Source organism: Eleutherodactylus coqui, chromosome 5 (assembly GCF_035609145.1).
Source record: "Eleutherodactylus coqui strain aEleCoq1 chromosome 5, aEleCoq1.hap1, whole genome shotgun sequence".
Taxonomy (NCBI): Eukaryota; Metazoa; Chordata; class Amphibia; order Anura; family Eleutherodactylidae; genus Eleutherodactylus; species Eleutherodactylus coqui.
In genome coordinates this window covers 120,334,629-120,478,807 of record NC_089841.1, presented here as the reverse complement: position 1 = coordinate 120,478,807, position 144,179 = coordinate 120,334,629, and the positions used below count along the sequence as shown (strand labels likewise).

Here is a 144,179-nt window from a genome sequence, read left to right as displayed (position 1 = left end):
GTTTTAGCGATCATCGACACGTCTAAATGTGCGCACATCATGCACTTTTCGGGCACTGCTAGCTGATCGTTAAATTCAGTCCAACCTAAAAATCCTCCTTCAGCCCTATCAGCAGTTCTACACGGGGAGTGCTGATAGCATTGTTTCCTGTGGAGAACAAAGGACCTGAATGCAGATAATAGTCCTTGGGCTATTAACTGCTTTCAGCTAAGGCTTCATTTGCTCACTTAATTGCTCTTAAGTAGCTGAGTAGCTACTTAATAGTTTATGAAAAATGATCGCTAAAAGCTGTCACTCAAACGGTTGATTGAGCGATCATTGGCCCGTGTAAATGGGCCTTAAGGCCTCCTTCACACACTTTTTTGGTGGTGTTTTTTTAACCTCAAAGATGCATGTAAAAAGCCAATGTTTTTTTTAATTGGTACATGCACTTATAGATAGCAGCTTTCAACAAGAGAAGAGATAAGTTGTATCCCAGGTCATCTCTTCTGTTGTTAAAATCTGCTGAAACAGACCGATAGGTCTCTGTCTTTGCAGGTTTCTTCTCCATTTTAGCAGATTTCAACAATAGAAGAGGAAAGTTGTGTCCCACTTCTGTCCAGGGGTTTTGTTTTCAGCCCAACGGAACCCCTGGATGAAGATAAGACCGAGATGTGAACAGTCTCCTACACTGATGATAAAAAGCATTTTTGCTACTGTTTCAAAACCATGGAAATGAAAGAAAGCCAACCACGGATCTATTCATTTCTGCTGAATTTTGAGCCTTTCAGTTATTGTAAGTCTTGACAGTGATGAGTCCTCGCTGAAGCCTCTTATTGTATGAAGGGTAATGCTCTTGGCTCACTTGCTGACAAGTCAGAATTTAATCCTATTACATGAGTTTTAGAGCTCATTCACGATGGTGTCTTTATGACAGTACAAGTGACACTTATTATTTGGTTTGTCCTGTGTATATAAGATCGAGGCTGCTTTGAGGATTACATATTTGGACTGTTTCATGCCCTGTGTGGTCTTGTATTACATCCATCTAATATTAATAAAACATATTGCTTTACGATGTCTCACAGGTTGGGGTCTACATACCTGAGTAATCTTGTACTTGCATCACTTTATTGAATTTGCACCTGTTTTTAATTCTGAGATTTGTTTCTTAGTCTGGTCCACTTGTTTTTATGTTTCCATTGTGGAAGTTTTCTTCTGACAGTGAAAAAAAAAAGAAACAGTTTTCAAAGGCAACTAGCAGAATTTTGAAAGAAGCTGTGTGTAAATTATGTAGCATAAATCAATTTTAAAAAATTAAACAAAGGCTTTAAAAGTATCAATTATAGATTTATATTGTGAAATGTAGTTACATTTAAGTAGAGGTGAGACAAATGTGAGCAGATTTATGTGCCCAGAGGTTGTGTGTCGCTGAACCATCTAGCAAGTTATGAGTCTGAGCAACTGAATGTGCAATGCACACATTGTTTTATATACATAGTATGGCACTCTTTATGCCACTTTTTGTTAGAGTCTGCTTGTCCCGCGCCGAAACGGGGTTTTTTTTTTTTCAATATACCCCCGTTCGGCGCGAGACAAACCCGATGCAGGCATAAAAAAAACAAACGGTCCAGTACTTACCCGAATCCCCGCGCTCCGGCAACTTCTGACTTACCTTGTGAAGATGGCCGCTGGGATCTTCACCCTCGGTGGACCGCAGGTCTTCTGTGCGGTCCATTGCCGATTCCAGCCTCCTGATTGGCTGGAATCGGCACACGTGACGGGGCGGAGCTACGAGGAGCAGCTCTCCAGCACGAGCGGCCCCATTCAGAAGGGAGAAGACCGGACTGCGCAAGCGCGTCTAATCGGGAGATTAGACGCTGAAATTAGACGGCACCATGGAGACGGGGACGCTAGCAACGGAGCAGGTAAGTGAATAACTTCTGTATGGCTCATATTTAATGCACGATGTACATTACAAAGTGCATTAATATGGCCATACAGAAGTGTATACCCCCACTTTGTTTCGCGGGACAACCCCTTTAATGACTTCAATGTACTTGTAGTAGTACATTTTTTTTTTTTAATTCAAATATTTTTTATTGAATTTTCCTCGTCTGCAGACGTTTAAGTAACAATACAAAACACTTAAACATATCCCAAATAGTCTCTCACGCGCCGCGAGGATAAGTCCGCTGTGCTCTTGATCCACTCTTCTTGTTTGTGAGGATTTTCCATGTAGTAGTACATTTTTGATGTTATTGAACACACAGCAGTGCTTACATTGTTCTTTTTAAGGGGCTGTATGGCTTTTTTAAAATAAAAAATATCTCCTTTTTTTAATTGTAAAAACTGAGCAGTCATTTTTTTAACCATATAGTAAAAGATGTGAAAACCAGTTGGAGGACCATGTGGGACCAATTCTGGTGTGAATATACATAACAGCCACGTAGTAGCGCAGAAAAGCGATGAAAAATACATATAAATTTTGTTTTTGTTTCTGAGAAAAGTGCTATACTTGGCTCCGTATGTGTTTTTATATTGCAGTTTTATGTTTATATTGTCATTTTTAAAGGCACTTAAATATTTTAATCACTATGTTCCAGAATTCTGCTGTCCAAAAGTCTAAACTTGGGAGAAAATGATCTTTTGTTCCAACTAAAATGCCCCTTTCTCATGGCTTGGTGTAATCTGTGACGCTTTTTGAAAAGTGTGTGGAGCAAGTGTCAGGGGACGTGTCCATCTCGTGCCTTCATGTTTACTATAATTTACACCAAAGGGAGTTGCAAGTCACCGGACCGCCCTGAAGTAATAGAGGAGCATTCCGAGGCGTCCACTTTAGTAGAGACACCTTGCGGTGCTGCTATAAGGCAGCGCAGAGCAGCTGCAATGCAAAGACCTGGCTTGCGAGTAGACTAGAGTATCCTGACCTATTTGCAAAGCAAGCGAAAGGAGGACTGGCCAGATAAATACTGCAGGAGCATGGCAAACGTTCGCAAATTGCCTGGGCATTTAGTTCCCCAAATTCAGTCCACCATTGTGACTTTGTTTGAAGCCTGTCTACCACCATTCTGAACTGACAAATGCTTTGAGGCCTAAGACAACTGGAGGGTACTGCAAAGATGATGGTACCAGTCCCATGCTGAGTACCTCACCATGCCAACACCACCTCCCCAACCCCACTCATACTGGTACATGCCCTAAGAAACTGGCTATGGGTCTCATCATTCTTCGGACAGAACCCATGGTCAGTTTCATAGACATGAGCCATATTATGCCCCTCATTTGCAGACCCTCTCCCACAGCCTGGGCCAAGCTCTATGGGAAGAGCTCTAATGTCTGAGTTGGTTGACACTCGGTCCACTCTTGTTGTACAAGTACCTGTTTTAAAAAAGTACACTACAATAAACAATAATACTGTGGAATACATTTATAAAATGGAGAAATTTGAAAAGAGTACAGACCATGTACTTACCTCAGGGTGACCAGGAGACTTTCTTCAGGAAATATGCATTGAAGCATGTTGGTCTCGGTGTATGTTAGTCTAGACTGCACCTCCTCCAGAAGCTTATCAAACAGCTGGACCGACAAATGACAGAAGGCAATGAACCTCTCTGGATGGCGCCTCAAGTCAGAGTAAAGCGTATAGAAATGCCCCTTATGCACATGCTGTGAGGGTGAACCCAGAACCTGCTTCTAGGCCCCTTCCCCAGCATCACATGTGATTTTTCAAATTGACAAAACAGCAGACAAGCAAAAAGAACATCATCTTCATCTGAAGACATGTCTCAAAGCCCCATAACTCTCTGAAAAACCCAGAAAGCACATGAAGCACTACAGAATGGCGCCTGGCCACTCATGTGACCTATTTATGGGTGTTTACTTTGGGCAGGAAGCGTTCTGAAATCTTTTGGCTATGCTAGCATTTTTTTTTGAGCGAGCAAACACACAGTGCTTGAACAGGCAAAATAACCCTGAAATATGAAAATATGCGCACACACACGCAATGCCAAGCATGCAAAAATGCTGTGCAAATGTGTTTATGGCGTGTGAACACATCCTAATTCTGTAAAAAAAAAAAAAAAAAACTATGCCAGAATTTATGTTTTTTTTCTCCCTGCCCTACAAAAGAAATCTATGAAAGTTATACAATACATTACATGTACCTGGAAAATAGTACCAATAAAAACTACAGCTCATCGCGCAAAAAACAAGCCGCTATATGGCCTTCTAGAAAAAAGTTATGGTTTTTAAAAAGTGGATCTAAAAAATCCCCCAAAAATCGTCTTGTCCTTGCATCCAAAATAGACCACGTCACTAAGGGATTAAGGAAAAAGTGTTGCACCAACAATTTTTGATCTAAGATTTCAAAAGCGAATTCACTTGATCTGGGATCAAAGGTTGAACCTATATGAAGTGTATCGTTCACGGTGATTGGTGACTGTGGTCAGGTGATCTTCCCAATATTCATAGCAATAGAAAAAACATGGCCGTTACCAGCAGCAAATGTGGGTGTAATTTCACCAGACAGGAAAAACCATTAGGCTATCAGCCTAGTCCAATATCTTGGATTTTGGCTGCTAAACTAAATTCAAATAATTTCATCCTCCAAAATCGGGGGATCAAATTGAACCTAGATTTGAACCAACATCACAGGCTTAACAATGTGAGGGTGCATTCACACGACCGTATATCGGCTGGGTTTTCACGCCCAGCCGATATACGCCCCTCTGCACTATTTGCAATGAGAGGAGGCGGAATGGGGGTGTGGCTAAATTACGGGAATTAGCTCCGCCTCATCCCACCTCTCCTCATTGAAAATAGTGCAAGGGGGTGGAGAGGAGGCAGAGAAGGGGCGGGAGCTCAGAGCACTGCTCCCGGCTCTTCCAGCCTTCTCCCTCTGCAGAGAGAGACGCCGTATATCGGCCGGGCGTTAAAACCCAGCCGATATACGGTCGTGTGAATGCATCCTTAGTGCAACATTTATCTACTTGATCTTAAATCAACTCTAGTTGATATCATATCAAAACTTGCGGAATCTGGCTCTGGCTGCAGCGGCGTCTGTGCGTACCTGTCATTCAACCATCTTTTTTGTACTGTTAATGGACCCAGTAGCTCGCCGTCGTTCATACGCAGTACAGATATTTTTTTTCAAAGCATTTTTTCCCCCCAGCAATGTTCATTGCAGATTGACCGCGGGTCGGACAGCTTTGATTGACTTCAATGGACGCCGTCCGCGCGTAATATGCAAAATAAAGCATGCTACCATTTTTCTTCCATGAGCAGTAATCGCAATTGATTTCCACTTGTGGTCTCTATAGGAAGTAACAGGCGGTATTTGCTGCGGAATCATGGTGCGGTCGCCGACTGCAGATTTTGCAGCAAATATCAGCAGGAGCCCTCATGGCACTGTTAACGCATTAGTAGTTTTCACCCTTTTACATACAGTATATAGAGGACTAAGATAAACTTTGAATGATGGCATGTTATTATTTATAGGCTTCAATCACACTCTTTTAGGGCCCTTTTACATGGTACGATAAATCGTTCAGATTCTCACTGGATCACGGTAATCATTCAGTATAAATGCCAGCAGTGACTGAACAGCGAACGATAAGCATAAATAAAATAAAACGACCACCAGTCTGTGTAAACAGGCAGTCGTTCATTTATGACCACGAATGAAGGTGAATGACTGGAGTGATCTCCAGCCCATTCCACCCTCCGTTCACTGAGCAATCATCGATTTTGTGTGAAAGCAAAGGAGCAATTATGCAACTGGGGTGATTGTTGGTTGCTGAAGTGTAAAAGGGCCTTTAGTCAAGCATAGTCAGTTGAGGCCCTTAGCAAAGCTGTAAATAGATGCTGTCAACGACCCTGTAAACAGCCTCTACTTCCACAACAGCCTCAGCTGACTACAGCGCATTGTCTTTTTGCACAAAGATCCAGGCGCATCCTAATCCTGCTGAAACGCTGATTCTTTATTGTCCAATGTCCTTTCGACTGTATCACCTACCTGACATTATTACAGTAGAGAAACCTCATCTGGGCCTCCTTCATCACAGCATAATGTGAAACTGGATCTCTTTTTGTGAAGAAGTAGGACATGTTAGCAGATCTTCTTTCTGTTTGTTACTAGATACATTGGGGATGTATAACGCGACTGCTTCTTTTGTTACAAATCTATCTCAGCTCATCCTGGATGCTTTCAACCCAGCCTGTTCTATTTCTACTGGAGTAAGGCCAGTATTTATGCTTCATGTTGGAAGCCTTTCGGGATGACATTAACTGATCGATGAGCTGAATTTATGTCAGAGAAGGCGTTTCTATAATGGAAGAAGAACATGAAAAGGAGTGTAACAGTGTAGAAATAAAGCTTGAGTGACCCTCCAGTTCAGAGATAATACATGTTTCACCATAACTTCATGCTACTCTCTCCTTCTATAGGGGGCAGTGGTAACCTGAAATCTCATCCAGAGACTTTGCTGATGCCTAATTAGGGTTGTAATGGTAGAGGGTGCGGAGGTTGTAGGGGCAACCGAGCTGTTGTACATGATGGCCCCTGAGGCCCTCTACCACATAAGAAGACACAGTATTATCAATGGTAGATGGGGGATTCTGTTAGGGGTATTATTGTATATTGATGCCACCAGGAACTCCTGGTGGAGTCAAGAGTGACAGCTGGGTAACGCCCCCTCCACCTGATTGGCTGTAGAGAAGGCTCCCCTGTAGGTCCTGCCAGTCCACTTTCATTCTCATGTTCTGGCTCCCGACCCTGATTCAAGGTCTTCGCTGCTGCCGTCACTCTGCCAGGCTCCCCAGATGTGCATTTCCGGATCCCGGCCCCTCTCCCATGCTCCTTGGGTTCCCTGCTGCTCGTTCTTTCCCCGCCGGCTGTGCCGTCTTAACTCTGCTTCTTAGATGTGCGACGCTGTCAGCGGTGTGGCTCCTCATGCGAGGCACCACTGAGAGCGCTTGGCACATCTCTGCGCTCCTAGCTTCCCTGCAGCTCCAGAAGCACGGTGGGAGAGGGCAGCCAAGAGACCTGGCGGTGCCGACATGTCACCGCTGCTGAGCGCCGCTGGCCTGTGCACCGCTCAGATGGGGGAGGACATGCTAAGCGTCGGTGGGGTGCCTCAAGAAGTGGCGGAGAAGCCACCGGGCAGACCTGGTGGTCCATGTGAGCGCTGCTGACTGGCGCTGGGGAGAGCCGCTGCAGCAGCCGACCGCAGAGTACAGCTGGAGGAGGACAGCATGGAGCACATACAGTGCGGGGGAACAGTCACTCAGTGCCACAGGGAGGCCACAGAGACGCATCCAGCTGCTTCTTCTCCTGAACTGCTATGAAGTGCTTTCAGCAGGCGAGGATTTAAAATTCCTGCCTGCTGAAAGGGCTACCTCTGATTGGCTGAGCACTGTGACTAATCAGAGGCAGCACTCAGCCATTGAATGACAGCTGAGCATTGCCTGTGATTGGTCCCTGCGCTCAGCCAATCAGAGGCAGAACTTAGCCATTCCGGCAGCTGCAGAGAGGTGAGTATATATATTTTTTATTTTTTACACATTCTAGGGATGATTTTCAGAGGAGGGCTTATACTTAAAGCCCTTCCCCGAAAATTATTGCGGGGGCTGCCAGTATCTCACTGCTTTCAATGGAGCCAGCTGTAGCGCCGGCTCCGTTGAATTCAATGGTATAGCATTAGATATGAGCGGGCATACTTGCTAAGGACAATTACTCGATCGAGCATTGTCCTTAGCGAGTACCTCCCCGCTCGGAAGAAAAGGTTCGGCTGCTGGCGCGGGTGACAGGTGAGTTGTGGCCATGAGCAGGGGGAAGTGGGGGGGGGGGGAGAGAGGGAGAGAGAGATCTCCCCTCCGTTCCTCCCTGTTTTCCCCCGCCGCTCCCCGCCCGTCGCCGGCAGCCGAATCTTTGCTCCTGAGCGGGCAGGTACTCGCTAAGGGCAATGCCCGCTCATCTCTAGATAGCATTGTGGTCCTCTGCCACAGCTGTGACAGCTGTGGCATAGGATTTCTTCATCCCCACGGGGGTCCCGTTGTCACTGGACACTGTGACTATGCTGAGGGGATTCCCCGTATAGATGAAGAAATCCTCAGCCACAGCTCTCACAGCTGTGGCAAAGGATCGCAATATTCTCTGTATGTCAATGGGGCCGCCGCTGCTGCCACCGGCCCCATTGACCACAAGGTGAAACCTCCAGATGTCACAGCATCCAGGGGTTTCACATCCAAGGAATCCCCTGCTGTAGCTGTCTCAGCCGCAGCAGGGGATAGTGGGCAGCGCACTTTATGTGCGCATGAATGCAGCCAAGTGTGTTTTTTAAGCGTGACGCCTGCCTCGGTCATGTGAATTTTTATGTATTTGCATTCTGTGCAAAAAAATGCGCAGGAAACAAACGCCTGTCTGATTGAGCTCTGGAGAATTAAATCTGCAGCAAAATCTGCATGCAACATGTGATTTTGCCACAGATTTGTGCCAAAATCCCCAGCAGAAGAAATCCGCTGTATCTGCTACATGTCTTACAAATATTGCATTACGGTGAAAGAGCTTCAAGTAACATCTTTACTCCTAATATCAGGTATCATTTCAATTTTGTCTATAGAGTGAGAGGGCAGGGGCTAGTGATGTCATTCCATCATGTATGATGGAACTCCATTATAGGGAACTGAAGTTTTGTTTTAATACTTTGTAACAAAATTCAGATTTTTTAAAAATAAGTATCCGCTTTAGACATGATTTGGTATGGGATCTCAGTAGAAAGTTCAAATAAGGGTACAGTCCCACAATAAGGGTACGCTGCAGGGCGGCTGGGTTGTGGCAGTGTAGTTGTGTGCAGTTTCGTGCGACTTATTAATGAATTAAGTCTTCACTAGCTGTAAGTTGGTGATAGCCACACAATTTTAGGCAAACCAGTGTGGCTATTAAAAGAGTTATCCCACTTGTAACTGTTTTGTTGCAGGCAGCTCTGTACACTCTGTATTGAAGTAAATGGGACTAAGGGCTTATTGATAGTCACACCCGGCCAATATACAACGTCTCTCTCTGCAGGGGGAGGAGGCTGGAAGAGTCGGGAGCAGTGCACTAAGCTCCCCCCCTCTGCCTCCTCTCCACCCACTCTCCGCCCTTCGGCACTAGTTGCTATGGGAGGGGTGGGGCTAAGTCACAGAATGTAGCTCCACCCCCAATCCCGCCTCCTCTCATTGCAAATAGTGCAGAGGGGTGGAGAGGGGCAGTAATGGGGGTTATTGGCCTTCCTGCAGCAAAGCAGCTAGAAAAAGTGCAACCCCTTTAACAACTTACAGGTAGTGAAGACTTAATTCATTAGTCAGCTGCATGGGCCTGCATTATTGGCGGGGTTGGCGCCGCATTGCTGTGGCAACCAACAACTAAATGGCGATAACTATGTGGGTCCATACCCTAAAAAGATAGCCTACCAATACCAGAGCTGATTAAGTCAACAGAAAGTGAAATCTGAGAAAATATGACTACACGATACAAGACCTCATTCTGTTTGTTTGTTTTTGTAATATGATTGGTATTTGGCCATAGATTGCATTATAAAAATTGTGCTTGAAAATATGACATTTGTTCCATTCTGTGCTCAGCCAAGCTTGGAGTGAGAAAAACCAACTACACCCTCTTTGAATTCTACGGTTTTATGTTATCAGGACATAAAAAGAACACATGGTCCTTAGAAGGTCATAAAGTTAGGTAAATACAACATCAGATGAACACTGCATGACAAATTACACTGTGTCATTATTTATTTAATAAAACTAGGTGAAATGTAGAAATATTGTGTGAAAAATTCAGTACTATGGATCAATATCTTGTAGAAACACCTTTAGTAGCAATAACTCTGTGATTAGTGATTAGTTTCTGTATGACTTTATCAGTCTGTCACATCATTCTGGAGGCATTTTGGCCCCCTCTTCTTTACAAAATTACTTCAGTTCATTGGGGCTTGTGGGCGTTCATTTATGAACAGCTCTCTTAAGGTCCCACCACAGCATTTCAATTGGATAGAGTTCTGGACTTTGATTGGGCCATTACAACATCTTGATTCTTTTCTTTTTCAGCCATTCTATTGTAGATTTGCTGTTGTGTTTGTGATCATCGTCCTGTTCCATGACCCAGTTTTTGTCAAACTTTAGCTTTTGGATGGATAGCCTCACATTTACCTCTAAAACAGGGGAGTTCATGGTAAACTCAATCACTGCAAAGTGTCCAGATCATGTGGCTGCAAAACAAGTTCAAATGATCACCCCTCCAACACCGCGCTTGGGGCAGTTGGTGTGAGGTGTTTGGCCATAATGTCCAACACCACATTTGGTGAAAACCAAACATAGCATATCAGCACAAACATTCCCTCTTTGGTCGCATCTGTCAAAAGAACATTGTTCAAGATATCTTGTGGTTTGTTCAGATGCAACTTTGCAAACTTTAGTCATGCTATCATGTTCTTTTTAGAAAGAAGAGGCTTTCTCCTTGCAGCCCTTCCAAACAAGCCGTACTTGTTCAGTCTTTTTCTAATTGTGCTGTCATGACTTGAACATTTCACATGCTAACTGAGGCCTTTAGAGTCTGAGATGTAGCTCTTTGGTGTTCTACAATTTTTCTGAGCATAGTACGGTCTGACCTTGGGGTGAATATGCTGAGACGTCCACTCCCGGGAAGAATGTCAATTGTCTTGAATGTTTTCCACTTGTGAATAATCTTTCTTACTATATAATAATGGACTCCAAATTGTTTGGCAATGGCCATATCACCCTTCCCAAATTGATGGGCAGCAACAATTCCTTCTTTAAGATCATTGCTGATGTTTTTCCTCCTTGGCTTTGTGTTAACACATGCCTGAATACTCAAGAACAGCAAACTGCCAAAACTTCGGCTTTTACAGAGGTAGTCACAATTGCTGATGATTAATTAACCAAGGACATTTGATTAGCAGAACCTGACTTCTACTTATCTATTTAAAGGGGTTGTCCCGCGAAAGCAAGTGGGGTTAAGCACTTCTGTATGGCCATATAAATGCACTTTGTAATATACATCGTGCATTAAATATTGACCATACAGAAGTTATATACTTACCCCCTCCGGTGTTGGCGTCCCCGTCTCCATGGCGCCGACCGAAGCCTTCTTCTGCCTGGATTAGACGCGCTTGCGCAGTTTGCCCTCTTCTGCTCGCGCCGCAGAGGTCTTCTGCGCATTAATAGGTTGCTGGTCTGCATGGTGAACTACATATATCAGAATGGTCTGGCACCCTGTATCCACTATGTGTGGGAGTGTACGCCAAGCAGCCATCCCCCTCATTATCAAGAGGCAGTGTGAGTGGTTGTCTTATCGGTGTCCTGCACAGGTGTTATTGGCTCCTCCATTTGGTAGTCAGCTACCTGCATGGTGAGAGGAGGATGCATCTATATGCACTCCTCACTCAGTAAGTAACGGCCATTTTTCTGTGATTGTTTTTAATTTTTTATTTCCCCTTCTGTGATGCAAAGTCTGTGTATGGTTTCACTCCGCAATGTGTGATCATGAACTATTCTGCTCCCATTACCAGTAAATTACCAATACTTTCAATATTAAAGTGTGTTTACATTAAACTGTACCTATTATTTAAAATAAACTTTCTAGGTCATAGAGACATGTAAGAAACTTTAACTAGAACAAGCTCAAAGGGGAAGAAGAACTTGGTGGAGCACTATGTCCCTTTGGCTCCAGAACCATGTATGAGCTTTAGAAAGTACGTTAGCTCTATATAGCTAACCCTGAGAGGTGGAAAAGTTCTGACATGTCTTTGTGACATCAGAATTTTTTTTAAATGCTAGACTTTAATCTGAACACCTCTAAATCGAGAGCACAAGAATTAGCGAACAGCTGAAAAGAATCATGTCTGCGTAAGGTTTTTTTAGAACTTAAAGAACGTGCAAATATGTATGATAGAAATATGGAACGGATTTAGAATCTTTAAAAATAAATACACAGCAAAGAGATCTTGAAAACTAGAAGGCTGGCAAGATGTATGAATGCCACTTTATAAATGTTCTGCTTTTTCCAATGACCTAGGAGGAAAATGACCAGCCAGGCTGGAATTATGACAAGCAGCAGCTGGCAAATTTTAGTCTGGCAAAGTTCAGCACTGGCCAATATGTAGCGGCCCACCCTAAGGATGAAAAGACATGAGGTGGCTGGCCACATGCAGACAAACAGAGCCTAATGGTCGCATAAATTATTGACAAAATTGTGCAACAACTGGCTGCAGCATGTAGGCATGGTTTGGCCAGCCACACCATGTGTTTCCACCATTAATCTGTTTAATATGAATACAGCACCAGAACCAATCTCATATCACAAATATAGTACCATAACAGAATTCATAACATAAACAGGTCACAAAATTCAAGCTTGGCACATAAATGCAGCAACAGAATGAAACTCAATACATGAATACAGTACCATAACTGAGTTCATACATAAATACAGAACCAGAAACAAGTGCATAAACATAAAAGCAGCACTAGAACCAAACTCATAACATAAATACAGCACCAGAAGAAAGCTCATAACATAAATATGGCAGCAGAACTAAGCTCAGGAGACAAATATGTAATCACTGGGTGGAACCCCTAAAATGTAACCTTTATTGATTTATTTAATGATTAAAAAGTCTTTTGATGCACCACATACACCATAGATAGCCACTTCAGATAACCTCATCGAAACCTAGATAGCTAGCTCCATTATGTACTTTTGGACATTTCTTCAATACTGGCTTGTAGCCTAAATTTGGGAAGTATATTTGTTTGTGGTATTTTCATGTTGGTCCCAAATATAGGACCTTTTAATCATTAAATAAATCAATAAAGGTTACGTTTTAGGGGTCCCACCCAGTGATTACTTAATTCCCCTACAGGAGACAAATATAGCCCCAGATCTAAGCTTAGTACATAACTACAACACCAGAATCAAGCTCAGAACATAAATACACAGGATAAACAGATATCATCAACAGATGATAAGCAGGGTTCACTGAATGGGATCTCTGCCAATCAGCTGATTCCCGTCACCACTATCAGTATGAACAGTGTGAGAAGTGGATAATGCTGCTCCTATAGCCGCGGTCCGGGTTTGTAGTGCAGGCATAGCTGCTGCTGAAATTAATGGGAGCTGTACTACAGACAGTGCTATCGGCTTCCTGCGCTGTCCATACTGAAAGCAATTGCAGGAATCAGCTCATTGGCAGGGATCCCAGGTGCCAAACTCTTGCCAATCATTTATTAATGACCTATCTTGAAGTGGAATGGAAGCTGATTGGACCGGAGATTGTTCTGGCCCGCCCACCTCCATTAACAGTAAACAGGAAGTTGTTCATAAATGAACGACTGCCAGTTTACAAAGGCAGATGCATCTGCAGACCATTGATGATTATGCGGTCTACATGAAAGATCTGATGAACGATTTATCCGTGATCGCTCTTTCGCTGCATGTGTTTTTTACACTGCACAATTATTGTGCACATTGGCCTTAAGATTCCACTGATGACTCATTATAGTTCGCTTTTCTAGACCAGAGCAGAACCCATCCCAATGCAGGAGGAGGAGAAATGGACGAGGTCAGCGGAAACAGTAAAAAAGCACAAGAGGAACAGAAAATATTGACTATGCCATATTGATAATTGAGCTAAATATTTGAATGTGGCCTCCCTTGTTGCATCCAAAATACCTGGAAAATTGTTTGGCTTCTCTTTTTTTGGATATACTACTTCTGTTCTAAAAGATATGTGGGATTTTGTTGAGAAATGCAATTTTAGTATTATTTGTTGTAGCAGCCAAAACAGCTATGACTTGTCTGGACATGGACTCTGCAACACCATTGAAGGTGTCCTGTGCTAACTGGCACCAAGACAGCAAACTCTTTGAATTCTTTAAGTTGTGAGGTGCAGCCTGTGATTTGACAGCACATCCCACAGATACTCGATTGGATCAAGGGCCTGCTCAAATTAGTGTATTCGGCCTGTGTATTACATGCTTAATATGCAGTACGCAACAAATACACATGCACTGCATCTTGTATATGCCAGACTATGATAATGGTACGTATCACGCACGTGATATGCGTGTGTATAAAACGCAGGTCTGAATGGACCAATGAACTGGGCTTTTAGCACTGCGTATGATGTACGCAAAAAATATGCTCGTAATATGCAGGGTAATATGCTAATGTGAGTGAACCCTAAGCTCTGTGGAATTTGGAGGCCAAGTTATCACCTTGAAGTCTTTGTCATCTCCCTCAAGCCATTCCTGAGCAATTCTTGCAGTGTTAGGGCACATTATCTTGTGAAGGAGGTCACTACCAACAAGGAATACCATTGTCATAAAGCATGTACTTGGTCTACAACAATGTGTAGGTAGGTGGTACGTGTGAAAGTAACATTTACATGAATTTCAAGACTCAAGGTATCCCAGCAAAATAGTGCTTAGAGCATCACAATGGCTCCGCTGGCTTGTCTTCTTCCCATAGCACACCCTGGTGCCAGGTAAGTGAAGCACATACATCCAGTCGTTAATTATGTAAAACATACAAGATTCATCAGATGAGGTCACCTTCTTGCATTGCTCAGTGGTCCAGTTCTGGTGCTTACATGCCCAATGTAGGCTCCTTTGGTGGAGGACAGGAGTCAGCTACAAGAACAGACTGCTCACTTGCTGCCTAATATTCTGTATGTTAGTAATTTATATATGTGAAATCAGGTGACAGAAAAGAGAAAAACTTTTTGTCTTCATATAAAAAAATTGCCATGGAAACAACCAGCATTTTATAAGAATGTGAGCACATAACACAGATATCTTCTGCACCTGTGAACTGGCCCTGTGTGCTCAAAAAATACAATACTATGTGCAGACTCGCACGCAAATCTACCTCATCAAACTTCGTTCACTGTGCAAATACGTTGCACCGAGGCGAGTGTATTTGTGCATATGCTCGTCTAAAGCCGCCCTTATATAAGTGACTAGTATCTATTAGGACATTATAGTCCCAGTGTTTCTGGTGGCACATCACACTTACAGTAGCTTGATTACCACACAAGACAAACACAGCTTGGCTCCTCTCACAGCAGTGACATCACCACAGGTCCTTTAGCCCACTGGATCTCTGTGGTGGTGGTAGGTCAGTGTGTTCTGTCAGGACTGCTGAGTTGTAGGAAAATTATAGTACCGGTGTTTCTGGTGGCGCAATGCACCACACAGCTCTGCTACATGGTACATGCACACACACACAGCTCTGCTACACCCCACACATCACACACAGGTCTGCAACATGGTACATGTGTTATGATCCCCACACATCACACACAGCTCTACTACACCCCACACATCAGACACACAGCTTGGCTCCTCCCACAGCAGTGACATCACCACAGATCCTTTAGCTCACTGGATCGCTGTGGTGGAGGTAGGTCAATGTGTTCTGTCGGGATCGCTGAGTTGTGTCTTCTGAGATAATAACAGCTTAGTTGTATTCTCACTGTATTATTTTTGTCCTCCCCTTGTTGTTCTTCTGTTGGTCAGACTCTGTGTTTTATGTATGTTGTAGGACCTTCTATGGCGTCACCAGGGGGTGGAGCGATGATGTAACAAGGGGCGGAGCAACAGAAGCACTCACACACATACATACAGACAAGTGGTCGTTAGTAGTTTGATCAATTGCCTTAGACTGAAAAATGTACATGTGAAAGTAACATCCACATAAATGGCAGGATTCAAAGTTGCCCAGGAGAATATTGCCCAGAGTATCACACTGCCTCTGCTGGCTTGTCTTCTTCCCATCCATCTTTTCGTCAAGTAAATGATGCTAAGGTCTGTGATTGGCTCCAGAAGTCTCTGACGTTCTCTAAACAGGCTGACTGAAACTTGAAAACAGCACAGACAGGGAGAACAGAGAGATGGCGCTGGACTCTTGGGAACCTGAGACGGCTCTTTTATTATTTTACAAAAGGCCGCTCTGGTGATTTTTATTTTCATTCAGTATGTAGCTGGCCCCCAGTATATGAGTGAGTTAGTGTCACCTTGATTAGTTATTCCTTGCTATCTGAAACTTCTGCCTCTTTTTCTCATGTGGTCATGTGATCTCAATTCATGTCAGAAAAGGTAACAGAACTTCTTTAAAACTACAAATATATTCATGGTCCAATCTACCACATGCAAGTTGTTGAAACGTATTACTTCGGCTGCTGAGCAAGGTGCTACTGCTGCTACACTAGTTAAATATGCAAATAAAATAGAACATACTGTTTTTCAGTTTATAGGATAAATAAAATAGTCTTTTTCTTGCAATACATCTCTCAGCCTGACACTCCAGCTTTCATTGTCAAGCAACAGATTCACTGGACTGAAAAAATTTGGCTGTTACATTCCAAAAAGTTTCCACATAGTCCTAGCCCAATAGCTCTTCTCCGGGCCCCATTGGGGCTTCTTCACACAACCATGCTTGCGTGGGTATTTGTACACGCAAAATCTGTGTGCGCTAAATACAGAGAATAAAATCCATTTATTTCAATGGGCTCCTTCTCATGAGCAGGTTTTGCGCCATGGGAGGTGTGCAAATATGTAAGGGGAAGAGTGAAACACTGCACAAAACGTGGCCCCTTTAAGACAGAACAATTTATCATTCAAACCAGTGAACAATGTCAGTCATTCACATTCACTGTATAGGTGAATGAAAATGACTGAATGATCGGTATTTAAACTGAACAATTAGTGAACGAGATAATGATTTTCATGCCTGCATAAAATGAATGATAAGCGAACAAATTATCGTTCATCGTTGGTTGTGTTTACACTGAAAGACAAAATTCAAACTATCCAGCAATTTTTTGACCGATAATCGTTCCATCTAAATGCACCTTAGGGGTGGCTGTGGACGATTGTATTTGAACACGTGTTTGTGAAACGTGCAGAAAATAGAACCCATTGATTTCAATGGGCTCACTTTTAGTAGCCTTTTTTGCGCTTGCGTTTTATGCACGCAAAAAAACCTACAGCATGCCTTATTTTTTGCTAATTTACACAACAAGGTCGCCATACAAATTTATGGGAAGTGTGCAAATGCACAATCAATACCTGCATTATTGCACAATACATTTCACACTTCCGTGGGAAAAAGGAACTCATTAGGCTAAATAGCCTTTAAAACCACTGCGGGGAGGAGTCCTGCATCGATGTGAACTGGCCCTGCGAGTGCAAAAAAGTACAGTAATGTAAGCAAAAAAGCACACCAAAATGCATCGTTCACAGGGCTAATGTAGTGTACTTAAGCAAGGATTTTTAGATGTGTATAACAGACGGAAGTAGTCCTTTGAAATCAATGGGATTGTGTAAATATGTAGTGAATATGTATGATACATATGTATTCACTGAGTATTTATGCATGAAATCTATGGAGCTGCTTGCATTTTTTGGTGCGAGTAGAAAACGCTGTTAATGCCCAAGCGGGGAAAAAAGAAAAAGAAAACTGCAAGTGCAGTACCCCAGAGGAGTACTCTGGACACCTGTCTTATGTGGGGAGCTGGGAGGGTTAAGTGATGGCTTGTCACGGTGGCACTTACCTGACTCCTTTCCCTGAGGGATGACACGCAGCCAAGGCCAGAGTATACCTGCAGATCACCAAAGACACCCCTAGGATAGGGAATGCCAATAAACAGGAGGATAGGGGTAGAAGTGACGCCACCGTTCCTACACACAGATATTCTACATGGCGGAGAATAATCACAGACACAGATTCTGAGTACCTTGGGTCCCAAGGAATGGTTAGGGCACGGTATAAACTTTACTTCAATCAAACTGTAGACAACAATTTTACAGGACAAATGAGGTACAACCTTCACAGTGCAGGTAACTTAAAAGATCAGAGGTCAGGGAGGAAACACAGGATGAAACCGGTCCTACAGTCCACATTATCTGTCAGGTACTGCTCCTGGATAGGGAGCACTCCGGAGGAGGAAGGGGGTAGAGGTCACTCCACAGACACTCTGGCAGTATTTAATTGACTTTCAGGATTGGCACCCTGCACTGGAGACCCCTGGGTGACACTTAGTAGCGTACTTCTATGCGGGGATCCTAGACTTGGACAGCCGCGTAGAAAACTTGGATACCTAAATTAGTACCTCTGCACTGGGCCTCTCTCACAGAATTACTTACGAGTGCTCTCTCTCTTAGGCTTTTGGACTCACTCCACTCACATCCAGATTTCATCCGCAACGGGAAATCTCTCCTCTTCCTCCATCTTCAGCACAAGGAAGCTGAAGGTGCTTCCATGTGACTCTCTGTTGTAGACCTCAGGTCGCAGACAAGATGAAAGACCCTTTCCCACTCTCTATTACTCCTATATATGCCTTCACATATACCACATGACATGACAGACTGATACATTTACAGGCAGACTATGATTTTATTAAGAGTTAACCTCTCAAGCGCCGCAGCTGTGCAACACACACTCTGAAAATGACAAGACAGGCTTGCACAGTGCATCTACATAGGACAAACATGTATGACATTTATGGAGGGGACCAGGATGATGTCCTGGGCCATTACACAAGCAGAGCCAAACACGCAGGGAATGCAAAGTGTATTGGTCCATGAAAGCAAAGCATATTCATGGACTGAAAACTGCATCTGCCTGTGTGAATGAGCCTCACTAACATTTCTCAGACCTGTATTTTGCTTCGTATTTTATTGTTGAAAATGGATTTGGATCCCGGGAGAAGTTCCCACAGTTAGAGAAGTTTCAGCTGGAAATATAAATATACGGGGTCATATGTGCAATGCGTCATTTCAATGCAATTTTCAGTACTGGAGAAATGGAGCAAGAACAAAATATCTCAACATTGCCACACAAAATATACATTGGGAAAGTACGAAAGCAAAGAGCTGAACTGTCCAAATGATAGTATCGGTACTTGGATCAGGCTAGATATGAGCAAAAGAAAACACAAAAATTATACATTGCTTCTAGGGGAAATATCTGGCTCTTCCCTGTGTGTTAGCCCCTAGGCTGCATTCACACAAGTATAATTGGGCTCTAAGCGGGAGCCATGTATTTATTTCGAATGCAGCCTAATGTGTACATAAGGCGGATCACAGACAATTCTACTCAAATTAACTTTTAGTACTGGGTGAAACATAATCACCTTGCTTCTAATTAGGTACCTGCAAAAATATATGATACAATTTGCAGCCACCATCTTACTTTACCTGTCCATGGCGGACCCTGTGGTCTGGCCTCCAGTCAGCCTCTAAATGCTGCCTGAAGGTCACACACATGGTCACTATCTTAAAGGGTCAGCGCGAATCCTACAAATCTGTCCCCTTCAATCCCTGACCACCTCTGCCAATATCAAGCAGCTTCTACTCCCTAAGCAAAGTGTATAAGCTTTAGGTTTTCTGGATCCAGTTATAGGTGCTAATGGTTTGTTCTGAATCCCTGGTTCTGATTTTGGCTTATCCGGACTACTCTGCATTCTTCACTTCTGACCTCAGTTTGCTTTATCGACCATTCTGGTGCCTGCCCCAACTCCTGGCCTGCAGCTAATATTTTTTTCACCACCACGTCCCTAATCTAACAGGCGGGACAGCTATGAGCAGCGCTAAGGGAGGGACAATTACCTGGCCAGCAGACGATTAAACGCTGCAGACACCTGTGGCGTGCAGTCCTTCTGCTGCTGAGACTGCAGTTGTGACTTGCCACAACTACAGTCTTTCAGTGTACTGCCTTTTGATTGGTCCAGCCAGCGATGTCTGGCAGTGGAGGAGGGAAGGGGACCATACTGGTGTTACCACATTATATGTTCGGTATATAATTATATATGTACAACTAGTATAAATATCTTATTCTCTCTCTCTCTCTTCAAATTCAAGGAAACTCGTTATAACATTGAATTTACATTGTGTCATTTTTATTGAAAATTGGAAAATCAAGTGAATTCAAGAATTCCGTTGGGTAATTGACAACTTCATCTTGATTCATCACAGTATCGATGGACTTATACATTGTCGCTTCACCTGGTATTCCGTTTTGAATGCTGAAATTGATGGCATTGACATCGTTGTTGGTAGCTACTGATATAGCACGTGCGCTGAGCAACTGCTGATTTTTGTAATTCCCGCCTTTGGTTAATGTCATCTTACCAAAGTTTGTTGGCAATGTGATACATTGTATAGATCTGTCGATTGCAATCTTCCCATTCCCAAAATCCAGCAATTGTTGGGCGAAACGTTCGGCGAAATCATCATTTTGTAGTTGAACACGCATATTGGTTTTCAAAGTCAATTTCTTTACATGTCGCCATAGAACTGATGATTTGAGACATGCATTAAGTTTATCAGCGGGTGTTGAACGTGGTATAACTGACAGAGTTTTTTCAACCTCATACTCGTATTCACCCTGCACCAGTGTGGGTGAAGGGGGCCCGGAGGCGGGCAGAACTAGAGGGATAAACCACTTCAAAAGGGATTTATAGAACACCCTATGTACCCTCCAAGAACCTGGTAATTCCAACTCATAGGCAAGAGGATTAATGGCTCGCATTATGGCAAAGGGACCGATAAAAAACGGCGCAAGCTTTACCGAGGGGAGCTTCAATTTTAAATTCTTTGTGGACAGATAGACCTTCTGCCCGACCTCAAATGACTCTGAAACAGTGACCCTTTTACAACTACGTAGTTGCATACGACCACTTGCTTCCTCCAGGTTCTTGTGCACACCATTCCAGACCTCCCGCAACTCACTAGTAACAACATCAACCACGGGACAAACTGTAGGTACTGGAATGGAAGTCAGGAACCGGGGATGCCGACCGAACATACAGAAGAAAGGTGACACCCCCGTCGCCGAACTTATATGATTATTTATGGCAAACTCGGCCAAGTGTAAAAACTCTACCCACCGACTGACCCTCTCACCCACCAAAAAGACGCAAGTATTGTACTAGTTCTTGATTTTTACGTTCCGTTTGCCCATTCATCTGCAGATGAAATGCTGATGAGAAAGACAGAGATGTTCCAAGGTTTTTACAGAAGGCCCTCCAAAATTGGGCCACGAATTGTACCCCCCGATCCGAAACTATATTGACTGGTATTCCGTGCAACCTTATAATCTCTTTAATGAAAATCCTCACTAATTCAGCGGCACACGGTAATTTTTTCAGACCAACAAAATGGGCCATTTTTGAGAACCTGTCAACAACTACTAAAATGGTGGAACAACCTTGTGACAGAGGTAGGTCAGCGACAAAATCCATGGACACAGGCGACCATGGCCTACTAGGTACTGGCAATGGCCTTAACGGTCACTCGAGTCTCTTACGGAGATTCTTGCCATGTGCACAAGCTGAACACCATTTACGAACTCCCGGACCTCCCATGCCATGCCGGGCGAGTAGAATCGGGAACATAGCTCAAGAGTCCCCTGGACCCCTGGATGCCCTGCAAAAGCGGATGAATGAGACTCCTCCAGAACCAACAACCGCAGAGATGGGGGGCGTGGCCTGCGACCAGCAAGGAGAGTCGCAAGTGAGAGGAGCTCCCCAGGGGGGACATCAAAATCCGCTCAAAATCCTGGCCTGACCAGAACCTGAACATCTTAAATAATGCCAATGGGTCCCTAAACCTCTACAGACAAACTAGACCGCAGCTGAGGACGATTGCAGCCCCCTGACTCCCATAATAGAGCCGCGGGTGAGAGACGGCGCCAACGCCCTGCCATTTTCCCGCGCTTTGCGCACAGCCTACCTTGTCACCTCATCCTGCCACCCGGCTGCACCGAGACCCTCGCGGGCCACCTTCTCCTATTTGCTACCCAGTGGGAGACTCCTCTGTCACCCGGAGCTGATTGCACCGCTCCACTCACACCGGAGCCCCTTTGCGCTGTCTCCGGGCCGCGGAGACCTGCACCTGTCGTGAGCCGGATGGGGGCAACCCCCCTACTGAAACTGCCAGCTTCACTCCTGGAGAGAGGAACACTCTGCTTCCCCTGCGTCCGAGCCCGGACCACTGCCGCGAGACCTGAGCGAGAGCCACAAACCATCTGCCGGCTCTGGCCGCCCCGACGCCACCTACTTGTGATCGACCCCGCGAATCGAGGCTCGCCGCCCGCTCCCCATCGGTGAGTGTCTGTCCCTGGCTGGACCCACGGCGGGACTGTGCGCTCCCCCTACCTTGCCTTGGAGCCGCAGCGCTGCCGCCAAACACCTGTCTCCTCTGGAGGGCGACGCAGAACATCTTCGTGCCTGCGCTGCTGCCGCGGGGCCCGTCAGAAGTCGCGCCCCGCTGGACCCACCGCACGGCAGCCCCCTACCGCTACAAAGCTGTGATACCTAGCACCTTACGGCGTACTGGCCGCGAGGCTGCGCGCCGATCCGATCCTGGCCCTGCAGGCCGAAGACCTCTCTTCTTACCTCCGGCGCGGGTTGCAGCTGGCCTGGCCGCCCCCGGCGGCTCATCTCTGGTGGCTCATCTCATCTCCTGACCGCCCCGTTACCACCGGACTACGCCGCTCGGGACTCCACATCTGAAGGGACCCCCCCCCCTCGGGACCGGCCCTGCGGAGCCGGCAACAAACTGTAAGTTACCTACAAGGGGCTGGGGGACAACATTCAAGACTGATTAAATAGACCCCTAACAACCGCAGAGACATCGGTACAAATAACTTCCCTGCCGGAACACCCTCCGGAGCTTCTAGCTGATATAACTGAAGCTGAGTCGGAAGGTTCCGTGTCAGGGCTGCCACCACGACACTGGGAGGGAGGATGCCTTCCGGAGAAGAGTCCCCAACCTTCGGAGTCCCAAAACTGCGGGAGAAGAAAAGTGCCCACTTGGCTTGCCGCGCATTGAGCCGCTTAATATTCTCAAGATACACTAAGTTCTTGTTACGATCGTGTGGGCAACCTAAGCATGGTAGCCCACACGATCGTACCCAAAATGGGCGAGAATGGATGGGATGGATGCACACAGGTAGCACGAGGGTCACATGGGATTCACACAGGTTTCAGGCAACTGACCCTGTGCTACACGGGAGGATGGCATGGCCCTACCTAAGCGGGGAACATTGCCCCAATAAGGGCAGCCCAGCGGTCTTCGGATCTGGGCCCTAGCTGATCCTAGGAACCACGCCACAGAACAGGAGACATACACATGCTACATGACAGAGACAGAACCACAGGATACACAGCATACAGCAGCCACAATGCAACCACTACCGTAGAACAGATGATAAGCTGAATATAAATACCAGGTATTGGTTGACATTTTGTACAAAACATGGAAGCTAGCGGGCCACTTCACGGCTCCTGGTTATACCGCTAGTCCCTACACTAACCAGGAGTCCAGAAGAACTGGACAGAGTTCACACAGAAAGCTGCAACAGGACAAGACACAGATAGCAGGTCATGCAGCAAACTGACACAAAACTGACAGAATTTAAACGTACAAACGGACATGAACGAGCAAGACAGAGATTACTTAGCAAAGCTTGCAACAGGACAGAACAGAGCACTGGACACACAGCCAGCTGCATCAGGAACAGGACAGAGTACAGGGCACACAGCCAGACAGACTCCACTCAGAGATCACATGCACACAGATGAAACTCACAGCAAGTCTATGTGTCCTCATACCAGGGGGAATAGACAGTGAACTACACTACACAGTGAGCAACAAAACAAATTTAAAAAACAAAAAAAATGATATAAATTGTATGATCACAAATGCACGAAGTCTGATCGGTAAAGTGGGCGAGCTTGAAGCAAGAATGACTGATGAAAGTTATGATATAGTCGGAATTACTGAAACATGGCTTGATGATAAGTGCGATTGGGCAGTGAATTTGCAGGGGTACAATCTCTTCAGAAGAGACCGAAGGAACCAGAAAGGGGGAGGGGTATGTCTGTACGTCAAATCGAACTTGAAGCCAAGGCTACGGGAGGATATAGGGGTAGGAGACGAACAGGTGGAATCTCTGTGGGTAGAAATACAGGGAGGAAAAAATAACAAAATCCTGATAGGGGTCTTCTATCGACCACCAAAAGCAACAGAAGAAACTGAAGACTTACTACTAAGGCAGATAGAAGAGGTGTCAAAACGAAACGAAGTAATTATCATGGGGGACTTTAATTACCCAGATATAACATGGGAGAACGAAACCTGCAAATCTCACAGGGGTGATAAGTTCTTGAGAGTAATTAAAGACAAGTACCTGAACCAACTTGTGCAGGAACCAACAAGAGGGAGGGCCATTCTGGACCTAGTACTAACTAACAAACCGGAACATATAAGGGGGGTGCAGGTTGAGGGGCACTTGGGGAACAGCGACCACAATATAATCAACTTCCAGCTGTCAATCAATAGGAAGCCTTATCAGGGAGTGGCAAAGAAACTAAACTTTAGTAAAGCAAAATTTGATGAGCTTAGAACTACTATCGGTAACATTAATTGGGACAACACCCTCAAAAATAACGGTACAGAGGACAAATGGGAAAAGTTTAAAAGGATCCTAATGACCTCATGTGAGCAGTTCATTCCCTTTAAAAATAAAAGAAACTCAGCTAAAAGGAAACCAATGTGGCTCGACAAGACGGTACGAGGGGCAATAAACGAAAAGAAGAAAGCGTTCAAACTACCAAGAAGGCAGCGAAGAAGCGCTAAAATCATACAGGGAAAAAAACAAAATATGCAAAGATACGATCAAAACTGCCAAGGAGGAAGCAGAAAGACGGATCGCAAAAGAGAGCAGAAACAACCCGAAGCTATTTTTCAACTACATAAACAGCAAAAGGATTTGCAGGGAGAGCGCTGGCCCTTTAAAAAACAATGCAGGAGAAATCATTGATGATGACGAAGGGAAAGCAAATCTACTAAACAGCTTCTTCTCAAGTGTGTTCACCAAAGAAAAGGAAATGCCACACGAGATGCAGGGGAATAAAACGAACCCCTCACAAAATATCTCATACCTAACGCAGGAGGAGGTGCGGAAGCGTCTAAAGAAAACTAAAATTGATAAATCACCGGGCCCAGATGGATTACACCCAAGGATACTAAAGGAACTAAGTGACGAGATAGCTAGGCCGCTATACCTAATATTTCTAGACACTATCAAGACCGCAGTAGTACCATTGGACTGGCGCATTGCCAATGTGGTTCCAATTTACAAAAAAGGGAGCAAAAGTGAGCCTGGTAACTACAGGCCAGTAAGTCTCACTTCAGTAACGGGAAAAATTTTCGAGGGGATTCTGAGAGACGCCATCGATGAGTACCTCAAGGAAATTAAGGGAATAACTCCTCACCAGCATGGATTCATGAAGGGTCGCTCATGTCAGACAAATCTGATCAGTTTCTACGATGAAGTAAGCTCTAAGCTGGACCAGGGAGAATCTATTGATCTTGTATATCTGGACTTCTCTAAAGCCTTTGACACCGTGCCACATAATAGGCTAATATACAAAATGAGGCAGCTCGGACTGGGCGAAAACGTGTGTAAGTGGGTAAAAAATTGGCTCAACGATAGAAAGCAGAGGGTGGTAATAAATGGTTCGTACTCTGATTGGACCACAGTCGCTAGCGGGGTGCCACAGGGTTCAGTATTAGGCCCCACTCTGTTCAACATATTTATTAATGACCTGATAGAGGGGCTGCACAGCAAAATATCAATATTTGCAGATGACACAAAATTATACAATATAATTAATGCAACGGAGGACAATGTGCGGCTACAAACGGACCTGGATAAGATGGGGGCTTGGGCAGAAAAATGGCAAATGAAGTTCAATGTTGAAAAATGTAAGACTATGCACATGGGCAGGAGAAACGGATGTCACCAATATTCACTTATTGGGGTACCACTAGGGAAAAGTGATATGGAAAAAGATCTGGGGGTATTAGTGGATAATAGACTAAACTGGAGTAACCAATGCCAGTCAGCTGCTGCAAAGGCAAATAAAGTCTTGGGGTGCATTAAAAGAGGTATAGGGGCGAAGGACGAGAACATTATCCTTCCACTATATAAGGCACTTGTCAGGCCTCACATGGAATACTGCGTACAATTCTGGACACCGGTGCTCAGGAAAGATGTCACAGTGCTTGAAGGGGTTCAAAGAAGGGCAACTAAACTAATACATGGAATGACGGGACTGGAATACCCAGAGAGGCTATCCAAATTGGGACTATTTACTCTAGAAAAAAGAAGGTTAAGAGGCGACCAAATAACCATGTATAAGTACATGAGGGGACAACACATGGATCTCTCCCGTGATCTGTTTACACCCAGGACCACAAAGGTAACAAGAGGACATCCGCTACGATTAGAGGAAAGTAGGTTTCATCACCAACATAGAAAGGGGTTCTTTACTGTAAGAGCAGTTAGACTGTGGAACTCTCTACCGGAGGAAGTGGTGATGGCAAAATCGATAGAGGAGTTTAAAAGGGGACTTGATGTCTTTCTGGAGAAGAAGGATATTACAGGATATAAATATTAGGTTAAGTGTCAATCCTGGTATACAGGCAGGTAGGAACTATTAGGGGTTGATCCAGGGAACAGTCTGATTGCCATTAGGGAGTCGGGAAGGAATTTTTCCCCCAAAAGGGCTAATTGGCTTCTGGCCTTGGGGTTTTTTGCCTTCCTCTGGATCAACACAGTAGGATAGACAGGCTGGACTAGATGGACAATGTCTTCATTCGGCCTTACATACTATGTTACTATGTTACTATGTTACACAAGCTCACATAGGGAACCGTGTCAAGTTACACCAACTGACACACAGAACAGACAGTCAACTACACAAGCTGACATAGGGAACAGTGTCAAGTTACACCAACTGATACACAGAACAGACAGTCAACTACACAAGCTGACATAGGGAACAGTGTCCAGTTACACCAACTGACACCCAGAATAAGACATAAGACCTTTGGAGGCTGCACCTGTAAAGGGGGAAGGAAAAGGGGGCTGCATGTACTGCAGACTAGGACTACAGGTGTCCAAACAATCTTGGGGAAGCAGAGAGACAATAGACCTACTTGCAAACACAGATCAGAGTGGGAACAAGCTGAACATGACTGATAACAAGTTACAGGACACAGAAGTAACATGAGTGCTCACCCTAGGGTCCCGCCAGAGACTGACCAGGAGCTGGGTTTATATGTGAGCACAGATCCAGGAGATTGGCTAGCAGGAAGTACCACACCCAGCCAGCTCAATTAACCCTCAACCACCTGACTGTGCTGCTAGGAGTACATAGTACAACAAATCCCAGCAGCACACGTAACAGTTCTTGTGATCGGTGAAGACTGTCACCTGGTGTCGGGCCCCCTCCAGAAGATGATGCCATTCCTCAAATGCCCATTTTATTGCCAACAATTCCCTGTTCCCAACATCGTAGTCACGCTCTGCGCTACTGAATTTACGGGAAAAGAAGGCACACGGACTATACCCTGAGCAGCCCTCCACTTTCTGGGAGAGGACTGCACCGACTCTAACTTCAGAAGTGTCTACCTCCACGAAAAAGGGCTTCTGATGGTCCGGCTGAGCAAGCACCGGCACAGTGGAAAAAGCCCTCTTAAGTTGCTCAAACGCCTCTGAAACTTCCGGAGACCACCAAAATTTCTGATAAATTTTCTCTGTAAGTTGACAAACCCCAGAAAGCACTGAAGAGCCTTCAAATTATCTGGTTTAAGCCATTGTGTGATTGCAGCAACCTTGTCTGACTCCATACACACGTCAGTTGGAGTGATGATATACCCAAGGAATGACACGCATTTAACTCCAAATGAGCACTTCTCCAATTTAACATACAATTGGTACTCTCGTAGCCGCTCTAACACCAAATGGAGATGTCTGACATGCGTGTCCCAATCCGACGAGTACACCAAAATGTCATCCAAATAGACACCTAGGTAATCGTGGAAGACTGCGTTCATAAACCCCTGCAAAACCGCAGGGGCATTGCATAACCTGAAGGGCATAACCAGACACTCAAAGTACCCCAACGGGGTGTTGAACGCTGTTTTCCACTCGTCACCAGACAATACGTATGAGATTATAAGGTCAAGGTCAAGCTTAGAGAACCAGCGTGCTCCCACCACCTGATTCAACAGATAGGGGATCAGAGGGAGCGAGCACCGATTCTTTATGGTGATCTTGTTTAAAGCCCGATAGTCAACACAAGGCCGCAAAGACCCATCTTTCTTTTCAACCAAAAATAGGCCTGCTCCAGCTGGTGACTTTGATGGTCTGATATGTTCCTTGGCTAAAGCCTCTGAAATTTAGGATTTAAGAGCCTCATGCTCCCGACCCGACAGATTAAATATGGCCCCTTTAGGGATGGGGCTACCCGGGACAAGATGAATCCTACAATCCTATTTGCGGTGTGGGGGCAATACCTCAGAAAGCTTCTTAGAGAACACATCTTGAAAATCCCATAAATAGTGTGGAATACTAATAGTATCGGTGGAGCACAATGTAACAGGCGTTGGATGATCCTGGCAGAACTCTCCCCACCGAACTAGCTCCAGCTAGTTAACGAGGCTGGGCGAGGTAGATTTGCCCATGCATGGACACAGAGTACTGTACTTTTTGCGCGTGCAGGGCCAGGTCACATGCTGGTATAACGTGGCCATCTTTTCTATATAATTATATATGTACAGTTGGTATAAGTTATACATCTCCTGTATATAGTGATATGGACTGTGCTGGTATAACCTGGGTATCTCCTGTTTATATGTACAGTTGGTATAAGTTTTTCATCTTCTGTATATAGTGATATGGACCAAGCTGGTATTACCTGTATATTACCTGTATAAAATTATATATGCACCGCTGGTATAAATTATGCATCTCCCTATATACAGTAATATAGACTATGCTGGTATACCCTGGGTATCTCCTGTATATAATTATATATTTACAGCTGGTATAAGTTATACATCTCCCTACATATAGTCATATAAATCATACTGGTAGAACCTGGACATGAGTGATGTTTGGAAGGCTTGTGCCAAGGGGCTAGATCACGTATGTACAAGCTGAACAAACCTGACTTTTCTGTCCACGAGTTCTTTTTCATAATCTAGTTGCCTGCCTTTGAACCCTCTCCATTGTGAGTCCTGTAGACACAACAGATTAGTCTATTGGTGACTTGAAAACATTATCTAACTGATAGTGTTGTTTTCAAGTCACCAATATTAACTTTAAATCAAACACAGGGTATTAACACAGCAAACAAGATTATCATATTCTATCATTAAATCTTATCATTGATCTAAAGTCTAGTCATAGGCAGTAAAATGGGTTTTCTGGTTTATATTTTAAAACATGTTTATATTTTAAAAAGTCCTAAAACAAACTTATTTAAATTGTTTAAAAAACTCTACTCTTCTGGTTGCTCCTGCAGATGTTAATTCTTTGTTAGTCATAACTTGTGTTTCATTTGCTATAAAATGTTGCCATGTTCTCATCTATGTTGTTTCCATAACCCCTCCCGCCGCTGCTATGGCCAGTGCTCAGACTCACCCTCTTGTATGTGTGCAGTGCTGTGGGTTTTGCAGGAGGAGGAGGACTGCTTGGTGATGGGCGGTGTTATTCTTTGCATGGCTTCAGTATCTCATTAAATTTTCACAACATAAACAGAGCCTATCAGACTTATTGTCCTTATTTTTCCATGAGCCCTTCTCAGTGACAGCCAAGCCTTCATCAGTTCACACAGAGAGCAAGTTTCTTTATTAGGCTCAGTATCTCTTATCGAACTTGGCTGCATCAGTTTCAAGCATTCATGTGCTGAGGACTCCAGGGAATTCTCTTCTGTCTGCGACTTGATGGTTACAATGAATGGGTCGGAGGAAATCCATCAGTTTGGCTTTATAGTGGATACAATCTCCTCAGGCAAGGTAAGAGTTAAGCAACCTTATGATTGTTATTGTATTTGCTTTTTTTATAATCTTTATTATTTGTATAGCACTGACATATTCCACAGCGCTGTACACATCATAGAGACAAGTTTTAGTGCTAACAGTTGTCAGGAAATTGATTGTGACCGCAGAAGATTCAAAATGTCTCAAAGGTCATTAATGTACTATCACAGATTGCAAACAACCACACCCTTGCCACACCCTGGTCAAAAGACAACACTTTGCAATGTCATAAATTTCATTAACAAAACAGTATATGTATTCTCTAGTGCTGTATAGAGAATGCTGTTATTCATTTCAGTCCCTGGGCCAAGAAGTTAATTCCCAACTTCCTTATCTGTCCTACATACCCCGTTACCCTGAAAATAAGACCTACCCCGAAAATAAGCACTAGCATGAATTTTCAGGATTGTTGAGGATGCAGAATGGTTTTTCAGGATTTTTGAGGATGCTTGAAATATAAGCCCTACTCCAAAATTAAGCTCCAGTTACAATTAATAATAATAAAAAAAATCAATGTAAATAGTGTTCAGGCAGCTATACATGTAAAAACGTTAAATATTTTTGAGCAAAAATTAATATAAGACACTGTCTTATTTTCAGAGAAACAGGGGTACATACACACACACACTCGGGCCAATTTCATAGAAAGCCAGGGTGTTGTTGTAATAAGCCTTTTAGTCGTTCACGGCCGTCAGCGACCCTAAAAGCGAGCTCCCTCAATGTTTTTCGGTTTTCCACTGCTTCTTTCAGTTGTTTGACCTCCTTGCCAGTATCAGCGATCGTGTTCTTTGGCGGCCGGGTCTTCTTTTGCCACTGATCTGTCCAAGCATTATAGATTTTTCTAGTGACTCTGCTCACATTACTTGGCCGAAATAAGCCAGGGTAACAAGCCAAGGTAACAGGTGGAAACTCCAACACAGGGTGAACATATAGACCCTTTGCAGATGTTGACCTTGGTCAGACATGAATCCAGTGATATGTTGTATGCCACTTTTGACAGTTTCTAGGAGCCTCTTGGGTTGGCCATACAATGCCTATGATTTTTTGGCCAACAGCTATCTCACACAACACCCCTTATACACATGCTCAGCTTGGCCAAGCGTACATGAGTTTTAAATGCAAAGGTGGAGAAATCTGCTGCTTGTTTCCTCTTATCTCCATAAGAACAAATGGATCTGGCATATGAGATCCAATGTGTATGTGGGCCTCCTGATTCTCCCTTGATGATAGATGTCGTAGGAGAGCCATGAGGCTCCCAAACGCATTATATAATTGGCTGGACCCAGCAAAATTAGCAGGTTTAGCAGACATACATCTAATGTGTATGGCCATCCATGTAATTTTTTTCTCATTCCCAGGTGAACTCACTGTCTAATTTCATCTTGTGTACTCACATATATTCTGGTGTCCATTTCATGGAAAGCTAATCAATTTATAACTGACATCATGACAATAGACAGGATGCAGTACTGATTGATACAAATGTTGTATATTGCATGCATAATCTGAGCTGAACACTGCATGGAGAATGGGGTCTTTGTAAGAATTGTGGGGATCTCTGTGCCAAGTATCACATCATCAAGAGTCAAGAAATCACCGATAACAAGTTGTTTGTTCGCTGTGTTACAATGGTTGGAATATCGGAGCACTTTAGCTACATTAAATATTGGGAATCCTCAGAAATAATATTTGTATGTGATTTCTAAATTGTGCATACTGCTAGAACACTATTTTGCATAGCCAACATGTTTGATTAGTTTCCAACAGCAATACTTGGGATTATTTTCCTACTGGTGTTGCTTCAGATGACAGGACAAATCAAACCTGTTCTCATACATCCTGGATAATCACCTGTCCAGCTTGTCTGACAGCTGGTAACATTCTGCTTTCAGTTCACTCACTGCTATGTAAAGAACAGATGTAAAAGTTTACGCCTTTGAAGGGCCACTCCAGCAAAAAAATATTTTTCCATCCTTGTTGCCGTCACCAGATTGCCCGTCACACTCTGGAGATCTTCTTTGTGTATTGCAGCCACTTCCATGCAGTGCGGCCCCCTGTTCAATGCTTATCAGACATCATCTTGATGGTGAAAGTTTTTACTTTCAGTTTCAAATCAATCACATGATGCATCAGCACAATATTAGCTAGAGGTTCTACTACTGTTAAAAGTCAGTTTAATTATTTGTCACGGCTTCATGGCCGGAACAGGGTCATGGCATAATGGCCATGGCAGCACTATGACACTTTCTTTGATCGGATGTGGCTCAATTTCGGAAAGTGGGGCCGTGCTTGTCAAGGCGATCGCTCTACTTTAGTCAGGGTTTTTTGCCTCTTCTGGCTGTTAGGGCTAGATTTCCCCTTTTTCCCCTTGTTTGTGTTTAGTGGTGGTTTTGGTGTTTTACATGGCACCTACCGATGTTTTTTGTCCTCTGTGAACATTGTCTTGTGTTCATGCAGGGCGTGGTGCATAGATGCTCAGCACAAATGTAACATTATCATTACCTTCTATATTCACCTAAATAATCTAGAGACCATAAGTATAGAATCAGGAGGATGAACGGTAATCTCAATTATAACTGTGTGACTGGAGCTGTGTGATCATTAACAGTAATGGTGACAGGAGGTTTTCTGCCTCCCTCTAGGCAGTTTTTGTGGTAGGTTCCATGTAACAGCATAACACAGACTAAGAAATTGATTAATTTCAGTCAGCATAAACCCAAGTAAATCTGAGTTGGTCAGAACTGAGATCACATGACCATCTGAGGAGAAAGTTATTTCTTTTAGTCTGAAAATCTTGGCTTCGAAGCAAGGTAACACTAGCTGACTTTTATATATACTGTGGGTATAGCTACATCATGAATCCTAAAAAAAAGTTGGATCTTTAAAGGGGTGGTCTCGCGAAACCAAGTGGGGGTATACACTTCCGTATGGCCATATTAATGCACTTTGTAATATACATCGTGCATTAAATATGAGCCATACAGAAGTTATTCCACTTACCTGCTCCGTTGCTAGCGTCCTCGTCTCCATGGTGCCGTCTAAATTCGCCGGCAGCTTGCTTTTTTAGACGCGCTTGCGCAGTCCGGTCTTCTCCATTCAGCACGAGCCGCTTCAGTGTGCTCCCCGCTACAGCTCTTCTGCGCATGCGCAGACGAGCTGTCACTGCTCGGGAGCGCGCTGGAGCGGCCATTCTGTACCTTCCTCTGTTAGAGGAAGGTGCAGAAACTGGAGCTGCCCAGCGGAGAAGCCCAGCCCAGCCCAGCAGCCCCGAGAAGCGTCCCAGGTAAGTGATGGGTCGGGGGGGGGGCTGCCGCTGCGCCGGGGGAACTAGCGGTGCGCCGGGGGGGGCTGCCGCTGCGCCGGGAGAACTAGCGCTGCGCCGGGGGGGGGGCTGCCGATGTGATGGGGGAACTAGCGCTAGGCCGGGGGGGGCCTGTCGCTGCGCCGGGGGGGCTGCCGATGTGATGGGGGAACTAGCGCTAGGCCGGGGGGGGCCTGTCGCTGCGCCGGGGGGGCTGCCGCTGTGATGGGGGGGGCTGTCGCTGCGCCGGGGGGGCTGCCGCTGTGATGGGGGAACTAGCGCTAGGCCGGGGGGGCTGTCGCTGGGGGGGGGGGGGCTGCGCCGGTTACCTTCTGCCTGGCGGTGGGTGACTGGTCGGCGGCTGCGGGGCGTCCGGTCGGCGGCTGCTTGGCGTCCGGTTGCCATGGAGACACAGCTGGCAGCGTCTCGGGAGCGCGCACGTCGGGCTGCAGCGAGTGACGGGGAAAGAGCCGGCGGCCATCTTGGGGAAACTTTTATAAGTTGCTGAAACGCTGGAACGGTAAGTAGAAACCAGCTAGGAAAGTAATTTACAGGGGTAATTAGTAATGTATGTTTAATTAGGGGGACTGGGCAAAAAAAAAAAATCACTGCTTCCTCGAGACATCTCCTTTAACTTCAAAGATTCTTATAAAAGGGACATTCCCCTTTATGGAATTTTTTATCAAACGTGGTGCATAAAAAACAGGGGCAGACTTAGTGTAGCAACATAGCAGCAGTAAAGCAGAAGAAAAACACTACATAACTTACTACATTGATTTATTATAAATTGTAGATACTTGTTATGCTTGTCCTAAAGGGGTTTTCCAGGCAAAAAATATTGATAATCTAGCCTCAGGATAGATCATCAACAGTTGATTGGTTGGGGACCAGCGCTCTGGACTCTGGACAATCAGCTGATCCAGTGCCCACTGTCAGCACCACAACACACAACTGTCAGCACCACAACCACAATCAGTTAGCTCCGACCCCTGTCTTGTAGCCGGCGCTTCTAATTGCAGGTACAGCTTTTATTGCTTGTAGTGAGAGCTACACCTGCAATTACAAGCGCCGGCCACTACACAGAGGTCAGAGATAAGTGCGTCTGCTCCAGTCCCTGTGTTGTGGCCCAATCAGCTGGTCCGCTGTGGTCCAGATCGGTGCTCCCCAACAGATCAACTATTGATGACATATCCTGAGGATAGATATATAGTAGTTGCCTAGAAAACCCCTTGAAGGGGTGACAGCACAAAGTATTGTGAAGTAAGGGGAGCGCCGTAGCTGCTTAAATCCGCTGCGAATAAGCAGCTGATTACTAGTCAAAATCCACATTGGTGGTGCAGATTTTGACGCTCTTTTTGATACTGAAATGCTGCAGATTTTGCCAGGGGATTTTCTGCTAGAGAAATTCTGCAGCATTTACACTGTTTGGACGTTCCCCAAGGCTGGCTCCACACACGGGCGAGAAAATCACGCAATTTTCACCTGCTGAGATAGTCAGTAAAAAGCAGAATATGAAACCAATGATTTACAATGGTTTCATTCCCATCTGCAATGTTTTCACTGATGCGATGTTGAGGGGTTAAAAAATCGTGCATGCTTTATCTATCTGCGATGTGCGTTTTTTTTTCTTATCTCCTATGTATTCCTATGAAGGCTTCTTTATATTGTATCATCATGACGCTATAAACGTTGCAATGCAATGCGATGCTATCTTATCATCACAAAGTCTCATTGACTTTAGGCCTTCAGCCCACCGGCGATATATCGTTGCATTATCTGCAGTGATAATCCGCACGTGGGTAACGCAATAAACGCTTCCCATAGGATAACTATGGAGAGCTCAGCCCGCTGTACATGAGCAGTAAATCGCTGTGATTTTCTGCTCTTGTATAAAAATCGGGGCATGCCGCGATTTGGCTGCAATGAACCTATCATTAATGATAGAAACTTTGCGGAAAATCGCTGTGACTTTAGCTTTTCCTGCGATGGCAATCCCCAGCAGGAAAATGGTACACCCGTGGACAGGCCGCATTAGTGATAAAAAATAATAATAATAAAAAAAAAATTGCACGATTTTCTCGCGGGCAGCAGTGATGCAATGAAAGATTATTCTAAAAAAAAAGCATCACTGACATTCACAAATCACAGTGAATAAAGATGCGATTTTCTCACGACAAAATCGCAATCGCCCATGTTGGCTCAGCCTAAGGGCTTATTCACAGGAGCACATATACACTACCATTTGAGCTTTTTTCCCCTTTCCTCCCCCTCACCAGCCCTCTGCCTCTCTTCTTCCCTCCGGCTGTTTGCAATGGGAGGGGGCAGATGGGGGTGGAGCTAAGCTCAGCTCTGTCCCGCCCCCTTCCATAGCTGGCTGCAGACAAGAGCTTAGCTCCGCCCCTGGCCTGCCCCCTCCCATTGCAAATAGCAGAAGGGGAGGAGGGGGAAGGAAGGGGAAGACAGCTCAGATGGTAGCATCTATCGGCCAGTCGTGAAAACGGCGACTGATATACGCTCCTGTGAATAAGCCCTAAGGCCGCTTTCACTGCTGATTCAAGTCATGTTGTAGATTTTCAACTGTGCAGCATGATCTATCTGTTGTGGAAATTTACACCAGATTTCATTCATAATAAAAAGAGTGAAATCTGACTTAATTCCCACCAAATCTGCAATAAAATTATATGCTAATTTAATTTTGGTTTAGCAACAGGATTCAAAACCTCCTGTGATCGCATCACGGTGTCACATACCGCAGCTTAAAGTGTCAATCACAATGAAATGTGTTACCAGTGTAACCAAACCCATCCCTCAATGCATATTAAAACCTCTGGATGTACTTCCCAGCATCTTATGCAAGCAAATCATAATGTGAATTATTTTCTGTGAGCAGCTGGATTTCCGAGCAGGTCAGAATCCACAGCTACTGAAACAGAAAGTAATATTATCTGATTGATGGTTGCAGGCAGGATGATATCATTTGAGCAGAGGAAGTCATCTGTCAGTGAACGGATGTACTGTAGATCCACTGTGCCACACACTAGATTGGCAATGTGGCAGCTGGTGCTACAGTAGACCAAGGTGCAGTACCTAAGCCTGTGAACAGAACTGTAGTCAGCAGAGTCTGAAATCAAGGCAGGCAGGATATACCTGAACACAAGGGAAAGTCCAGAGGTCAGGGCACACAGAGTAGATTTAGCAAATCTAGGTCAGGAGTGCAAAATGCAGAATAGTCAGGATAAGCCAAAAACAAACACCTGTAACAGGATCCAGGATAAATAAAGCTTAGACACCTTCCTTAAGGGGTAGGTCCTAAATAAAGGCAGAGATAGTCAGGGATTCAAGTGGGCAGATTTGTAGAAGGTGTACTAGCCCTTTAGACAGCGGGCATATGCGAGTGTACCCTTTGGTAGCGTGTTGACTATGGAAGCCAGAGAACGGCGCCAGCCATGGACTGGTAAAAATACAGTGTTCTGAGTATGAACAGTGTACCAGACCACGGAAAACATTGAAGAGGCTGCAAAGCCCAAAAAAGTGCCTTGACATGATCAGCCTAAACGAGCTAAATGGCAGGGGTGCCTAGGGTCAGACCCCCATTGATCAGATTTTCATGGTCTATCCTAAGGGTAGACCAACAATTTTAAAAGCCTAGGTAACCCTTTTATATGGTCATTCATTGAGGATTTCAGACAGCTGTTTTCTGAATGACTGTTCATTCATAGTCGGTCTGTGAAGCTTGTTGTCTTGGATGACAATGTCATATCTTAAAATGACAAATCATTGCTCAAAATTTGTTTTGATCTGTGGCCTATTCTACGCTTTCGTTAAGAGTAGAGATGAGCGAACACCAAAATGTTCGGGTGTTCGTTATTCGAAACGAACTTCCCGCGATGTTCGAGGGTTCGTTTCGAATAACGAACCCCATTGAAGTCAATGGGCGACCAGAACATTTTTGTATTTCGCCGATGCTCGCTAAGGTTTTCATGTGTGAAAATCTGGGCAATTCAAGAAAGTGATGGGAACGACACAGCAACGGATAGGGCAGGCGAGGGGCTACATGTTGGGCTGCATCTCAAGTTCACAGGTCCCACTATTAAGCCACAATACCGGCAAGAGTGGGCCCCCCCCCCCTCCCAACAACTTTTACTTCTGAAAAGCCATCATTAGCATGGCATACCTTTGCTAAGCACCACACTACCTCCAACAAAGCACAATCACCGCCTGCATGACACTCCACTGCCACTTCTACTGGGTTACATGCTGCCCAACCGCCCACCCTCCCCCCCACAGCGCACACCAAAGTGTCCCTGCGCAGCCTTCAGCTGCCCTCATGCCACACCACCCTCATGTCTATTTAGAAGTGCGTCTGCCATGACGAGGGACCGCAGGCACACACTGCACAGGGTTGGCACGGCTAGGCAGCGACCCTCTTTAAAAGGGGTGGGGCGATAGCCCACAATGCTGTACAGAAGCAATGAGAAATAGAATCCTGTGCCACCGCCATCAGGAGCTGCACACGTGGGCATAGCAATGGGGAACCTATGTGCCACACACTATTCATTCTGTCAAGGTGTCTGCATGCCCCAGTCAGACCGGGCTTTTTAATTGATAGACACAGGCAGGTACAACTCCCTATTGTGAAGTCCCTGTCGACCGACAGCATGGGTGGCTCCCTGGAACCCACCGGCGGTACACAAAAATATCCCATTGCATTGCCCAACACAGCTGAGGTAGTAATGTCGTGCGTAATACAGGTGGGCTTCGGCCCACACTGCATGCCCCAGTCAGACTGGGGTTCTTTACAAGTGGACACATGTAGGTTACACTCCGTGTGCACCTACAGCATGGGTGGCTCCCTGGAACCCACCGGCGGTACACAAAAATATCCCATTGCATTGCCCAACACAGCTGAGGTAGTAATGTCGTGCGTAATACAGGTGGGCTTCGGCCCACACTGCATGCCCCAGTCTGACTGGGGTTCTTTACAAGTGGACACATGTAGGTTAAACTCCCTGTGGACCCACTGCCTGGGTGGGTGCCAGGAAGCCACCGGCGGTACATAGAAATATCCCATTGCATTGCCCAACACAGCTGAGGTAGTAATGTCGTGCGTAATACAGGTGGGCTTCGGCCCACACTGCATGCCCCAGTCAGACTGGGGTTCTTTACAAGTGGACACATGTAGGTTACACTCCGTGTGCACCTACAGCATGGGTGGCTCCCTGGAACCCACCGGCGGTACACAAAAATATCCCATTGCATTGCCCAACACAGCTGAGGTAGTAATGTCGTGCGTAATACAGGTGGGCTTCGGCCCACACTGCATGCCCCAGTCTGACTGGGGTTCTTTACAAGTGGACACATGTAGGTTAAACTCCCTGTGGACCCACTGCCTGGGTGGGTGCCAGGAAGCCACCGGCGGTACATAGAAATATCCCATTGCATTGCCCAACACAGCTGAGGTAGTAATGTCGTGCGTAATACAGGTGGGCTTCGGCCCACACTGCATGCCCCAGTCAGACTGGGGTTCTTTACAAGTGGACACATGTAGGTTACACTCCGTGTGCACCTACTGCATGGGTGGCTCCCTGGAACCCACCGGCGGTACACAAAAATATCCCATTGCATTGCCCAACACAGCTGAGGTAGTAATGTCGTGCGTAATACAGGTGGGCTTCGGCCCACACTGCATGCCCCAGTCTGACTGGGGTTCTTTACAAGTGGACACATGTAGGTTAAACTCCCTGTGGACCCACTGCCTGGGTGGGTGCCAGGAAGCCACCGGCGGTAAATAGAAATATCCCATTGCATTGCCCAACACAGCTGAGGTAGTAATGTCGTGCGTAATACAGGTGGGCTTCGGCCCACACTGCATGCCCCAGTCAGACTGGGGTTCTTTACAAGTGGACACATGTAGGTTACACTCCGTGTGCACCTACAGCATGGGTGGCTCCCTGGAACCCACCGGCGGTACATAGAAATATCCCATTGCATTGCCCAACACAGCTGAGGTAACGTCAGCTGGAATGCAGGTGGGCTAAAAATTCATTTGATTACACTGTAGGCGAGGGCCCACAAAAATTGCTGTATCAACAGTACTAATGTACATCCCAAAAATTGGCCATGGCCAGCCAAGAGGGCAGGTGAAACCCATTAATCGCTTTGGTTAATGTGGCTTAAGTGGTAACTAGGCCTGGAGGCAGCCCAGTGTAACGAAAAATTGGTTCAAGTTACAGTTCCAACGCTTTTAAGCGCATTGAAACTTATAAAAATTGTTCAGAAAAATTATTTGAGTGAGCCTTGTGGCCCTAAGAAAAATTGCCCGTTCAGCGTGATTACGTGAGGTTTCAGGAGGAGGAGCAGGAGGAGGAGGAGGAATATTAGACACAGATTGATGAAGAAGAAATGTCCCCGTTTTGGATGGTGAGAGAGAACGTAGCTTCCATCCGCGGGTGCAGCCTACGTATTGCTTACGTATCGCTGCTGTCCGCTGGTGGAGAACAGAAGTCTGGGGAAATCCAGCCTTTGTTCATCTTGATGAGTGTTAGCCTGTCGGCACTGTCGGTTGACAAGCGGCTACGCTTATCTGTGATGATTCCCCCAGCCGCACTAAACACCCTCTCCGACAAGACGCTAGCCGCAGGACAAGCAAGCACCTCCAGGGCATACAGCGCTAGTTCAGGCCACGTGTCCAGCTTCGACACCCAGTAGTTGTAGGGGGCAGAGGTGTCACCGAGGATGGTCGTGCGATCGGCTACGTACTCCCTCACCATCCTTTTACAGTGCTCCCGCCGACTCAGCCTTGACTGGGGAGCGGTGACACAGTCTTGGTGGGGAGCCATAAAGCTGGCCAGGCCCTTAAAGACTGTTGCACTGCCTGGGATGTACATACTGCTCGATCTCCGCACCTCCCCTGCTACCTTGCCCTCGGTACTGCGCCTTCTGCCACTAGCGCTGTCGGCTGGGAATTTTACCATCAGCTTGTCCGCAAGGGTCCTGTGGTATAGCAACACTCTCGAACCCCTTTCCTCTTCGGGAATGAGAGTGGGCAGGTTCTCCTTATAGCGTGGGTCGAGCAGTGTGTACACCCAGTAATCCGTTGTGGCCAGAATGCGTGCAACGCGAGGGTCACAAGAAAGGCATCCTAACATGAAGTCAGCCATGTGTGCCAGGGTACCAGTACGCAACACATGGCTGTCTTCACTAGGAAGATCACTTTCAGGATCCTCCTCCTCCTCCTCCTCCTCAGGCCATACACGCTGAAAGGATGACAGGCAATCAGCCAGTGTACCGTCAGCAGCGGGCCAAGCTGTCTCTTCCCCCTCCTCCTCATCCTCCTCATGCTCCTCCTCCTGTACGCGCTGAGAAATAGACAGGAGGGTGCCCTGACTATCCAGCGGCATACTGTCTTCCCCCGCCCCCGTTTCCGAGCGCAAAGCAGCTGCCTTTATGGTTTGCAGGGAATTTCTCAAGATGCATAGCAGAGGAATGGTGACGCTAATGATTGTAGCATCGCCGCTCACCACCTAGGTAGACTCCTCAAAATTACCAAGGACATGGCAGATGTCTGCCAACCAGGCCCACTCTTCTGAAAGGAATTGAGGAGGCTGACTCTCACTGCGCCGCCCATGTTGGAGTTGGTATTCGACTATAGCTCTACGTTGTTCATAGAGCCTGGCCAACATGTGGAGCGTAGAGTTCCACCGTGTGGGCACGTCGCACAGCAGTCGGTGCACTGGCAGCTTAAAGTGATGTTGCAGGGTGCGCAGGGTGGCAGCGTCCGTGTGGGACTTGCGGAAATGTGCGCAGAGCCGGCGCGCCTTTACGAGCAGGTCTGACAAGCGTGGGTAGCTTTTCAGAAAGCGCTGAACCACCAAATTAAAGACGTGGGCCAGGCATGGCACGTGCGTGAGGCTGCCGAGCTGCAGAGCCGCCACCAGGTTACGGCCGTTGTCACACACGACCATGCCCGGTTGGAGGCTCAGCGGCGCAAGCCAGCGGTCGGTCTGCTCTGTCAGACCCTGCAGCAGTTCGTGGGCCGTGTGCCTCTTATCGCCTAAGCTGAGTAGTTTCAGCACGGCCTGCTGACGCTTGCCCACCGCTGTGCTGCCACACCGCGCGACACCGACTGCTGGCGACATGCTGCTGCTAACACATCTTGATTGCGAGACAGAGGAGGAGGAGGGTGCTTTAGTGGAGGAAGCATACACCTCCGCAGATACCACCACCGAGCTGGGGCCCGCAATTCTGGGGGTGGGTAGGACGTGAGCGGTCCCAGGCTCTGACTCTGTCCCAGCCTCCACTAAATTCACCCAATGTGCCGTCAGGGAGATGTAGTGGCCCTGCCCGCCTGTGCTTGTCCACGTGTCCGTTGTTAAGTGGACCGTGGCAGTAACCGCGTTGGTGAGGGCGCGTACAATGTTGCGGGAGACGTGGTCGTGCAGGGCTGGGACGGCACATCGGGAAAAGTAGTGGCGACTGGGAACTGAGCAGCGCGGGGCCGCCGCCTCCATGATACTTTTGAAGGACTCTGTTTCCACAACCCTATACGGCAGCATCTCAAGGCTGATGAATTTTGCTATGCGGACGGTTAACGTTTGAGCGTGCGGGTGCGTGGCGGCGTACTTGCGCTTGCGCTCCAACAGTTGCGCAAGCGACGGCTGGACGGTGCGCTGAACTACACTGCTGGATGGGGCCGAGGACAGCGGAGATGAGGGTGTGGGTGCAGGCCATGAGGCGGTAGTGCCTGTGTCCTGAGAGGGGGGTTGCATCTTAGTGGCAGGTTGGGGCACAGGGGGAGAGGCAGGGGTGCAAACCGGAGGCGCTGAACGGCCTTCGTCCCACCTTGTGGGGTGCTTGGCCATCATATGTCTGCGCATGGTGGTGGTGGTGAGGCTGTTGGTGTTGGCTCCCCGGCTGAGCTTTGCGCGACAAAGGTTGCACACCACTGTTCGTCGGTCGTCAGGCGTCTCTGTGAAAAACTGCCAGACCTTAGAGCACCTCGGCCTCCGCAGGGTGGCATGGCGCGAGGGGGCGCTTTGGGAAACAGTTGGTGGATTATTCGGTCTGGCCCTGCCTCTACCCCTGGCCACCGCACTGCCTCTTGCAACCTGCCCTGCTGATGCCCTTGACTCCCCCTCTGAAGACCTGTCCTCCTGAGTAAGCGTTGCACACCAGGTGGGGTCAGTCACCTCATCGTCCTGCTGCTCTTCCTCCGAATCCTCTGTGCGCTGCTCCCTGGGACTTACTGCCCTTACTACTACCTCACTGCAAGACAACTGTGTCTGATCGTCATCGTCCTCCTCACCCACAGAAAGTTGTTGAGACAGTTGGCGGAAGTCCCCAGCCTCTTCCCCCGGACCCCGGGAACTTTGCAATGGTTGTGCATCAGTGACGATAAACTCCTCTGGTGGGAGAGGAACCGCTGCTGCCCAATCTAAGCAGGGGCCCGAGAACAGTTCCTGGGAGTGTTCCCGCTCCTGAGCAGGTGTCATTGTAGTGGAGTGAGGAGGCTGGGAGGAAGGAGGAGCAGCAGACAGAGGATTCGGATTTGCAGCAGTGGACGGCGCAGAACTGCGTGTTGACGATAGGTTGCTCGAAGCACTTTCTGCCATCCAGGACAGGACCTGCTCACACTGCTCATTTTCTAATAACCGTCTCCCGCGTGAACCCATTAATTGGGCGATGAATGTGGGGACGCCAGAAACGTGCCTCTCTCCTAATCGCGCAGCAGTCGGCTGCGACACACCTGGATCAGGAGCTCGGCCTGTGCCCACACCCTGACTTGGCCCTCCGCGTCCTCGGCCGCGTCCACGTCCTCTAGGCCTACCCCTACCCCTCAGCATGCTGTATTACCAGTGATTTGATTTCACAGGCAGGAAATAAATTGGCGCAAGACTGCAGCCAAATATAATTTTTTCCGTTTTTTGAAAACGAAAGGCCCCACTGCCTCTAGTGAATGAATAATCTAAGTTTAATAACTGTGCTGTGCTGATTTTTAAACGTTGCACATGCAGCCGACACGTGTCCACCGCCCTTAGGACGGACAGAGGCAGGACAAATACAATTATTTTCAGTTTTTTTCCACCAAAAGGCAGCACTGTGTATATATTCAATGAACATGAGAAGTTTAATAACTGTGCTGTGTCCCTGCTAATGTGGCACAGAACGTGAGGGTAGCAGAGTTATTAACTCTGGCAGAGCAGGTATTTTTTTTCCCAATTAAGGAAAGCAAATGGCGAAGCCAGGAGTAAAACGTAGCTGGGTGCGTCTGATTTTTAAACGTTGCACATGCAGCCGACACGTGTCCACCGCCCTTAGGACGGACAGAGGCAGGACAAATACAATTATTTTCAGTTTTTTTCCACCAAAAGGCAGCACTGCGTATATTCAATGAATAATAACTGTGTTGTGGCCCTGCCTACACAATTCTTTCCCTGCAGTATCAATGGAGGGTGCAATGCTCTGCAGAGGCGATTTTGAGAAGAAAAAAAAAATGCAGCACAGCTAACAGCAGCCAGCACAGTACTGCACACGGTTAAATATGGCCCTAGAAAGGACCGTTGAGGTTCTTGAAGGCTACACTCACTCCTAACACTCTCCCTGCCTATGCAGCACTTCTGTCCCTAATGCCGGGTGCAACGCTCTGCAGAGGCGATTTTGAGAAAAAAAATAATTGCCACTGCTATTCCCATGCTTTATTTTAGCGTAAATATACTAATTAAAAATACTAATTAACTATAAATCTTAAAATCGTTATTTTTTTAGCTTTTTATCCCCAGTAAAACTAAAAAACTGGAAAAAAGACAGTGGAAAAGATATTGTCACAGAAAAAAAAAACGCAGCAAAAATAATTTTGGCAGCTAAAGGAAAAAAATAGGGCAGTAAAACTACCACATGGGTAAAATCCCTAAAAAGTGTCTGGTCCTTAAGGTAGAAATCAGCCTGGTACTTAAGGGTTTGTGTCAAGAAGACAACCCCTGTCTATATGCCGTATTGGGGCATATGGATGTCATGTAGTGAGGTTTCCTGCTCAGGATACCCTTTTATGAGCTGGAAAGCAGAGCTGTTCTAAAAAAACAAATCTTGTTGTAGTGGACTTTGAACGGTCCTTATATTATAAGGTCAGCCATTCACCTGAATGCCTGTCATGTAATACTACATTTCCTGGCATACACTGGCATAAACATAAAAAGTCTCAGTTGTCGGTGGTTGTATTTAAAAAGTCATTAAAGTGGTATGCTGATTACTGACCAGTGAATGGGTGAAAACAGATGGATTTGTGAGGATCCAACTGCTGGGACTCCCATCGATTGCGAGAACAGGGTGGCCTGTTGGCCCCACTTTCCCTCTGACCTGCAGCGCAATCTGACCTGTATTCAAGCAGTTTCCTTGGAGAACAGTCATGCGCATGCGCGCAACCACTACATTCATTTTAATGGGGCTAATGGAAGTAGCCGAGCACTGCACTCAGCTTTTTGTCACAGCCCATTGAAACGAATGGAGCATCCTCTTAACTAGAGATGAGCGAACGTGTTCGTCCGAGCTTGATATTCGTGCGAATATTAGGGTGTTCGGGATGTTCGTTATTCGTAACGAACACCATGCGGTGTTCGTGTTACTTTCACTTCCTTCCCTGAGACGTTAGCGCGCTTTTCTGGCCAATTGAAAGACAGGGAAGGCATTACAACTTCCCCCTGTGTTGTTCCAGCCCTATACCACCCCCCTGCTGTGAGTGGCTGGGGTGATCAGGTGTCCGCCGAATATAAAAGTCGGCCCCTCCCGCGGCTCGCCTCAGATGCCGTGTGAGTTAGATGAGGGACAGTGCTGTTTGTACCGGAGCTGCTGTAGGGAAAGAATTGGTAGTTAGTGTAGGCTTCAAGACCCCCCAAAGGTCCTTATTAGGGCCACTGATAGCTGTGTGTTGGCTGCTGTTAGCAGTGGCAATTATTTTTTTTCTCAAAATCGCCTCTGCAGACCGTTGCACCTGGCATTAGGGACAGAAGTGCTGCATAGGCAGGGAGAGTGTTAGGAGTGAGTGTAGCCTTCAAGAACCTCAACGGTCCTTTCTAGGGCCATATTTATCCGTGTGCAGTACTGTCCAGGCTGCTGTTAGCTGTGCTGCATTTTTTTTGGGCTTCTCAAAATCGCCTCTGCAGAGCATTCCACCCTCCATTGATACTGCAGGGAAAGAATTGTATAGGCAGGGCCACAACACAGTTATTATTCATAGAATATACGCAGTGCTGCCTTTTGGTGGGAAAAAACTGAAAACAAATCTATTTGTCCAGCCTCTGTCCGTCCTTACGGGCGGTGGAGACGTGTGAGCTGCGTGAAGAACAGTGCTAAATCATACGCACCCAGCTACGCTTTACTGCTGGCTTCGCCATTTGCTTTCCTTAATTGGGAAAAAAAATACCTGCTCTGCCAGAGTTATAATAACTCTGCTACCCTCACGTTCTGTGACACATAAGCAGGGACACAGCACAGTTATTAAACTTCTCATGTTCATAGAATATACGCAGTGCTGCCTTTTGGTGGGAAAAAACTGAAAACAAATCTATTTGTCCAGCCTCTGTCCGTCCTTACGGGCGGTGGAGACGTGTGAGCTGCGTGAAGAACAGTGCTAAATCATACGCACCCAGCTACGCTTTACTGCTGGCTTCGCCATTTGCTTTCCTTAATTGGGAAAAAAAATACCTGCTCTGCCAGAGTTATAATAACTCTGCTACCCTCACGTTCTGTGACACATAAGCAGGGACACAGCACAGTTATTAAACTTCTCATGTTCATAGAATATACGCAGTGCTGCCTTTTGGTGGGAAAAAACTGAAAACAAATCTATTTGTCCAGCCTCTGTCCGTCCTTACGGGCGGTGGAGACGTGTGAGCTGCGTGAAGAACAGTGCTAAATCATACGCACCCAGCTACGCTTTACTGCTGGCTTCGCCATTTGCTTTCCCTAATTGGGAAAAAAAATACCTGCTCTGCCAGAGTTATAATAACTCTGCTACCCTCACGTTCTGTGACACATAAGCAGGGACACAGCACAGTTATTAAACTTCTCATGTTCATAGAATATACGCAGTGCTGCCTTTTGGTGGGAAAAAACTGAAAACAAATCTATTTGTCCAGCCTCTGTCCGTCCTTACGGGCGGTGGAGACGTGTGAGCTGCGTGAAGAACAGTGCTAAATCATACGCACCCAGCTACGCTTTACTGCTGGCTTCGCCATTTGCTTTCCTTAATTGGGAAAAAAAATACCTGCTCTGCCAGAGTTATAATAACTCTGCTACCCTCACGTTCTGTGACACATAAGCAGGGACACAGCACAGTTATTAAACTTCTCATGTTCATAGAATATACGCAGTGCTGCCTTTTGGTGGGAAAAAACTGAAAACAAATCTATTTGTCCAGCCTCTGTCCGTCCTTACGGGCGGTGGAGACGTGTGAGCTGCGTGAAGAACAGTGCTAAATCATACGCACCCAGCTACGCTTTACTGCTGGCTTCGCCATTTGCTTTCCTTAATTGGGAAAAAAAATACCTGCTCTGCCAGAGTTATAATAACTCTGCTACCCTCACGTTCTGTGACACATAAGCAGGGACACAGCACAGTTATTAAACTTCTCATGTTCATAGAATATACGCAGTGCTGCCTTTTGGTGGGAAAAAACTGAAAACAAATCTATTTGTCCAGCCTCTGTCCGTCCTTACGGGCGGTGGAGACGTGTGAGCTGCGTGAAGAACAGTGCTAAATCATACGCACCCAGCTACGCTTTACTGCTGGCTTCGCCATTTGCTTTCCTTAATTGGGAAAAAAAATACCTGCTCTGCCAGAGTTATAATAACTCTGCTACCCTCACGTTCTGTGACACATAAGCAGGGACACAGCACAGTTATTAAACTTCTCATGTTCATAGAATATACGCAGTGCTGCCTTTTGGTGGGAAAAAACTGAAAACAAATCTATTTGTCCAGCCTCTGTCCGTCCTTACGGGCGGTGGAGACGTGTGAGCTGCGTGAAGAACAGTGCTAAATCATACGCACCCAGCTACGCTTTACTGCTGGCTTCGCCATTTGCTTTCCTTAATTGGGAAAAAAAATACCTGCTCTGCCAGAGTTATAATAACTCTGCTACCCTCACGTTCTGTGACACATAAGCAGGGACACAGCACAGTTATTAAACTTCTCATGTTCATAGAATATACGCAGTGCTGCCTTTTGGTGGGAAAAAACTGAAAACAAATCTATTTGTCCAGCCTCTGTCCGTCCTTACGGGCTGTGGACACGTGTGAGCTGCGTGAAAAACATTGCTAAATCATACGCACCCAGCTACGCTTTACTGCTGGCTTCGCCATTTGCTTTCCTTAATTGGGAAAAAAAATACCTGCTCTGCCAGAGTTATAATAACTCTGCTACCCTCACGTTCTGTGACACATAAGCAGGGACACAGCACAGTTATTAAACTTAGATAATTCATTCACTAGAGGCAGTGGGGCCTTTCGTTTTCCAAAAAGGGCAAAAATTATATTTGGCCTGCAGTCTTGCGCCAATTTATTTCCTGCCTGTGAAATCAAATCACTGGTAATACAGCATGCTGAGGGGTAGGGGTAGGCCTAGAGGACGTGGACGCGGCCGAGGACGCGGAGGGCCAAGTCAGGGTGTGGGCACAGGCCAAGCTCCTGATCCAGGTGTGTCGCAGCCGACTGCTGCGCGATTAGGAGAGAGGCACGTTTCTGGCGTCCCCACATTCATCGCCCAATTAATGGGTCCACGCGGGAGACGGTTATTAGAAAATGAGCAGTGTGAGCAGGTCCTGTCCTGGATGGCAGAAAGTGCTTCGAGCAACCTATCGTCTACCCGCAGTTCTGCGCCGTCCACTGCTGCCAATCCGAATCCTCTGTCTGCTGCTCCTCCTTCCTCCCAGCCTCCTCACTCCACTACAATAACACCTGCTCAGGAGCGGGAGCACTCCCAGGAACTGTTCTCGGGCCCCTGCTTAGATTGGGCAGCAGCGGTTCCTCTCCCACCAGAGGAGTTTATCGTCACTGATACCCAACCATTCGAAAGTTCCCGGGGTCCGGGGGAAGAGGCTGGGGACTTCCGCCAACTGTCTCAACAACTTTCTGTGGGTGAGGAGGACGATGACGATCAGACACAGTTGTCTTGCAGTGAGGTAGTAGTAAGGGCAGTAAGTCCCAGGGAGCAGCGCACAGAGGATTCGGAGGAAGAGCAGCAGGACGATGAGGTGACTGACCCCACCTGGTGTGCAACGCTTACTCAGGAGGACAGGTCTTCAGAGGGGGAGTCAAGGGCATCAGCAGGGCAGGTTGCAAGAGGCAGTGCAGTGGCCAGGGGTAGAGGCAGGGCCAGACCGAATAATCCACCAAGTGTTTCCCAAAGCGCCCCCTCGCGCCATGCCACCCTGCGGAGGCCGAGGTGCTCTAAGGTCTGGCAGTTTTTCACAGAGACGCCTGACGACCGACGAACAGTGGTGTGCAACCTTTGTCGCGCAAAGCTCAGCCGGGGAGCCAACACCAACAGCCTCACCACCACCACCATGCGCAGACATATGATGGCCAAGCACCCCGCAAGGTGGGACAAAGGCCGTTCACCGCCTCCGGTTTGCACCCCTGCCTCTCCCCCTGTGCCCCAACCTGCCACTGAGACGCAACCCCCCTCTCAGGACACAGGCACTACCGCCTCATGGCCTGCACCCACACCCTCATCTCCGCTGTCCTCGGCCCCATCCAGCAGTGTAGTTCAGCGCACCGTTCAGCCGTCGCTTGCGCAAGTGTTCGAGCGCAAGCGCAAGTACGCCGCCACGCACCCGCACGCTCAAACGTTAACCGTCCGCATCGCAAAATTCATCAGCCTTGAGATGCTGCCGTATAGGGTTGTGGAAACGGAGTCCTTCAAAAGTATCATGGAGGCGGCGGCCCCGCGCTACTCAGTTCCCAGTCGCCACTACTTTTCCCGATGTGCCGTCCCAGCCCTGCACGACCACGTCTCCCGCAACATTGTGCGCGCCCTCACCAACGCGGTTACTGCCACGGTCCACTTAACTACGGACACGTGGACAAGCACAGGCGGGCAGGGCCACTACATCCCCCTGACGGCACATTGGGTGAATTTAGTGGAGGCTGGGACAGAGTCAGAGCCTGGGACCGCTCACGTCCTACCCACCCCCAGAATTGCGGGCCCCAGCTCGGTGCTGGTATCTGCGGAGGTGTATGCTTCCTCCACTAAAGCACCCTCCTCCTCCTCCTCCTCCTCTGTCTCACAATCAAGATGTGTTAGCAGCAGCATGTCGCCAGCAGTCGGTGTCGCGCGGTGTGGCAGCACAGCGGTGGGCAAGCGTCAGCAGGCCGTGCTGAAACTACTCAGCTTAGGCGATAAGAGGCACACGGCCCACGAACTGCTGCAGGGTCTGACACAGCAGACCGACCGCTGGCTTGCGCCGCTGAGCCTCCAACCGGGCATGGTCGTGTGTGACAACGGGGTAACCTGGTGGCGGCTCTGCAGCTTGGCAGCCTCACGCATGTGCCATGCCTGGCCCACGTCTTTAATTTGGTGGTTCAGCGCTTTCTGAAAAGCTACCCACGCTTGTCAGACCTGCTCGTAAAGGCGCGCCGGCTCTGCGCACATTTCCGCAAGTCCCACACGGACGCTGCCACCCTGCGCACCCTGCAACATCACTTTAAGCTGCCAGTGCACCGACTGCTGTGCGACGTGCCCACACGGTGGAACTCTACGCTCCACATGTTGGCCAGGCTCTATGAACAACGTAGAGCTATAGTCGAATACCAACTCCAACATGGGCGGCGCAGTGGGAGTCAGCCTCCTCAATTCCTTTCAGAAGAGTGGGCCTGGTTGGCAGACATCTGCCATGTCCTTGGTAATTTTGAGGAGTCTACCCAGGTGGTGAGCGGCGATGCTACAATCATTAGCGTCACCATTCCTCTGCTATGCATCTTGAGAAATTCCCTGCAAACCATAAAGGCAGCTGCTTTGCGCTCGGAAACGGGGGCGGGGGAAGACAGTATGCCGCTGGATAGTCAGGGCACCCTCCTGTCTATTTCTCAGCGCGTACAGGAGGAGGAGGAGGAGCATGAGGAGGATGAGGAGGAGGGGGAAGAGACAGCTTGGGCCGCTGCTGACGGTACACCGGCTGATTGCCTGTCATCCTTTCAGCGTGTATGGCCTGAGGAGGAGGAGGAGGAGGAGGAGGAGGAGGATCCTGATAGTGATCTTCCTAGTGAAGACAGCCATGTGTTGCGTACAGGTACCCTGGCACACATGGCTGACTTCATGTTAGGATGCCTTTCTCGTGACCCTCGCGTTGCACGCATTCTGGCCACGACGGATTACTGGGTGTACACACTGCTCGATCCACGGTATAAGGAGAACCTGCCCACTCTGATTCCCGAAGAGGAAAGGGGTTCGAGAGTGTTGCTATACCACAGGACCCTTGCGGACAAGCTGATGGTAAAATTCCCAGCCGACAGCGCTAGTGGCAGAAGGCGCAGTTCCGAGGGCCATGTTGCAGGGGATGTGCGTAGATCGAGCAGCATGTACATCCCAGGCAGTGCAACAGTCTTTAAGGGCCTGGCCAGCTTTATGGCTCCCCACCAAGACTGTGTCACCGCTCCCCAGTCACGGCTGAGTCGGCGGGAGCACTGCAAAAGGATGGTGAGGGAGTACGTAGCGGATCGCACGACCATCCTTGGTGACGCCTCTGCCCCCTACAACTACTGGGTGTCGAAGCTGGACACGTGGCCTGAACTAGCCCTGTATGCCCTTGAGGTGCTTGCTTGTCCTGCGGCTAGCGTCTTGTCGGAAAGGGTGTTTAGTGCGGCTGGGGGAATCATCACAGATAAGCGTAGCCGCTTGTCAACCGACAGTGCCGACAGGCTAACACTCATCAAGATGAACAAAGGCTGGATTTCCCCAGACTTCTGTTCTCCACCAGCGGACAGCAGCGATACCTAAGCAATACGTAGGCTGCACCCGCGGATGGAAGCTACGTTCTCTCTCACCATCCAAAACGGGGACATTTCTGCTTCATCAATCTGTGTCTAATATTCCTCCTCCTCCTCCTCCTGCTCCTCCTCCTGAAACCTCACGTAATCACGCTGAACGGGCAATTTTTCTTAGGGCCACAAGGCTCACTCAAATAATTTTTCAGAACAATTTTTATAAGTTTCAATTAGCTTAAAAGCGTTGGAACTTTAACTTGAACCAATTTTTCGTTACACTGGGCTGCCTCCAGGCCTAGTTACCACTTAAGCCACATTAACCAAAGCGATTCACCTGCCATCTTGGTTGGGCATGGCCAATTTTTACTGAGGTACATTAGTACTGTTGGTACACCAATTTTTTGGGGCCCTCACCTACAGTGTAATCATAGTAATTTCTATGTTCTTCGCCTGCACTCATGGTACAGAAAGGTGTGTGGGGTTGGCCTACACTTTAGCTACATAAATGTCACTTGTGCCTTGGCTATACTAAGGCTACTGAAATGGAACTAAGACTGCGCTCCCGCTATACTGCTGCTTCAGAATTGTTACTGGGGCCTGTCTTGAGTGCTACTATTGCTTACATGGAACGAAGACTGCGCTCCCGCTATACTGCTGCTTCAGAATTGTTACTGGGGCCTGTCTTGAGTGCTACTATTGCTTACATGGAACGAAGACTGCGCTCCCGCTATACTGCTGCTTCAGAATTGTTACTGGGGCCTGTCTGGAGTGCTACTATTGCTTACATGGAACGAAGACTGCGCTCCCGCTATACTGCTGCTTCAGAATTGTTACTGGGGCCTGTCTTGAGTGGTACTATTGCTTACATGGAACGAAGACTGCGCTCCCGCTATACTGCTGCTTCAGAATTGTTACTGGGGCCTGTCTTGAGTGCTACTATTGCTTACATGGAACGAAGACTGCGCTCCCGCTATACTGCTGCTTCAGAATTGTTACTGGGGCCTGTCTTGAGTGCTACTATTGCTTACATGGAACGGACACGTGGAGAGGACACGTAGTGCCTCAAAAACATCCCCCTCCTCCTCCAACAGGGAAAACATTGTTGGCAAATGCCTTTGCATTGGTTCGTCTGGTGGCAGTCCAAGAATTTCACCTTTACCGACACTACAAGAGAGCCCCCCCACCATCCCCCCGCCACGGCCCACTTAATCCTGGCCACATTCCGAAAACCAACAAAATACAACCGTGGTACTAGGTCCGCAGTCACCACCACATTACCACCAACGCGGTTACTGTTAAGGTGCATATAACCACGGACACGTGGAGAGGACACGTAGTGCCTCAAAAACATCCCCCTCCTCCTCCAACAGGGAAAACATTGTTGGCAAATGCCTTTGCATTGGTTCGTCTGGTGGCAGTCCAAGAATTTCACCTTTACCGACACTACAAGAGAGCCCCCCCACCATCCCCCCGCCACGGCCCACTTAATCCTGGCCACATTCCGAAAACCAACAAAATACAACCGTGGTACTAGGTCCGCAGTCACCACCACATTACCACCAACGCGGTTACTGTTAAGGTGCATATAACCACGGACACGTGGAGAGGACACGTAGTGCCTCAAAAACATCCCCCTCCTCCTCCAACAGGGAAAACATTGTTGGCAAATGCCTTTGCATTGGTTCGTCTGGTGGCAGTCCAAGAATTTCACCTTTACCGACACTACAAGAGAGCCCCCCCACCATCCCCCCGCCACGGCCCACTTAATCCTGGCCACATTCCGAAAACCAACAAAATACAACCGTGGTACTAGGTCCGCAGTCACCACCACATTACCACCAACGCGGTTACTGTTAAGGTGCATATAACCAGTCTGACTGGGGCATGCAGACACCTTGACAGAATGAATAGTGTATGGCACATAGGTTCCCCATTGCTATGCCCACGTGTGCAGCTCCTGATGGCGGTGGCACAGGATTGTATTTCTCATTGCTTCTGTACAGCATTGTGGGCTATCGCCCCGCCCCTATTAAAGAGGGTCGCTACCTAGCCGTGCCAACCCTGTGCAGTGTGTGCCTGCGGTCCCTCGTCGTGGCAGACGCACTTCTAAATAGACATGAGGGTGGTGTGGCATGAGGGCAGCTGAAGGCTGCGCAGGGACAGTTTGGTGTGCGCTGTGGGGGGGAGGGGGTGCGGTTGGGCAGCATGTAACTCAGGAGAAGTGGCAGTGGAGTGTCATGCAGGCAGTGATTGTGCTTTGTTGGAGGTAGTGTGGTGCTTAGCAAAGGTATGCCATGCTAATGAGCGCTTTTCAGAAGTAAAAGTTGTTGGGAGGGGGGGGGGGCCCACTCTTGCCGCTATTGTGGCTTAATAGTGGGACCTGTGAACTTAGGATGCAGCCCAACATGTAGCCCCTCGCCTGCCCTATCCGTCACTGTGTCATTCCCATCACTTTCCTGAATTGCCCAGATTTTCACACATGAAAACCTTAGCGAGCATCGGCGAAATACAAAAATGTTCTGGTCGCCCATTGACTTCAATGGGGTTCGTTGTTCGAAACGAACCCTCGAGCATCACGGGAAGTTCGTTACGAATAACGAACACCCGAACATTTTGGTGTTCGCTCATCTCTAATTAGCATCCATGGAATTTTTTTTTTTGGACCCCTGAATCCAATCCATTTAGTGAGTTTTACATCATCCATGAGCTATGTTTTACCAGGGCATTTTACTGATTTAGGCTGGGCTCATATGACCCTCCACATGTACAATGTAATTGCGTATGCACTGTGTTTCAAAGACACCCATAGAGAAAAGTAGGGCTTACACATGCAATGCACAATAAAAAAGAACATGCTGCGTTCTTTTTTATGTGTGTAACATACGCAATAGATATACACAAGTGTGAGTGGAACAATGAAAATCAATGTACTTTCATGGATGCCATTTACTGCGTATTATGTGCACATAACACGCAATGTTAATTCGTTTGTGTGAGAGATTTGTCTTATGTACCTTCTGCTCTATTTTTTTACCTCTCTGATCAGATACTTATAAGGCTGATTTTGACAATGTTTCAATATTTTGATCTGTCATGTTCAGTTTTTTGTTCTGCAGTCAACCATAATTTCAAGTTTATGTCACATTGGGCCAAGAAACATGGAGTGCAATTAAATGTTACAAATAGGGTGGGTTTTGTTTTTGGTGCATGTGTGGTTGAAAATGTATTAGTGCAGTCAGACAATGGAATTATGCACCTGATAATTCCTGTTATTGAACCCTGCCTTGTTTGATGCTGTTGCCTGTTTGCTCCATTAATCAGTGGCTACTCTGGGAATGTACCCTGGAATTTGTAGCAGCGAAAACCACATCTCTAAATGAGGGGTTAAAGTGTGAAGACCTGTGTTTCCCGAGATTTCATAAACAGAGTAGCCAGTGCCAAGTCTGGCTGTGGATGCACTGTTGCTGGCAGGCATTTACCCCTGACAGTAATATCACATAATGGCCCCCACAGTACCTGGGATTACATGAAGAAAAAGAAGGATTTGAGTAATGGCCCTTTTGCATGGGACAATTATCGCCCTGTGTAAATGCATGCAGAGACTGAATGAGAGTTGTTCAGTCGTTCAGTTTCTGAATACAGAAAACAGAAGAACGACGAGCCATTCAGTGTAAACAGCAGTCGTTCACTTCTGAACAGATAGTCCGTTAACTGTGAATGGAGGTGGGCAGGGGGAGAGCGTTCCCTGGCCCCGGCTGCCACTATTATGGCAACGCTGCGAGCAATGCCAGCGATACACACTCTCGTGTAACAGCACAGCAGCAAGGGACATCACTGGGATGAACTACCGAGCATCGTTTGCCAAACAGCTCATCCAGTTCAAATGGGCCATAAGCCTGCATCCACAGAAGATCTGTGGCTAATTCTTCAAGACGTTTGAAAAAACGACCTCGCCGAGTTGAATTGTGTGCAAGTGTACATATAAGAATTGATGCTGCTTTGAAGGCAAAGAGTGGTTGTACCAAATATTGATTTGATTTAGACTTCTCTTTTGCTCATTCACTTAGGTTTTTTGTCAATTAACAAAATACTATTAACACTTCTATTTTTGAAAGCATTTATACTTTCCAGACTCTTTTCTATACCTGCCTAAGGCCGTCTGCAGATAAACGGGTCAGATTCCGGATGCGGGATCCCGCAGCAGAATCCGTCCCTGTGCCTGGCTGGTGAATCGCATACCTGTCTTCTTAACATGTGCTGCTTATGGTCTGGATGGCTCACCGTCGGACGTGCACAGTACAGATTATCCCACACCGTCGCTAGGTGATGACGCGGAATCCAGACACCATACTAAAATAGAGCATGCTGCGATATTTCCTTCGCTAACAGAAAATCGCAATTTATCTCCGTTCGTGTGCAGGAAAAAGCACTTTTCCATAGCATGCTATGGAAGGTATTTGCTGCGGAACCTGGAGGCAGACGCCTGCTCCGGATTCCGCAATGAAAAAATGCCCGTCTGCAGGCAGCCTATAACTTTTCCACAGTACTGTATATTGTGAGGATACATATGCAGATAACCTTTATACATTTTACAAGAACATCACAAAGTGATGCATGAAGATGGGAGCGATGGCACTCAATATTATAAAAAGCTCTTGGGTTGGGTTTTGAATCCATTGCATCTTCCTGCCATTGATTGTTAGAGCATAAACTAATGCCATTTTCCTCATTAATATTTAAAGGCTATGTTTTCCTGGGAGAAATTAAATGTGCGTGCTTAGTGTTTTGGCAAAGAGCCCTTTAATTTTGGTCTTCTTCCTTTTAGATCCCAGTGGTCCTGAAAAAAAACATCTGACCTTAGTGCACTTTAAACCATGTTCACTGTGTAAAAATCATGGAACTGAAATGCCACATCTAAGCCATGCTCCATCATGCAAAAGGGCAAGGCGATGTGGTTTGACACTCAGAGTTAACTGACTAATTTCTTAAAGGGGTCCTGTCCTTAAAAAAAAAATTCTATACTGGCCTATTCCTCCCCAGGCAGTCTCCTTACCACATCTTCTCCTCACCGTTCTTCTCCTGGCTCCTCCAGTCCCCCGGGTCACCTCACCTCCAGCCGGCCGGATCCTCTTCTTCCTGTGATGAAGTGTACATTGCCAGCATTCTGCTTCCTGTAGAGCAAGGTACGCTACGTCACTAGTGACGCAGCGTTCACTGCCTAGCAGAGAATGCCGAATATTCAGCAGTCTGCTTTAGCGCAACTACGTATGCGCAAAGTCTCTCCGCTAGTGTTTTATATACTATATGAAACACTAGCGGCGAGATATTGTGCATGCGCAGTTGCGCTAAAGCAGACTGCCAATGTTTTGGTATTCCCTGCTAGACAGTGAACTCTACATCACTCGTAGCGTACATTGCCCTGCAGGAAGTGAATTACAGCTAATGGACATTGCAAAACAGGAAGAAGAGGATCCGGCCGGCAGGAGTTGAGGTGACCCGGGGGACTGGAGGAGCCAGGAGAAGATTGGTGAGGACAAGATGTAGTAAGAAGACTGCCTGGGGAGGAATAGGTAATTATTGATTCTTCTTTTTTTTATGACAAAACCCCTTTAAAGCGTACCCGCACTTTCAGATGACTTTCATAATAAGTCACCATGTGCCATGAAGAAATAACATTTCTGACTGCTATATGACTTGTATCCTGCATTTTTCACCATTTGCCCCATGCAGGCTGTCTCTCTAATTTTCAGTTGTCTCTGAGCTAGTGGGTAGGTATTAGCTGTTATGATGTCCTCTGCCTCTGACTTTCAGTCCTACCCTGTGCTTTTGCTGCAGACTGCGACAGGCTGAAAAAACTATGCCACAACTTTGTCAGGCTTCCCCCGCTACCGGTCGTGGTGCTGCTGTAGTGGCGTCCTGCTCATCTACCATGTGCTAAGGAGCTGCATCCCTACAGTCTTGGGGAAGTGCAGTACTAAAGCTGCTTAACAGTCTGTCCTGATAGTGCTGCATTTTAAGGTCCTTCTCGACTGCCGGAATGACATTTGTCATTTTGGCCTTGTAGCGGAGATCAAGGAGGATGCCCACCCAGTAATCTGATGTTTTGATGTGGGCTATGCAATGCTCTTTATGCAACCACTGCAGCATAAAAGCACTCATATGCCTCCAAGTGCTTAAGGGTAGTGGCCCACATTCCTCTGGCTCAGAACTAAGGATATCCTCTGGTTGGTCCTGCTATCAACATAGAATAGCTGGAGATAGTGATAGATGGAAGGAACATTGCCTAGCCCCCTCCTCTGCCTCTGGAACTATATAATCCACCTCCATTTCTTCTATTTCTCCTCTATACTTCTCAAATGGGTGGAGAAATGCGTTGGAGAAGACTCCCTCATCTCTTGCTCAAAGTCACCCTGCGGTGTTGAGTAATGGTGGACTGGTCAGCCAGTTGGGAAATTGGTATCCCTTCCATCTCTCCTCCTTTGACAACAAGAAACATTTGAGCGATCACCGGGCGCTCCCAGCGGAGAACAGCTGGATGCAGAGAACAAGTGGCCCCCTGCTTGTTCTCTGCATCCTCCGGAGCGCAAAATGTTTGAGCAATCATTTTGCGATGTAAATGACACAACGATTATCGCTTAAAAGTCACTCAAAATACATCGTTTAAGCGATAATCGTTGTGTCTAAATGGGCATTTACACTCTAAAGACTCACATCATTAACCCATTGATGACGGCCCTTTTATTTTTTCCTTTTTCGTTTTTTTCTCCTTTATTTATCCATCGATGTTGCTTGTTTTTTGCGGGATGAGTTGTATTTTTCAATGGTGCAATTTAAAGTACCATATAATGTACTGAAAAGCATTAAAAAAATTCTAAGTGCAGTAAAAAAAACCAAAAAACTACATTCTTTCAGTGCATCCTGTTTCTATGGCGCACAAACTGCAACAAAAATGCCATGATAACTTTCTTCCATGGGTCAATATGATTACTATGATACCAAACTTGTATATATATATTTTTTTTGCTGTAGTACTTTTATTTTTTTCAAAGACATTTAATTGTTAAAAATTATTTTCTGCCGCCATCTCCTGCAAGCAATACCTTTTTTAGTTTTCCGTCGATGTAGTTTGTGAGATGTCCTGTAGTTTACGTCGGTACCATTTTGGAATACATAAAACTTGTTGATCGCTTTTTATTGCATTTTTTCTGGGAGACAGGGTGACTGAAAAAGTGCACTTCTGGCATTCTTTAAATTTTTTCTTTTTGGACGACGTTCACCCTGTGGGGTAAATAATCTGCTACTTTGATAGATCAGACTTTAACGGAGGCAGCGATACCAAATATGTATTTTTTTTAATATAGATATAGCAAAGGGTGGGGGGGATTTAAACTTATTCCTTTTTTTTTTTTTTACAATTAATAACACTTTATTGACCTTATTTTTACTTTTTTCTTTTAGCCACCCTGGGGAACCACAACTAGCGATGCTTTGATCGCTCCTGTAGTATGATGTAATGCCATCACATTGCAACTATTGCCCACAGGTGTCAGCTGTAATAAACAGCTGACACCTGCACTGTATGAAGAGAGGTTGCCCCGCGATCTCTCTTCATACATACCGCGCATCTGCATGTCATAAATGTACGTCATATAGCGGGAAGGGTTTAAGGCCTTATTCACACGAACGTATATACGCAGCTATTGTAGCTGTGTCCAAAAAGTCCAATGTATTTATTCAGATGAGCGATTGTTGGGCATGTGAAAATATTGGGCCGGGAAAAACAGCCCATCGGCGGCCGAAAACAGTAGCAAATTTTATATGGCGCTTGAAATGATGGGTCTTGCCTTATCTTTTGCCAGATGCACTGGAAGCTCCCATAGACTCCTATGGAAGGGGGAAGAAGTTTAGCTGCATCCAACTCTGGGAAAAGAAGACACTATTTAAGCATTAGCCATCATTCCGAGGACTTCTGACGACCGAGGGATTTCTGCACTGCAGCTTATTTTTTGCCGTTACGCTGCAGCCGACCCTGTATGAATGGATGATAAAACGCTAATTAAGATTGGGACTACATCACGGCTATTTCTGATTCAGGCGTTTTGTAGCCGCAATCGGCAGATTGTAAAAATGCATAAGGCCCTGTGAAAGGACTTACAATTTAGAGCTAATTCTAGGCTGTACCTGGACTTGCAAGTTCAGCCTAGCAATTAGCTCAAAACCATGAACACTAGTGGCGGCCGCTAGTGCTCATGTAATAGTACCCTGAGTCCAATTCAAAACTAGCACACAAGAGACTATTATATTGTAAAGAAATAAAACAATTCTAAACTAAATAGTAGAATCATAATGATCATAATACTGTACTGAGCTTAAAAAGTAATTTTTGGAAACCTTGTGATAATTGCAGAATGCCTGGACTGCAGGGTCACAAATCCATCGTATTCATACCCTTTGTCTATCATCAGAGCTCGATTCCATTCATTGAACATTTTCTCACATTGATTACCAATGGGAAAAATGTGGAGTGAATAGGACAGGAGCGGATGCATTCTATCCTCCACTCTTGCAGCTCTCCAAAATGTTACAGCCTCCAAAAATCTGTTTTTCTAGAGGACATCTCCCTATACAAATAAATAGTGCAGTGTATGTGATTATGAATGCAGCAAAGATAAAGGCAATAGTATAATGACCTAGGATAGAACAAACAACCTGCAAGGCAACACACCCATATAAGTAAACAATGTCAGTTTCAATCCGGTACTGGCAAGACAAAAGCGGATTCATTCTTTAGTGCTGCACTTTAGAACACCACATGCAATAGAATATAAGAGAAAAATGTTTATTTACTTACAGATGTAGCAAAATTTAAAGTGTAACTAAACATTTAAAACCTTCTGATATGACAAAATGACATATCACTAGTTTTGATTAGTGGGGGTCCAGGTGGCGACATCTCCACTGATTGTTTAAACAAATGAGCAGAAGCGTTCATCTGAGCCCTGTGCCTGTTCAACTCCTTCTGTCCCTGCTTGAAGTGGTGTATGGACTTCACAGACTTTCTATGGAGTCGTACACCGCTCTGAATAACAAGGAAAATTGCTGAAATAGGCACAGCGCTTAGATGAGCGTTTCTGTCCATTTGTTTTTGTGATCGTTAGCATTCTCAGCACCTAAAGCCCTACCGATCAAAACTTTTTAAAAGTTACACTTTAAATTAATACTAGAGATGAGCGAGCATGCTTGGTAAGGGCAGTTACTCGAGAGAGCATTGCTATTCTCGAGTAACTGCATGCTTGTCGAAGAAAACTTTGTGGGGGGGGGGGGGGGAGAGATCTTTTTCACCCCCTCCCGAATTTTCTCGACGTATGCAGTTACTCGAAAATAGCGGGGCTCTCTCGAGTAACTTCCCTTACCGAGCATGCTCGCTCATCTCTAATTAATACTTAACAAAATCGATTGAAAACGTCAAGTTGTAGTTTGTTGTAACCAGGGGCTGGTTGACAAATTTTACCCTGGGAGGCAAGCGCAGAACAGTGGCTCAACAGTAGCAACCCACTCTTGGGGTACATGTAGCAGATTTAGTGCAGTGGAAAAAATCCGCAGCAAATTCACACTATTTTGTGTGGATTTCGATGTGTATTTTGGTGTGCATCCGCATCAGGTTTCACTCCTTCAAATGAAGGGATGAAATATACTGCAGATTCACATCAAAATCTGTGTCAAAATCTACAGATTTTAAAGCGGCTTTTTAGTGCAAATTGCTTCAAAATTTTTCATGGTGGAAAAGCTGCAGCAAATCAACTGCATGTAAAGATACCCTTAGGCCGACTACGCATGGCCGAGAAAATTGCGTGAGAAACGGATTGTAGCATGTTCTATCTGGCTACATGATCTTGCATCGAAGGCCATTGTTCTCAATGGGAGAACTCTGTGATCCTGTGCTGTGGCTGTGACAGTTGTGGTGGAGGTTCCCTTCATCCTCGAAGTGAGGCTGTTTTCACATGGAAACGTCTTGCATCTACGGGATTTCATATGAATGGGAAGGTCTGATTCATGGTCACCCTTGCCCGTGTAAAGTTAGCCTTAGGATGAAAACACAGAGCGCAGCTGTCCACACCCAGCCAAACCATGGTCATAAAAATTAATGGCAAAACTGTGTGGCTATTGGCTACCATGGGTGGGCAGGATTTGGCCGCGAGTAGCCAGCCCCACTATGTCCTTCCACCCTTCACCTGTTTATGAAAATGGCACCAGAACTAAGCTCAGTGCACAAATATAGCACAAAAAGTAAGTTCATACCACAAATACAGCACCAGAACCAAGCTCATAACATGAATACAGCACCTGAACCCCCTAAATAAATTGTATATATTCTATAAGACAACGTTTTACAATGTGGTGGGCTTAGTAACAGCGGCTCAGCTCTTGTATATTTCTAAATAATACAGTTACCTTATAATATTTTCAAATACCAGCTTTACACAGTGATAGCGATTACAATGCAGTTACCTCCTGTGATCACAGGTGATGTCTCTTTTTGGAGTCATCTGTATTAATTTTTCTTTTCTCTATGTCCAGGCCACCATTGCAACTTACAACAGCCATGATTGGCCTCTTCATATTCTCTCCATTCTTCTGCTGCACTCCATAATCAATCTTTCAGTGACCCCCTCACCCCCACCCCCACACACCATAGTAATAATGTCCCTACTGTGGCATCTCCCTCTGTGGTCCCAATTAGTAATAAGAACCCGTATGTGACCCTGCTTATTAATAAGACCCGCTGTGTGCCCCCATGTAGTAATAGGACCACCTGTGGTCATAAATAATAATAGTGTCCCCTTCTGTGGCCTCAAATAGTAATAATGACCCTATCTATGTCCCAAGTAGTAGAAAGCCTAAGTGCAGGCATCTACTCTCTAAAGAGGTCTGTTACAAAATGACAAGGCTAGTGTTTTCTAAGGCTGTGCTTCACAACTCTGTCAAGGAAATATGATGAAGCAAAGGCATATAGTACCCATTGCCACTAGTACCCACAAGGCCCTTTTACACGGAATGATTTTTGTTAAAAAAAATCGTTCAAATGAGCGAAAATTAACGATAATTGTTCCGTGTAAACGCAGCCAACAATCAAGCGGGATTTGCTTTTCCTTCATTGTTCATTTTACACAGGCAGAAAAATAATTGTTGGCTCATTCGTTAGTCTTTCAGTTTAAATACCGATCGTTCAGTCAATCTCATTCAGTTATACAGTATAAACTTTCTGCGCGAGCGAACTCTGATATCCATCGCTCGTTCAAATTAGAAAATTGGCAGGTCTAAATGGACTCTAAGACAAATATTTACATAGTCTAAAGTTGGCCACAGTTTCATAGATCACGTCTGCAATACAACTCGGATTGGGTGGGAAACCACAACTGATACGCAGTAAAATGGAGAAAGTCCAGCGTTGGGTTAAAGGCTTTCAGCCTAAGGTCACCAAGAGTCTGGAGCAGTGACCGGTGGCCTCGTTGAGCGGTGCCCGGTCACGTGATAAAAAAGGTAGTGATCTACCTTAGGCCGGTCTCACACGACCGGATAGAAATTGCGAATCACGCATGCGTTTGATCCGTGGTAATATGCGGATCAGTAAAATACATTGTATTCTACAATTCCCCTCCATTATCAGGTTGGAATTATGTAATCTACTCCCAGAAAATAGAATGTAGCACGTTCTATTTTACCGCAGATATCTGCAACATAGAGCCGATTGTGCTCCATGATTGCGAATATGCCCACAGCCCATACGCAACTGCATTGTGTACGGACTGCACTTGTGTCATCGCTAAGCGACAGCGTAGGAAATCTAAACAAAAAAGTTGTACTGCGCATGACCGCCTGTGTGAGTACGCAGTTATGCGCAGTACATTATGCAGCCTTATGCAAGCGGATTCCACATATGGCGGTATGAATCCAGTGTTGTTCAGATCGCTACCTGTAATACGTAATTTATAAGAAGCCCCGGGAACGCTCACCTTCCTGCAGTTCCAGGAGCAGCTTGTTGAGCGCCTTCTGTTTGAGAACCCTGCACCTCAGCAAGCTTACAAAGCCTCACAGAGCGCCACTTCCTACACTCCTTCCCTTCCACTGAGGTCAAGAAATAGCCCCCAAAAACGTGTTGGGTTTGCAGGAGGCATGGGAGGAGGAGGGATACCCGGTTTTATTGCCCCATGTGCCCATCCTAATCGGCCTCTGTAATTACCCCTGTTTTCAGACACACCACACAGTTTACATTATTATTTTTATCTAAGATTTAGAGAAAGCCAAAACGGAGGGAGGATTATTTTTAGGGAGTCAATTTTTTTTCTGCACAAGTGAGCAATTAGGCCTATTATTTATTTAGTTGTGCCCTAAAATCCAACGGGTGTTCCCTCCATTACAGGACTAGCCATGTGTCCTGTAAGTAGATTTGGGCCACAATGGGTATGTTGCTGAACACAGGGCAAACAGGGGTATTCATTTTGGGGTGCAAGTCTTCATTCATCTATGTGCTGCACCAAAAAAACAGGTTTTAAAATGACACAATTATCAAAAAAATGCTAAGTGTAATTTTTTCTTTCTGCTTTGCTTAGATTCATTCAAAAACTATTGTGTCAAAATATGCATTACACCCCTACATGAATTTGTTAAGCAGTCTAGTTTTCAAAATGAGGTCATTTGTGGGGGTTCTCCATCGTTTTGGCCGCTCAAGGGCTCTACAAGCGAGCAATGGGGCCTTAAACGCCTTCAAGCAAAATGGTTTTTCTGAAAGCCTCCAGCTGCTCCTTTAGGTTTGGACCGCGTTGTACATATAGAAGATTAGGGCCACAACGGGTATGCTTCTGAACACAGGACAAACAGGGGTATCAATTTTGGGGTGCATATACATATTTTCATGTGCACTATAGAAAAAAACCTGTCTTTAAAATGACATATTTGCAGAAATATGAAAAGTTGTTTTTTTCTCTTCTAAATTGCATTAAGGGCGCCTACCCACTTGCGATTTTTTTTCCTTTGCGTTTTGCGTTTTTTCTGAAGAGCAATTAGGATAGAATGTGTTCTTGTCCACTTGCGTTTTTTTTTTTTGGTCCGTTGCAATTTTTAACATAGGAACTGTCAGTTGCATATGTGTCCTTGTTTTTCTCTTAATGCACCCATGAATGTCAATGGAAATTAACGGAAAAGCCGCGAAAATGCCGCAAAAAAGCAGCGAAAAACGCTGCGTTTTTCACGCACGAAAATTGCAAACGCCAGTGGGTAGGCGCCCTAACTCCTGAAAAGAAACTGTGGGGTCAAAATACTCATGACCCCCCTCAGTGAATACATTGAGATGTGTATTTTGCGGTATTTTGGGGTCTCTTGTGGGTGTATCTATTATTCAGATACCGATGAGCCTTTGCAATCTTGGCTTGGTGTAGAAAGACAAAATGTCCCTCAAAATGTTAAATTTGTATGTCTCCTAAATGGCTAAAAAAACTAATGTATTTCCAATGTTCTTCCAGAATAAAGTAAACAGATGGAAATATATATCTCATCAAAAATTTTTACAGTATGTTTGCACATATTTGACATATTGCAGTTGAAAATGTGAAAAAAATTATAATTTTTTCAAAATGTTCCCAATTTTGGCATTTTTAATAAATATACACAAATTGTATAGGTCTATTTTTACCATCTAAATAAAGTACAATATGTGACGAAAAAACAATGTCAGAATCACTTGGATATGCAAAACCTTTACGGACACATGTCAGATTTCCAAAATTTGGCCTGGTCATTCAGGCGCAAACAGCCTTGGTCACTAAGAGGGTGAGTCCTGTCATTTCACATTTCACAATGTCTAATTTCCCTAGACTCTTGCCATGCACATTCCATGTTGCTAGTATGTGACCATCAGCAGCTGGGCTTCTTGAGGGCTTTTCCCCAGTTGCGTCATAAGGAAAATCCCGACTACTTGTTCTCAGACCTTGCTCTTCCCCAGCAGCATTTAGAGAATGCTTTGGCTTGGAGGGTCTGCCATCGGATACCGTATCTGAATCATTTGAGAGCTCTTTCATAGAGTTTCCAGGGTAAAGTTTTTACAGGGTAGGTCCCCAGGTCTTTCCCTAACCCTCCCCATATATCCAGGCTTGGGACCGGCGTATATCGATGACTCCTACGTGGCTGGGTTGACCCCCTATGCAACATACCTAATCTAATTCTCTAACTTCCCTGTGTCGTACCAACATGAAACTTGGCACAACCATTGTTTAGGTCCTACATAGGAAAAGTAAACTGGTCATAACTTGATTATTCAATTCTAAGTGCAAAAGTAAGTGACCCCATATGTAATGTACCTAATCTAATTCTCTAACTTCTCGGTGTTGTACAGACTTGAAACTTGGCAGGAGCATTGTGTAGGTCCTAAATAGGAAAAGTAAAGGTGTCACAACTTTATTATTCAATGCTAAGTGCAAAAGTAAGTGAACCCCCTTTGTTATGTAATTACCTGGTGTTGTACAAGCATGAAATTTGGGATAAGCATTCTTTAGGTCCTAAATAGGAAAAGTAAAGGGGTCGCAACTTCAATTCTCAGAGCAAAAGTAAGTGACTCCCTATTTTTTTTTTTTTACTTTGTTTTATTGATCACTTAATGAATTTGGTATACAATTACATTCCATATATCATCTTTGGTATTCTGACAATAAATTCAATTACATAGTGCCCATTTGTTTCTTGATGTCATTTACAACTTCTGATGTCCGCAGTCCTGAGCCAATCACAGCAATCTCTTACTGGAGGTGGGGTATTCAACCCACGTTACCAGGAAGAGAACGCTCTGTCACTGCTGTGGAAGACACGAAAGACTGCCAGAGCACCTGGAGAGCAGCGGGAGGGACCGGGATGGTGCCTGCTAAGTAAGTATTAAGACACCCCCCAAAAATGGGGCAAAATTTAATATAAGACAGTGTCTTATTTTCAGGGAAACGCGGTAGTATATAGATGTCACATATGCAAATACTCCCTCACTCCATTCTTCTTCCAGCTGTGAGTGGATGCTCATAAGTTCAGTATTCATAGCCTAGAAGTTTATCGTGATGATGTTTCCTTTAATTACTGGGAATGACATCATGTTTAAATGTGTTTTTCTTACAAGTCTGCCTCCATATTTTCCGCGTGATTCATTCCCCTTCATCTGTTCCATTCCTCAGTGAAAGAACCCTATGTAAAGTAACCTTTCACTTCCTCTTCAGAAAGACATAATATGTAAAGCAAAATTTACTTAGAAACTGTCTTGTCTTGATACTTATCATCTTCCTTTATATTCATGTGACAGAATAGCAATTAATGATGCAATGACTTTATGTCTTATATACTGCATACTTTGTTATGTTGCTACAGAAATACAGCAGAGACAACAAGGAGCCTTAGCTTTGGTTTCAACTTCCCTTTAAAGGGGTTGTCCCGAGGCAGCAAGTGGGTCTATACACTTCTGCATGGCCATAATAATGCACTTTGTAATATACATTGTGCATTAATTATGAGCCATGCAGAAGTTATAAAAAGTTTTATACTTACCTGCTCCGTTGCTGGCGTCCTCGTCTCCATGGTGCCGACTAATTTTCGCCCTCCGATGGCCAAATTAGCCGCGCTTGCGCAGTCCGGGTCTTCTGCAGTCTTCTATGGGGCTCCGTGTAGCTCCGTGTAGCTCCGCCCTGTCACGTGCCGATTCCAGCCAATCAGGAGGCTGGAATCGGCAATGGACCGCACAGAAGAGCTGCGGTCCACGGAGGAAGAGGCCATCTTCAGCGGTGAGTAGAGAAGTCACCGGAGCGCGGGGATTAAGGTAAGCGCTCCGGTGAGCTTTCTTTACCTCCCTGCATCGGGGTTGTCTCGCGCCGAACGGGGGGGGGGGGGGTTGAAAAAAAAAAAAACCCGTTTCGGCGCGGGACAACCCCTTTAAGTCAAGTGCACCAAGAATAACTGATTATGATACAGCCCAATAGTCTCTACTGACCTGGTGTGCAGTGTAATCATTAAAGTGTAGACGTGCGTGAACCTATACAGATATATTACACACATGCATGAATAGCAATTATCAAATGTATATTTCTGATTGTAATAGCCCCCTTTACAATAGGATGAGGTCATCTAGGGGACATATAGTGGGACTGTATTTATATGCAGCAACCAATCTAAAAAAGCAATGCTAAAGTGTAAAGCATGGGTGCAGAAGACAATCACTTGAGTCTTTTATGATTAGGAAATGGACTTCAGATTGCCTTAACCCTTTGCAATCCAATTTTGGATTCAGGGTTTCCTAGGGGGCTTTCTCTTTCTGCCATTATACAATGGCTGGCTGGAGCCATTACTGTAGTATGGGACATGCTGAAGAGCATGGGACATGCTGAAGAGGCCCCCGACAACAGAGCAGCCAGTATTATACAGTAAGAATACCCTGCCGGACATCTTCTGACATTGGAGTTGTACAGCCTTCAAATCAGAATGTCTTCAGATGTCAGACAGTGGATTAGAAAGGGTTAACTCCCAATACAAAATGTGATTAAGTTTCACCCCATTCTGTGGATATGCCAAAAAAGGTCTGAGATGGGAAATACCCCTTTTAAAAGTGTTGTCTCACTTCTAGCTGTTTTGCTGCAGGAAACAGACAGCTCACTTGAATAGGACTCAGCCTGCAGTACCAAGCCGGGCCACTGCGCAGTGTATGGAGTTGTCTGTTTCCTGCAGTAAAACAGCCAGAAGTGGGACCTTTATGTCAGCAGCATTTCTCAGTTCATACTGGTTTACTATAACATTGGAAAGATGCTGCATTATAAACCTTCAAATCGATCACATTTATTGTACAAATGTGGTGTTATCCGCATTATCTGTCAATAATTGGGAGTTGTCTATTGCTTCATATGCCAGTTGCTGCCATTTTCCAGGTAATGGAAGCAAGCAATTAGATATAATCTTATTGTTTGCCTTTCACAGTATGACCCGTAGAACACAGCTAATGGAAATGTTTCCTTTGATCAAGCTAATTTACTTTTTCTGTAACCATCTCTCTCCAAGATTACTTTAGGAGAAACCGCTAAATCCCAGGAAGACTTCCAGCAGGGTCATATTTTATTTGTTGATCAATAATTTGTAAGACAGTTTTCTTCATGTTAACTAAATGCAAGTGTAATAAGAGTTTGAACATGAGCATAGCATAGTTCATGCACAAAGCCATATTGTGTGCAGGGACCCTGTAAGCACAGGCTTTGGCTAAGGGTGTGTATGCATTTTATTTGGCGCTATGTAGTATATTCTCTTTTATGGCATGTGACGTCCCTGATATGGCATAAGGAGTGTGTCCATGATAGGGAACAGTCAGACAAACCTCAGCCAGTCACCGCTGACAACAGTTTATCTCCTGGCAGAACAAAGGAGAAGGCATGATGAAATCTAACATGATCTATCCTTGTTTCCCATGGCATCTACCATTAGGGGATACTCGAGAGTCCCTATACACAGATGGAGGATCTTTGGTGTTAGACCTTATTCACACGATTGTATATAAACAATATATGGAGAAAGGTGTTTGGCCACTGCGTGTTTTTTTTTTTTAGAAAAGTGCTTTATTATCCTATTTAGTACCATGTCGGCCCTCCTTCTGCTTGTATTACAGTGGCCGCACGTCGAGGCATACTCTCCACAAGTTCTCTGTAAGTCGGGGCAGGAATTGCTCGCCATTCCTCCTACAAGGCTGTGAGAAGAGATGGTTGTGAGGATGGGCGTGGGTGGTGGTGTTATACCCGTCGCTCCAGTTTGTCCCACAAGTCCTCGATCGGATGAACGAATAGTTATTACAAAATGAGCAGCTTTTTATTTTACCCATGCCTTTCCCAGCATACCATTTGACAAACTAAGTATTTGCATATTTGCTGATTTTCTGCAGTGTCCAAATACTTTGGTCCGATATTTAGCGGCATCAAAAAATTGCCCAAAAAACCGACCACGTGAAGCATTGGATTCCAAATAGCAAAAATAGCACATCGGCGACCGTTTTCGGTCGCTGATTTTATACGCCACATCAAAAGATAGGTCTTGCCCGATCTTTTGCCAAAATACATGGGAAGCTCCCATTGATTTCAATGGAAGCGGGGAAAAAAGGGAGGAGCAGTTAAGCTGTGTCCAACACTGGAAAAAGAAGACAGCCGGCTCTATTTAAGCATTAGGAGGATTTCTGCCGATTTTCATGCTGCAGCGTATTTTATTGTCGAGACACAGCAGCTGTCCGTGTGAACGGCAGGAAATATGCAAAGTTCGGGACTCAATCGCAACTATTTTTTATTAATGCAATTTTAGGGCGCATACGGGCAAACGTAAAAACGCATACGGTCGTGTGAAAGAGGCCTGAGGTGTACAGTAGCCCAGCTTCAAAGACCTGTGGATGATCCAGTTAAATATACTATGGACTACGCAGGCACACAATTTCTTCTGTTTGTTTCGTGGGCCACTGCAGACTGTCAATCGAAACAGGAGAGGGGGAAATTTAGAAAAAAGTAATGCTAATGTGGAGCAGCTAATTTACATATAGTGCATGCATTCTTTGAACAGCAATTACACAGCAATAGGGGGCATTTTTATAAAACAATAGGGTCAGACTCGCTCTCCTCCGCCCATCTCCATTGACTTAACATAGCAGCTGTTCAGTAGTGAACAGCTGCTATTTACACTGAGCAATCAGCAATCTGCTCATCGTCCATCGTTCATGCTGCATAAACGATGGACAATGAGCTGATCGCTCAGTGTAAATAGCAGCCGTTCAGTACTGAACGGCTGCTATGTTAAGTCAAAGGAGAGGGACAGGGAAGCGAGAGGAGAGAAATCTCCTCCTGCCGCCCCCCTGCTGGCTGCTCTGTGAGCGAGCCAGCGATACTAGTACCCGTGTAACAGCACGGAGGCGAGTGTATGCAGGGATGAGTGTTGGGCATAGTTAGCCCGACATTCGTCCCGTCTAAATGGGCCTTAAAGGGGTTGTCCCGCGCCGAAACGGGTTTTTTTTTTTCAATAGCCCCCCCGTTCGGCGCGAGACAAACCCGATGCAGGCATAAAAAAAACAAACCGTCCAGTACTTACCCGAATCCCCGCGCTCCGGTGACTTCTGACTTACCTTGTGAAGATGGCCGCCGGGATCTTCACCCTCGGTGGACCGCAGGGCTTCTGTGTGGTCCATTGCCGATTCCAGCCTCCTGATTGGCTGGAATCGGCACACGTGACGGGGCGGAGCTACGAGGAGCCACTCTCTGGCACGAGCGGCCCCATTCAGAAGACAGAAGACAGGACTGCGCAAGCGCGTCTAATCGGGCGATTAGACGCTGAAGATTAGACGGCACCATGGAGACGGGGACGCTAGCAACGGAGCAGGTAAGTGAATAACTTCTGTATGGCTCATAATTAATGTACGATGTATATTACAAAGTGCATTAATATGGCCATACAGAAGTGTATACCCCCTCTTGCTTTCACGGGACAACCCCTTTAAGTACTTTAGGCTACATAACAGGCATAGCAGTTTGGGTGAACAAACTTGCGTGACAATGAGGATCTCAGTGGTCGGACCTCCATCCCTTCATCTTTGAAAGCATGTCTAATTCTCAATATGAAGTTTGTTACTGTTTGATTATAATGGTGCATCCATGTATGTGTGAAGAGAAAAGTACTATGACAGCCCTATCTTTTGGCTTAAACAGACAAACGTGTTTGAGCACTGTTCTATGCATGTGTAACTCAAGCCCGCAAAATGTGACAAAGCAAACCCATTGATTTCAATGGGTTCATTCTCATGAGAGTGTTCATTCTCAGTAATTGCGCACGTGAAAAGATAGGACCTGCCCTATCTATGCATTTTTCGCAGAAATCTGCCATAGAAGTCTATGGAAGGTTAAAAAAAGCAATAGGAAGGGTGTCACCCTGCGGATAACCCTTGTTCATGCGCAAATATGCTCCGTTGTGGCAAGCATATTTGCGCATAAGTTCGTTTGTTGAAGCCCTTTATTTGACTTTCCTATGGGGTTAGTAGTTAGATTTGAAGGGACAGAATAACAGAGATGACCGTATGTAGGGAACTGGAGCTGTTCGATTAGACAGTGCTGTGGATGTATTGTGTTTCCAGAAACACTGAGCAATATCTACTTACCTGCTGTAATCTACATTTTGACCATGTGACCTTATAAGCAGTATTGGGGCTCCTTCACACAGGTGTATGCGTAAATGCGTACACTTTAGTGCAACATATTTGCACTATGAACAAAGTTGATTTGATCGTGTATCAGCGCATTGTAATGTACTTTTCTGCGCACGCAAGGTATGTTCATTTGCACACGGCAGACAAATATGATATGATTTAAGTGGCTATTTAGCCTAATGAGGTCCAGATGTGTGATTTTTCTTCATGCAGTGCAGCGTATTGCACATTTTCACAAGCATTTGCACCTCCCATAGACTTCTATGGGGAACTTTGCTGTGCAAATGTGCAGGAAAAGATAGGACTTGCCCTTATCTTTCCGCTATCCACCTCATCACCCATCAAAATCATGGAGTGTACTAAAACACACTGTCGATCGCAGGGAACTGTGGACGAAAGCTAAAGTAAAATTGCAGCAAAGTTCCGCGTTTGAAATTGTGGTGCCTTGCCGCATTCATGTGTGAGAACGACCTAAGGCCGTTCTCACGCAACCAAATTTGAATTGCGGATTCTGCGATCTCCGTCTGCATATTCTCAGAGTGGAAATAAAATCATAGCATGTTCTATTTTAACATGGATTTAGCGCGGTCGGACTCCACTGATGTCAATGAAGGAGTGTGACCCACAGCCCATATGCAATTAACATTCTGTTATCACTAAGTCATGGCGCAGGAAATCCAACATGCTGTGTTTTATTTTCTGCAAGCGGATTACGCATTTCTTATCTGCTAATGTGAGCGGAATTGTGCACTCCAATGTATTTGATTGAACTGCGCATTACCGCGGATCATGCGCCTAAGGCCATAGTGATTAGAGATGAGCGAGCCTACTCGGCCACGCCCCTTTTTCGCCCGAGCACCGCGATTTTTGAGTACTTCCGTACTCGGGCGAAAAGATTCGGGGGGGCGCCGTGGGTGAGTGGGGGGTTGCAGCGGGGAGTGGGGGGGAGAGGGAGAGAGAGAGAGGGCTCCCCCCTGTTCCCCGCTGCTACCCCCCGCGCCGCCACGTCTCCCCCCGCCCCCCCCCGGCGCCCCCCGAATCTTTTCACCCGAGTACTGAAGTACTCGAAAATCGCAGTGCTCGATCGAGTAATTACTCAAAACGAGTAGATTCGCTCATCTCTAAGGGCGCCCACCCACTGGCGATTTTTTTTTCTTTGCGTTTTGCGTTTTTTCTCAAGAGCAATTAGAATTGAATGTACTCCTGTCCACTGGCGTTTTTTTTTGCGTTGCGTTGCGTTTTTTAACATAGGAACTGTCAGTTGCATATGTGTCCTTATTTTTCTCCTAATGCACCCATGAAAGTCAATGGAAATTAATGGAAAAGCCGCGAAAACGCGGCAAAAAACACGGCAAAAAGCGCGCGGAAAACGCTGCGTTTTTCACGCACGAAAATCGCAAACGCCAGTGGGTGGGCGCCCTAATAGTGATACATCGTTTACACAGTTTGTTCGTGCAGTCTGTTTATACAGGCAGATAAATCATTTGCAATTTTGTTCAAAATTGCATTTGCAAATCATGCAGTCATTCACATTCACTAAATGATCGCTGTTCACACACAACAATGTGCGGACGAGCAAACAATTATTTTTATGCCTGCATAAAATAAACGAAGGATGAGGAGCAAACGAATTCTTGTTTGGTGTTCCATCGTTGAGCATGTTTACACTGAATGATTATTGTTCAAATTTGCCAGATACAACGATTTTTCTGAATGATAATAATAATGGTTCTGTCTAACATGCAGAAAAAGAGAACAAGTTCTACCTTTTTTTTTTTTTGCTTGACCAAAATGTGTGCGCAAAAGATGGAGATGTGAACAAGCCCATTTGAATCAATGGGTTCTTTTGTGTGCATATTGCAAGTGAAAATACATCTGTGTGGCCTATTAAAGGGGCCGTTCAGTCTACACGCATGCTCTTCTGATCCAAGCATACTTGCCTATGGAAGATAACTGTCAGATCTCTAATGTGTATGGCTGGTATAATGTGGCTTTAGGGTGGCTTCAGACAAGCGTATTCACAAGTACACTCGCATACACTTAGCACATAAACAAGGTGGATGAGGTGATTTGAGTGCATGTCTGTGCATAGTACTGTACTTTAGCGCATGCAGGGCCAGTTCAGATGTGTGCATGATACATAGCCCTTCTGTGGATTAAAAGGCTATAATGAGGTTCAGATGTGTTCATTTCCCTGCGGTTTTGCGCAGTGTTTCACGCATTCCTTTGCGTATTTGTGCACCTCCCATATACTTCAAAGGGGCCCTTGTTGTGTAAATACGCTGTAATATAGAGCAGGTCCTATTGCTTTGTATGCGCACGAAATTCGGATGCAAAAACACGTTCATGAGAATCAACCCACTGAAATCAATGGGTTCTATTCTGTGTTTTGTGTTCGTATATTTTATGTGCGCAAAACATACGCAAATATGGTTGTGTGCGGAAGCCTGGAGGAGAGATCTTATTGGGGTGGGGGGTTACGGACAAAGATGTGTGAACACAGGGACTTCACTAAAAAACATCACATAAAGCAGCTATTCATCAAGGAATAGTCAAATCAGCAGACAAAAGCATTTCTCTCCACAGATGCGGCCCGGGGCGCTTACACGTAAAAGGGAATCTCCCGGAATAATTCGCACTCTGCTTTGTCTGATTACCTCGGTTTTAGGCTACTTTCACATGAGCGTTGTTTTGACGCTGAATAGGCGCATCTAAAAGGACTCATGGTTTCCTATGGGTTCTTTCAGATAAATGATTTTTGGACGTGCCGAAAAAATCTTGTGTCAAGAGATTTTTTGTCGCCAAGATTTCTCTCCGTCAAAAGATGGCACTTGTCCTATCTGATAGCACAATGCCGGCGCTCCACAGACTCCTATGGGAGACTATGCAAGCCGGCTGGCAGAGGGAGGGGAGGAAATTTAGCAGCGCGGAGTTAACAATGACAGGTGCCCCCTGCTGCTAAACTCTCTCCCCGCTGGCAGAAAGAGGCAGTGCTAAAACAATGAAGGGAGTCCCCTGCTGCAGGGTTGGAGGGAGTCCCCACAGGGATTTCCTTCATTCTTTTGGCGGCTGAGGGATTTCGGGGCCTCAGTGTCAGTGCACTGCAATACGCCGCAGCCAGCCAGGTAACATCGCAAAGAATAGCTGTGACTTGGTCACGGCTGTTCTTGGTTTACGCAATTTAATGCTGTTTTAGCATGGCTATCGGAGCATTAAACTGATGCCCATGTGAAAGAGCCTTAGGGCTCCCACACACTAGCGTTTTTTTTTATTCTGCGTTTTTTTTAATGCGAATGTCAATGGGACTTTCTAATGTTAAAAACGCATCACAAGTTTGTACTTTGCGATTTTTGTGCGATGCGTTTTCAACATTAGAAAGTCCCAATGACAATTGCGTTAAAAAAACGCAGCATAAATGCATTGGTAAAAAGACACAAGTGTGTGGGAAGCCTAAGGGCTTTTACCCACTAGCAGTTTTTTTTTCGCTGCAATTTCGCGTTGCTGCGATTTTAACATTAGAAAGTCCCATTGACATTTGGGGAAAAAAACACAGCAAAATTGCAGTGAAAAAAAAACCGCAAGTGGGTAAAAGCCCTAAGGTTGCATTCACACAGGCGAGAAAATTGTGCGAGTTTTGTGCGTTGTGTGACACACACAAATACAACGCATTATATGTAACTGGTGTGTTTTACATGGGTGATTTTTCTCTCGCAGCGATGCTGTGAGACGGACATATTGCAGCGTAATCTCATGTGAGTCTTGCAGAAGGATAGAACATGCAGAGTGTCCGTGTGCTGCGTGATGCGAGTCACGCCTGAGGATATAAGATGAGTGCACCCTTAGGCTGCCTCCACACAGGTGAGCGCAATAATGGGCCGAGTTTCTCAGCCTGATATCACACTCACCAATGTGCGTTTTCACTGCAATGTAAGGCATTTTTAATCTCAAAAACGACTCCCTGACTCGCCATAAGGCCTCTTTCATACGACCGAGTACCGATCTTTAGCCGCATATTTTCTGCCGTTCACACAGTCGGCAAAAATATACGCTGCAGGGCGGAAAACCCTCGATAGTCTGAGATCCTCGGAATGACTGCTAATGCTTAAATAGAGCCAGCTGTCTTCTTTTCCCAGCGCAGTACGCAGGGTAACTCCCTCCCCCACCATGTTTTTTCTAACTTCCATGGAAGTCTATGGGAGCTTTCTGCGTATTTTGGCAAAAGATAGGGCGAGACCCAATGACACGATGTATAAAAACGGTCGCCGATGGGCTATTTTTCCCAGTGGGATTTTTTTTACGTGCCAAAAAACTGTTCATCTGAATGAATACATTGGAATCCAATGCTTCAGAGGCTCACGATTTTTGGGCAATTTTTTATTATTTTTTTCCTTCTTTTTTTTGACTCCACTAAATAGCAGCCTATATAAATACGGTCATGGGAATAAGGCCCAAGGGTACTTTTACACAGGACAACTGCCCGTCATGTAAGCACCTCATAGCTTCCATACGGGAGCGATAATTGCTCCGTGAATGGAGGCGGTGTGCGCCAGAGATCTCTTCTAGCCATCCGCCTCCATGGTAAACAGGCCGTCGCTCATCGATAACCACTGCCTGTTTACACGGCTGATAGTCACTTGGTCTGTAGGTGAGCTCAAAACCTTGCGCCTCCGGTAAGTGATTGTCGCTGAGCGCCCTGTCAGGTGTTACCATGGGGTGACAGTCACCCAAATTCGCTCTTTTGAGTGATTAATTGGGCGACTATTGGCCCTTATGGCCCTTTTACACTGAACGAAAGCCTCATGATTCTCGGTTGCCGGACCAGCTGCGCTAGTAGTGACGCCATCGCCAGCTCGCTCGGGCAGCGTGTTTACACCGACATGTCATCGTTGGGAATCGTGAGCGTCTTGCTCAATACAACAAGAAACCATCGAGGAACTGATTTTTATGCCGGCTGAAACAGAAGGAGGAACATGAAGCGCACGGTTCCCGCTCCTCATTGGCTGGCGATTACACGGAACAATTAGCCTTCATATGACTTATTCTCTGAACGATGATCGATCCGTGTAAACGCAGCGTTGGGCTCCATTAGTTTCTGTGGGACTGACCGAGATAGATGAGATGGGACTTTAGTCAGACAGCAAAAGTCAAAAAGATGGTACATAACAGCCTGGCAGTGGCTGAAGGGGTTAAATAACTGCATTAGCTCGTTATGGGCCAGCTTAGTGCGAGTAGGGATGCTCTAAGGTCGGGGATTTTAGCATGCTGAGAGTTGTAGTGCTAATATAGATTGCCAGATCCCCCCACAGTTACATCATGAATGCAGTGATTACATTGTACATTATCTCCGGCCCTCCCCTCATTATCTCAGTGCTTTCCCCCTCCCCGCGGGCGATTGGTACACTCCACACGAGAGAAAACCGTTACTGCCCCTTTTATACTCGATAGGAGGCGTGTCCTAATATCCCGCCCAAACCGCGAGGTCTTGCGAACGCCTCCTCATAGTATCATCCAATAGAAAAATTTTTCTTGAACAACCCCGCCCATTATGTAGATGACAGAGAGTTCTGGTGAGAGTTGGTCGTGGGTCAGTCAGAGAGTGCCGGGCGCACAGGCTGGAGGGCGGTGTGCGCTTGTTACGTACTCGCCCATTGTGGAGTCACTGAGCAGGGCAGCGGAGAGAACGCACCGTACTGTGTCCGCAGCAGAACACCGGCAGACCGCTCCGAGGATGGAGGCTCAGCCAGAAGCGGGGGACAGCCAGGTCGGTGCTGGGGAGCAGGAGTGGGCAGAGACGGTCGAGCTATACATTATGTATAAGCGCTGTCTGCAGTGTTGTGGGAGGGGCTTGTTAGAGTGTAAGCTCCGCGACAACAGCTGCTGGGGTTTGTAATGGGCCGCCAGTGGTGCTATGTGCGGGCTGATGGGGAGCTCACTCTTGTACAGTATGTGGGCACAAGTACCATAGATATGTGCCCCCTTGTAGCTGGTGCCCACAACACTGGGTCATGGTAGTAACTGACACTTGCCACTTCCAGTGCTGTCTGCCCACAGGTGGCATATTGGTGGTGAGGGTGGCTGGCTACTGATCTGCGGGTGGCACACTATTGGTGGTGAGGGTGGCTGGCTACTGATCTGCGGGTGGCACACTATTGGTGGTGAGGGTGGCTGGCTACTGATCTGCGGGTGGCACACTATTGGTGGTGAGGGTGGCTGGCTACTGATCTGCGGGTGGCACACTATTGGTGGTGAGGGTGGCTGGCTACTGATCTGCGGGTGGCACACTATTGGTGGTGAGGGTGGCTGGCTACTGATCTGCGGGTGGCACACTATTTCAGGGCCCTTTACACTTTATTTGGTGGTTTGTACGATGGTTGCCGGTGTGCGGTGACTGAATGATCAGCAATGCTCTAACCAGTTTTGGCTGATTGTGTTTCATGTGGCCATAAAGTGCTGGTTGGTGTGAACAGGCGTCGTACACCTTGCAGGATAGAAGTCAGAGACAGGAGTGCTGACTGCAGGCGACTACGGTCCAATGAGCCATCGGAACTGGCCAATCATTCAGGGTAAATGTATGGCGAGGAGCGCTAGGCCATCGCCGGCTGTGTGCCTCCAGCGCAAGCTTTCGCACCCACTTTTTTCATCCAAGTTAGTCTGAAGAAGGAAAAAAATTTCTGAAATTGGACTAAAAATAAGGTGCGTTATTTTTAAATGGCGATATTTACGTCCGGTTAACGACTGCGTGAGCGCTGGTGTCACCACTAAGGTCGTCGGACAGACCTCACCGCGGGCTTCTCGCTCGGTACTGCACTCTGTGATGCGGGGAGTGTTCACACGGAGCGAGAAGCCTGCGATCCAGCAATAAGGACTTGGAATGAAAAGTTAATATATATATTTTTTCCCTTATACACTGCATGATTATCACTCAGACTTGTTCATTTGAGCGATAATCGTCCCGTGTAAATGACCCGTTAGTCCGTAACACCGAGAGGGGGGAGTGTAATTCATGTTGTGCCCTCTAGGGTTATGAGGGGCACTTTGAAGAATATGGGGCAGCTTAGGGGTGCTGGGTTAAAATGACGTAAAGCCAAGCTCAGCCGGCCGTAATCTGCTGTGCCGCCTGTGGCTCACACCTAGTGTGCGCTGACGCTGCGTACTCAGTGGGACTTCAAGTGGTTTTATGCAGTAAATCCGCAGCACACCTGCACATGTAAAAAGACTGGTGATGGTGAAGAAAACGCAGCGCTGCGGCGCATTGCAGCCTGTGAATGTGTTGCGTATTCACGGACTAAAATATGCATACGCTCGTGTGAATGAGCCCTAAGGACAACATCTGCATGGGGTTTGTATGTTCTCTCCATCTTGGCCTGTTTCCTCCCACGCTCCAGCATGAGATGAACGTGATCTGCAGTGGGGGTCATTGTAATATCCCCTGTAGACAGGGTGACTGTCAGCGAAAACGAGAAGTGAGCGAATGGTGTTTGTTTTGCATTTACACAGGATGATTATCACTTATTTATGGTAGTTTGAACGCATTTTGAGTGATAATGGTCCTGTGTAAAGGGCCCTCAAGTGATGCCAATCTGTACAGCACTGCGCCTCTCCATTGCAGGTATGCCCCCGGCTCCACCCGTATATCTAGTGGACGCTGCAGGAATACGAGGGGTGTCTCCAGACCTTGCAGCATCTCCTCTTGTGTATAGGTGACGATGCAAGTCCTCTGCTGCATCGCTGCTGTCTTCCAGGAAGTAGAGCTGTCTATATAATCTCTGCTTGCTTACAGCCCGTCTGATACAGACGCTCCTACACAAGTGCGCCATACTGTGTACAGAGGTCGGTGGTGTGCAGCATCCCTTCTAGGGGAGAACAGTATGGCGGTTTATGGAGGCACATGGCTTGTGCGCTGTAACACCTGCATGCAGTAATTAGCGTAGGGGCAGCTGTACACGGGTGTATGCGTTTCTGCACGCAACTCAGTGCAACATATTTATGCTATGAATGAAGCCTTTATTTGCATGCCTATCGGCATATTTTGGCCCATGGGACCACACCCTGATTTAAATGGCTATTTAGCCTATTGAGCTCCAGATGTGTGTTCCTATGGAACTGGGCACACATCTGCAACCCCCATAGACATCTATGGGGATGTTTAATGCATGAATACACACAAGTAGAGCATGAAATGCACATACAAAGAGAGAGAATGAACCCATTGAAACAATGGGTTATAATCTCAGCGTATTGTGCAAGCAAATGATGTGCACGTAAACTTGTCCATGTGAAGCCACCTTAAATCTGCCGCACCAGATAGTGAGTTTTGTTGTTGAAGTTGCGCTCTCGGCGCATGCGCAGAGTGGAGCCCGTGGCCGGGGAGTGACGTTTCTGTATGGGGCTCTGCAAGCCCCGCACAGAAATAGAGCATGCCGCGGTTTGTCTTCTGCACGTGATTTCACGCAGACAAACCGCGGCCGTGTGCATAGGATTGCGTATTGTAATGCAATCCTATGCAGGCGTGTACGGGCGGAAATTCTGTGGGAAATCTCGCCACGGAACTTCCGCCCTTCTGCAGGCGGCCTTAGAAACCCTTTTCTTTCTCCTCCACTCAAAGTGAGAGGGAGGGGGGGGGGGTGGCAGGGAGAGAAGTCAGCGCATCTTAAGAGAGCGAATGTGCCGAAATTCAAAGCTGCCAGCAGGATCGCCAGTTTAGCACGCCATCACAAGAACTAAATCGCAGTTGCGTGAACAAACTAGTGATCTTTTACTAATTCTCTCACCTCTGCATTGTTGCTGTTGGTGGTGAGCGCCGTCAGGAACTGCTGCTGCTTCCCCGCCTCTACCAATTGGCTTCTTCCATTCCTCGGCTCATACACGAGTGCTGTTGTCATGGAGCTCCAGTGTTTCTGCGAACTCTGCTGCTCCGTCGCCTGGTACGATTCCTGCACTGTCCCGGGGGGAGTTCAAAAGATCTGTTCCCTATTTTCTGCCTCTAAAACGTGGGTGCGTCTTATCAGGTGTGTCCTTATAGAGCGAAAAATACAGTACTTTCTGGACCAAGCGCTGTACATATATGGTGCCATTGCAACTCATCAGCCCTCCATGATTAAATAGTGGAGGGCCAACAACGTCATAAGCTCCCTCCAAACTTTTTACATGCTGCAATCTAGACTAATCACAGCATGTAAGAGGTTAACAGCGGGATTGATGGTCTCACCGATCTCTGCTGTTACAATGGGAGGTTGGCTGTCAGTCTGAGTCGGCGTAAGTTTACATCCATTGCATTAAGTACCACCCTGCCAGGATGTAAACTTGTGCATTAAGCGGTTATGCAATAAAGTACAAAGCTATGTATGAATGGGGTTTTATTCTTTATCTTCACTGTGGAATCCATGCTGAAGGTCTCTAATGGGCACAACCTGCGAGACCTTAAAGGGGTGTACCCATCTCAGATCTTCATGGCTGGGGTGGTAAAATGACGTCTTATGTTTCTGACTACCTGTCAGTAAGGGTATGGTTTCTCCTTAAGGAGAGCACCCAGAAGGTGTTAGGAGACTTATAAGATCATCCATGTGCCTCTGGGAAATGTGCAAATGGGAAGATGGAACAATACCACTGCAGCGCCACCTATTGGAAAGCAGCATTCCTTCAAGTCAATGTCAGACAAGTCTTATAACAATGCCTGGGAATTTGTTTTGGGGTGATCACCCCTTATCAGTGTGCAGTAGATTACTAGCTGGGCTAGTGAGGGCTATAGCTGTGGGTCAGGAAGGGTATAGTTTCTCCTTAATGTGAGCACCTAGGTGTGAGGAGACTTGTAAGGCCATCCTGTCCATGTGCTGTCTGACTTATGCAGGCACAGGGTGTATCTTATTTCTTGTCCGTGACAGACAGGAATAGGACATGCAACAAGTGTCTTTTTATTTTTTCACGCTCGCTATTGGTCTACAGTGGAAACGTCAATCTCATAGGCTATGAGGCTGTGTGCTGCCTATAAATTAACAGGACAGCACATGGCCCCAAATAGACTAGTGCACTGGAGGCCAATATGTCTAAAGAAGTCCCTCTACTACTTCCACCACCTGCCTGCTCTCTGTAGGCACAAGTAGAGACCTGCCAATGTAGTGAAGCTGTCGGGGAGCCCCAGTGACACTCTTCCAGCTCCTTTATAAGCTGTCTGTAGTTACACATGGCGGTCTATAAGAAGCCTCTGCCAGGCGTTGTGCCAGTAGTATGACTTGTGAGCAGGCTCCCTAGAAGTGTCAGGAGGAGCTGCAGACGCGGCCCGCTGGGATGAGCAGCGCTTCCTCTACAATGTGTTCCCCTTTCACTTTTTCCCACAGAAATCTGGAATGAGCAGACAAAACTCCCCTTCCAAATGATTAACTGCAGGCCGAGCTTTCTCCTAATTCGCTCAGCCGCATTGTAATTCACTGCAAGCTGTGCATCTGTGTAATTGAAGGAGACAGTTCCTTATCCTGCAGTCACCAAATGTCATTTGCTCACTGTTGTCGTAGGCTTTAGTGCAGCAGACTAGCTAACAAAATATAAAGTAGTTGTAAATTACCTTTAAAGGGGCGCAACCCCTCAGTCTCTCCTCTACTTGGTGGCACTGTAGGGGAATTGGCATACTGCTACGTTCATGGTGGCAGGGAATGCTATTGTGAAGGTCGGGCTCCCTTTCATTCTCTGGATCTGTGGGGGTCCCAGGGGTCAGACCCCTACCAATCATGATGATGGCGAGTGCTAGTGATATGCCATCGCTTCACAAGATGGGAATTCCCATAGTCCCATCCTAGATGTTTATAGCACAAATGTCTGATGCACTCTCTGGTTAAAGGGGTGTTCTGAACAGACCTAACACTTTAAAATCTAATGTAATTATCACAAGAAGTCATTGTGTAATAGGTTCACTGTAGCTGGTCTACCTACTGTCTGCATTTTCTATGTCATGTGACCTTCTGTCTAAGATATCTCCATTTTCTGTGACCTCCTGTCCACATTTGCTACTTCCTTTGAGCAGTGCATGATGGGAGGCCAGAAGCGCTACACTGCATTGCTCATGTGCAGTTCAGACTGCTGGAAGCTCCTTCCTGCTTCAGCAGCTTTCCCTAATACTCTAAGTGAGAGGGTTGGTGTCAATAAGTTGCAGGACCTGTGTGCTAGGGGCGGAGCTACAGCCCTGGCCGGTAAACAAGCTCTATGCATGCTGGGAGTTGTAGAAAAGTCTGTTTACTGTGGAAGTGATGCCTGTAAACACAGTGGGATATCATAGGCTGCACGGGACGAAGAGGGTCCTCCATATCAGGATCTTCAGAATTTCCATTTTGTGCCCAGAAAACCCCTTTTACTTCAAGAAGTGAATGTGTCACCGCCTCCACCTCTCCATTCAGTCTGCCTGGATAGGGTGAACCGTGGCTGCCCCAACAGATTGGACAAGAGTTAGGGGGTTTTGGTTCCAGGTGCCTTCCATGGCTGTGACCTCCACTGATAGCATTCCCATAGTGATCTGTGCACATAGTCTATGTAGGCTTAGCTGAATTTCCCTGCAGTTAGGCAGCAGCCCACAAAGACTGAGCAGGAGGACACTTCTGGGTTTTTTATGTCAAAACGGTCTTGGGGATAACATGGTCTTTTTTCATAGTAACCATTAAGTTGATGTTTAAGTGGTGCCCCATCTCCATCCCACTTCTCTGCAATGCTACTGTATATTAAGGCACTGTCCTGTTTTTTGTTTTTAAACTTGTACTTCCCGCTCTGTTGCTAGGCAGTGATGTGGGTACCCGTGGCCCATCTGCAATGTCAGTTGCATATGGGCTGCGGGTTGGGTGGTCTCCATTGACTTAATCGGCATACTTCCATACATATTGGTATACTTTCTAGTAACGTCTGATACACTTCAGCTGGTATTTCCCTCGATTCATCTTGCAAACATCTGGTACATCTTTCAAAGATGTAGTACAGTGTTCACGTTTCCTGATCCGATGTTCCAGTTACCCAAAATGTTCAGTAGGGTTCAGGTTGGGAGTCTGCAGGCCAGTCCGATTGTGGAACATCCATATCCTCTAACCAATGTTAAACCATGTTGGATTTGTGACTAGACACGTTGTCTTGTTGAACGTATTGCTGACCATTCCCAGAGTATTAGCACATTGTCAACAGCACGTTACTGTCTAGATTGTCAGGGTACACCTCCGTGTTCATAGTTCTCATCACTGCAACCAACAGACCAACACCATGCCATGTAAAGCATGACCTCTGCCATACTTAGCTGCTGTCAAAACACATTCAGGCAGAAGGTATTCCCCGGGCCGCCTCCACACCCAGGTACATCCATCTGATTTGAAAATGGACTAAGGCCGAAGGCACATGGCCGGGTCTGATTCCAACTGCGAGATCTCCTTGTGGAATCGTACCCCTGTGCCCCGATCTGTGCGACGTTGTCTTCTCTGTGCTGTGCAGAGAATTACACCGTCTGACGTGGATCCGCGTTGATTTCGAAATTGACTGCAATGGAAGCTGTCCATGCGAGGTTTGCACTAGGACATGCTGCAATTACCTCTCCCACCTCCCGGCGTGAGCGAAAAATTGCAGTTTAGTTCCACTCATGGGCATTGAAAAACATTTTGCATAGCATGCCTATGGGCAGTATTTGTTGCGGGAACCAGAGACTAATGCCCGCTGTGTGCATTGGCCTAACTTGATCTGTGCTTCCAGAAGTCGTTTTTTTTTATTTATTTATTTATTTTTTCCATTGTTCAACTGTCCAATGATGGTTGATCATCTTTGAGAAGAATTAACATATATGGAAATGACCAAGAATCTAAAGCAATATATATTTACATATGTTAAACGGATTGTCCCGCGCCGAAACGGGTTTTTTTTTTTCAACAGCCCCCCCGTTCGGCGTGAGACAACCCTGATGCAGGGGTTAAACAAGAACACCGGACAGCGCTTACCTGAATCCCCGCGCTCCGGTGACTTCTTACTTACCCGGTGAAGATGGCCGCCGGGATCTTCTCCCTCGGTGGACCGCAGGGCTTCTGTGCGGTCCATTGCCGATTCCAGCCTCCTGATTGGCTGGAATCGGCACGTGACGGGGCAGAGCTACACGGAGCCCCATTGAGAAAAGAAGACCCGGACTGCGCAAGCGCGTCTAATTTGGCGATTAGACGCTGAAAATAAGACGGCTCCATGGAAACAAGGACGCTAGCAACGGAACAGGTAAGTGAATAACTTCTGTATGGCTCATAATTAATGCACAATGTACATTACAAAGTGCATTAATATGGCCATACAGAAGTGTATAGACCCACTTTGTTTCGCGGGACAACCCCTTTAATACTTTGTGGGGCCTCCTATGACCCTAATGGCATCAGGTACTCTCACAGCATACTTTCTATTAACATCCAATACACATCAGCTGGTATTTCCCTCCATTCCTCATGCAAATGTCTGGCAATTCTCTCAAAGACTATCTATCCTGAGAGTCCCAACCTGAACATCTTGCGTAACCTCAGATCAGGAAATGTGAAAAGTGTACATCTTTGAGAGAATTTGCCAGATGTTTGCAGGGTGAATAGAGGGAAATGCCAGCTGAAGTGTATCAGACGTTAGTAGGAAATTTGCCACAGAGTATCTGTCTAATGTCCTGAGGGCCAAAGGAGCCCCACTAAGTAGTAACATATTTAAATGAAATACTTTCTGATTCTCAGGTGTCCAATTACTCTTTGTAGGATGGTGTATATTTACTGTCTGGAGGATTAGTCTAACAGTGGATGTGCTATAGCAGTATTACACTGGTTTTTTACATTGATATTTCTTTCCATAATTGGTATATTGTGTTCCGCAGAGGGACTTAACTTTGTTTTTTCATATCCTCCAGGTTGCCATTAAAAACATTGAACGTGAGCTGATCTGTCCAGCCTGTAAGGAGCTCTACACCCACCCGCTGATCTTACCATGTCAGCACAGCATCTGTCACAAGTGTGTGAAGGAGCTGCTCTTCATGACTTTGGAGGACTCCACAGATGTGAGCTCAGAAGCTTCAGCCCCTGGAAGCCCCCGTTATCGCATCCAGTCACCCAGCTTGGAAAGAATCGACAGACTTCTCAGATCAGGTTAGTTGTAGCTTCTCACGACAAATTGCTGAGCTAAGTACCTTACGTATTTTATATGGATTAATGTCCTCCTGGGATGTTTCCTCCCTGTGAGTTAACTTAATTTATGACTAAACTAAAACTTGCTGGAGCCAAAGCAGAAACAATGGCCAGGAAGCCGTCTTTAGAGAAGTGGTAATCTTCATAAGGATTTTGAAGGCCATGGACACACTTTGCCTTGAAGTGGTTGGGGGATTAATTTTTATGTAAGTTACTTATTTAACCTTGACTTAAAAGGTGGTCCCAAACCCACAGCTAACCAGGCATTTCCACTGCAAGCAAGTGTGGTAGTACATGGCAGATGTATAGCGGACAGGAGTCTGCCAGAATGGAGCTGCTTCTATACAGGCATCTTCTTAGGCCGTCTGCCCATGGCCGTGACGGAATATCCCTAGCGATATTCGTTGCGGGGGGGGGGGGGGGGGGGGGGAGCACTAAAAGGTGCTCCGTGACGAGCCTATATTGATGGGCTCACCGCAGAGAATCGCAGCATGCCACGATTTTAATCACACGAATGAAAAAGTGCTGTGATTTTCTGCCCGTGTGCAGTAGGCTGCGCTTTTCATAGTTGTCTTATGGAAAGCGTGTCATGCAAGCTCCACGTGCGATTTATCGCCACGGATCTCATAATGACACCTCGCCCGTGGACAGACAGCCTTATATAACTGTTCCCAAATGAGGAAACTCCTATGATGCTCTACTGAGGCATAGAAAAAAGCACGGTCTTCACAAGATGACCCTTTTTAAAAAGTTTCAGGTTGCAATCTTCATTCCATCACTCATTTTCAGCTCTTTGATGTGCTGTTTGCAGCCTGCGCCTAGTCCCTAGTTTCACAACTTTTGGTATTGTGTCCAGGGTGCTGCTGCCTTCACTAGCTTATATTTTAGCACATTCCTCCCTTCTGCAGTCTCGGTGATCTTCTCCCCTCCGGGACTGCAGTGAGCGTCTGCCGGCAAGCTGGCACGCATGCGCAGTGCAGCACCTGACGCATTGACATGATACTTCCGCTGTGCTCATAGCGCGGAGTATTGCAGGACAGACTGCTTCCATTGACTGCAATGAAAGCCGTCCGCACCATTTTCCGTAATGAATAGAACATGCTGTGATTCTCCCCTGCAAGCGGAAAATCGCAGTTGATTTCCACTCATGTGCAGAGGAGAATCTGTTAACATTCAGGATTAACAGGATTCGCAGCGGGTGTCTGACTGCGAAATCCGCAGCGATTAGCTGTCCATGGGCATTCGGTCTTAGTCGGAATAATCAGCTGAAGTACCTCCAGCCTCAAAACAATTCACGAACACTGAGAAATGCCTTATTTTTATAATTATCCAGCAATTTTTTTTGGACATTTGACAATACTGATGCTTTCCTAACTAGTTATACAGTGCAGCCTGTGGGATTTAAGGTACCCTTACATGGGTAGACTGTGCAGAAGTGCCAGTCTGCAGAACAGCAACTGTGATAGACAATGTTAGTGAAGGTTATTGAAAGTTGCTGAACTTTTTGCATTTAAAGGGGTTGTACCAGGATCACAAATTATTCTATATCCATAGGATAGGAGATAACTTGTTGATCAATACAAGCAGAAACCAAAAAAGTGGCAACAGCACACAAAATACTTATCAGAAGTGTACATGCCTATAATACTCTAACCACATTAAATAATGCAAGGTTCTTGGTAGATGGGCCAATATGATTTGAGCAAATTATATACCAATGTCCAGGTGACCAAGCTTTCAGATGGGTCCTAACGCTAATACCAGGTGGTTTAATCTTAACCTGGGAAAGTTGGGTACCTACCTCTAAGAGTGCTCCTCTCTTGGGACTAAGCCTACAAATAAGACCAGGAAAGTTAGGATACCATTTATATGGTCCAATAGGAGGGACAGAAGGTAAATGGTTTCATTTGTAGGCTTTTTTTTGGTTTCTGCTCTTATTTTTTTGCAGCCATGGTTTAATGTGCACCTATAGGGTTTTTTTGTTTTTTTTTTAATTGGGAAGTGCTGATATAAATTATTTATAATTTTTAAATAACTAACTTTCTAATCAATCATGGCCTAACAGAACCTGGGAACGGGGGTCCCTTGCCTCCCATCTTCCTGACCACAGCTTAACTGAACCCCCATCTGCAGTGAGGAGGAGACTGAATGTGACGTTGGTTGCACAAGTCCACTACTGCCCCATTCACTTTCAGTTGGTCTGCTGGAGATGGCCAGCTGGAGTATTTGTCAGCCCCATTGAAATGAATGGAGCGCTGACTTCTTGTTCAGCCAGTGCTCCATTAAATCTGATTTCCCTGCAATGAAAGGCAGAGGGGGACACGGGACTGCCATTCTTGGGATTGGTGGGGGTCTCAGTGGTGAGACCCCTACCGATCAGCAAGTTGCCTCCTATCCTGTGGATAGGAGGTAACTTGTTATCTTGGTATGAGCCCTTTTAAGCAATATTCTTGCTAACAAAAAATAATTCAGTGCAAAAGTGTCTGTTGCCTTAAAAAAAAAAAGGCTTTTTCCAATAAAAATATTTCTCTAGCCACAGGCTATAGGCTAAAGGATTGATTACGGGGAATTCTGACTGCTGGGACCCTCAGGGAACTGCACACACCATGTGAATTGGGTAGTGCTGCTTTTGTGACCACTGCTCCATTCACTTCTGTGGGATGGAGAGTGCATCAATCTCCCTCACTCTTGTAGATGTGAATGGGCCTCTGGTCAAGCTTGTGCACCACTATTCTTTCTACAGGGGGCATTTGTTCTCATGGTCTGAGGCTTTTATCGCCTATCCTGTGGATAGAGGATAATGGTCTTCAGAGCCAAAAACCCTTTTAACGTATTAAGGACTGTTACAAAGATCAGATTGTGTTAGCGCTTTTTGGCGTGATGCTGAAATGGCATTATTACATGTACTGTAATTACTGATGACTCACTTTATAAATGTTAATATTTTGCAGCAACAAAACGGATCCCTTTTGTACTAAGGAGCAGAGGTGACTGGCTCTATGGCTTTAATGGGCTCTTGGCTTCTTCGTATATTGGCTTTCCTCCTAATTTTCTGCTGTTTCTGTAATAGGTTTCATTCTGTTGGAGCGGTGACCATATTGGAACAACACTGTCATAATCTATGACATACAAAGGACATAGTTGTGTTGTAACTAGCAAAGTTAGTGAAATGCCATTCACAGCACAAAGCTAAAAGAAGCCTGATCACTTTGCACCTTGAATCCCAAAACTAGTTTTACATCCTTCTATTTTTCTTAAAGGGGTTGTCTGGTTGCAAACCATTTATGCCCTATCCCCAGCACACATAATAGTAGACTGACAGGTATCCATTACCCTGTGCCCCCACTGCTCAGCTGTTTGCCAGACAGCTGCACTGAGCTGGTTTCTGCAGGAAGCAGACCGCTTTGTTCCTATTGCAGTGGCCAGGCTTGGTATTACTGGCATTGAAGTGAATGGAAACTGACTACAACACTAAGCCTGGCCACTGCAATAAGTATGGAGCTGTCTGCTTCCTGTAGAAATCAGTTCAGTGCATGAGTGCTGTGGCCTGGTAGACAGCTAGTCCTGAGCGATGGACACATGTCCATCTACTATTGACTATCTATCCCAAGAATAGATAATATAGCTTGCCCCTCAACTTCTAAATGAATTATCAATTCCTCCTTGCCTTACAAAAGATGCCTTCTAAAGATGAGCGAGCATACTCGTCCGAGCTTGATGCTCGTTCAAGTATTAGGGTGCTCGAGATGCTCGTTACTCGAGACGAGCACCACGCGGTACTCGTCTCAATTAAACGAGCACTGACCATTGAATTCAATTTAGCCGGCAATACAGCTGGCTCCACTGAAAGCAATGGGCTGCTGGCGATCGTGGGATGAATTGTCGGGAAGGGGTTAAATATATAAGCCCTTCCCATGTGTGTGTGTTTATATATAATCACACACACTCACCTGGTCCCGGCAGACGGAGTTCAGCGCGCCCAGCGGCAGTCCTCCTGAACTGCTCTGAACAGCTGACAGTAGTATTCAGCAGCTGGGGATTTAAAATCCCTGCCTGCTGAATGAGCTGCCTCTAATTGGTCACAGCCTGACCAATCAGAGGCAGATTCCACTCACACACCCATTCATGAATTTATGAATCGGTGAGTGACTGCTGCCTCTCATCTGATTGGTCCCGCTGAGCCAATCAGAGGCAGCAGTCACACACCCATTCATAAATGGTTGCTGGAGGCTCTAAACAGTCTAAAATCTGTCTTAATAGAGAAAATTGGCTAATGACTCACTAATGGGTCAGCTTAAATGCTGCTCATAGAACTCTATGGTGGGAGGAGGAGCCAAGAGTCTGTATCCCAAAATTGAGCCCTAGCCTAATTTTTCAGGCTTTTTGGGGAGGCTTGAAATATAAGCCCTACCCCAAAAATAAATAAGCCCTGGCAGCCTTTTTCCAGGTCCTTCCGCTGCTCACCAGAGTTCTGTCACAGTTCCTGCAGTCCTCAGCTGCCAATACAAGATCACTTCTTGGTCACAAGATTCATAAAGTCCACCTCCAGATTGGTTCAGAGCACTGCATTGATTGGATGGGCATGCGTTCAAAGAATCAATCGCAGCCATCACATTGTTTCTTCAAGCACTGCTCAGCCAACTTTGTGGGGGGGGGGGGGGGGATTTTATTAATCCTGTAACCAGCATGTGATCTTTTGTGAGCAGCCAAGGACTGAAGGGGCCACTCCATGTGTGTAGTGTAGGGAGACAAGATGGCAGATGGTCTCCTCCAACTAGCTCAGGGAAAACTGAGTTTGAGGCGGGAGTCTACACATGACTACTTATTTTGAAGTCACCTGGAAGTTTGGATACTTAACAAATCTAGGTTAGGCCAGTAATGGCAGACTGCCTGACTCAATGGTATATTTCATTGAGTATAAAACAAAGTATTACACAGCTGCAGGAACCGTGGACGCATGGGTAACACAATTAGTGTAAAGTGTATGTTTGTAGGCTTCATTTAAAATGGCCCTCTGCAAAATGAGAGCTGGGTGCTTATTGGTGGTTTTGGACAACTGCTGTTTTGTGCCAGTTTATAGGAGAGATGTTAAAGGTGACATTGTTTCAATTCATTATGTAACTACCGATAGGCCTCCAGTATGTATGTTGGCTAGGAGACCTCCAGAGTGACAATTGGGTGAAGGGTGCACAGAAGGAAAAATGTTCATAGGAATGACCTTTTTAAGGTACCAAAAAATGCAGATGACAGAGCTCCAAAATAGGTTTTTGCTCATTACCAGCCCAAATAAAATGATTGGCATAATAAACCTTTCCATTAAAAAAAAAAAAACAAAGACATAAAATGTATATGCGCACGTATGCCCTGAAACTACTTCACTAGCAGTTCTGACAAGAGTATGTTTCCAGCAACTGCATTGCAGACAGAAGTTGCAGGCGGTTTTAGAACAGTGAGGTGCCACAGTCCTGACCGCTGTATACCATTAGTGACTGTGCACAGCAATCCTATGACTTGCCTAGTGTCTATGGATGTCAGTGCATGAAAATTTTCCTTTTTATTAAATTTTTTTGTTTATTTTACATTGTCACTCATGTTTGGAATGGTTTCCAACAGAATGAAAGTTTGCAGATGTATTGGCAGACTGGTGAATTCTTTATTGTGTGCCCCACTTCTTCACACTTCATGGTTTTGGTGTATGCATGCAGACTTTGTTTTGAACCTGAACACCTCGTTGTGGGTTTTCTCCCTTTTTTTTTTTTTTGTTTAGATGTTAAAGAACAATGTTCAACATTCTGAAAAGGGCTTCCCTGTTCAAAATATTGCTGCTCTAATCTTTCTGTATAATTCAAAAATACGTTTGAAGGATAATGTTGAATTTGCTGTGTGCGGTTTTTGTATTCACTCCTGTATTGGAGGTGGGGGGGGGGGGGGGGGGGGGGAGGAGTATTAATTTTTCCCATTTGTGCCTTTTTTTTTTTTTATGCCAAAGCCAGGCATAAATCTAAAAAAAGCTGCAAAAACTGCATGTATGACCCCATTGTTAAGTATGGATGAATTTGGTGTCAAAAGCCACCACAAACAAAATTGTCTTACATGCAAAATTGCTCTATTTAATTCTTTGCAATGAAAAAAAGGTGTAATCTGAACGAATTCTGCATGTAAGACGTACAGGTTTAAACTCCATGTGTGACTCCACCCTAGGTGAGATCTGGTTTGCCTGTGTAGCTTTGACACAGTGATTGCTAATTGGGGAGGAAACTGATCGTCAACTAGTTTTGTTTTCAAGAATCGAGCTCAAAAGTGACAACTATGGCTGCAGTTTCTGTTTTCATTACTATGTGTATATTACATAATTAAACTTTAGTCACTGTCCTATAACTTTATTTTTTTTAATGGGCTATTGTGGTTTGTATAGGATGTGTATCTGCAGGAGAGCGGAGTTCAAGCACTTGGCAATCTCTGGCAGTCATTTACTTCAGTGGGACTGTTGGAGGCTTCTGTGCACTTGTACTTCGGTGGGTATGCCGTAGATGGGGAAGTGAATGGCACCACTGTCAAAATTTCAGGACACATTAGGGGTTTTCCTCTGGATAAGTGCGGGCTTCAGCAATCTGATTCCTACCAATCGGCAAGTTATGAGTATTTTCCGCAAGACTGTTAGTTTTGCCATCGCTGATAAGCCTAAACCCCTCCTGACTGTCTGCGTATTTTTGATCTGTAGGTTTGGCGGTCCTTTAAATCTTGGTACAAGTAATGGGTCTGACTATTAAACCGTTTATGTAATGCATAGTGTCCAGACTCCACTGGCTGTTTATTAGCCAATTCTCTCTTCTATGACAGTTAAGATCAGGTAGATAACATTCCTTGCACATAACTGCATGCGGTCCATAGCAATTTCCCACGTGTTTCTGCAATGCAGACTTAAAATGCAGCTGTATATTCCTTGGCGGTTGCTTGCTTTGCATTCTTTAGTTCTAACCTAACCAAATTCTCTTTTTAGGGTCTAAGCGCAACTCTTTAACAACCAAAATGACATCGTTGTCCTGTCCCGGATGTTTACGTGATGTGGACCTTGGAGAGCGAGGAGTTAATGGCCTTTTTCGGAACTTTACTTTGGAGACCATAGTAGAACGGTACAGACAGGCGGCCCGCGCTGCCATTGCTATCATGTGTGACTTCTGCAAACCTCCAGTTCAAGAATCCACAAAAAGCTGCTTGGATTGCAGTGCCAGCTTCTGCAATGAGTGCTTCAAGATTAACCATCCCTGGGGAACCATCAAAGCCCAGCACGAGTTTGTGGGACCTACAGCAAACTTCAGACCTAAAGTGAGTTCTGGCAACTCCTATCCTTTCTTCAGTTTTGGTTATAAAAAGGTGGGCCTGTCATGGTGCTTATAGGACAGGGAACATGGAGTCTGGGTGGACTACTTGTCCAGCTCTCCGTTACATCACTATGACCTCTGCAAGTCTGCTGGGTGTGTGTCTGACTCCTCTCTCCAGCTGGCATGCTTGTACACATGCTGTTCCCTATGGGAGTGCACTGACTGGAGAAGAGTCACACTTGCAGACCAAGCGCCGGCTTCCTGGGGTGACTGCGAGAGAACGGGGAGTCGAGTAAGTATAAGAAATAAATCCTGGGGCTCCACATCCCCTAACCTATAGGCACTGTAACTTGGTGTATGATGCTGATTGGGTGTGGCTGGTTCCCTATTAACAAACTTTATTCTACAGCTTTAGTTAAAGGAAAACTTTGCAGCATGTTAAAACATACATTCATGTAAATGCTACAGCCTTGGCAAACTTATCGTGCATGCAAGAATCACTGCTGAGGTCGGTCATTGGTTACAGCAGTCATGTTTCTGTACACATCCTCCACACCGCAAAACCTAGACTACTGGCAGGCACCAAAACAATGTTGAGGAACATTAAGGGAATTGACCCATTATATAAGTCAATTTAAAACTTTAATGTTTTGGTGATTTTGGGAATGCTCTAACTTGTGTAAAGAAGAGAAAACTTCTGGACTTTTTTTTTCTTTTTTTCTTAAAGGAGATGTCCCGAGGCAGCAAGTGGGTCTATACACTTCTGTATGGCCATAATAATGCACTTTGTAATGTACATTGTGCATTAATTATGAGCCATACAGAAGTTATAAAAAGTTTTATACTTACCTGCTCCGTTGCTAGCGTCCTCGTCTCCATGGAGCCGACTAATTTTTGGCCTCCGATGGCCAAATTAGCCGCGCTTGCGCAGTCCGGGTCTTCAGCAGTCTTCTATGGAGCCGCTCGTGCCAGAGAGCGGCTCCGTGTAGCTCCGCCCCGTCACGTGCCGATTCCAGCCAATCAGGAGGCTGGAATCGGCAGTGGACCGCACAGAAGAGCTGCGGTCCACGAAGGTAGAAGATCCCGGCGGCCATCTTCAGCAGGTGAGTATGAAGACGCCGGACCGCCGGGATTCAGGTAAGCGCTGTGCGGGTGGTTTTTTTAACCCCTGCATCGGGGTTGTCTCGCGCCGAACGGGGGGGGGGGGGGGGTTAAAAAAAAAAAAAACCCCGTTTCGGCGCGGGACATCTCCTTTAAGATGACCACTAGGCCGAATAATTGTTTAAAGGTCCATGTACACAGGACGACTGTCAGGCAAACTATGCCCGACACTCACCCCTGCATGTCTGCGTTCCCATGCTGTCACACAGGAGCTAGCAGTGCTGGCTCGCTCACGGAGTGGCCAGCAGGGGGTCGGGGCGGTGCAGAAGACTTTTCTCCTCTCTTCCCTGCCCCTCTCCATTGACCTAACACAGCAGCTGTTCACTACTGAACGGCTGCTATTTATACTGAGCGATGAGCTTATCGTCCATGCTGCATAAACGATGGACGATCAGCTGATCGCTCATTATTCATTTTAAATAGCTGTTATGTCAATCGGGAGGAGAGAAGTCTCCTGCGCTGCCTTGCTCTGCTCTCCTGGCTGCTCCATGCAACTTTTTCCTCCTGCGCTGCCCCTGTTTTCCTGAAGTTGGTGGGACATAGGAGAGGGCGTGGCTGCCCTCAACTGACAGATTTATGTATAATTTACACCAGAATGTCGTAAATTATACCAAAAATCTGCATCAGCTTGGGATCATGCGTACATTTCTGTCTAGATGTGCGGCGGATGTGCTGAATACATGAAAACGTGTACGCCACGTTATGTATTCAGGGTACCGAGCAGCGGGCAAAGTCTTGCCAAGCCTGGTGCAGGAAACGTTTGACTTATTAATTTTCCTCCATAGTATTTCACCGAGGGTTGGCTCACTTGGGGTCATAAAGGATCCTGCTGTGTCTAAGGGTTAATATGTGATATTAATTCCTCTTGGCTATATTTGTGTCCAGCCTGGAGCTGCAGTGAGAATGTGGATGAAAGGTGGCGGAGCACAAAGCACGGAGGCTCACATTCTGAGACAGCTATTTGTAATATCTGACTGTTACCTGGCAACATAACACAATAAGTCTGCATGTAAAATGACAGTTGTGGGGGCTCAGCTACAAGCGTCTGCCTCACGGCCGGCATGACATTCATAGGAACTCCTCAGATTCTAACTGAGAAAATGTGTTCATGTGCTTAAACATGCCCTTTTTATTTTTTTTTATTTATTTTTTTAAAGATGTATGTGAAAGCACTCAGCCTCTTCTGCACTATTTTACAGTACAAGCCTGGTGGAGACTTCTTAGGCCTCATGTCCACAGGCAAAAGAAGAATTAAAATCTGCAGCGGATTTTAACTCTTCTCCTGCCCGCGGATCCGCACCCCATAGGGATGCATTGACCACCCGCGGGTAGATAAATACCCGTGGATGGTCAATAAAAGTGATTTTAAAAAAAAATGGAGCATGAAAAAATGTGGACTATGCTCCATTTTCGTGCGGGTCTCCCGCGGGCTTCTATTGAAGCCTATGGAAGCCGTCCGGATCCGCGGGAGACAAAAATCAGATTTTACTCACCCGCTCCGGTTCTTCTCTTCGCCGCGGCGCCATCTTCTCTGTCGCGGCCGGATCATTTTGCTTCGGGCCGGCGCATGCGCGGGGCACGTCACCGACGTCATCCTGCGCATCCGCCGGGCCGAAGAAAGAAGATCCGGCCGCGACGCAGAGAAGATGAAGCCGCAGCGAAGGAAGGATCCGGAGCGTGCGGGAGGTGAGTTTATTCTGATTTATTCTTCTTTTCAGCGCTCATGTCCGCGGGGCAGAAGGGACCCGCTACGGATTCTCCATGGAGAATCCGTAGCGGGCCTGATTTTCCCCGTGGACATGAGGCCTAAAAGCTGCCCATGGGGCAGAAAACTTCTACAGCAAATACATGGTGTTTTAAAAAACACTGCAAATTTATAATCAGCAGATATGCTACAAAAACGTGGCCAAATCTGCACTATTTAGGCCTCATGTCCACGGGCGAGTTGGATTCCACATGCGGGAGCCCGCAACGGAATCCCAACCTGCCCACGGCCAAGGACACCTTTACCTCGGCTGGTCTTCTGCGTCCCGTCCGGATTGCCTTTCTCTTACACTGTGGATAGGTGAGGTAGTGCCGTCCGCTGTACCCTTTTTCATTTTCCACTCCATGTGACTCTGCGCATAGCTTTGCCCCTTTTTTATTGGGCAAATCCACATGCAGAATTCTCAACACCGATATGGCGTCTAATCAATGTCAAGTGATGTCATGTTTTATTTTTGCAATACAAAAAAATTGCAGTGTAAAGATTACAGCATGGATTCCCATTAAAGGTATTGGGATGCGAACTTTCTGCAGAATCTGAGCAGCTTCCATGTTAAAATTCCACTGTGTGAACATGCCCAAAAAACGAAGAAGGGCCTCTCTGGCAAAACAATTATTTATTCCCTCATCCCTGCCCCCCTCACCCGATTGCTTGTTGCACTCTGGGGATCTCCTCTGTGTAGTCCAGCCATTTCCTTGCAGTGCAGCTCCTTGTCTGACACTTATCAGCCATCAACTTGAGTAAATTTATTTTTTTGTTCAGCCCCATGATGCATCAAAACAGCATTAGCTGAGGCTATACTAATTTTTCCTGCAGGTGTGGACAGTTTAACTTTCAATACCTTCTATATTCACTTAAATCTACAGACCAGTGTCACCTTCAACAGGTAACAGCGTGAGAACATGGAGCCTGTCTATAAGCACCATAATTTACTTTATGGTGTTTGTAGGATGTAACTGGTTCCCTCTTACGTGTATGAGATCTTTCTGCCACAAGTTCTCATCTTAAAGTTTTATACTTTCACCAGTGTCTTCTGTCAAACCCACTGAGGAACACTTCCGGTGGACTACCTGGGCTAGACACACAACGAGGGCTAGATGGCAATCACTGTAGTCTGTGGAATGCATTGCAGTGGCAGGTTTCGGAACTCATAGCAGGGGAAGGAAAGTATAAAACGTACATCCTCAGATTCAGTGGGTCAGCTGCTCTAACCCCTTAATGACATGGCCTATTTTGGACTTAAGGACGCAAGGATTTTTGGCGGAATTTCTTCATTTATCAAGTCATAATTTTTTTATTTTTCAGTCGACACAGCCGTATAAGGGCTTGTTTTTTTGTTTGGCGAACTGTAGTTTGATGCCATTTTTGGATACATAGACTATATTGTAAAACTTTTTTTTATGATAGGGAGAGAACGCATCAATTCTGCCATAGATTTTTTTATTTATTTTACAGTGTTAATCATGTAGCATAAATAAGACAATCCATTTTTTCTGCGGGCCGGTACGGTTACAGCGATACCAAAATTCTTACTTTTAGGTTTTTCCACTTTTCTGCAATAAAAACCCTTTATTTTTATTTTTTTTGGCAGTTTTTTTTTCTAAATCGCTGCATTCAAAGTCCTGTAACTTTATTTTTATGTACGGAGCTCTGAGGGCTTATTTTTGGAGAGACTAGCTGTAGTTTTGATTGGTACCATTTTGGGGTACATGCGGCTTTTTTTGATCACTTTTATTGAGTTTTTAGTGAGGCAAAATGCTAAAAATTAGCATCAGTTTTTTAGCATTTTTTACTTTTTTCCATGCAGTCAAAAGCATGTGCGACTTATTGTATGCATTGTTACGGATGCGACAATACCAAATATGTGGGGTTTTATTTTTTTTTACACTTTTTAAATCCATTTAACTTTTTCTTTTTTTTAATACCCCATTTGTGTCCCTCTGGGGGACTTAGAACACTGCCCTGATGATCGCTGTGATAAGGCATGGCAGGGCTACTGCCCTGCCATGCCTTATCGCTTACACAGCGAACTCAGGCACTGGCAACACAGGACGCCAGTGTCTGGCGTCCTGTTGGCATGGCGACAGGCCGGGCTCTCGCGATAACCGGCCGAAGACACGGAGCACGCCTCCTCTGAACTTTCCCTGCCGCGATCTACTTAGATGGGATGGAAACAGGCTGAATTGGGTGGACATCTGTATTTTTTTTCAGCCAAGCATACTGTTACTATGTAACTACAAATATTAAACCATGGCCTGGAGAAGGGTCATAAAGTGTTAAATCTTAAGTTAAACTACTACATCTGCAGTTGAGTGCTTACTCATACAGTCCGTGGGGGATGAGAAAGAGGGAAGCAGAGAAATTGGGGCATGTTGCTTTGGCTATCTCTCAGCTACTGAAATTGCATGTATACTGCTCAGTAGTGCTGTATAGTGTCCTTACATGATGCGTTACTTGAGGATGTGCTACAGAGCAATGGAGACAATCTTACTGTGTGCAGTTTATGGGAGACATCATAACTAGTCTTTACCCACCAGGTCAGGGAAGACTGAGAATTGCAGCTATAGCCTGCAGAGGGAGTCTGGTGAAAAATATATAATGGCCAGAAATCCTGTAAGGCCTGTCCACAGGTGGGCCAGATTCCACATGCGGAGCCCACAACGGAATCTAACCATGCTTACCTGTCTGTCTTTCTTCTATACTGCGGATGTGTGTGGAAGTGCTGGCTGGCGTACATGCACAGTACAGATTGTTTTTAAATCTCCTCCTGTTCCTGCAGAATCCATGGCCTGTCCAGTGTCAACTGTGAACGGACTATGGATTGGACTGCTTCCATTGACTTCAATGGAAGCAATCCGTGCAGAAACCATATTAAAATGGAGCATGCTTTGATTTGTTTTCTGCATGTGTAAATTTGAAGTGGAGACACCCATGGTTATCAAATCCATCCGTGGACATTGGGTCTAATTCCTCATGTACATACATGGCAGCTTATTCTATTGTCCTATTTTTCAGGCTTTAATCCCTGAGGACGTAGAAACATGCTTCCTGCAGGGATTAAAGCCACGTGGGCTATGGATGTGATGGCTCCATGCTTTCGGTGCCCGTGGGTAGCCGACAGCCTGGAGCTGTCATCCTGGGCTGCAGGGAGTCCATTTCTATTCCGTACAAGTGAGCAATAGGGCCTGGAATTCAGTTGTGCCCTGCAATCCAACGGGTGTTCCCTCCATTATAGGCCTTGCCATGGGTCCTGTAAGTAGGTTAGGGCCACAATGGGTATGTTTCTGAACACAGGACAAAGAGGGGTATCCATTTTGGGTTGTCAATCCTCACTTTCATGTGCATTATAGGAAAAAATGTCTTTACAATGACATATTTGCAAAATGAAATTTTACTTCTCTAAATTGAATTAATTCCTGAAAAAGAACTGAGGGGTCAAAATACTGCCCCCCCCCCCCCCTCCCCGTGATGGGGTCATCTGTGAGTGTTATCTATCATTCTGCCACCTATGAGCCTTCGTAATCTTGGCTTGGTGCAGGAAAACAGTGTTCTTCAAAATGCTGAAAAGTAATGTTAAATTTGTACGTCTCCTAAATGGTTAAAAAAAAACACAAGTTTCAAATGTGCATTCAGAATAAAGTAACCGGATAGAAATATAGCTTAAATCAAATATTTGCAAACATACTGTACAAATTTTTGCTATTACAATTGAAAATATGAAAAAATGACACTTTTCAAATTTTCCCAACATTGGCACTTTTAATAAGTATACACATTCTATCAGACTATTTTCACAATGTCAGTATCACTTGGATATGCAAAACACTTACGGAGTTATTCTATGTTAAAGTGACATGTTAGATTTCCAAAATTTGGCCTGGTCACTAAGGGGTTAAACATATTCCCATTACTTGGTGCTGGATGGGTCAGATGTGTTCTAAATACTGAGCTGCCTCTAAGCTCCTCCATCTCCAAACTTTCGGAATCTTTGGTCACATGTCCCTCCATCTGCAGCCATACTATGGATGAAAGTGCCATTCAGATGGGGCAGGAGGTGCTGGGGTCAAAAGTAAAGAGAACTGTACAGAAGTTGTAATAAAGATTAGTATGTGGCACCTAATCATTGAGGTTGGCCACTCTGCTAATCATTATTAAGAAGCAGTGTTCTTGGTGCGTTAGCATATGGCACACTATCTTCATTGGTGTGGATGTGATCTGCTGCCCTGGTGAGGTCACTGCCAGTTGTTGGGATATTAGATTTCTAAGGGAATAAAGCACCATCTGTCTCCTGGGTTTTTAAAACGCCATCAGATTAATATATAATTTTTAATGATCAGTGCTATCGCTGAGCTGGTGATTCTGCAGAGAATATACATCTTCCCATACTTGAAGAGCCAGTTTTTTAGGCTTTTATTGTAATGCACTGACCCTTTTAATTACTCCTTGGGGAGGCGTAATAGCTGAGTAAATCACAAGGGACTGACAGTTCTAAATGACAATTGCTACAAGTGCTACAGAAGCTTAGGGCTTTATGTGCATCTATGAAGGTATATTTACCAGCTTTCTATGTACATAAACACTCCTCCTCCTCCACAAAGCTACGTGTGCTTATAAAGCAAAGCCTTTATATGGGGGGGGGGGGGGGGGGTAGTGATTCAAAAATTGATAACTTCAGATTTATTTGCTCCAATGTGATCTATTATCTGTACAATTCCTCTGAAATCTTCTAAGGTGGGGAGAAAAAACAAACTAAAATTTGGTTGCATAAATAGTTTCCCCGAAAATGGGTCCTACCCTGATGGGTCTTACTATCGAGTTTTCGGGGGAGGCTTAAAAATATAAAGACTCCTCTGAAAATACTCACCTGGTCTGCAGCGTCCCAAATGTCTCCGGCGCTGCGGTAAATGGCGGAGTCCTCCCTATCTGCCTGCTCCGTTTCTGCTTGTGACGGGGCTTTGAATACCCCGCCTCCAGCAGAGTGAGCCCTGTGATTGGCTAATCTCAGCGCCATCTGCCAATCACAGCTGGCGCTTGATGAGCCAATCACAGCCATTCAGTGGATGACATCACTGAATGGCTGATTGGCTCATCAAGTGCCGACTGTGATTGGCTAATCACAGCACCAGCAGCCAATTACAGGGCTTGCTTTGCTGGAGGCGGGGTATTCAAAGCCCCTTAGGCAGACAGGGAGGACACTTGCCGCTGCATCGCCTGAGATCATCGAGACACCATCGACCAGGTAAGCATAAGTCTCTCCCCCCCCCTTAAAAAAAAGACACTGCCTTTTTTGGGGAAAAGAATATAAGACTGTTTTATTTTTGGGGAAACACGGTATGCATGCAGTAACACTTTATGCACGCCGTAATACTTTGTACCCTTAGACCCCAACCCAAAAAGAGTTGTCCTAAAGAGAAGTCAATCAGCATGGCACATCTTGACTTGGCAATCTTTAACCACTCTTCCGTGCATAAGTGTTCCAAATCTGTCAGATTGTGAGGGCATCTTGTGTGTAGCGCCCTCTTCAGGTCAACCAACTGAAGTTTAATGGGATTGAAGTCTGGGCTCTGGCTGGGCCATTCCAAAACTTCAATCCTATGGCGAAGCCATTCTTTTGTTTTGGTGGTATACTTTGTGTTGTCCTGCTGAAAGGTGAAATTCATCTTCAGCTATTTAGCAGAGGTCTGAAGGTTTTGTGCCAAAATGGACTGATATTTAGAACTGTTCAGAATTTCCTCCAGCAGCAGTAAAACAGCCCCAAAGCATAGTACTGCCTTTGCCATCTTCACTGCTGGTGTGGTGGTCGGTACTGGTGCATTATGTCTCCACTGGAATGGGTGGAGACCAACTGCGCGCCCACAACTTGGGATTGGCTGGCCACCCGAATGGGTGGAGGGGAAGTACACACCACCAACTTCTGACTGGCTGGGTGACACATTGTGGACCAACTGTATACACAAGTAGCTGGCCGTGGCTCCCAGGCAGCCTACTGCTCCTTGGCTACACTGACACCAGCACACAGAAAACCCAAAACCCGACCGTGGCAAACATACTGGGACAGGAAGCAGGTAGTGCGGGATAGTTGGCGTCGGGATTGTCTTCTGCTGGTTAGCTAGCGATTCTTTCCAGCGGCTCCAACACAAGAAGCCAACGGAGTGGGGAAGCAGCAGCTTCAGTCCGTCCTTGGCGGAGCAGGGTCCCAACAGCTGTCAGGTACTCTCCATAGCCACCAAGCAGCACAGCGCTGCAGTGTCCGGTCCTTGGCATAGCCGCACAGCGCCAGAGCAGTGGCATGTCACTTATGTAATGTAACAGTAAAGGAGCTGCATGAATTTCTGGCAAGCACTGGCTGTGTAGTGCATGTGACAATCCATAATGTCTCATCTGTGGGGTCGGGGGTGGGGCGAGACCTGAGGCCTTTTCAAACAAAAGCATCCAAATTTGGCTAGGTTTTGCCAAAACCTAGATCAAGTCTGCCAACCGTATGTGGTTATGGTCTAATGAGACCACATTGGAACATAATTCCAAAAGGTATGTTTGATGCAAAACCAACACTGCACATCACCAGAAGACCACAAGGGTACTGGTGCATTATGTATCCACAAAGTATGGGTGAAGACATGGGTTGTGCAGCCACAGTTACAGAGCACCTACATAATGCCCTCCCCAGTAGCATGTTCCATAGAAGGCATTACGTAGGTGCTCAAATTGACTGACGGGCCCCAAAGGGATAGGTCCTCAATCTTTAAGAGCCTTACTAACCCATTTTCATACAAAACATCAGTCATTTAGGGTTTCTCAGTATTTATATCCCACAATTTCATGTTTATAGCATTTTTATATGTATGTATTTTGCCATGCTATTGCCCACAAACTCATGATGCCAAATATTAAATGTCAATGTCTTGGGGTGCATTCACATGTTGCAGGAAAAGCTGCAGATTTGTTGGTGATTTCCGCAGCGTATCCACAACAAAACTGCAGGTTAGAGATGGTGACAGCAGAAAATCCAGCTTTTTGTTTTTTTTTTTTTTACTTTGTCCCTCCTACATGTGAATGTTTCTACTGCTTTCTTTTTTTTTTGTAAAGGTGCTTTTAGATTAACTATTTAGTTTGTTAAAGGGGTTGTCCCGCAGAAGCAAGTGCAGTTATGCACTTCTGTATGGCCATATTAATGCACTTTGTAATGTACATCGTGCATTAAATATTGGCCATACAGAAGTTATACACTTACCCCCTCCTGGTGCTGGCGTCCCCGTCTCCATGGCCACGACCAAACTTCTCCTCTGGTCGCCGCAACAGTCGCGCTTGCGCAGAGAGGAATTCTCTTCTGAAGGGTCCGGGCTCACGAGCTGCGTCCTGGCTCCTCCCCCTTAGCGTCATCGCGTAGCTCCGCCCCCGTCGCATGGTGCCGATCAGCCAGTGAGGTGGCTGGAATCGGCAGTGTAGCACAGACAGCAGAAGAACATCCACGGTGTACCATGGGAGAAGACCCGCAGTGCACTGTGGGAGAAGACCAGCGGCAGCCATCTTGGAAAGATTTTTTTTTTAAGTTGCTGAATGGGGATTCAGGTAAGAGAATTTTTTTATTTTTAATAACACCTGGCAGCAGTATTCCTTTACAGGTACTGGGCAAAAAATTTTTTTTTTCTTTAGGCGCGGGACAACCCCTTTAAGCTGATCTTTCAGTCAGCCTAATTGTTGGCTCGCTGGCTTCTTGCTTGCAAATGCCCCCCTGCTTAGCGCTTACCATAGGAGGTGAGGTGCTTGCTGGGGACCCCACAATCTAGCAGCAAGTCTTTGTGTAAATGCCCTGCACGAGTGCTGACTACCTTAGCGGAGATGTCAGCGCTCATGCAGTTGTTTGAAACGCTGTTGGTCCGTGTGAATGGGACATAAGTGAATGAGGACTACACCATTTCTTGTCTGCACAGCTGGTCTAATTATCTTAATGTCCTCCCAGACACATTCTGCTAGTGATTCTCTGTAGGTGAACCTGTTGCCATTGGGTTGTAGACTGGCACACATGGTGGTAAACCCTATTAACCAAGTTATTCCTGTTGCTGGATGAGATAAATGTGACTAGCTGGCCAGGCCTAACCTAAGTAGATGCTAAGTGGTTATCTGTAGAAGTGCTGCATATCCTCACCATGTCCTGTATCTGCAGGTGCTGATGTGTCCTGAACATGAGTCGGAGAAGGTGAACATGTATTGTGAGATCTGCAGGAGACCGGTTTGTCACTTGTGCAAACTGGCAGGTTCCCATGCAAACCACCGAGTGACCACAATGAGTAATGCCTACAAGACTCTGAAGGTAAGCCTGGTGACATGAAACTAGGAAGAATGGGAGCCAACACTAAATAAAATAACAACCCGTATTGACAGTACATTAGTATTGTGACTTGTGGGGAGTGGATCTCATACATCAGTAATAAAGGTGTGGCAGCCGTCTCTAATGAAAAGACTTTCAAGGTACAGTAGGCATGGATATGTTCACACTGGGCTGCCTTATGTGCTCATGAAGAGGAGAGCTCTTTTATAGTGTGTGTGTGTGTGTGTGTGTGTGTGTGTGTGTGTGTGTGTGTGTTAGCACAGCACCAAAGTTATTAAATGTCCAATACTCGATGGCACAGTAAACATTCATGGCCATGAAGTTAGGGAGCGTTCACACTGCAGGCTTTTGTTTTCTTTTGAGTCTAAACATAAGTTTTTATACTGTTAAAAGCAAATGCAAACTTCTACCTCATTTACAGTATACATTTTAATTATTAAAGTATGCATTTTTGTCTTAAGAGAATCGTGTTTTTTTTTTTTTTTTTTAATCTAATTGTTTGAGGAAGGAACCTGTTGTGTAGTACAGCATACTGTATAGGCTATAGGAAAACTTCTAGTTAAAGCGTAAACACAACTTTTAAAAGTTATTTAGGGGGTGGTGTATAACACATTAGCATAGTCAACTACTCTACAGTGGGCTGCAAAAGGAAATAATTGAAGCATAGGCTAACTATACCATGAATACATCTGTGGCTTTCCTATAAATTATTTATACCTACCTAATATTGTATTATGTTTTTGTTTTTTTTTTTAAAGCTATATTTTAACCGTACCATATAACTTGGGTGTATTGTACATATTTATATCATTACCCTACCTGTGTATTGAAACATAATTATCTTTAAGCCGATCCTTCCCTCCATCCCAAACAAACCCTTCTTAAATGGGGGGGGGGTTTAAAAACCAAAAACACTACGGAATAACTCTTAACCTTTTCACCTCTCCCACTCTAAATCCCATAAACTTTACTACAGTATCTCTATGCAACCAGCGTTCAATATTTAATTATCCACTTACTGTATACATCAAACTATCATCCCTGAAACTTCCTCAAATATGAGGTGCTTTTACACAGGCTGATCGGATTCCTGCGATCCAGCGAGGATCTGAACAACTATTCAGTGTAAATGCATGTACTAACAGACAAATCATTTATTTCTTGCTCATCGTTCTGTTTATGCATACTGAAAACTGAAGGATGAATTGGCCCACGTAAACCTGCAGCCATTCGCTTGGGTTCGACTGCCTGCTTACTGTGAATAGAGGCGGGCTGGAACAATCTCCGGCCCACGCCATAATCGTTCCTTTGTAAAAGCACGGGGACGATCGTTGCTGGGACGATCGGTCGGGCATCTGGGTCCAACGGGCTGTACTGTATAAAAGCACATTTAGTCAAATGCCCTCTTTAAAAAATTAATTTTAATATCCACCTTTCCAAAGATACAGCCTCATCAACAAAATCTCCCACTGTCAAGAGGGGCAGGCTGCAAACAGCCAACAGTAATCTGCTTCTGTGCCGGATACGGAGTTCTTTGAATTCCCAAGAGTATCCATCAACATTAGTCAGTGTGAATGCTCTGCATGAGCGCTAACTACCTTAGTGGTTATGTAAGTACTCATGCAGTCATTTACCCGACTGTCGGCATGAGTGTTGAACTAGGCGTAACAGTGTGTCTTGCATGAAGTGTGCTTTAGATGTTAGTCCTAGTTCTTGATTTTATGGCCAAATGACTTGCTATACATGCTGGCCCTCCAGTGTGACAACTAGGCCCTGTGATACTGCTGCCACACTTCTTTATTGTCCAATGAGTGCCACTGGGACATTACATCACAGCAGACCAGTACAGAATATAGATGATGCTATTTATTTTAAATTTTTTAATCCAAGTTCAACTCTGGCTACCTATACAGACAGAGAATGGTACAATTCTGGTTGTCTGCAGTGACCACTAGGTGAAGCTTACTGTATACAGTGTGAGTGTTGGGCTATGTGCCCCCTAATATTCTGGAGTTTCCGGGTAGTATTCAGGTGACCAGTCACTCTTCCCCCTGTAATACACCCAGCATTTTGGTACTTGTTATAGTGAAGGATGTCCAGTGGGAAGCACAAGCTGAACATTAATTCCTCTAGGTACCAAGCTGGCAAGTGGCAGCATACTGCTGTTTTCCCTACAGGTCGGGCAGAATACAAGGATTTAAATAATGGGCTACAACTTAGTGTCAACTATGCACCTTGTAGCGCTTGTGGCCCCCTGACAGTTATTACTGCTGTAGTTAGTTATACCAAAAATAAAATGTATTTATCACACGTTGGCTGTCCTTACAACTGGACAGGGGAGCTGTTCACTCTGCTACTTGTGAAAAACCGCGGTGTGACAAGTCATGCAGCTGTGCACATGGTCCAAATTAGCAGACTGGCATAAGTATCTTGCTGAACGTTGGTAATCTTTTCCATGTTTTTTCCTTTACAGGAAAAGCTTACAAGGGGTATCAGTTATCTCATCAGCAAAGAGAGTCAAGTGAAGACCCAGATATCAGAACTGGAGATTTTAATTAGAAGAACGGAGGTATGTGATGTAGCTACCCTTTTTTTTTTTTTTTGTCAAAAATCAAGCACTTTATTTAAGAGTTTCTGCAAAACTTTGCATGCAGTTACATCTCGGGCAGATATGCAAACAAAGTGCTTTGGCGTGATTAGATGAAGCCCTACAAGTGGTTTCACCCTCTGCCTATAAAAAGGCTCCCAGAGGCTACTTGTGTGTAGTGACCTTTTTCCACTCTTAGAGCTTGTTGACCACTAGACACCTCTGACACAATCAGAGATTTCACCCATTTAGCAGTTTAAGTGGACATTATTGGAATGCACAAAGCTGGATAGTCATATTGCTGCCAACAGGGCTGTTCTGACCAGACTGTTAGGAAGTGTTGGCACCAGTGCATGTGTGAGGGCACACACTGCGACCAGGTTCAAAGCGCCCTCAACAGACCACCAGTACAGAGGATCATCTGCTTGTCCAACAAGCATGAGCAGCTCCCAACTGTTGTCCACCCTCCAAATACAGGTGGCATCATTGTTACAGGCCCCTGTGTGTTGGAACCATTTCCGGGTGATTAGCTGAAGGACATCTGCTCTCATGTCGCCTATTATATGTACTGCCTTTGGAAACTGAAGCGACAGTGGGTGGTGGTGTGAACAGCGAAACTTGACTACTATGGAGTGGAAGTGGGTTGTCTTCAATGACAAATCCAGGTTTAGTTTGGGCACAAAAGATGGCCATGCTTGTATTGGGAGACCTAAGGGTGAACTCCTCAAACCTGCCTTTGCTGTAGAGTGATATATACTGCCTCTCCCCACTCCTGGTGTGATGGTTTGGGGGGCCATCACATGCAACAGTCAATCACCCCTAGTAGAGATATGAGGGACAATGACAGCTCAGCGATATGTTCAGCCATGGCAGGGCTTCCATGTCTTGCATCCAAGCTAGAGGGGGCTGACGGGACTAGAGCCTCCCTTCAAGGAGTCAGTTTTCTGTAATTATCAATTTGCTCTGATTTTGTAATCACTCACTTAACCCCCTTAGTAACCAGACATTTAGTTTTGTTTTTTTTCTACTTGTGTTTTTCCTCCCCACTCCCTTTAAAAAAAAAAAAAAAAAAAATTGTGACTCCTTTTATCAATATACGTAGCTGTATGAGGGCTTGTTTTTAGCAGGATGAGTTGTATTTTTTTTTTTTTTTCAATGGTACGATTACATGCACCATATAATATACTGAAACTTTTAAATTTCCGCCACCTTTCATGCATCTAGTTTCTACAGTGCACGAACTGCAACAAAAATGACATGACTTTATTCTATGGGTCAGTACAATTACTATAACAAACTTTGTTATTTGCTTTGTTTTCATGCTGTACCAAAAAAAAAAAAAAAGATATTTAATTGGTGACTGACTTGCTCACTACTTCTACTGACGTGACAAACAGGCTTGGCTCCTGATGTGAGCCGGCCTCTGTAGGTGACCCATCACAGGTTTCTTTTGAACATACTTAGTGGGCTTGTGTGTAATCCTTATTCCTGAACTGTACGTGAAAAAGCATGCTAGATTGGCATTACTGATGCATTCTTCCAATTGCCCATATGGGCCTGCTTGCTTTGTTTTGTTTTTTTTTTGGTTCCTTTTTTTTTTTTTCTTTTGGTGTTCCTGTAGGGGACTTTAAACCTGTGATCTCCTTATTGCTCAGATAATACACTATGAATGATTTTCATAGTACTGCAATGTGTGTGACTATTCTGGTCCTCACAGGTCAATGTCTGTATGGTAAAGTAACTTTTTCTGCACTGATCCTCTATCTTTCAGAGCAATGGAGATCGAGCCGTGGAGGAGGCCAACTACAACTTTGATAAATTATTTAATATCTTGGGAGAGAGGAAGTCATTTGTGCTGCAGTCTATAAAGAGTTCCCAGTCTTCTAGATTAGAAAAACTACAGAGTCAACTGGAAGAATATCAGGGCCTTCTGGAGAATAACGGGCTGGTGGGATATGCACAAGAAGTCTTGAAGGAAACTGATCATTCCTGTTTTGTTCAAACTGCAAAGCAGCTGCACACCAGGTAGATGTGGTTATTTATCTTCCATCTCGCTTATGCACCCCCCTCCCCCCGCTGCAGGGCTCTCCTTTTTTTCGGCATGGTGGATGTCCTCGAGACGCCGTCGGCATTCCGGACGTATGCGGCGTGCAGTGTTTCCTTTTTTTTTTTTTTTTTTTTTTTTACTCCTGCTTTCCCGCGGCACAGAGGCAGTGACAGCTGTGTCTTGACCGTGGATCTCAACAGCTTCCATTGGCTTCAATGGAAGCCGCAGGAGCAGTCTATGCAAGAAACTGCACAAAAATAAAGCATGTTGTGGGTGGTTTTCCGTGTGCCAGGGAAAATGACATCTGCAGGTATTTAATTGCCTGCGGGTGCCCAATGATTCCCTATCAGCGCGGATCACGCGTTCAGGAGACCCGTGCGGTTTTTAAAATTACACTTTTGCTGTGTACATGAGGCCTAAGCCAACCATAGGTGGTATAAAGTTGGCCAGTGAGTTGGCATTGTGTGCTGTTCAATTTGGTCCCTTTTTAAACAAAATGCATGTAATTGATGTGCCTTAAAATAATTTACTTTCATATATCAACGCTCTTAAATATTTATATAGATCTCTCCTGGAAAAGTAATGAGCCAGTAATGAAGTCAGAATGGCAGTTCTACATAGAATTCCTGGAAGTTGTTTTTTTTTAAACTTTTTTTTTTCGTCTTGCTAAATAAAATAAAATCTGTTTAGATTCTTTACTTCATTAAAAAAAGACCTTTTTATAGGACCACATTCGTAGCTTTTATTTATCCATCAACGTCGCTGTATGAGGGCTTGTTTTTTTTTTTTTACGGAGCTAGTTGTATTTTTCAATGGTGCTATTTAATGTACCATATAATGTACTGAAACTTTAAAAAAAACTCTAAGTGGAGAGAAATGGGAAGAAAAAACGGCATTCTGCCTTTCAGTGCGTTTTGTTTCTACGGTGCATAAAATGCAACAAAAACCACAACTTTATTCAACGATGCCAAACTTGTATAGTGTTGGGTTTTTTGTTTTTTTTTGCTGTACTACTTAGATTCTAAAAAATTAAATATCTTTAAAAAATATATAGGTCTCCATCTTCTGCGCACAATAACTTTTTTATTTTTCCGTCGATAGTTGTGTGAGAACTCCTTTTGTGCAGTACGCCCTGTAGTTTTTGCATTAGTAGCATTTTAGAATACATAGGATTTTTTGATCGCTTTTTATTATAATTTTTTTTTTTTTTTATTGGCAACAGGGTGACAAAAGCACATTTCTGGCTTTTTTTTTTTTTTTTTTTTTTTTTTTTCGGACGATGTTCACTTTGCACGGTGTTACTTTGGTAGATTGGACTTCTACAGATACAGCGATGCCAAAAGGGGGATTTTTTTTTTTTGAACTATTATAACTTTACTTTTTCCTTTGTCCCTCCTGGGGGACAACAACTAGTGATGCTTAGATCGCTTATGCAGTATGATGTAATGCCATAGCATTACATCATACTGCATTCTGCCAGGCAGCCTATTAAACCACCCTACAGAGATGGCTTGATAGGCATTCTGCCATGACAGCCCTGGGGCCTTTTAGAAGGCCCCAAGCTGCCATGACACCCGCACAGCACCCCTAATCTTGCAATCGTTCGGGGGATTGAAGTGCCACTGTCAGACTTGACAGTTGCATTTAAAGGGTTAACAGTCCCGATCGGCTGCACGTCCGAACGGAGCTGTTGCCGCAGGTGTCAGCTGTAATAAACAGCGGACACCTGCAATGTATGGTGGGAGATAGCGGCGCTATCTCCCTCCATACATGTCCTGCAATGGTAGGATGTAAAAACACAATAGGGTGGTCACTAAGGGGTTAACAGCCTCTGTATTACTGTGACTTGAGTTTTTTTTAATTTGTCTGTGGTTAAGGCAAAAACACATGAACCATATACTCACCGCCATGGAGTGTATTGGCACATGAAGCAGGGTTTTTTCCCCCAGACGATTCAAACTCCGTTAATGCATGCGAGTTTGGGGGAAAAACAAAACTGGAAGCTAGGTCCTGTCCTTTCTCACACGTACTGCTAATGACGTGTGTGTGTGGTCACAACTGCATAGTGGGGATAGAACGCACTCATCTGTTTAAGCTCTTAAAAGTAGAATTAGTTAGCGGTCTTGCTTTCATTTTGTCTTACAGGATTCAGAAAGCTTCCGAGTCTTTGAAAACCTTCCGCCCAGCAGCAGATTCCAGCTTTGAAGACTACTTTGTTGATGTGGCTAAGGAAGAAGCTTTACTGAATGACCTGACCTTCTCCAAAGGTAAATTTTGTTTGTCTAAGAAGCTTCTTGAACTGAAGCTTGCAAGACCTTTCTGCAATGAGTCAGGCATAGTTCCTTAAGGACATGGCCTTTAACCCCCCCCCCCACCTCCATGCATGCACACCCTTTTTGTTTATAAAAAAGGTGCTATTCTATTCTTTACAGGATAAGTGGAGTGAGGTAAAGCAATTCTGCTATTTTTGGGGGTACTCTTTAACAGCACACACCATGACAAAAATGACATAACTTCTGTGGTTCTGCAATTACTACTTTTCTTTTTTTGTATTTAGCTCTGGATGTGCCTGAAATTAATATGAATGAAAGCAAAGTGTATAACAATGCAAAGATCTGTTGGCATTGGCCTAATGATTCAGGTCTTGCGGAAACCTATGTTGTTGAGTACCGGAAGCTTGACAAAAATGAAGATCCTTCGTGGAATGAAATTGAAGTTGCAAGCACAAGTAAAATAATCTCTGATCTAGACCCCAATAGCTCCTACTGTTTCCGGGTGCAGGGCATTAGAGGCAACATGTGCAGTCCCCACAGCAAAGAGATTATCCTCCAGACACCACCTGCCCCAGGTAAGCCACGTGTCATCGTTTCAAAGCATTGCTAACTCTTACTGTTGCATGAAGTTTAACCCCTTAGTGAGGTCAGTAAAAAGCGTATTTGCTGTCACTAATGGGCCTTTTATTTGCACATACATATTTTTAAGGCAGTGGCTTGGCTGACAACCAGACTCCTGCTCTAACAGTAGCAGAGAAACCTCAGATCCTTGCAGTTGAACCCCTTACATGCCACAATCAGTACCTGCATCATGTAAGCACATGATAAAGGGAGGGAGACCATTCTATCAAGATATCTGCATCCCACAGCGCAATCCCAAGGTTCCAATGGGTTCCCATGGCAACCAGAAGCCTGATAAAGGCCTGCAGATCTGCCATGTAACTCAACCTATGACAGACTATGCCTCCAGTGAAGTCTAGTAGGCTGCTAATAGGTTAAGTAAAATGCACTACATAAGTAATGCAATATACTACTACAGCAATCGAACGATCACATCTTCAACTCCCCTTAAGGGACTAAGTGTCAAATTCAAGAAGTCCAACTTTAAAAAAATCGGTCTTTAAAAAAAAGTCGACTTTGGGATACAGCTCTGCATTAATGAATGTTTACCTTTTTTAATGTGATGTGTTCACTTAAGCCTAGCCGCGCGGAGAAAATCTGCGTGATCGCCCATTGCTTTCAATGGGTCCAGTGTCGGCAGCCCCATTGAAAACATGGAGTACATTGCGCTCCCCTGACACAGCTGTGACAGCTATGGCAGGGGCTTCCTTCATCCTGTCGCAACTAAGGTAGAGGTCTGCGATGCTATACCATTGCTTTAAATCCAAATCACTGTCGCCTATGTGGAAGAGTCCTAAGGTGCACTAGCCTAAATGATTAGGCCATGAATTCCAAATAAGTAGATACAGCAATCGGTCCTGTCGTCCTGACACCAGCTCACCATCAGAGCAGGTGTTTCCATTTGTCTTTTTCTAACATCAGTTCACCATCCAGTTTACAACCCCCCTTTATTAGGCTCGACCATCCATCAGGGCTTTATTATTTTTTTTTTTTTTTTTACATCTTTGGGGCTTGTTCACCTTTTGTACTATGGTTTCTTTTTTACCATATAACCTAGGTGTATAAGTTTGTCCCTTTTTTACACCCCATGGTTTTAATTATTTATCAATACTGTTTTTTAGGTTTTGTAGGGTTTTTTGTAAGCGCTAAATTAGGATTTCTTAAGCATCTCTGCCTCTGTGAAACATGTTTACCTTAGTAGAATTGGGCCAAAAGAGGATTGTACTGTTGCCTGCATGGACATTCATGTAACGGATTCCTCTTTTCTTACAGTGTTTAGCTTTCTGTTTGACGATAAGTGTGGATACAACAAAGAGCGCCTAATGCTGAACGACAAAAGGAACTCTGTTGAAAGTGTAGCTGGCCATCCTCTGCTGCTCGGAGCAGAACGCGTTCAAGTAGGATGTTACATGTGCCTTGATTACATAATTGCAGATGCTGGCATCACTAAGGGCAAGCATTTTTGGGCTTTCTCTGTTGAGTCATACTCGTACATAGTGAAAGTTGGAGTTGCATCAGATATCAAGCTGCAAGAATGGCTTCATAACCCTCGTGACATCAGTAGTCCAAGGTAATATACAGGCCAAAGTAAAATGCTAATTTTGACTTCACTTGTTTTTTTTTTTGTTTTTAACATGGTATGCAGATAAAGATGGAACAATACCTCTGCAGCGCCACCTATTGGATGGCATCATTGCTTCAAATCAATGTCCAACCCTTTATACAGGTCTTTGTATGGATTCTGGCTTGGTTTTCAATTCCCTATCACTTTTATAGACAGCTGTTTCAGGGGTTTTGCCCTTCATCAGTGTGCAGTAGGATCCTGGCTTGGCTAGGAATGTGGGTCGAGAGGAGTATATGCAAATAAGTAAGATGGTAGAATGAATGGAGGATTTTTGGTTTCCATTTGAGGGCCATTAAAGCAGCATTTTTAAGAGGTGGAAACAAGTGGATGCTAAGCAAGGTGTTAAACTGAGCTGGTAATGATGGCCATAGGGTTGATACTTAATTTTGGCAGAGCAAAAACAGACCCTAAGGCTGGGTTCACACGGGACGAATTTCCGCTGGAAAACTGCAACTGTGGCCATCTCTCCCCACAGAGGCACCGCTGGGGGGTGGGGTGGGGGGTGGAATTTACGTGCAGTGTCCTTAATTTCCACGCCGTATGGCCGTTTACGCACGGTTTGGCCGCAGCGTGTGGACAAGATTTTAGCCAAATCTCGTGCACTTTGCTGGCTAATCCCGGGATTAAGAGCTGCATACAGACAATCCACGCAGAAATTGTGCATAAAATCCGTCCTGTGTGAACCTAGCCTTACACTCCTTTATTTACAGCTTCTGTAAATCTAAGCAGCTGCCTTGACAGTTCTTTATTCGTGATTAAATGTGGTTTAAAATATAAAAATTCAGGTTCTAGGAAAACACATTAATTTGTTTAAACTATAACTGTTTCTCACAGCAAATCTTATTTGTCTTCATCTAATATGGTGTTGTACGTCAGGCCCACCTTAGGGAATTTTCCACAGTCAACTCAAACTAATGGTTTAAGAAAAAATTGCTGAGACTTCTAGTTTTATGCTGATGAATTGTCTCTGGAAGAAAACCTGTACATATTGAGATCTCTTAAGGCAGGGTTCACACACGGCAGATTCCCGTTGGAAATCTCGCGGTTTGGCCGCAGCAAAAACCACGAGATTTCCGCCGGGAGGACCGCTGCAGTTTTAGCCGCTGCGGCTTTGAAGCGGTCCGGCCGCATGCTTTTCCGTTGCGGCCGGCTCTCCCATAGAGGAGAGCGCGGCCGTAACATAAATAAACAAAAAACTACTGTAAACAGACATGCGCAATCTTTTGAAGCGGCGGCCGCAGCCGCGGTTTCAAACGGATTTACCGCAGCGGATTAGCCGTCCCGTGTGGACGAAGTTTCTGAGAAACCTCGTCCACATGGCTGGCTAATCCCGAGATTAGCGGCCGCGGGCGGTTTTGCCGCGGGCGGATCTGCTGCGGCAGAACCGCGGCAAATCTGCCCTGTGTGAATCCAGCCTAAGTGTGCTTTATTTAACGCTTAGGATTGGGAAAGTTGCAACATGCGATGTTTTCTGAAAATAAGACCTACCCCAAAAATAAGCCTAACATGATTTTTCTAGATTTTTGAAGATGTAGAATGTTTAAGTATCCTCAAAATTCCTGAAGTATAAGCCCTACTCCAAAACTGAGCCCTAGTTAGTTGATAAAGACTATATAAATAGTGTCCAGGCAGCTATACATGTAAAAAAGTAAAATCTATTGGAGGAAAAATAATATAAGACACTGTCGTCTTTTGGGGGGGGGGGGAAAACGGGGGACTAAGAGTAAGGTTAAAGGGAACCTGTCACCATAAACTAAGTTATGGTGTTCATAAGGCAGGTTCCAAGGTGTCAGATGTAGTGGGTGTTTTGTTTTTTTTTTTCTTTATATTCTTTTTGTCCAGGTCCCAAATTGTCTCCTATCGAAGTTGACAGCAGTAGACTGAGTTCAATGGGAGCTGTACTTGTAGTACCAACCCTGATCACTGCTCTATGGTCAGCAGTGATCAGTGGGGATCCCGAGTAGCAGATCCCCCTGCCAATCAACTAACCTGTCTCATCAATAATTATAAATTCCCAGGATACCCCTTAATAAAGAATTCACCCTTGTTCTCTTCTCTCCTCCTAGGTATGATCAGGACAGTGGTCACGACAGTGGAAGTGAAGATGTTGCCTTTGACTCATCACAGCCTTTCACTTTGGCTACCATAGGCATGAGAAAGTTCTTTATCCCTAAGGCATGTAATGTTTCTACTGCTTATGGAGAGCGCGTTCTCTCCCTTCCTAGCCGGATAGGGGTTTGTCTGGACTATGAGAAAGGTAGAGTGGGCTTCTACGATGCCAACAGTATGAAATGTCTCTACGAGAGAGAAGTGGACTGCGTTGGAACAATGTATCCAGCATTTGCATTGATGGGCGGTGGAGCTATCCATTTGGAAGAAATCATCAATGAAAAGCACTTGGATTATTCTCAAGAAATGGAATGACCGAGATATGAATTGTCTCAAGAAATGGAAAGACCGAGATATGAATTGTCATCTATTAAGCGCCTGAATTCTGAAATACATATCAAAAGATGTCCTTAGTGCGTTGTCTGCACCTCATTCTCATCATTTTAAATGTCATTCCACTGTCTGGGTTTTAGCTGAAGGCAACTGGAATAAGCCTTCAAACACACAGTCTGTCTGAATGTTTCTCTTAAAATGACTCCTTAAAGGGCTTTTTTAATAGAATGAAATATCCAATTTTTAATATCTAGAATAGTTTAGTTCTAGATTGTTTTAGGTGTAGCGACTGAATTGATGAGAATGCTCTTAATGGGAACCATTTTCAAGTGTTGGAACATTTATGTAACATCGGTGACTTCCACCCCCCCCCCCTTTTTTTTTTCTATTTTAGATCTCTTTATTTTAAGCTCCTTTAGTATAGCAGTGACCTCATTGATGTGAATGGTTTTAAGTGTGTTCACTTGTGGGCTGTCGGAAGTACAATGACTGTCTTGTATGTATTTGACTGTTTTTTTTAAGTGTAGTATGAATTACTGACTTCAAAACCATTCACCAGAATGTTTCTTGAAACACCATGTCCTTGTATGTACTATTTATGATGTGGGAATGTCTTGTCAAGCATTAGGATTCTAAACCACTAAACACACTGGGCACCGTTTTGCTACTGTAACAAACCGAAAGGTTTATATATTCGGTTAGATCCACAACTGTCATTGTAAAAGGGCTACGCTTGTGCACACTGGAAACGGAGTTTATTTTCCAACTGGTAACCTTTTGTACTAATCTATAGGCGTTTGGGGTTATAGTATCGTTCTCGGGTCAAAGGCTGAAGATCCACTGGAGATGGCTATTGTGATACAACCTTACATCAGTGGGCTTTGTATGAGATTATAGCAAGAAGAAAACCTCAAATGACTCCACTCTTATCTTTGTCCGATATTGCAGATCGTCCCCATTCACCTATTAGATGGCGGTGCAATACCATTTGCAGTCCATAGTTACATGGGCTCTGAGCCACAATAACACATCTTCTGCTCCATTGCAATCCCTTTTTTATTAGCCTCTCGTGTTCAGATTGCAGACTAAGGTTTGGAGAGACGAGCGTTTACTAGAACTTGCAATGAACCGCACTACAACAGACAACGTCTCTACCTAGTTTTACTCTAGCATTTAAAAGGATAATGGTTATTTATTTGGTTGCTATGGGCCACTAGTCCACTCTTCCTTTTGCACTATGTTTTTACAAATAAGCCTTAATATACCTTCGGGATGCCTTGATATGTTCTCTGAAGTCTCATGAAATACAAATGAACTCTATATAGGGGTATTTAACACTAACTACCTTTTTTCCTTACTTCATCTTCACTCTTGTGCACTGATCCACTTATTTCACACACGTCACAATTGTCCACCTATTTATTACCGGTGGTCTGAAAGAACTTTTGAATGTTGCTATTGGGAAGCAATACACACAAACACACAATGTATTGGTTCTCTGCATTGCTGGCTAATGGTTGAATGCAGCTAGTGGAAGTAGCTATTTTTCCTTTTGATTTAAAGGCACTTTATAGCATAGACCTTTCTGTGGACTATGCAATGTAGAAATGTGCAATTATGCTGCTAGACAAACATTTTTGGTACTACTGTAAAGGAGTAATATATACATTATGCAGCTCTTGATTTTCCTCAAAGCTTTACTGTTAAGACTTCTGTATGCAAAAAACTAAATGTTTTGTTTTTAAGTAAAATATTAAAATTGTTTTTTTTAAGCATATGGTCTCATTGTATAACATTTTTTTTTTGCCAGCTTTCTGAGTAGCAGATGTGACAAAGCTGGAACTGCACACCATGTCCTTGCCATTGGATTGACATGTTAGTTTATTATAGAACAGCGGATCTCAATCTTGTTTCTATGTGTAGGGTCTGTTTTTGTTCATATTTCGTTAGTGAAGAATATCTGAGCAGTTCTGCCAGGATATAATTGCAATACTGGTTTAAAAAGTAGACTGCCTTTTTTTTACTTTTTTTTTTTAAAGAAAATAACTTGCCCATCAAGTGCATTTGCATGTCAAAGGTATGGCATTGCTGTATAGAAATCAGTAGTACTGCATATTAACCCCTTCAGTGGCATGTTTATTACAATGTCATACCTCACAGGGCAGGTTTTTTAAATAAGTCAACAATCCAATTTAATATCAAGTAGTTAAAGAATGCAACAATCACATTGCAACCTTTTTTTGTAATGGGAGGATGCAGTATAACCATTTTGGAAAATAAAACTAAAGTCATAATTTTGGCACAATCAAGGAGATTTTCTGGGCATGCCACTAAAGGGGTTAAGTGGTTAAAGGAAGTGAGTCTGTGTAGGAATAATCGGGTCGGTGTAGGAATAATCGGGTGTAATACCAGAGACTTGTTCTGTGTGGGGCTGGAGCAGGAAGACTGTGGCCAGTGATTAACGACTGACCATGTGTCTTGACAGCAGTCATGAACTCCTTCAGTGGCGGTTTCTTACCACCCTATCAGACCTACCGGGGCAGTTTTGTTTTTTTTTTTTAAATGGTCCAATCATTTAATGTCAACTAATTTTCAAGTCGCATTCTGAGAGCCATTCGTTTTTTCGATTGACACAGCCATATGAGGGTGCTTTTTTTTTCTTTTCTTCTGGCAGTTGTATTTTTTTTTTTTTTACTGGCATTTTTGGGTGTATATAATGTATTGTATAACTTTTTGTAAAAAAAAAGTAGGGTTATTTGGGGGGGAAAATGCTAACACTTTGGTTTTTGGATTTCATTTTTACAGCGTGCAGAATAAATGATCAACTGAGCTGTGTAAGGGTGGTTGTTTTGCGGGATGAGTTGTACTTTTTATTAGTACCACTTGTTCCATGCAGAATTTTGACCACTTTCTATTCTGTTTTTGTATGGTGAGATAGGCCACATTTTAAATTAGCCTAACTTAGCTGGCATACCCAGCTCTGGGTTCCAGAGACCATCAGGACCCCCTGATCACAGGGTGGGGGGGGGGTTTGATGGTGACAGAACCCCCTCCCTCTGTCAGCCCTTGACATGCTGCGGTTGCACAGACTGGCATGTAAAGGGTTAAACAGCACAGATCAGAGGTTTTCTCCATTCTTTGCTGTAAGAGCTGGTGCCAGACTATCATCTTACAGCTGATCACTAACTCTCCCTGCCACGGGGACAATCGGTTAGCTTCTGACAAGCCAATTGTCTCCTTGGCAAACAGTGCAGGAGTTTGAAAAAAGAAGTGGAAAGTTGCTAGCCGATCGGTTATATCTTCCTTTATATTTAAAAAAAAAAAAAAAAGTCCTGCACTGGGTGTGTGCGTGTGCAGAACACAATGGCGCAGCTTATGGCATTGTGTACACGGTCCCATAGTGAAACATAGCCTGGAAAACCTCCGAGCTATATCACTATGGGCAGTGGAGCTAGTCTTGAAAAATTTCTGGGACTGACACTGACTGGGTTAAAGGACGTTCTTTTGCATCACTGTCTTTTTATGGCAGCTGCATGAGAAGCATAGCATGGGTCTCGTGACAGTGAGCAGGTGTTTGGTATTGACATAATTGTACCAGCCTGCTAAATTTAACATATAATTTACACTGCACAATGACCACCATTAAATATGCCAGAATTGCAGCTTTTGCTAATTGTTTGGATCTAGAGAATGTTACCAGATTTTGCACACTGAACGGTGTAAACATTAAATCGAAACAGATGCCAATTTTTTTGCCCAGTCCCTCTAAAGAAAATTTAAATAAACCATTTTGTATAGCACATATACCCAAAAATGATGCCATTAAATACAACTTGTAACACACAACACAAGGTCTCATATGGCTAGGCTAATGAAAAAGAACTTATGGCTTCTGTAATGCAACGGAAAATAAAACGTTAGTTATTAAGGTGCAATCGGGCTTGGTCATAAACGGGTAAAGGACACTAGGCCCTTCCAATACAAACATGGCGCCATAGGTCCTAACAGTACATACCCATGCCTGAGGCTGCTTCATACATAGCACTTAAGCCAATCATGAGTTTTTAGGCCAATGGTTTAACATATGTTAACGCCTTAAGGTGTGTTACTACTATATGTGATTTCTAGGAAACTTAAGAATAGGCTCATTCTGTATTTGTTCTAACAGCTCCTTTTCGAAAGGAGGGGCAGTTAGGACAAGGGGTACACTACATGAGTCTATACAGACCTTCCCAGATTGTTCTGTGCCCAAATCGGGCATCGCGGTGTGTGTATAAAGTTGCCGTGACACTAAATCCTGGTGCATACCAGTGATTAGCGGCCAAATCTGTCATAGCTGTTTCGGACAAGTGTGTATTCTCATGGGAGGCCGGAGTCATTATGCAATAGGGGCCTGTGGAAGACCAAGCTTGTCAGATGCGATCAATTTTATCTCCAGTTTTTTCTGCCCCTCCTGCTGGTTCCCATTGTTCCTTTTCCCCCTTTGCTTGCCTGCTTTTGTAACTGAACAAACAGGTCCTAATCTACGGGGGGTGAGATCTGAGGGGGTATCTGTACTGCCCCAACCCCTGAAGGATCAAGTCTAGGCTTCTGTGTCTTCATTGCCTGCTCAGCCAGGTGATTTCCGACTGCCTCTTTTGTGCCATCCTTGGAGTTGCCTTTTGGTATTCTTTTAGGCCACTTTCTCAGGCGGCTAGAGGGCTTTTATCTGTGCCTGTACACTCACTAATAATTTGGTTTTTCATTTGCTTGTCAAGAATGACCTTGCTCTCTAGATGGGTCTGTAGTAGAGATGAGCGCGCGTACTTGGTTTGGGTGGTTTTGCACTTGAGCACCTCTTTTTCTGAGTAACTGACTACTCGGATGAAAAGATTTGGGGGGGCACTGGGGGTGAGTGGGGGGTTGCAGGGGGGAGCTCCCCCCTGTTCCCCACTGCTGCCACCCCCCGAGTATTTTCATCCGAGTAGTCAGTTACTTGGAAAGAGCGGTGCTCGAGTGCAAAAACACCCGAACAGAGTACGCTCGCTCATCTCTAGTCTGTAGTCATGAGCAATGCAAAAGGCATAATGAGTCCTTTGTAGATGTTGGCTGTGTTTTCTTGAGCATGCTTCTTCCAGAGCTCGCAATGCGGGCTGACATGTGAGATGGAAGGGGTTCGGCTCTGACCACATCATATAAAGAGAGCATGACATAACTTGTACAGAACCTGCCTTCTTGACCATACCTTGATCTATCCACAAAGTGTAAAATAAGGGTTGTATAATGACTGATCAACAACATTACTGAATCCCCTGTCTCCTGGGCCATTAGCTTGTGCATAGTTTTCCTTTTGAGCCTGATACACATGACTATCACGTAAGAAGGTGATGTTCTGTGAACCAAAGTTTCAGTGGAACATGTGGTAGCATTGGCCGTAACTTCATATGGCCTAATAGCGGTCAATTTTCCTGTGACAGTATCTCAGAACTTTTGCCCAGTTGCTGCTACTGTTTCTAACACGAGGGTGCACCATAAGCAACATTTCAGAAGGCTTGGTATTCCCAGGGCTGAGAGGAAAAAAAAAACTAGCCTATAATCTTCAGGGTGTGGAAAATGTAGTGTTGCATTCTGTAATCAACATCAACCTTTTCAACTTCTTCGTGTTCTTTTTCTCTTGAATATGAGATACAATCTGCAGGGTGCTGTGTAACATTTTCCAACATCCATCTACTTGCTGCCTATATTCATTTAATGACCTGTATACGCTGCACAACTGTGCTACTCCTGGATCATTTCGTTATTCAGCAGGGACATGTACCTTTGCTAGGAATAACTAGTTTATAAAAATCTGTGAGTATGCTCAGCATTCCATCAGTGTCTCGCTAAACCCTGGAAAACCTGAAAAAACGGCAAACGGGCTTTACACAGTACAATGAAACCTTTTCACGGTTGATCTACTTAAGGATGAGAGATTGTAAATTACGCAAAGAAAACCCATATGTGGATCAACTTACCCAACTAAAGCTGTAACATGAGAAGCAATATATGAAGTGGAGGTATATAGCACATATGACTCACCTCACTACTGCAGTTTCTATCGTCTGAACCTCAAACTTAAGCGGTCGGACAAATAAATCTGCTCTCATCCCTGTTTGAGTGTCACTTGCTATTGTAGCTCTAAGGAACTCCAGACAGTGTTTCATTGTCTGCTCTGCATTATATATGAGAAGCTGTGTACACAAATCACTGACACATGACATAGCCAGTATCATCTGCCAATGATTTTCTGCCTTTATTAACATCCTCATGTGACGAATATACCCTAGATTACGTATCAGAAATACATGCACCCCTGTAATCGTAAGAACTCATGATTGGCGCTAGGTTCTAATGTTTAACATATGTCAACGTCTTAAGGTGTGTTACTACTAAATACTTGATTTCCAGGAAACCGAAACTTAAGAATAGGCTTATTCTGTATTCATTCTAACACCACCTCTCTGAAGGGTTGGGGTCAGAACCTGCTATCTCAGGACATTCCTCAGCCAGGCAAGGATATGGGGGAGTATGAGCCTGCATCTAATACATACCAGTGCATAACAGAAACGTGTTAATCATTCTAGCTATTCACTAAGAGGGTAGATATACGAAAACGGTGTGCAGCACGAATGCAATGACATTACGTGTGCATATTTTACACAAGAGGGGGAAAGCAGCACCATGGGAGGCTATGGCAGATTGGTATAGTGTATTACACACGCAAGATATGTTAATGATAATCCAACTGGTCCTCAATAATGAGGCTGACCATATTTAGTTTGCTAAGGGAGTAAAATGTTGCTATAGTACTCTGTTTATGACCTTGAAGAAATATAGAAATAATAAGGGAATACATACAGTGTACTTTTAAATTTTGAAAAATAATAACTACATTTGCTTGTAGATCAAGGTAGAAATGAACAAATAAAGTGCAAATAAGGCTACGTAATTAACCAAAGAGTTCATTTTGTGACCGGTTCGCTTTGTTAGATAATTTAAAAAAAAACAATTTATTATCTAGCTATTAGATTACAAATTTACAATTGGAATACCTTTTATATAAATATTAAATACAATACCATGTATTTGCTAGATTGGAGAGCAGCTGCAAGGAGTGTCTCTCTTGAGGACTTACGAAAAAAGTTGAGTACCGTGTTAGCCAGTAGAACAAAATGTCATTGTTCTCGGTAGGAGAAACCAAGTCAACTTATAGATATACCTTTTAACGGCTAACAAACATACATGATGTTATAGCGAATCTACTCCAACCCAACACACAGAGAGGAACATTTATACCATCTTAGATGGACATTTTTAAATCAAGGCTACCATTCCACATCAACTGATGACCAAATCACCGGAGCCAGCAGGATACCCAGAAATCAACTACTCTGATATACAGAGAAGGAAAGAAACGATCATGTACCTCTAGTATAGTAGTGACCTACAATTCACAGCTGGAGGTACTAAGGAAAACAGCAAAGAAACTCCATCATACCATACACAAGGATAATCGGCTGAAAACCATATTCCCAGACCCTCCGCTTCTGTGTTACAGGCAACCTCCAAATTTGAGGAACTTTATAATCATTGTCCTCTGACACAGAAAAAGGAACTTATCCCTGTAAGGTAACGAGCTATAAGACCTGCTCACATATACTGACTGCGGACAGGGTACAAATCCCCGACACAGAGCAGCACGATATGTTCCATGTCCGATGTTGTGTTCCTTATGCTGTGCAGTAAATGTCCCATTTGGGGTCTTTATGTTGGAGAAACAGGACAAAAAGAGCGAGGATGAGTTCTCACCGCCACATAATTGAAGAGAAAAAGACAGAATTACCTGTGGCTGAACATTTTTCTAGTCACGGACACAACATAGAACATATGAAAGTTGTTATGCCTAAAGGCAATTTCAAATCCCAACGTCACAGAAGAAATTGAGAGTACAAATTTATAACTATATTTGATATTCTCTAATATGGAATGAACCTCAGAGGGGGCTTTTTGTATCAGTGGAGAATATGAGAAATCTGGAACAGAGATAGCAAGCTTGCCTGCTAATCCCCTAACACCAATTTGGAGACCACAAAACTTTCACATCCCTTATCACTGGACTAAAGTATTTACTCCCCTACTCACCTTATTCTGGTATTTCTTTAAGTGCAAATTAATCACGCCATGTCTGTGCCTTTTTTTTTTGAAGTGCAACGCTATAACCTCTTGTATGTTTGTTAGCCATTAATAGGTATCATATCTACAAGAATACTTGGTTTCTCATACTGAGAACAATCACATATTGAGGACCTAACACATCAATATAGTATACATGGAGCACCTTGATTTTAACAAGAACTGTGATGCTTTACCTGCAGTGTTGCTACCCAAGGCTAATGGGATTACAGTTTCATACTTATACAGATTAAATCTGATCACTAGAAACCTTGTCATCAGCTTATTGTGAGGGATGCTATTACATGAAAACGAAGGTGGTGCGACCCACATTGTAGATGGTACCCAGACTTGTCAATTCAGTCACTGTGACATTTTTTACAAGCCACTAAAAACTGTGTCAAAAAAGCCTAAGGGTTGTTTCACACTCAGTGCTTTTCGAAAAACATGTGGATTGTGGTAATTTTGCAATTTTTTTTCTCTGCTTGTCATGGTTTTGTTTTCTTGCAAAAACTGAAACATTTAGATGTTATGCGCAAGAAGGAATAAAACACTGAGATGTGATGCAACATTTTCTAAAAATAGAAAGACTCGTTGCCAAAGAGATTAAATATAATCCTAAACTGTGCTTCAACTACATAAATAGTAAAAAGATTAAATATGGATGTGTTGGCCCTATAAAAGATGAGGGAAGAATTGTAGAGGGTGATGAGGAGAAAGCAAATCTATTAAATAGTTGTTTTCCCCAGTGTAGTCATAGAGGAAAATGAAATGTCAGGTAAAATGAAGTGTTAATAATAATAATAAACTTTATTTGTATAGCGCCAACATATTCCGCAGCGCTTACATAGACAGGGGGGATACAGAAAGACAAAAAGTACAAACATTACAGAACCACGGTTACATAGTAGTAATCAATTGATGGAAACAATAGGGGTGAGGGTCCTGCTCTAACGAGCTTACATACTACGAATAGTGGGGTGATACAGAAGATAAAGGGATGGAGATGTGCACGGTATGGCGAGGTGGAGAGTGAGCGATGTTATACACATAGACAATGGTCAGACATTTAGCCGTGTGACAGCAGAAACAGTATGACTGCAGGAGCGGTTTATGATGGCTAGCAGGGATTGCAGTCAGTAGGTCAGGAAGCATGTTATCAGGCGGAGTACAGAGGGGTTTGTTTAGGGAGTGCGGTATGCCTCCCTGAAGAGGTGCGTTTTTAGAGCGTGCCTGAAGTTCTGCGAGTCCTGGATTGCTCGGGTAGCCTTTGGTAGTGCGTTCCAGAGGACCGGTGCTGCTCTGGAGAAGTCTTGGAGGCGGGAATGAGAAGTTAAAATAAAAGGGGCGCTCAGTCTGGTTTCGTTAGCAGAGCGGAGAGCCCGGGCTGGTTGATGGATTGAGATGAGGGAGGCGATATGGGGGGCGCTGTGCTGTGGAGGGCTTTGTGGATGAAGGTAGCGAGTTTAAATTGAATTCTGTATTTAACGGGCAGCCAGTGCAGTGACTGGCACAGGGCAGAGGCGTCCGAGTAGTGGCTGGACAGGAAGATGAGCCTGGCTGCCGCATTTAGAATAGATTGGAGAGGGTAGAGTCTGGTGCAGGGGAGGCCAATCAGCAACGAGTTGCAATAATCGAGCCGGGAGTGGATAAGGGCAACAGTAAGCGTTTTTAACGCGTCCACAGTGAGAAAAGAGCGTATTCTTGCGATGTTCTTGAGGTGCAGCTGACATGTTCGGGCGAGAGATTGGATGTAGGGGGTAAAAGAGAGATCAGAATCGAATATGACCCCAAGGCAGCGGGCATGTTGTCTAGGAGTTATGGTGGTGCCACACACTGAGATGGAGATGTCAAGATGAGGTCGGTTAGTGGAAGGAGGAAACACCAGTAAGTCAGTTTTAGAAAGGTTTAGTTTTAGGTAGAGAGAGGACATAGTGTTAGAGACAGCGGACAGTCGGTGATGTTTTGGAAGAAAGGTGCAGAGATGTCACGGGAAGAGGTGTATAGCTGGGTGTCATCAGCATACAGGTGGTATTGGAGGCCAAGTGTTAAACAAATGGCACCAGTTGAACCTAACTTAAAAAAAGCTTAAATTTTACAAATTACTAGGTCCCGATGGCATACATTCTTAAGTTGTAAGTGGTTTACGCCATGCGATAGAAGGACCATTATTTCTTATATTTAAGGACTCTATAGTGACAGGGTCTTTTCCACTGGCTTGTTGGATATCAAATGTGGTGCCAATATTCAAAAAGGAGTCAAAAAGTGAACCTGGAAACTATAGGCCGGTAAGACTTCAGTTGTTGGTAAATTGTTTGAAGTATCTCTAAGAGATGCTATTTTGGAGTAACTCAATGAAAATACCTGTATAACTTCATATCAGCATTGGTTTATGAGAGATCGCTCCTGTCAAACCAATCTGATCAACTTCTGTGAAGAGGTAAGTTCTAGACTAGATTGGGTAGAGTCATTGGATCTCAAATATATTCATTTTCCAAACTGTTTGATACTGTGCCACATAAAAGATTGGAATATAAAATGACAAGGCTTGGTCTGGGAAAGAATGTGCGTAAGTAGCTGGCTGAGTGATAGAAAACAGAGGGTGGTTATTAATGGTACATACTCTAATTGGATTACCGTTACTAGATGGGTACCACAGGGGACAGTATTGGGTCAAATTCCTTTTAATATATTAATGACCTGATTGAAGGATTGCACAGTAAAATAGCAATATTTGCAGCTGATACTTAACTGGAACAACCAGTGTCAGGTAGCTGCGGCCAAGACAGTTAGGATCATGGGGTGCATGAAAAAAGTATAGAAGTACATGACGAGAGCATTGTTCTTCCTGTTCACAAATTACTCAACAGACCACACATAGAATATTTTGAGAAATTTATTAAGCCTAATTTTTCCTGCATTGGGCGTAATAAGATTTTCCCCAGCGGTCTAGTCAGGTTTAGTAAATCTTCACCATTATTGCTTTAGTCATGATCTTGGTTATGGATTCATATTCAAATCAGGTTTGATATCTATCTAGCGGTTTGGTGCACAGGTCATTATGAGATCGATGTGATTTTTGTAAGCCTGGCTTGGGTGGCTGTTATCAGCTATGGATGGTGATTCGCTCAAGGGCCTCTTGGGAGATGTTACATGAGTAGGGTTTCGTGTGTCTGAAAAGGCACAATCACTTCATGTTGGGTTATTATGATCTTCCAGAGAGGTACTTATTTTTTGGAGTACGGCATTTATGTTAGTCCCGGGAACAGATCCTGTATTGACGGAGGCTCTAGTTGTCTGCTTAAGGCGGTTGTTAGTGATCGCCTCTGGATTTGTGGACCAGGGACTGGTATCAGGTGTCTCCCCAAGGGGGCCCCGAAGGCAGGGTAAAGGTGCCTGGTGGAGCCTATGTACATGGTCTCGGCCGGGATCTCCACGGCGGAGACAGCCCCGGGGGAATCCACCATGACATTAGGGGTTGAGTGCACCCGGTCTAAGCTAGCGGCAGCGCCCACAGCAAACAGCGCAGCTGGGTGACTCACCACACTGCCGGGACGAGTGGGAGAAGCTTCATGTGCTGCAGCCGAGCTGTCACTACCTGCTGCAACACAGAGCGCAGCCGGAGATCCCTCAGGCGAGCCAAGTATGATGGGGGAGGCTCTGATACTACGGTCTGATCGGCCTCCGGCATCAGTGTCGGGATACACAGCGGGAAAGTTCGTTGAGAAGCCCTCTGTGTTGGGTGCAGGGGGACTTGCCGGGCTCCGGTTCAAGCGGCCGCCTGACATATCGCCGCACATGCAGTCAGCAGTGATTCCCCTGAAGAGACAGAGGGGAGATTCCCCCTATCTGGAGGCAATTTAGGGAGGCTTCTTCCTCAGCCGCGGCCCGTGCCTCCTCTGGCAGGGCTCAGTATGGCAACTAGCGGCTCCTCCTCTCTCACGGAGCGCGGGAATCCAGGGCCGCCATCTTTAAGCTCCTCACCTCGGCTTCGTGTAGCATAAAAGTCGTTGATTTTCTTGGGGGGGAGCTTTTTCACCCTTTTGGGCATGCTGTTAGAGGGTGGAGGTCTCCAGGGAAGAATGGAGGTAGTTTGAGCTGGTTTCCCCATCGCTTATACTATCGCTGTACAGGTTAGGAGGAGAGCTGTGTTAGGACGCGGCCATCTAGCTCTCCTTGCAAGCCACGCCCCTACAGGTCATTATGGAAAGATGCTTTTGTCTGATGAAATTCAGTGTCCGCTCTGAACATTTGAAGCATTGTGAGCAGATTTCTAGGATTTTGAGCTCCATCTTTTGGGATCCTAATGAACGCAGATATACTGTTTTTTGATTGGCAATGACCAATCATCAAATATTCAGCTACACAAACACATTCCTGCTTCATCACCATTTCTTGCAAGATCCATTATAATACAAATGTAGAAGGTGTAGGGTTATATGTACATCTATAAAAGTAGTCAATGACTGTAAATAATACACGTTTTCCTTGCCTGCAGAAGAAAATGTTACTTTGTTTACTGAATGAAAGATTGCATCTCTTAGATGTGCAGACATTATATTATCTTTATTAGACCTGACTTTCTAAAAGAAAATAATTCTTCAAGGACTGTGCACATCCTGTGAGATTTACAGTCATTGTATTAGATTTTTGAGAAGTCATCTTTTCTGCTTTCTCCTAGCCTGCAGCCACCCTATAAATAATTGCTAAAGGTAGTTTTCTATAAATGTGTAAGGCTTTATTCACACGAATTTATATATGCAGCTATTTACCCGTGTAAATACGCCAACCATCAGCATGAATGCATTGGATTCAATGCATTCATTCAGATGGCCCAGCACATTTACGCAGGTAAATAGCTGCGTATATATGCTCGTGTGAATAAAGTCTAAGGTGGTGTTTATTGTTTACAATCTGTTAATATAATTTTTAACTCAATTTCTTTAAGAAGAGTGCATGATGTTGCCCGTCATAGTGTAATAGTATACAACAGAGTGGCTGCTACATCCAGACTGGACACGCTGGATCCGTAAACCTGAAATGCACACACTACTGCACACCAAACAGTGCTAAACAATAAAGCCAACAGCAACAAAGGAAAAACACTGTCCCTAATAAACCATACCCAGGGAAGGGAACTGCCTACCTGCAGGTCACCTGCCCCGACAAGGATGGACCTGACCATGTACTTTGGCCACTGGTAGACCCTATGGGAATAACACAGGAAACCCCCAAGAAAGAATGGGCGCAGGAGGTTCGCCCAAAACCACCGGGACAAATCTTCTGGAAAGAGCATTGGCCTTTACATTTCTACTGCCAGGACGATATGTAACTACAAAGTCGAAACGTAAGAAAAATGACCACTGTGCTTCTCTTGGATTAAGTCTTTTGGCTGACTCCAAGTAGATCATGTTTTTGTGGTCTGTAAAAACCATCACCTTATGCTGAGCTCCTTCGAGGAGGTGACACCACTCCTTAAAAGCACACTTAATTGCAATGCTTGGAGGATCTGACGAACATGAGAAATGTGTGAATCAAAATCTGGTGAAAAGATAAGAATATAGTTGATATATACTAATACAGAGTGGCTAATGAATTCATAGAGAACGTCATTAATAAAAGACTGGAAAGCTGCAGGAGCATTTGTTAAACCAAAAGGCATCACCAATTTCTCATAATGCCCCTCAGGGGTGTTAAAGGTGGTTTTCCATTCGTCTCCCTCCTTAATCTCAATCAAACTATTTGCCCCTTGTAAATCCAACTTCGAATACCAGTTGGCACCATTCAACTGAGAAAACAGGTCCGGAATGAAAGGCAATGCATAAGTTGCATTTGTTTAGCACTCTAAAATCAAGACAGGGTTGCCAAATCCCCTTAATTTCCCTGGACAAAAAAAACAAAACGGTGGCCAGTGGAGAATTTGAGTGATGTATGTGTCCCTTTCTCAAACTGTCCTGGATATAAACCTTTAGAGACGGTCTCTCAGGAACAGGTAGGCTGTATATCCGGCTTTTCGACAGTTTACAGTCTGGGATAAATTCAATAGAGCAATCCCCTTCTCTGTGAGGTTGTAATTTGTCTGCCCCCTCCTGAGCAAAATCATCAGAGAAATCAGCAATATATTCAGGTAATTCATCAACTTGCATGGAAGACACCTTTACAGATACAATAAGAATTACAGTAAGAACTCCATTTAGAGAGGTCTCCCTTTTCCCGATCAACCACGGGATTATGTAAACGCAACGAAGGCAAACGTAAGACTAGCTGTGTTAGGAGGGATTCCATGATATATAGAGTGATAGTCTCAGTATGGAATAATTCGATCATTAAACACAGATAAGGAACAAATAACTTCAAACACTTCTGTAATAATTGAGAGGCGTTGATGGCAGACAGGAATGGGTGAATCCAGAGGTTTTACCTCTAACCCTAAGCGTTTGACCGTCTCATGATGGATTAAGTTGACACCAGCTCCACAGTCCAAAAAGACTGATCGGACGACTATTACCCTATAAGGATCATCATAAATTAAACCTAGGGCAGTGAAAAAACTATCCACAGAGGACAAAGCTTCAGAGCAGGGAGGCAAGGAAAAAGCCCAAGCTTGGGGAGCATCCTGCAACCTGGAAATCACAATGCCCCCCTCTGTGACTCGTTACCAGAGGACACAGGACGTAATCTGAAATACAGCTTGCAACACTCTCTAAAGGTAACAAATTCCTGTCTGTTTCTAGAGAATCGGTCAGGTAGTCCGAGCTTAGGCTCCTTACCTGGAGCCACCCGAGTCGGTTGACACTGTTTTACCTCAGCGGCTTAAATTTTCATCTGCCTCAATGGGATTCATAATAGATAAGCAAAGATATCCCACCGAGCAAGTAAGGATGTTTAATATGTTATATCCAGATCGCACACACTGGATCCGTAAACCTGAAATACACACACTACTGCACACCAAACAGTGCTAAACAAAGCTAAATGCAACAAATGTAAAACACTATCCCTAATGAACCTTACCCAGGGAAGGGACCTGCCTAACCACGAGTAACTCGCCCTGACAAGGATGAACCTGACCACGTATCTTGACCTCTGGTAGACCCTACGTGGGATAGGAGAATATCACAGGAAACAATCTTAAAATGATAACAAGCACATTTGAATAAGTATTTATCTTTGAAGTGACAGAATTAAATAGGAGATTCAGAACCAAGCTTTGGCTTCTATCACAGTCAGGGGGAGACTGAAGATTAAACAACAATTGAGCTAAGCATCAGGTCAGGCTAAATAGCCCTGAAAAACACCCGCAGGTGTGACCAAACATATCTCACCTAATACCACTCCCACCAGAGCCAGTAGAAACACATACAAAACCTGTACTAGACTATCCGAAAGAAAGCAATCCCAGAACCGCCACAACAGTGGCTTTGTGATATGCATGTTGGCCATAGATATTTGGGAAAGCTCCTTTTTTGACAGGCGAGGAATTAGAGGCATTGTAGTGAAGCAGTGGTATGAATGCTGCGAGTTGCAACAAAAAAAAAGGACACATCCATGAGAAGCCTACTACTGAAAAGAGCGAGAGAGAAGCCAGTGTAAGGCGAAGTGGTGTCAGGAGTTCCTGCTATTTTTAAAAAAGAGAGAGACAAGACCTTCAGTGACCAATGTGTGAGTGTACACTGATGAGGGTATGCATAGTATCTGTTAGACGTCTGCTGCAGAGAAAGTTGTAGACGATCAAGAGGATATTAGAAGCAAGAACTAAAAAGAGACTGGTGAGAAACTTTGAGAGGAGGAACCAGCAAATTCGGTGAGAAAGAAAGATTGGTGTGACTATTGAAGGGCCGACCCCATTGTGTGAATCCTGCTGACACCAGAGACGGAAAAATATGCTGTAAGAGACTGAGTTACTGTTCAAATAATGTTAATTTGCAGCAGCAATGAGAAGTCAGAGATGTTCTGTTTCAGTGTCCAGGATGACTCCAAGGCAGCCTTGTGATCTGCTGTTCTGGGCTCAGAATGCTTCTGTGAAGTTAAGTTGCAGTGTAGATGAAGTTATCTGAGTCAAAGTATTCAGAACTCTTTGGTGTGGAGCCTGCTGTCCACAAAAGCCAACTGAGCAAGGTCCTGAGGCCAGAGAGAATCTGGCATTGAGATCTCATCAAGCTGAGCTGTGTCTCATCAGCCTGACACCAACATTGTCACTGGCACTCGGTCCTTGATCTGTAGTCTCCAGAATGCCTGGGGCATGTTGCATAAATGAAGTTGCAAACAATGAGAAGCATCGGACAATTCTGCAGATGCCTTCTGTCAGTGAATCCAATGCAAGGACGTCTACGTCTGTGTTTACCACGAGGGCTGGGAGAATAAATGTCATACAAGTTTTATCTCCAGATATGGTAGAGGAAAGAGGATGCTACCAGCATCAGGCAGAGAACGCACATGCTTCAAAGGCCTTGAGCCAGATTTCAAATACAGATCCTGTAAATAAACAGTTCGTCACACTGGTGTGCTATGAATTGGTAAATATCTGGTCCCTCATTGAACAAGTGTAATCACCACAAACCAGCAAAATTCCCTAGAGGAGAAAAGGCTGTCCACGTTTATACAGAATGGCAAAAAGTACAATACAATGCGCAGACATGAGCGCAAATGTACCTCACCCAACCACGTTAATGTACAAATGCGTTGGGCTAGGGCAAGTATGTTTGCGCATACTATTAGTCATTTGTGTCTCCTTATTAGAAATATCCTGTACATGTTTGTACAATATTGCATTGGTTTATAACACCTTTTTAGAGCCTTTGTAAGGGATACCTAAGATATGAGTTATTGTGTTTTCATATTGGTAATATATATAATTTTGTACATTTGTGTGTGTAATATGTGCAATCTGGGTAATTTATGCAAATAAGGAGGATGGAACAATACCTTTGCAGAGCCACCTATTGGATGGCAGCATTCCTTCAAATCAATGTACAACTCTTTAACAAGTATGTAAAACAATGATTGGGAATAGGAGACCAAGCCAGAAAACAATACACAGACACCTTATGATACTATCTTATAATTTGTAAATATTTTTAATTGGTCTTTGGTTGTATATATGTGTTGTTAATAAAATGTGTTGCTACTTTTGATATTTTTCAATTCTCTTTCTCTTATACAGTTTAGGTTTTGCTTCTTGTTCTCAGGCGTATATATTTTTTGTCTGTGCATCTATTAGTGAGGAACTTGAAGTACACCTTATTATTTTTTGTTATTTGGTGGTGCCTGCCCTTTACACATTATATGGTACATTAAACTGTGCTATTAAAAATACAGCTTGTTCTGCAAAAAATTGAACCCTCACATAGTGGTGATTCAAAGTTTATGAACCCTTCAGAATTTTCCATATGTCTGCTTATATTTGACCTAAATACTTTGGATTTTCACAAAAAGTCCTAAAAGGAAATGAAGAGAACCAAATTAAACAAAGAGACAAAAATATTTATTGGAGAAAATGATCCAATATTACGTCAGTGAGTAGCATAAGTATATGAACCTTTAGGCCAAATACACAGGCGGGATTTCCCGCAGAATGTCCGCCCGTGCCCGCTGCCATAGGATTGCATTAGATAATGCAATCCTATGCAGACAGCTGCGATTAGACCGCGTGAAAACTCGCGCGGTAAACAAATCTTGGCATGTCCTATTTGTGTGCGAGCCTCTGCGAGTCTCGCACAGAAACGTCACTAGTGACGTGGCGACTCTGGTTCGCGCATGCACGGCTGTTTTTTTTTTACGAACAGGCATCTATCAGAGACTGATCTTTACAACACATTTGTGGAGATTTCTAAGGACCTCAGAAGAAAAGTTGTTAGTTAACAGGTTGAAAAACCATCTCTAAAGAGTTTCGATTACAGCAATCCACAGCCAGACATATTGTGGACAAATGAAAGAAATTCAAGACCATTATTACCCTCCCCAGAGGTGCTCGACCAACAAAGATCACGCCAAGAGCAAAGGAAATAATAAAGGTCACAAAGGAACCCAAGGTAACCTCTAAGCAACTAAAGGCCTTTCTCACATTAGCTAATGTTAATGTTCATGAGTCCACCATTAGGAGGACCCTGAACAACAATGGTGTGCATGGTAGGATTGCAAGGAGAAAGCTGACGCTCTCCAAAAAGAACATTGCTGCCAACCTGCCATTCGCGAAAGTTTACCTGAAAAAGCCAGAAGGCTATTGGAACAATGTTTTATGCACAGATGAGGCAATAATAGAACTTCTTGGCTTAAATGAAAAGCATTATGTTTGGAGAAAAAAAAAACACTGCGTTCCAGCCTAAAAACCTCCTACAATCCGAGAAACATGGTAGTGGTAGTATTGTGGTTTGGCAGTGTTTTGCTCCATCCGGGCCAAAAAGGTTTGTCATCATTGATGGAACAATGGAATCTGAATTATACCAGCAAATTCCAAAGGAAACACCAGGACTCTGTCTGTGAGTTGAATCTCAAGAGAACATGGGTCATGCAGCAAGACAACAACTCAAAGCACTCAAGCACTCTAAAAAAAAAGAATAGTTATAGAAGAATAAAGTTAGGCTGCTTTCACATGGTCCACAAAATCGCGCAATTTTCCGGCGATGCTACAGCGGCATTATTTGTGAAACCCATGCTTTCCAATGGGTTCCCTTACATTTGCTGTTTTCAATGATGCTATGTTGAAGAAAAAAAAATCGTGGCATGCTCTATCTTCTGCAATATACTGTTTTTTGCAGCTCATGTTTCCCTATGGAGCCTCCTTGTTTATCGCATCACATAGCAGGAACTTGAGATTTTCATGCTATGCCATACATTTTTAACATTAGAAACTCCAATTAATTTTCTCATAATAAAAACATGGTTAGCAGCGATGCAATGCACGATTTTTCCCAAGAAAAAGCCTCACTGACACTAAAAAAATCGCGACCACAAAGCTGCGATATCGCAGTGATTTTGTAGCGATGATATCGCTGTAGCCTGTGCAACACCCCAGAGGGGTGACCCTGGGTACCTGGCTAATGTGAAGAGCTGGGAGGGTGAAGTGCTGATGTGTCACGGTAGCACTTACCAGGCTCTTGTCCCGTAGGGATGACATGCAACAAGGGCCAGTGTAGATTGCTGGCCAAGCTTCGACACTCCTTTGGCAGGGAGTGCCAATAAACGGGATGAGGGGGGTTATAGTAGATATCACTCGTGACGCCACTTTTCCCACACACTGTTAATCAATGCGGCAGAGCAATAAACATGGAGACTTGTGTATAGTACCTCAGGTCCCTAGGAACGGTTAGGGCCCGGTATAACTTTTACTTGAAATAAACTTGTATACAACGTAATTACAGGCAATTACTGTAATTCGATTGCAGTAGTTACAGGCTATATCTCAGAGGTTGGGAGGATACACAGGATCAGTACGGCCCTATAGTCCACATTATCTATATGTCACGGTTCCTGGATTGGGAACACTCTGGATGGGGAAAAGGGTAGGGGTCACTCCACAAACACTCTGGCAGACAAAATTACTCAAGAAGACGGCTTAGCCTAGATACACCCCGTACAGCATCCGCGTGAGTGTCACAATTACGTACCTCTGGAGGTGATCCTAATGGATGCCTGTGTTGTGAATAGGTACCTGTTTTAGTAAACTGGAGTAATGCACTCTCTCTCTGGAAGAGACTCACTCCTAATACATCCACTCTCCTGATGCTACGTGAAGTCGCTACCCTTCCTCCATCTTCACCTACATGGAAGCTTAAGGTGCTTCCATGCGGCTCTGTGTTAGCACACTCAGGTAGACAAGATGGAATTCACAGGCTCAAGATGGAACTCCCTTTCCCACTCTCAGGTACTCACATTTATACCTTCACTTGTACCACGACATAAGAGAATAGATACATTCAGCAGACAGAGCTAACAGGCAATGATTTTATGAACGTTAACCCTTCAGACGCTGCAGCTGTGCAACACACATACAGAAAATGACAAGACAGCTTGCACAGTGCATTCACATGAGACAATACGTATGACATTTGTGGAAGGGACCTCGCCCGAGTTAATTTGATACAAGTGTTTACGTGTTGTTTGCACAGAAAATTTTATGAAGTCAAAGTTACTTTGACTTCAGCAGTATAATATATAACAACCAATCACAGCACAGCTTTCATGTTACTTCAGCGGTATAATATATAACAACCAATCACAGCACACCTTTCATGTTACTTCAGCGGTATAATATACCCCGTTGCCTCTTGCAGCTTCTCCACTCTTCTGTTTGCATTGGTTGCAATGGTAGTATGGGTTGTTTACCCATGTGACTGCTGCAGCCAATGGGAGGGAAGCAGGGATTTCATTAGAACTGTCCCATAAATCTGCCTCAGGGTTTCTACATTAGCAGCACATGTGACAGGTTTACTATACGTCACCAGGCCTGCTAGCACGGGGAGCCCAAAACTATATAAAAGCAATAACTCAGAAAACCCCTTTAAATTTATAACAGCATGACTCTGTCCACAGTCAGCTGTTTATATATATAAATGCACATTTAAGGCAAAATACTCATGTTTTGATTAGATGTTTCACCCAGAGGCGTAACCTGAAGCTGCTGGGCCCCAGTGTCTAGAACTAGGCCCCCAACTACAAAGCTTCGTTGATAGTACTGATTTGCAACACAGGTGTACCATCCGTGGTTGCAGGGATTGCAATGGTGACCCAGCCCCTGCCGTGAGGGGGCCCAAGGGCTGCCCTCCGCCATATACATATGCACATTCAGTGCATTACTGTCTGGTCGCCCTGTCGGCAGCACCGCAGCGATCATGCTGACGACATTGTGACCAACTGGAGAGGAATCAGACACAGTGCAGAGGAGGAGGAGAAGGGAGGAGGGAGTGGAGCACAACGATGAGCTGAACTTTTGCACCCGGGTCCCTGAGCCTTTAGGTATGCCCCTTGTTTGCAATATGGGGAAGAGAGACTTTATAGACCCCCTAGGGCTCCTGGGCCTGGTGCAACCTCACCCTCTGCACCCCCTGTAATTACACCCATGGTTTAACCCCTTAGTGACCAAGCCTGTTTGCACCTTAATGACCAGGCCAAAGTTTGGAAATCTGTCACTTTAGCATAGAATAACTCCATAAAAGTTTTGCATATTCAAGTAATTCTAACATTGTTTTTTTTTGCCACATATTGTACTAGAGTGATAGAATTTGTGCATATTTTTGAAAAGCACCAAAATTGTCATTTTTTTCACATTTTCACATTTGCATAACTGCAATATGTCAAATATGTGCAAATATACTATACACATTTTTGATGAGATATATATTTTCATCTCTTTATTCTGGAAGCATATTTGAAAAACTTTAGGATTTTTAACCATTTAGGAGACGTACAAATTTACCATTACTTATTAAAATTTTGAGGAACGCCCCTGAGGCCATGGAGTGGGTGGCGAGGGGTTCAGTTTCTTCATAGGCTCCTTCCCCATCCTCCCTCCTTCTGCTCAGGATTGGGGGATTGGGAATATACTCGGTCGAGATCTGACGCTGAGCTGCCTGCCCGGTATAGCTTGGACGGCACGGCCCCTAAAATTCCCCATTGCCATCAGACTCTAAAATCATAGTTGGAAAGCAAGGTTGGTGTCGTGTCTTCCCTACATCAAACCCTCCCCAATGCTCCTGCCTACCCGTCCGCCATCTCCCCCTTGTTTTTTTCTTTTCTCTCTCTTCCCCTCCTTTTTCTCCTTTCTCTGTTTTTCTTTCTTTTTTTGCCTTCTGGAGGGGCCAAGAACCCTCACCCTACTTACCGGCTGTTTTTTCTGCTGTGTTTCTATCTTAAATCTTTTGTTTGGTTAGTTAAGTATTTGTAAACACAAAACCTAGGACATTGTGAATTATGCAGCCACATGCTTGAGGGTGTGGTGGTGGTGGGGGGGTTGTTTATGCTACAATGGGAATTGAGTTCATGTGAAGCCTTCTGGGGCGTCCTGCTTTTATGTCATTGTATTGAATGTCCTAATGAAATCTTTTTGAACCAAAATTTTGAGGAACATTTTGTTTTCCTACACCAAGCCAAGATTGCAAAGGCTCATAGGTGTCAGAATGATAGATAACCCCACAAGGGACCCCATTTAAAAAAAATACACCCCTTAATGTATTCACTTAGGGGTGTCATGAGTATTTTGACCCCACAGTTTCTTTCAAGAGTTAATACAATTTAGAGGAGAAAAAATAAAATTTCATATATTTGCAAGTACAGTGGGGAAAAAAAGTATTTAGTCAGATACCAATTGTACAAGTTCTCCCACTTAAAAAGATGAGAGAGGCCTGTAATTGACATCATAGTTAGACCTCAACTATGAGAGACAACATGAGAAAACACATCCAGAAAATCAGATTGTCTGATTTTTAACGAATTTATTTGCCAATTATGGTGGAAAATAAGTATTTGGTCAATAACAAAAGTTCATTTCAATACTTTGTTATATATCCTTTATTGGCAATGACAGAGGTCAACGTTTTCTGTAAGTCCTCAGAAGGTTGACACACACTGTTGCTGGTATGTTGGCCCATTCCTTCATGCAGATCTCCTCTAGAGCTGTGATGTTTTGGGGCTGTTGCTGGGCAACACAGACTTTCAACTCCCTCAACTTCTATATGGTTGAGATCTGGAGACTGGCTAGGCCACTACAGGACCTTGAAATGCTTCTTAGGAAGCCACTCCTTCGCTGCCCTGGTGGTGTGCTTGGGATCATTGTCATGCTGAAAGACCCAGCCATGTTTCTTCTTCAGTGCCCTTGCTGATGGAAGGAGATTTGCACTCAAAATATCACGATACATGGGCCAATGAAAAAAAGGGAACTGAAAAATAATTAACAAAAAAAATGGGTCGGGGAAAGAACCAATACATGTATAAATATTCTCTCACATCGCCTCAACACCTCCCCCATAAACCTCAAGCCCGTGAGTAGGGGGATGTGATATTTAATTTGTGAAGGGATCATTGGTTATACATGGATCTGAATTCCATTGAGTTCTAGAACTCCAACCGATATGCCATGTTTTTGAAAATTTTGCCTGTGATTCTTTGATATTTGCTGTGAGGTCCTCCATCTCCATGATCTCCTGCATTATCTTGAACCATAATAAGATAGAGGGTGGCAATTTTTGTCACCATAGTTTTTGGATACAGATTCTTGCGTTAACCAGATGGCATACCACAGAATGCTTGTAGGTGGATAATGCGATATCGCTGAAGGAAGAATGCAGGAGATTTGGGTAGGGCAAAATTTGTAAATTTGGAAGTGATATGCCAAACCTCAGACCAGAAATCTGCCAACACTGGGCACTCCCAGAATATATGTAATAAGGTTCCTTGTTCCAAACCACATCTCCAGCATAATAGAGACATGGATGGTATCATTTTACATAGGCAGGAGGGCACCCTGTACAGGCAAGAGATGATTTTGAATCCCATTTCTTCATTCCTACTAGAGATGGAAGATGTGTGTGTGTGTGTGATGTCGTAGATTTTGTCTTGACCAGGATATAACGGAGTCATTACCTGCTGTAGCCCCAACCCTTCCTTTGAAACAAGCTCCGTCCAACAATCTACTGCCCCTGCAGAATAACGATGTACACTGAATAATTTAGGATAATTTAGCCACAGCAGCCTTTTTATTACAGACATAACTTTACACAGAATTTGACACATCATTAACCCAGACTTAACCTAAACCAGGAAGAGTGGAGGTTTTCGGAGCCCCAGAAGTCTGTCGCCTCACCATTTTAGGGAAATATATCCGTGCTGCCTCCCACCGCATAACAACTGACTCAGGAGACCCATTTTCCCAAGTGCCTCCCATCGCAAGCCAACTGACTCTGGAGACCCAATATCACCAATTTGCCTCTAGCTGCCTACCTCCTGACTCAGAGACCCGCTAGCTATTCCAGGACTAACCCATCCACCATCTATGCAAGGACTCTGCCCTGTCAGAGCCAAGAGACGATAGACCCACCATAACAATTAATCACCGAAAAGGGGGGAGGGAGGGGTGGAGACAGCTATCAAGTCCATGCCCCCCCACCCACCACTATGCCAACTCCAAGGACCCTCCCCATCCGCCACAGCAAGCATAGTTAGACACCTCAAGCCTGCGCCGCACCCCTGAAGCCCAACACTCTCTCGATCCCCTGCTGGATTGCTAATGACCACAGGTCAATGCCCACCTCATTTAAATGCACCCTATCCCCCCTCCAAAAATTTTTACGTTTACAGTTTCAAATGTCACACTGCTTTTCTTCCGTTACGATCAACAAACCTGGAAACTTCCCGATTTAATTTCACCCAAGCCTTGTTCAGACTTTTCACTGACCTCGCATCCCACCACGTCTTACAGGGGACAATCTCTGACCAGAAAAAATCTGGTTATGACATCAACTGGCTCATGGTATCGAATGTCCCTCGATAACTCCCGAAATGGCCTCCTATCCAGATCGTTACCTCTCACATGCAGCACTAAAACATCTAGAGACCTGTCCAGCCTAACCAAATTCTGGAATTCTGGCAACACCCTTCACCACGCCATCCCGCAGACCCTCGTCCATCGTATCACTGCCATTCTTCTCGCCATGCCCAGCTGCCTTCTATTAGGACAGACATCCTTCTTTTCTGTGCTCCAATAGATATTTGAATGCCCCATGATCCAAACCAAGGACGGGCGATAATCTGCAAAAGAAGACAACAATACACATCTGCTACACTATGTTTTTGCAAAACCAAAGCCAACTCCTCCATCAAACAGGTTTCCTTTTTTCCATCACCCCCTTCCCTCTCCACCGTTGCATACCCCAACTAATCCTGTCATCCTCTATCAAAATGTCCCCCAATTCTCGCAACTGCATCTCCCCCCCGACATGCTACCTCGTGTCCTGACAACGTTCCTGACGCACTGATCAATTGATTCTCTGCTCTCCAACCAATTTCCAAAGGTGTAGAGGGAAATGTCGTCAAATTATTAATCACTTGAACCACCCCCAAGTTATCGCAGTGAAACCTAACATTTTTGTTGCGAGAACAGTCTCCCCATAACGCCACTGCAACAATAATGGGGAAAAGCTCCAACAACATTAAATTTCTCACCAGTCCTATCTCTTCCTATTCGCCCAGGCACCACCTGATGCACCATTGACCTTGAAAGTAAGCAACAAAGCCTGAATTATCTGCCAGTTGAAATTCTCCACCACTTCGGCAATCATTACCGATCTTCCGTTATATCGATCTAGAAAGGACAATCACACTTCCAAGTCGGCTTTGTGATCTTTCTTTAGATGAACGAAATGATGAGGCGAATTTACCCCAGACGTTGCGGAAGCCAATGTCCTACAAAAAATTCTTGCCATGGACATTAAGCAACATGCAAAATTGAGCTTCCCTAGTAACTATTGCAGTGCCCGTAGAGTAATGTTAGCCTGGCGGGCCCTACGCATCTGCTCCTGTAAATCCTGCAATTTGTCTGCTGGCATAAAAAGTCATCCAAATAGTGCATCACTGATCTAATACCGGCCGTGTCTTTTACCATCCATTTTATGAAAGAACTAAATGCCTTAAAGTATGTGCATGAAATAGGCCTGGACTGCCAACCGGACTCTAGGATCGCTGGTACTGGAACAGTCAGGATGGCCATGTTAGCTTGCTTTACGGGTGGCTAGACACAGGAACAATCAGCCAAACAAGGCCCTAACATCCGCCCACCAATGGACAAATAGCACAGGACACGGAGGTGCGTCCGCCCAGCAATGGATGGATAGGATAAACAAACAAGAATTGGGCGTCCAACAACCAGTGGACGGGTGGAACAGACATAGGAAGGCATACAGACATAAACCATGACTGACAAGCGCCCAAAACACTCACCAAGCATACCTGCACACATAGCCAGATGGAATAACTGGAATAATGAGATATTGGTTTCGTGGATTGGCAAAGTTGCTTAAGCCCACAAGTCTACTTCAAGGGTCCTCATTATCTTGTGAGTCCCTTATCTAACAAGACAACAAACCACAGGAAACCTGTCTGTAAGCAGGGCGATCATCCAGATAGGGACGGTCCCACGCTGGAACTTAAGGACCTAAATCGCCCAGAGATGGTAAACAATCCAAGCAGCACAGAACGCAGTTCACACAAGCACAGCATAGAAAGCATACATGACTGAACAGGACTGTTCACACCACATGTCTAGCAACCAGCTCAGACACACAGAACACATCGTTGCTCACACCCATGGAACAAGCATAAATGCAAACACAAGAGGGAATGAGGAACACCAGCATCCTTTAACGAGAGGGCTGATATTTATATGCAACAGACTGTTGATGATTGGCCAGCTGGAGAACACTACACACAGCCAGCTCAATCATGCCACACCTGTGGAAATGTGCTCCTGGAAACCCATAGTACTACAGGTCCCAGAAGCACAACCTAACAGCCACCCAACTAAACCTCCTTAGTTTTTCAGTAACAACTGTTGGATACCTGAAGGCTAATTGAAGATTCTTTTTAGAAAAAGGAACGGAATGACCTGGGGTAGGAATTTTGAAACCAACACACAAACCTATTAGCAATAACTCCGCTCTCCCTACATCTGAATATCTACTTAGATATGAAACCATATCTGCTAGCCTTATACGCATACACGTTGGAAGCAGCACACAAATATACCTTTTATCCAAGGGAGGCACACAATGGCGGAACCTGCACGCTCCTAGTCAATGGTTCTGGATCCTGAACCACACTTAAACACGAAAGTCCAATATAGTAATAGAGCAGCAGTCCGGGATACTCAAAGGATGTAGCTTCACTCACATCTTTAAAAAAATCAATCCATCTTTACTGTGCCCGAATGATATGGCAACATTTCAACCGCAGCTGCGGTCTTCATCAAGCCAAAGCATACACAGACAAGTGCACTTTATATATAAAAAGCACATGACTACCATCACCAATCATCACCACACATATACATTTAAAAAGGCAACTTACAGATACACATAATCCTATTGGAAGTCCTTGATAATCGCAGGTGATCCCCATCAAAATTATAGTCCTTATTACCGGAAAATGATACTCCACTTCAGTGATGGTGTCTCCATAGCTGAACTGCGCATGCGCCAGTCCGGTCTGTCATCTCGCGATATCTGACCCTCACGTGACGACATAGGACCCAAAGCACACGCGCTGGACTCTATACACTCAACACTGGCTGGCACAATCTATCTAACACGCATGTGCCAAAGAGCTCAATCTGGTCACATTACCCCCATCTTGTTCCGTCATCACTCCTCTAGCACGCGTGCGTGGGCATAGTGTCAGCCGGCTATGCAACCCCCGCGTATGTGTTGGCATAGTATCAGTCGGCTATATATCAAACAAGTGGTCCAGAAGTTGTTTCTGTATACTACCTAGAGATGGATCACCTATCCTCATCTGCTCAACATTTCATCCACCAAAAAAGCATCATCCCAACATAGTGACCCCTGCTGAGGAATCCATCATAATGTCATACCACGCATATATCAAACCCCTACACTGGATACCTAATGCTTAGAAATAACCAGTCATCAAGTGGAGTATCATGCACAAATAGATTATTTATTCAAATTTGATATGTCATTTCATCAGTGTCAAACAACATAGAAATATATTCTCTTTGAATACACAGACAGGGCACATGCAATGGTTGTAAGCCCAGCACTAGGGTGCACCATTATTTTGGATAGGAGTTCTTTAAACCCAAGCATCCGATAAATCCAAAGAGTCCACGTGAATTGCAATCTACAAAAAACATAATTAAAATCAATTAACAATGGTACATGATGATAATCATACCAATAATCGCAATATATACCTAAACTTAAGGACTCTCTCTTCATAATGCATACAACAGAGGATTGTATTCAATATTCATACCCTTCGATGTAACATGTCTAATTCAAAAATCCATTTGGCTTCTAGTAATTTTAGTTGTCTCTATCTGTCGCCGCCTCTTACATTCACTGGGACCACGTCAATCACCCTACATTTACTGGGACCACGTCAATCACCCTAAAGTGTAACTGACTTACAGTATGTCCAAATGCATCAAAATGTTTCATTGTCCTGATGTTGCTTTTGTGATTCACTATTCTTTTGCGAATTTCT

General features: G+C 44.9%; 1 protein-coding gene across 2 annotated transcripts; it reads left to right on the top strand.

Moving 5' to 3' along the window:
• The first annotated feature begins 29,809 nt into the window (after positions 1 to 29,809).
• Positions 29,810 to 117,487, top strand: TRIM36 (tripartite motif containing 36). Of its 2 annotated transcripts, none has more exons than XM_066603077.1 (10): positions 29,810 to 29,925; positions 85,334 to 85,568; positions 92,608 to 92,933; positions 104,020 to 104,166; positions 106,658 to 106,753; positions 108,543 to 108,796; positions 110,964 to 111,085; positions 111,376 to 111,666; positions 112,985 to 113,282; positions 115,403 to 117,487. In XM_066603077.1, the coding sequence occupies exons 1-10, from the start codon at positions 29,854 to 29,856 to the stop codon at positions 115,758 to 115,760; spliced, it is 2,199 nt and encodes a 732-aa protein (XP_066459174.1). In that variant the 5' UTR covers positions 29,810 to 29,853; the 3' UTR covers positions 115,761 to 117,487. The 2 variants fall into 2 exon arrangements, with proteins under 2 accessions (XP_066459174.1, XP_066459175.1); XM_066603078.1 differs by lacking the exon at positions 29,810 to 29,925 and adding an exon at positions 77,064 to 77,218.
• Positions 117,488 to 144,179: the final 26,692 nt, after the last annotated feature.

Coding starts and splice junctions, on each gene's coding strand:
- TRIM36 (XM_066603077.1), top strand. CDS start 29,854: ATGGTTACAATGAATGGGTCGGAGGAAATCCATCAGTTTGGCTTTATA. Junction 85,569..92,607: donor CGACAGACTTCTCAGATCAG/GTTAGTTGTAGC, acceptor TTCTCTTTTTAG/GGTCTAAGCGCAACTCTTTA. Junction 106,754..108,542: donor TTTTAATTAGAAGAACGGAG/GTATGTGATGTA, acceptor TCTATCTTTCAG/AGCAATGGAGATCGAGCCGT.